The sequence below is a fragment of the Neoarius graeffei genome, chromosome 11, assembly GCF_027579695.1.
Source record: "Neoarius graeffei isolate fNeoGra1 chromosome 11, fNeoGra1.pri, whole genome shotgun sequence".
Lineage (NCBI taxonomy): Eukaryota > Metazoa > Chordata > Actinopteri > Siluriformes > Ariidae > Neoarius > Neoarius graeffei.
In genome coordinates this window covers 47,374,408-47,518,586 of record NC_083579.1, presented here as the reverse complement: position 1 = coordinate 47,518,586, position 144,179 = coordinate 47,374,408, and the positions used below count along the sequence as shown (strand labels likewise).

General features: G+C 42.8%; 2 protein-coding genes across 3 annotated transcripts; one reads left to right on the top strand and one right to left on the bottom strand.

Moving 5' to 3' along the window:
- The first annotated feature begins 58,757 nt into the window (after positions 1–58,757).
- LOC132894350 (uncharacterized) lies at positions 58,758–68,730 on the top strand. 2 transcript variants are annotated; one of them, XM_060934047.1, is made up of 4 exons: positions 58,758–58,844; positions 66,529–66,662; positions 67,639–68,056; positions 68,476–68,730. In XM_060934047.1, exons 2-4 carry the CDS (start codon positions 66,648–66,650, stop codon positions 68,691–68,693), a joined length of 651 nt encoding a protein of 216 aa, XP_060790030.1. In that variant the 5' UTR covers positions 58,758–58,844; positions 66,529–66,647; the 3' UTR covers positions 68,694–68,730. The 2 variants fall into 2 exon arrangements, with proteins under 2 accessions (XP_060790030.1, XP_060790031.1); XM_060934048.1 differs by lacking the exon at positions 58,758–58,844 and having other exon boundaries at positions 66,218–66,662.
- Positions 68,731–72,936: 4,206 nt separating this feature from the next.
- On the bottom strand, positions 72,937–142,411 carry rpap1 (RNA polymerase II associated protein 1). Its single transcript, XM_060934046.1, has 25 exons — positions 142,338–142,411; positions 141,017–141,211; positions 137,435–137,583; positions 137,253–137,345; positions 136,963–137,095; positions 132,255–132,410; positions 131,864–132,082; positions 120,881–120,996; positions 119,090–119,188; positions 118,873–118,974; positions 114,737–114,904; positions 114,367–114,543; positions 91,033–91,167; positions 90,014–90,184; positions 89,737–89,894; positions 86,767–86,937; positions 86,481–86,676; positions 86,029–86,138; positions 84,622–84,814; positions 84,277–84,423; positions 82,127–82,269; positions 77,791–78,559; positions 76,731–76,907; positions 74,018–74,074; positions 72,937–73,935 (listed from the first exon to the last, which is right to left on the bottom strand). Exons 2-25 carry the CDS (start codon positions 141,201–141,203, stop codon positions 73,798–73,800), a joined length of 4,164 nt encoding a protein of 1,387 aa, XP_060790029.1. The 5' UTR covers positions 141,204–141,211; positions 142,338–142,411; the 3' UTR covers positions 72,937–73,797.
- Positions 142,412–144,179: the final 1,768 nt, after the last annotated feature.

Sequence of the window (144,179 nt, the reverse complement as noted above, 5' to 3'; positions counted from 1 at the left end):
CTGTGTATTTTAATGTTCCTCAATTTTTGGTGTAACACCACCTCTACCCCAGTGATACATTATTTCATGGCCATCACTGCCCACCATCGAGTTGTCTCAATAACAACTGGCCTTTAAAATGAACTTGAATAAACATATAGGGCTTGTTCAAGAAATAGTGTGAAATAACCTCAGAGCTCTTTGATGTTTTTGTAGATATTTCACATTATCATTATATTTCCATTGGATGATCTTTTTTTTTCATTTGTATACTGGTGCATCTCAAAAAATTAGAATATTGTGAAAAAAGTTAATTTTTTTCATAATTTAATTCAAAAGGTAAACTTTCATATATTCTTTATTCATTCCATGTCAACTGAAATATTTCAAGCCTTTGTTTTAATTTTGATGATTATGGTTTATAGCTCATATATGATATATGCATATATAATAGATGAATATAGAATATTATTATACATACAGGACACTTTTTCAATGGAATAAAAACACGTATTCTATTCCCTTGTAGCAGGTTTCATTCATTTGGTTTGATAGTATGCAATATTGTTAGTATATTGCTTATCCTACATGTATTACTTCATGCTACCCAATGGAGAATGAGCATTGAATATGGTTTACGATATTGCATGGTTGTCAAGGCAACATGATGTCACACATTGGGGCTGATGCGAATATTCAATGAGTTTTCTGCTGTGCATTCACAGAAGCATTTCTTTGTTCATCAGGAAAGAGAAAGATGCATTGAACACCCGAAAGCCTACCAAACCTTCATTCGATATTCTTCATGCATATTTACAAGAGAAAAACATACCATCGGATATAGAAAAACTGGAAAAGAGAGCGTGTATGTATAATAAAATTGGCTGGCTTTTTTTTCATGGTATATCAGATATATTCCATTCAGCTAACATGATATTGAACTCATCTTTGACCCATTTAATATCATGCGAGCTGAATGGAATATATCTGATATACCACTCAACATCAGCCAGTATTATTTTAACATAGAATATATGAAGATAGAATATATGTAATGAATATATGAAAGTTCACCTTTTTGAATTAAATTATAAAAAAATAACTTTTCACAATATTCTAATTTTTTGAGATGCACTAGTATAATGTTGTAAAGTTACATACAGAAATTACCAAAAAGAATCCTATATCTTGCAACCCTCTGAGAACAGAAACCCACTAAAATTCACAACACTGCAAACTTTGTTTTTTCATAAATGTGATCAAGCATAAGAACATAAAGCAGGCATTCTGCATTTCATAATGTAGTAAGAATTTATTTAGGCCATTTGAGTATAGACATGTATTGTATCACTTTGAACATAAGCTATTGGAGTACATTATCTAAGGTATTGGAGTATTTTGATGATCACACTAATGGATGCCATAATACCAAAAATTGAGCAAATGGCAGAACCTGGTACAAGACAATTATTGGCATGCTGCCATAAAAGCAATGGATAATATAAGTACTTAGGACAAAACTAAGGCATTTACTGGTACAGGTGAGGCAGAATTAACTCAACCAATGGTCTGTCTTGGACTGGGCATTCGATGTATGTTATTACTAGAAGCCTATTTCCTAAAATGGAATTAAGGGATCCCAAAGAGTGAGTGATCATCAGTAAAAGTCAAGGTGAAAATTACAACCCACTATTAAAAAAGCTGATAAATTTATTCTTATATAGTTATTAGTCTATTGGACATTCAATTGAATCGTTTTCATCTAAAACTCCATCCATCCATTATCTGTAGCTGTCACGAATGGCGAGCTGAGGTGAAGTGAGGACCCAAGAGCAGACTCAAAACAAGCAGTATAAAGGAGAAAACTTCTTTAATGAAGTAGACGGCAGTAAGGCAAAAGGTACAGTAGGGTTCAGGCAAAAATCGGTAGTCAAAAAACAGGCCAGGAGGTCAAAAATACAGAGGAGCAGGTAGACACGATCAAGGACAGGAAACAGGACAGAAAAATCTTCACAGAAACTGATGAACACAGGGACAAGGGAAATCCAGGCAGAGGTAGCAAAAGACACAATTCAAAAGAACAGGCAGGCAAAAACAGGGACAAAAAAACTGGACAGAAAAACTTGACAAAAAACAAGGAAAAATTCAGGCAGGGGGAATCAAGAAGACACAATACCAATGAGCTGTAGCAAGGCAAGCAAAGTCTACAAGAAACAGTCTGGCAAATGGAGGAGCTCCAAACAGTTCTTAAAAATCCCTGGCTGATGGGAGAGGAGTGGTAGCAGGTGTGGGAGTGCCACTTCAGGAAATGGCCTTCAGCAAGGCAGGACTGAATTCCTGTCCTGGAAGTCCCACAATCTAAGGCATGGATGGACTGGACTGTGACGGTAGCCGCTTATCCTGTACAAGGTCGCAGGCAAGCTGGAGCCTATCCCAACTGACTATGGGCGAGAGGCGGGGTACACCCTGGACAAGTCACCAGGCTATCGCAGGGCTGACACAGAGACAACCAACCATTCACATTCACACCTACGGTCAATTTAGAGCTACCAATTAACCTAACCTGCATGTCTTTGGACTGTGGGGGAAACCAGAGCACCCGGAAGAAACCCATGCAGACACGGGGAGAACATGCAAACTCCACACAGAAAGGCCCTCGCTGGCCGCTAGGCTCGAACCCAGGACCTTCTTGCTGTGAGGTGACAGTGTTAACCACTACACCAACACTCATCTAAAACTCAATAACTCAAAAAAGAATAGGCCTATAATGTCAACTTGAATCTCAAGACAGTCTTTAATGGAAATGTTTTACGGGTGTAAAATTCAGAAATAAACATGTAAACCTTTATGGTTCATGTAAATATTCAAAACTATTATTTTACATATAATTTACTTTAACCTGCTTACAAGCTACTCTCAGGAAGTCTTAAGCACTAACTTCCTGATCAGCCACTGAGTAGTGTTTATCTTTCAAGAGACAGCGCTGGATTGAATGCAAGTTTAAATCCAACTCTTGAAATATAGTACTGTATTACTCTTCACAGACAGCAACATTGCTAAAATGGGATGGCTTACTACCTAGTGATTGCCATTTGACATACTGATAGTTTGTCTTTTAGCTTGCTAGGCCATGGCAGACAAACTTCGGGTGTAAAGGGTGGGGCTACTACTGCACTCCACCTAAAAGCTCCATTGCACAGGCTGGAAGGGAATGTCCACGTCTCCATCCAACATTCATCTGCAGCCACACCTGCCTGTCCCAGATAGGCCTCTTTAGCCATCAGCGCGCCTACAGCCGTCGTGGACAGACCCAACCCTGAATCGTCATTTGCGGAGCCAAGCCAAGAGTTTGTCTTTTAAAGTTTAAATCTCACCCATAGGGTATGTTTTAACACAGTCCCATACAAGATGCTGAGTTCAGGGAGTGATTTTTGCCACATTTTTTTTTTCCACAGGGAGTGAAACTTGTCACAAATTACACATCAGCCATAGCCTCCATGTAACCTGTTTCTACTACTGATTAATTATCTGTCAGAAAAACAGATGTAAAAACTGAAAAAAAGAGTTTATTCATGCAAACTGGCAGAGAAATCCAAATCATGAGGCAGAAAGCAGAATAAAAACAGGCAATTGTCAGGTGAGGTACAAACAGGAAGTCAGAGGCAATATCAAAAAGGCAAAGTCCAAAACAAAGTCAAACCAGAACATCAGCCCAATACTTAAAAGGCTTGGTAAGGTCAGACATATAGAATTGAGCATTTACTTTGCAAAGACTAAGTGCTGAGATAGTGCTTGTGTGTGCGCAATTAGAAATCAGGAGAATGCAGGATGGATGTTGTAGTCTGAGCTAGCCAGATATGAAAGCCATTATAAATTCTGGGAAGTGGAGTCTTGAGTGGATGCAGACGTAGCACTCCAGTTGTTCTCCATTCACAAACCAGCACTCAACTATGCCCCTGCTGCCACATTCACAAAGCAGTCTGGAGGGATAATGGGTTCTCCATCCTGAACTAGTGTTAGGGCGGGTGGAGGTATGGTGAAGTTCGGATCCAAACACAGACAGTAATCCAATAAATAAGATGATTTAATACAGGAAAGAAAGGGCATGGCAAAAGGTAAACAAACAGGACAAAAACAAATGGCAAAAATAGTTCAGGCAAAATGAGAACAAACAACTTGACAAAAACATGAGACAAGCAAAGACAAAAACGCTAGCGCAAAAAAACCTGAACAAGAAAAGACCCTTAGTCCAAGAAACCGTGAATCAGAAATAACCCTTAGTGCAAAAAACCACGAACCAGAAAAACGCTAGTGCAAAAACCATGAACAAGAGAAACTCGCAAGAGAGAAAAAGCAAGAGAGCCACAGAAACAGCTACAGAAGCAAACAAGGCATTCTGGCAAGGCCTGAGTCTGAGAATGGCGTTTTTATAAGCAGGGTGAAAACCAGGAAGTGAATGCAGGTGAGAAGGAATTCCTGTCCCGGATCTGGATCTGCGCTGGTGTGAGAGATCCTTAATCTCTGGAGTGGATGTCCGGGGCGGAGCATGACAACTAGAGCTATGGATATGTAGAGATGGGACAAATATTCAGTTTTTGTGTTCTTAGAGCCAGGTCTGTATGCTATGGTGAACTGGAACCTAGTGAAAAAGAGAGCCCAGCAGGCTTGACGTGGATTCAGTTTCTTGGCAGATTTGAGGTTTTTGTGATCAGTGAAAATGGTAAAAATATAGACTACCCCTTACAACCAGTGCTGCCACTCTTCCAGTGCCATTTTAACAGCCAAAACCTTCCAGTTACCAGTGCCGTAGTTTTGTTCTGTGGGGGTGAATTTCTTGGAGAAGAAAGCTATAGGGTGCAACTTAGGTTGAGACACTGGACTCCAATGCATCAACCTCAATGATGAAAGGCTTAGTGAGATCAGAGTGCTTAAGGATTTTGAGTTGGAAGAGGGCTCTTTCAACTTCTTGGTTCCAGAGGAGGTGCTTGGGACCCTTTCTGAGCAGGGCTGTGAGTGGACTGGCAATGGAACTAAATCCTCTGATGAATTTCCATGGGCAAATCCTAGAAAATGTTGAAGCTTCTTAAATGCGGTAGGAGTGGGCCAAGTGATTACTGCTGAGACTTTGCCTTCATTCATAGTTACTCCATCTGGACTGATGACATATCCTAGGAAGGACATCTGTGTGACATAAAATTCACATTTTTCAGCTTTGACAAAGAGGTGGTTCTTAAGCAGTCGGGCTAAGACATGCTTAACATGATATACATAACTTTCCAGGGTAGGGGAATAGATCAAGATGTCGTTGATGTAGGCATGTCAAATTTACCAAGCATATCCTTCTATACATTATTAATTAGGCATTAGAAGACACTTGGTATGTAGAATAGTTTATATAACCTCAAGCAATACTCGTAGTGGCCAAAGGTGGTGCTAAATGCTGTTTTTCACTCCTCACCCTCTTGGATGTGTACCAGATTATAAGCACTTTGTAGGTCAAGCTTGGTAAACACCTTGGCTGATTTGAGTTGTTCAAGGGCTGAGGGAACTAAAGGCAAGGGTTAGGGATATTTTACTGTGATTTGGTTGAGTCTTCTATGATTATTACAGAGCTGTCTTGCTGCTTCTGTAGCCTTGTAGGTCAGGTCATCTCATTCAGCATTCTAAATCTAATTTACATTAAAATAAAAGTTAAGTAAAATCATTGGCAGGTTTTGACACTGCATTTATTTGTGTGGATAAAGTGAAGTGACAGAGAGACCATATTTTCTTTTAACAGAGATTGTGTGTTGATTATAATAAACTATACCACTGCATGGCTGAATTCTCTAAAGGTTTTGATCAATGTTCTACTGCAACATGGATCTGAATAATTATGACTATAACATAAATGATATTTATGCTGGGCGGCACGGTGGTGTAGTGGTTAACGCTGTTGCCTCACAGCAAGAAGGTCTGGGTTTGAGCCCCGTGGCCAGCGAGGGCCTTTCTGTGCGGAGTTTGCATGTTCTCCCCGTGTCCGTGTGGGTTTCCTCCGGGTGCTCCGGTTTCCCCCACAGTCCAAAGACATGCAGGTTAGGTTAACTGGTGACTCTAAATTGACCGTAGGTGTGAGTGTGAATGGTTGTCTGTGTCTATGTGTCAGCCCTGTGATGACCTGGCGACTTGTCCAGGGTGTACCCCGCCTTTCGCCCGTAGTCAGCTGGGATAGGCTCCAGCTTGCCTGCGACCCTGTAGAACAGGATAAAGCGGCTAGAGATAATGAGATGAGATATTTATACTATCTGTTTATATTAATTCTAATGCCATATCATTTTCATTGTAACAGTTCATTCACCAGGAAGTTTATGGCAGACACGCCACATAATCTATGCCTAATAATGAATGGATTAAAAGCTATTTATTATGTTGTTATATAGCTTAAAGTGTAATCATTGATATAGTGATGTTTTCTTTTAGGAGACACTTATTTGACATTTATGGAAGGAGTCACAATATTAGCACTTTGTAACAGTCAACAAGTTTCCCAAGACAGGAGTTAGTTTCTGTTATAACTTACCTTATAGCAGCTAGAAACAGTTGCTCCTTCACCAACCAAACCAAACAAACTCCTCTGTCCTGAAGACTCGAGTCTTGAGTTAGTAAAATTAAATGAAACTATAAAGTATGTGTCGTTCATTAACATTTGAATAGTTAGCAAATTGCTGTCATATAGTAGCTAAGATTGCCACAGCTGCACCAGAATCCCTTTAAACCCCACTTCCTAGAGCAAACTGTAGTCTACAAACATGGCCAACACAGACTACAAAACCCATACGCCAAGCTCACTGTCACCTTCACAAGGTGACAATTTTCCTTTGTGCAAAATATTAAGTTGTTGACTAGTCGGGCAGTGTCAACGGCAAGTAGCGTTGCTGACCCTCAGTTCCAGGGTCCCTGAGCTTGGGTTTTTGTCTGTTTGGTGTTTTTCATGCTCCCCCTGTGTATGTGGGTTTCCTCCAGGTTCTCTGATATCCTCCCTTTTCCCAAATGTATATGGTTGGTGGATTGGTTATTGTAAAATATCCATAGTTTTTAATGTGTGCATGGTACCCTGTGATGGTCTTGTGTCCCACCTGGAGTGTATACCTGCTTTATACCTATGACCCTGACAAGTTATTAAAGATAAATGAATGAATGAATGAATGAATGAAAATTCAACACAAATTTGATCTTTATTGCATAGCTTTTTTAAAAATGATCTGGTATATTAGGAAACTGTGTTTATTTTCCTTGTATGATACATACATGCATGAAGGTGGTTTCTTGTGCAGTCTCTGCCTCTCACTTCAATTTATTCAAGTAGACAAATGCAGTCTTGCTAACTGTCAATGGTTTTTATATGATTAATAAATCAAATAAAAATAAATCTAAAAACGCATAACTTTTTCCATGGTATTGTCTTGAAAACTAAAGTGGGCCATCTGACAATTTGCTACTAGTGAAAGATCTTGTCAGAAAATCTAGAAGACCTTCTGATCTAGAAGATCATGTCAGTCATAGTTTGAGTGTGGGCTCTTCAGTACTACATTGATTTGTCCTCCATCTAACTACATCCTGTCCATTTCTCAGACTGGTTGTAAATTCAATAAGCAAATAGAATTATTGCAAAACCATTACTTTTTGACTACAGACTTAAACCATTGTTTTGTGTGTCATTAAACATAAATTGCACTCCCTTAAGTCCCCTTGATACTAAAATGAGGAGAGGACATTCCCCAAAATTCAGTCCCCTTTGAAAGTGAGTCCTTAGGCAGAGTAGTCCACATGTTTTGAAGATTTAATGGCTTAACTGGAACAGCATGACCTGTCTGCAAGTTACTGTCAAAACAGACATTGTTTTGGCCACAGGTTTTGGCAGTGGCTTATACTTTATGATCAAATTGACCCACACAGAGAATAAAAATGAGCAAAAGAGTAAAGCACTAAAAGCAGTAAATAAGTAAGAATTAACCAGCTGTGTAGAACCAAACACATTTTCCACTAACTAAAACAATGCACATAACAATTATTCTGCTCTTTCTGCAAAATATTTTTTGACTGAATGAATGATGCCTTATTGTCATTATACAAACAGTGCAATGAAACTTCATTTAGCAATTAACTTCATTTATCATTAAAAAGTACTAACAAAGACAAAACCAAGACAACCACAAGAATAAGACAACCAGATAAATAACATAAAAGTTAAACACTAACAAGAGCAGCATCATTCATAAATAAATAAATAAATAAATAAATAAAGCAACAGGATGTATAAAAACAGAACTTGAATAAACTAGAAAAGCACTCAGAGAGTGCAGACCTCCGCCAAGAAACCTTTTTAAAAAATCCGGGATCCAGAAGGTGATCCGGATCACCGCCAAAATTTAATGGATTGTTACTTGTGCCCAGTCACACCTCTGGAAAAAATTTCAGAGCAATCCGTTCATTACTTTTTCCGTAATGTTGCTAACAGACAAACCAACCAACCAACAAACAAACAAACCAATGCTACCGAAAACACAACCTCCTTGGCGGAGGTAATAAGAGCAGCACCAAAATCTAGCAGCATTGTGAAAAGTGACTTTAGTGCAAGAATTCCTTGTGTGTGTCATGTGTGTTTCAGTCTCTGTTCTCTGAGTGGGGTATGATGGAGGTCACAGCCCTGGGGTAAAAGCTGTTTCTCAGTCTGTTTGGCTGCGTTTTAATTATCGTGAAACGTTTGGCAGATGGCAGCAGTTCAAGCACAGAGTAACTGGGATGTGTGTTGTTCCTGACTATACTATTTGCCTTTTTCGCAAGCCTTTTGACATAGATGCTATCCAATTGTGGGCGCTCCATCCCGACGATGCACTGAGCCACCTTCACCACATGGTTCAGGTCTTTCTTCTCAGTGGCAGTGCAGCTAGCATACCACACTGTGGCGCAATTCATCAAGATGGTCTCCACTGTGCTCCTGTAGAAGTTCAATAGAAGTTTTGGAAGGAGTTTGGCCTGCTTCAGCTTCCTGACGAAGATGAGTCTTTGTTGGGCCTTTTTTCACAGCAGTGAGGTGATGGTGGTCCATGTCAGTTGTTTTGACAGAGTGACTCCCAGGAACTTCAGATTCTCCACACTCTTCACTTCCTCTCCATGTATGTGTGTGGGGGGTGTCTTTTGTCCTTGGTTCTTCTGATGTCTATGATCATTTCTTTTGTTTTAGCAGTGTTAAGGACCAGGTCATTGCCCTTACTCCACTTAACCAGATGATCCACCTCCATCCTGTAGGCAGCTTCATTCTCATTTGAAATCAGGCCAACTATTGTGGTGTCGTCTGCAAATTTAATTATGGAGTTGGAGGTGTAGACAGGGCTGTAGTCATGCGGGAAAAGTGTGAAGAGCATAGGACTCAGCAAACAGCCCTGTGGAGTTCCTGTATTTAAAGGGCATATCACGGGTAAATTCAGGAGCAAGATCAATGTACTTCTCCTATTTTATATTAAACTTTGGTCAAATATCTGTCGCATGTTGCATTTTGTGCAATTTTTTTTACCTTGCGCAATACCAGAAAAATTCAGTTGAAATCAAGCCATTTGAAGCAAATTGGTCCGCCTCTGAAAGAACTTTGCATTTGAATTTCCCGGCAAACATTGATTTTCGTAACGTCATCTGCGGGACGCCTCCCTCTGAATCCTACGTCAGCGCTGGTTTGTTTATGAGAAAATGACCTGGTGGTTTTCTGCAAATTTCTTCAACATTATCACGTAATTATTAAAATGGTTAACAGATGTATCGTAGGAGGGTGTAGCAACACCAATCTTGATGGGATTAGTACTCATCGTTTTCCAAAAGACCGGACAATGAGAGAGAAATGGGAGCGCTTGGTCTACACAGGCTGTGCACTGAAACCATGCAAAGCTTGCGCAGCCTGCTGGCGCTTCCGCAGGTGACGTCACGAATCTGGCTCCAGACTCCCTTGGGATTTTTCCAGACACGTTTTGTTATTTTATTTTTTTTCTGCTGTAGACAGATGGCCTTGTGCAAAATTACCCTTCTGGATAAGTGTGTAAAGGGACATACTTTCATATAAAAAAAAAACCGAAATTGGTCCAGAATATGCCCTTTAAGATGAGGGTGGTGGAGGTATGCTTGCCGACTCTAACGTGCTGCGGTCGGCCTGTCAGGAAGTTCAATGACCCTTGCACACACAGAGGAACTCAGGCCCAGAGTGTTCAGTTTGCTGACCAGTTTATGGGGGATGACGGTATTAAATGCTGAACTAAAATCCACAAATAACATCCTCACATAATTGTTGGATTCCTCAAAGTGTGTCAGTGAAATGTGGGGGGCTATGGAAATTACATCTTCTGTGAAGTGGTTTGCCTGATAACTGGCATATATTAATCACCTTGTAAGACTCAGCATCCTAATGAACAATAGGTGCTCTGGTTTCCCCCACAGTCCAAAGGCATGCAGTTAGGTTAAAATGGGACAGCCTTGGGCTGAAGTGCCCAAGAGTGGCAGCGCACACGTATGCAGCTGCTTTGTTCTTCTATGAGAAACTACAGTGGTGCTTGAAAGTTTGTGAACCCTTTAGAATCTTCTATATTTCTGCATAAATATGACCTAAAACATCATCAGATTTTCACACAAGTCCTAAAAGTAGATAAAGAGAACCAAGTTAAACAAATGAGACAAAAATATTATACTTGGTAATTTATTTATTAAGGAAAATGATCCAATATTACATATCTGGGGGCGACACGGTGGTGTAGTGGTTAGTGCTGTCGCCTCACAGCAAGAAGGTCCGGGTTTGAGCCCCGTGGTCGGTGAGAGCCTTTCTGTGTGGAGTTTGCATGTTCTCCCCGTGTCCGCGTGGGTTTCCTCCGGGTGCTCCGGTTTCCCCCACAGTCCAAAGACATGCAGGTTAGGCTAACTGGTGACTCTAAATTGACCGTAGGTGTGAATGTGAGTATGAATGGTTGTCTGTGTCGATGTGTCAGCCCTGTGATGACCTGGTGACTTGTCCAGGATGTACCCCGCCTTTCGCCCGTAGTCAGCTGGGAGAGGCTCCAGCTTGCCTGCGACCCTGTAGAACAAGATAAAGCGGCTAGAGATAACGAGAATGAGATTACATATCTGTGAGTGGCAAAAGTATGTGAACCTCTAGGATTAGCAGTTAATTTGAAGGTGAAATGAGAGTCAGGTGTTTTCAATCAATGGGATGACAATCAGGTGTGAGTGGGTGCCCTGTTTTATTTAAAAGAACAGGGATCTATCAAAGTCTGATCTTCACAACACGTTTGTGGAAGTGTATCATGGCAAGAAACAAAGGAGATTTCTGAGAACCTCAGAAAAAGCATTGTTGATGCTCATGTCGTTGTTCATGGAAAACGTTACAAAACTATCTCTAAAGAGTTTGGATTCCACCAATCCACAGTCAGACAGATTGTGTACAAATGGAGGAAATTCAAGACCATTGTTACCCTCCCCAGGAGTGGTCGACCAACAAAGATCACTCCAAGAGCAAGGCGTGTAATAGTTGGCGAGGTCACAAAGGACCCCAGGGTAACTTCTAAGCAACTAAAGGCCTCTCTCACATTGGCTAATGTTAATGTTCATGAGTCCACCATCAGGAGAACACTGAACAACAAAGGTGTGCATGGCAGGGTTGCAAGGAGAAAGCCACTGCTCTCCAAAAAGAACATTGCTGCTCATCTGCAGTTTGCTAAAGATCACGTGGACAAGCCAGAAGGCTCTTGGAAAAATGTTTTGTGGACAGATGAGACCAAAATAGAACTTTTTGGTTTAAATGAGAAGCATTATGTTTGGAGAAAAGAAAACACTGCATTCCAGTATAAGAACCTTATCCCATCTGTGAAACATGGTGGTGGTAGTATCATGGTTTGGACCTGTTTTGCTGCATCTGGGCCAGGACGGCTTGCCATCATTGATGGAATAATGAATTCTGAATTATACCAGCGAATTCTAAAGGAAAATGTCAGGACATCTGTCCATGAACTGAATCTCAAGAGAAGGTGGGTCATGCAGTAAGACAACAACCCAAAGCACACAAGTCGTTCTTCCAAAGAATGGTTAAAGAAGAATAAAGTTAATGTTTTGGAATGGCCAAGTCAAAGTCCTGACCTTAATCCAATCGAAATGTTGTGGAAGGACCTGAAGCGAGCAGTTCATGTGAGGAAACCCACCAACATCCCAGAGTTGAAGCTGTTCTGTATGGAGGAATGGGCTCAAATTCCTCCAAGCCAGTGTGCAAGACTGATCAACAGTTACCGGAAACATTTAGTTGCAGTTATTGCTGCACAAGGGGGTCACACCAGATACTGAAAGCAAAGGTTCACATACTTTTGCCACTCACAGATATGTAATATTGGATCATTTTCCTCAATAAATAAATGACCAAGTATGATATTTTTGTCTCATTTGTTTAACTGGGTTCTCTTTATCTAGTTTTAGGACTTGTGTGACAATCTGATGATATTTTAGGTCATATTTATGCAGCCTTTGCCTTAGTCTGCTTGCTCCTGCAGGAGCATGGCACCTCGGCACAAGGTTCTCCAGTCTGTCCTGTTCTGGGCCACCTCCCAGGCTGATGTTAGATTGAGACTCGGGTCCCTCAGGTCAGCAGACAGCTCGTCGGTCCACTTACTCTGGGGTCTGCCCCTGGGTCTCTTCCATTCAGGGGCTGGTTCTAGAAGTAGTCTGGCTGGTTCCAGTGGTGGTGACAGTCTGGCTAGATGACCAAATATGCAGAGATGGGCTGCCAGAATTTTGCTAGTGATAGGTGGTTGGTTGGCACGCTGATGCAGGGTGATGTTTGAGACAAAGGCTTGCCAGTGGAGACCAAAAATCCTACATATACACTTGTTGTCGAAGGCATCAAGGTGCTGTTTCTGTGTCTCTGTCAGGGTCCAGCATTCGGCTCCGTACAGTAGGATTGGTTGGACCAGGCTGTTGTAGAGCTTTAACTTGGTGCTGGATGAGAGGTGTTTGTCTGGGCAGATATTCTGTAGGCTGGCCATGGCTGCTGCAGCACGTCCAATTCAGATCTGAATGTCCACTGTACTCCTGCAGTCCGAGGTAATTGTGCTACCAAAATAGCAGAACCTGTCCACTACTTCCACTGTATGGCCCTTGATCACCGGGCATGCTGGGGGAGGCTCAAAGTCACTTAGGCTCTGGACCTTGGTCTTTTGCCAGCTGATCATCAGGCCGAGTGGCTGTGTTTTGGTATCCATGTTTTGGAGGGCCACCTGGAGAGTCTGCATGAGCTCAGCCAGGATGGCCACATCATCTGCGTAATCCAGGTCAGTGATGTTAATCTGTCCATAGGTAATGTCACATGCACTTTGGGCCACAGTTCTACCCATCACATAGTCTATGGCTGTGTTAAATATGGTTGGAGCCAGGACACAACCCTGTCTGACACCACTATTGATGTTGAAGGTGGCAGACATCTGGCCGTTGACCCTCACGCAGGAGACTGTCCGAGTAGAGAAGTGATAGCAGGTCCAGAAGTTTTGCAGGAACCCCCAGGGTTTTTAAGATTCTCCACAGAACCGGCCTATCCACAGATTTGAATGCCTGCTTCAAATCCATGTAGGCTGTGTAGAAGGGAGTTCTGAATTCCCTCCTCAGCTCTGCCAGTAGCCTGAGTGTAAACATTTGGTCCACAGTGGACCATCGTGGGGTGAAGCCACTCTGCTCCTGGCACTGCTTTTGAAGGAGGAGGGGTCAGAGTCTTGCAAGAAGGATGTGAGCCATCACCTTCCCTGGGACGCTGAGGAGCGTGAGTCCCCTGTAGTTGTTACAGTTGTCCTTGGCGCCTTTCTTCCAGAAGGGAAGGATGATTCCATGCAGCCAATCTGTTGGGATGGTTTCAGTTTGCCAGATGCAGTGGATCAGGGAGTGCAGCCACTTGGCTACAGCTGGACCACCCTTCAGCAGCAGCTCTGGGGAGATGCCGTCGGTGCCAGTGGCACGGCCGGCCTTGAGCTTTCTCATAGCCTTCCCTACTTCTTCCAGGGTGGGGGGATCCATAGGAATGGAGTCATCCTCTGGGGCCGAGGCTGCCAGGGCTTCCAGCTCTGGGGATGGTGGTGGTGGTGGTGATGGGGGGGGTTAAGGAGGTTCATGAAGTGCTCCTGCCATCGCTCCAGCTGTTGTTCTGGAGTATCCAGGTCAGAGCCATCCTGGGCCTTAACGTTAACTGTAGGTGTAGTGGATTTCCCAGAGATGTTCCTAAGAGTTCTATAGAGGATTGCCTGATATATTTATGCAGAAATATAGAAAATTCTAAAGGGTTCACAAACTTTCAAACACCACTGTAAATTTCATTGTACGTTTGTGCAGTGACAATAAAAACATTCTATTCTTCCAGTTAAAAAGGTAGCCATAATGTGTTCTGTATGTACTGTACTTTAACAGGTTAAAGAAGATTAAGCTATAATAATCTTTGAGTTCTATTTATGATTTATAAGTTGGCTAAAAACAGAGCTAGAGCTAGCCAGCAACCTTGCAAGGGCCTAGACAAGTGGACAGCTGGAGGTAGCAAGTCTTGTTGGTCTCAAATGAAATTCAGATGGCGCTATCTTACAATCAACCATGACTGGATTATGAGAGAGGCAGAAACCCTCATTTTTGTTTGCTATGAAATTAATGGCTTGAGTTTATTTTCATGTTAAAGAAATTTCTTTCTTTCTTTCTTTCTTTCTTTCTTTCTTTCAAGTGAAACAAAAATACAGTTGTTCTATTGAGAAAGGAAGAACAAAAAAAAACCTCACTTCTATTCAACAAGGGATTTTTTTTTCAAGATCACATGCAATATTCTTCACCAGTGTTTGAAAAAAAAATCTTCTACCTGTCTCATACTTCAGTCATGTTGAATGATATGGTCAAGTAAAGTCATTTCACTTGAGACACTTCGTCTCCTTGAGAGAAAGCCATCCTCCTCCTCTTCCTCATTTTCTGCCTCCTCTTTCTCTTCCTCTATATCTACACAGTGGAAGATGGAAGATCATTAGAATGGTAGATGTAATAATTTCATACATTAAATTATTGTGTGTGGCTTTCTTTTTTTTATTTCCTAGGCCAAACCTACTTTTTGTGGCTTTATGAATCACACAAAAAAAGGTTCAGATAATTTAAAAAAATGCTCAAAGAATAAAATAATCCACAATCATGAATGGTATGTGTAAGGATAAAAGAAAAGAAATTTTTTTTTTTAAAAAAATGCAAAAGCATGGGGGCGTCGTGGCTCAGGTGGTTAAGGCGCCATACCATGAATGCGGGCGACCCGGGTTCGATTCCGGCCCGAGGTCATTTTCCGATCCCTTCCCGTCTCTCTCTCTCCCGCTCATTTCCTGTCTCTGCACTGTCCTATCCAATAAAGGTGCAAAAAGCCCAAAAAAATATCTTTATAAAAAAAAAAAATGCAAAAGCAAAACAAGGAATGATAGTGAAAATAAGTTGTAGAAGACAAAAAGAAAGCAATTAGTAAACAACAGAATTAATTCAACAACTCATAATAAATGAATCAAAATTTATTAACCAAAAAAATACAATTGTCTATAGTTACAAATGGTATGGTTAGTGACAGGGAACTATGAAAAAGCCAGTTTGACCAAGCAGCGCCTCAATCTGGATTTAAAAATAAATCTAAAGCAAAGCTCTGTAGTATTTGTCCTGGCAAGCTCATTGTTTTTTCACATTTTTACACATTTTATTGCTCCTTAAAGGGGGAGGACAGACCCATAGTATTTGTCCTGGTTCTGTAGTATTTGTCCTGGCAAGCTCATTGTTTTTTCACATTTTTACACATTTTATTGCTCCTTAAAGGGGGAGGACAGACCCGTTTTCCCCCCACACAAAGTATTTATCTTGTAAATAGCTTGTCAGAAATGCAGACGACAGACAGATGTAAAAGCTGGAAGAGAGTTTATTCAGGCACACTGGCAGACAAATCTAAATCATAAGGCAAAACAGAGCCGGCCCGTGGCATAGGCAATATTGAGGTATTTCACTCACGTGACCAAGTCATGTGACGCTGCCATTTTGGACGGCACGGCTCGAATCAGTTTGAATGGGAGGAAGGCGACAAACGAAAAACATAAAAGAAAAAGGAGCGAAATGCAGAAAACACCTTCACTATCCAGCGACGTAGGGCATTTACAGGGCGAGCAGAGGGAGAGGTATTTGCAAAAATTGAGGTTAGCAGGCTTAGAGAATGACGTTTACCTGCTTCCACCAGGATTGTTCACTGACAGCTAAGATTTGTTCACATTTTCATTTACTTTCGGTCCTCAGGATAAACAAAATGTTATTAAATGTCATTGAAATAACTTCTTAGTCTGTTGAGACATGGCCCGTTATAAGTTTTTCCTTTACTGTATTTACTAGTTTACTGAGCGCGCTCCGGGGCGGGCTGGCTGGCGCTAGCTAGCTAGTTAGCGCTCCGGGGCTGGCTGGCTGGCGCTAGCTAGCTAGTTAGCGCTCCGGGGCTGGCTGGCTGGCTGGCGCTAGCTAGTTAGCGCTCCGGGGCTGGCTGGCTGGCTGGTGCTAGCTAGTTAGCGCTCCGGGGCTGGCTGGCTGGTGCTAGCTAGCTAGCGCTCCGGGGCTGGCTGGCTGGCTGGTGCTAGCTAGCTAGCGCTCCGGGGCTGGCTGGCTGGCTGGCGCTAGCTAGCTAGCGCTCCGGGGCTGGCTGGCTGGCTGGCGCTAGCTAGCTAGCGCTCCGGGGCTGGCTGGCTGGCTGGCGCTAGCTAGCTAGCGCTCCGGGGCTGGCTGGCTGGCTGGCGCTAGCTAGCTAGCGCTCCGGGGCTGGCTGGCTGGCTGGCGCTAGCTAGCTAGCGCTCCGGGGCTGGCTGGCTGGCTGGCGCTAGCTAGCTAGCGCTCCGGGGTGGGCTGGCTGGCTGGCGCTAGCTAGTTAGCGCTCCGGGGCTGGCTGGCTGGCTGGCGCTAGCTAGTTAGCGCTCCGGGGTGGGCTGGCTGGCTGGCGCTAGCTAGTTAGCGCTCCGGGGCTGGCTGGCTGGCTGGCGCTAGCTAGTTAGCGCTCCGGGGCTGGCTGGCTGGCTGGCGCTAGCTAGTTAGCGCTCCGGGGCTGGCTGGCTGGCTGGCTGGCGCTAGCTAGTTAGCGCTCCGGGGCTGGCTGGCTGGCTGGCGCTAGCTAGCTAGCGCTCCGGGGCTGGCTGGCTGGCTCAGTAAACTAGTAAATCCAGTAAAGGAAAAACTTGAGACTGAAAGGTTTTAACAGTCATCCAAATGACTGAACGTAAACATTGCTACAGTAACATACCAGCTACTGTTGTTGACATTAGCTAGCTTGCCGTCCAAAACGGCGGACACCGGGGTGTCACGTGACCCTGTGACGTCAGGTGAAATACCTCAATAGGCAAATGCTAAGGGCGCTGCGTCCATCCAGGGGCGCAGAAACGGGGGGAGAAAAATTATGACTTCAACTATTCTGAAAACGAGTCAGCATTATAATGTCTTAGCCTAATTTAATTGTACAGCAAAGCATGTAGGCAGGGTGCGATTTGTCAAAAAAAGCGGGGTGGGGTGGGGTGGGGTGGTGTGTGGTGTGGTGTGGTGGTGGTTGTTAATCATGAAACAATAAGCGCTCAACAGTGGTTCGCCCTGTCTATAGTGTGTCTTCGGGCGCGCAAGTGCGCATCCGCGGCTATTCTCTGTTTTGGCCATATAATCATAGCCGGCGATTGCTACAGGCGACCTAGGCAATTGCCTAGAATGCAAAGTGTGCCCAGGGGCGCCAAGGGCGACCAAAACCCCACCAAAAAGGAGGGATGGAGTTATTGAATGGAGATGTTACCAAGTGCATCAGTGGTGTACAGTGTTTTCAACCACTGTGCTGCCGAACTCTAGTACCGCGGAACACTAGTGTGCCGTGAGAGATCACCAAGTGTACCGTGGAAAATTATAGAATGACTGTATATTGTAAATATTGGCAACAGTGTTTTAGTTTTAGTCAACATTTTCTATTGGTGATGTGCCTTGAGATTTTTTCATTGAAAAAAGTGCGCCCTGGCTCAAAAAGGTTGAAAAACAAGTGTAGCCTACGCAGTAGTGGTCGGTGATTTCCTTATGCCTACTAAAAATGCACAATGATGGGGGCGTCGTGGCTCAGGTGGATAAGGCGCCATACCATAAATCCGGGGACCCGGGTTCGATTCCGACCCGAGGTCATTTCCCCATCCCTCCCCGTCTCTCTCTGCCGCTCGTTTCCTGTCCTGTCTCTACACTGTCCAATAAAGGTGAAAAAAAGCCCCCCCCCAAAAAAAAAATCTTAAAAAAAAAAAATGCATAATGATAGGTTATAAGGGGGGCGGTGTTCATCGGGGAATGAGAATGGCTATCCACTGCAAAAAGTAGCCCAGACTACAAGTGCTTAAATGAAGAAATCCAAACTCTCGGGTGCGCAAGGGCGCAAACGAAGGCTACAGGAAGAAAGTGAAGTCGTAAGTCTGATCTAATCTCTCATATCAACCATTATAGTGGCAAATTAATATTTTAGACGCCTGAATCAATGTCTGCCTAGCTAACTAGATGCAAACAGCAATAGACTTCAATAACAAAGTACCCATAATAGCACTTTTGTTTGAAAATACAGCCCATTGATGTCCTAACAGGGTGCTTAAGTTTGCACAATTTAGAAATGTAGAATTTTTTATTCATTTAATTTGTTAATTCTTCAGAGATGACTTAACTTTTAATAGCAAAAAAGAAACTAAAAATAATTTCTTGTTTATTGTCCATGCACTACACTTTGAACAGGGTGCGGAAGAGTTTTTGCCCATTATATGGAGAGATGTATTGAATTTGTGTGGTCATTTTACTTTGTGACACTTTATGTTAATAATGATAACAATAATAACAATAATGAAAAAGATAAAAATGACTTCTTGTTTATTGTCCATGCACCGTGCATTGTTTAATAGTAATAGAATAGAGTGATTAGATTAAAGTGTTATTTAGATGTTATAAGAGGGTTTTTTTTCTTGGGGGGGGGGGGCGCCAAAACTCAATCTCGCCTAGGGCAGCCAAAGACCTAGAGCCAGCCCTGAGGCCAAGTTTACATTAGACCGTATCTGTCTCGTTTTCTTCGCGGATGCACTGTCCGTTTACATTAAACCGCCTGGAAACGCCGGGAAACGAGAATCCGCCAGGGTCCACGTATTCAATCCAGATCGTGTCAGCTCCGGTGCTGTGTAAACATTGAGATACGCGGATACGCTGTGCTGAGCTCTAGCTGGCGTCGTCATTGGACAACGTCACTGTGACATCCACCTTCCTGATTCGCTGGCGTTGGTCATGTGACGCGACTGCTGAAAAACGGCGCGGACTTCCGCCTCGTATCACCTTTCATTAAAGAGTATAAAAGTATGAAAATACTGATGCAAATACTGCCCATTGTGTAGTTATGATTGTCTTTAGGCTTGCCATCCTTCCACTTGCAAGTGGTAAGTGATATGCGCTGGGATCACACACACAGCGGCTCAGTCCCGAATCACAGCTTGTGCACTTCACTCGCGTGCTCTGTGAGCTGCACAGGGCCGGAGTGCGCACCCTCCAGAGGGCACTCGCTGTTCAGGGCGGAGTGATTTGGAGCACAGGATGCCTGCGGAGCCGAGCGTATCCGTGTATTGGTGTTGCTGTGTGCACGCAAATCGTGTATTGGTGTTGCTGTGTGCACACTAATCGTTTTAAAAACGTTAATCTGATGATCTGCTGATACGGTCTAATGTAAACATGGGCTGAGGCAAAAGGCAGAATCACAAAACAAGTAATTGTCAGGCAAGGCATAAACAGTACATCAGAGACAATATGGAAGGGGCAAAATCCAAAGCACTAAACAATTCAAAGCAGAACAATAATCACAAGGCTTGGTAAAGTCAGACACAAGAAACTGAGTGCATATTTCACAACATTCTTGTGCTGTGAGTGTGCTATTATAGTGTACTGTTGTGATTGAGTCCAGGTAAGTCAGTAATCTGGAGACTGTGAGCGGTGAAGTGCAGGATGGGTGTTGTAATCCAAGGCTGCTGTGAATTCTGGGAAGTGGAGTCTTGAGTGCAAGCAGTTGCAGACGAGACAGAGCCCCCCCCCCAAAAAAAATCCCACTGAAGAGCTCACTCTGGGTGCAGTTGTTTGTTCAACTGAAGAAACAGACTATTGTACTTTCACACTAAATACCGTGTGTAGTGTTTTGCACTCCAAACAATTTTCAGTAAACTTGAACTGCAACCTGACTCGACACAAAAGTGTATTCAGTCCTGTAATACTGGTTAATTTTTCTGGAAAGTTTTTACAGACAATAGACATCTTCCCTCATTTTATCTTTTGATAATAGTGCTCGAGAGATCTGACGTGGGCGTGTCAGCTTGGATTCAGTATAGAAATATTTCATTATAAGATAAAGGTGATCAGTCAAAATAACATTGCATTGCATTGCACTGACTCTTCCCTCTACAAGGAAAAAGTGGCTACAAGTGGCTCTGTTTTACTGTGGGGATATTATACTGGCATGGTTTGGGTCCCATTTTTCCTACAGCAAAATATGTCTAAAATTTCTTAGACATTAATATTTAATGTTTCATATTACGAAATAGTACACTGGTATAAACAAACAAATAATAAAAAAAAAAGCTAAATGAATTCACTGAATTCACATGTGTACAACAGTGTGACATAATTTAATTGAGTTACATTAACACAATTTATTTTCGTAAACATGATTTGATCATGTAATATCAAAGCTCTGAATAAACTCAAAGCCTTCACATTCACTCAAGCTGATTTTTATACCACACTTGTTTTAATTAAATTACTTTTAATACTACAGTTTTTCTTCATGTCAACATCAACATTATCATGAGATTTCATAACATAATTGGGTCACATTAATACCACGTGAACTGATCCTATCCACTGGACTTACAGTGGTGCTTGAAAGTTTGTGAACCCTTTAGAATTTTCTATATTTCTGCATAAATATGACCTAAAACATCATCAGATTTTCACACAAGTCCTAAAAGTAGATAAAGAGAACCCAATTAAACAAATGAGACAAAAATATTATACTTGGTCATTAATTTATTGAGGAAAATGATCCAATATTACATATCTGTGAGTGGCAAAAGTATGTGAACCTCTAGGATTAGCAGTTAATTTGAAGGTGAAATTAGAGTCAGGTGTTTTCAATCAATGGGATGACAATCAGGTGTGAGTGGGCACCCTGTTTTATTTAAAGAACAGGGATCTATCAAAGTCTGATCTTCACAACACATGTTTGTGGAAGTGCATCATGGCACAAACAAAGGAGATTTCTGAGGACCTCAGAAAAAGTGTTGTTGATGCTCATCAGTCTGGAAAAGGTTACAAAACCATCTGTAAAGAGTTTGGACTCCACCAATCCACAGTCAGACAGATTGTTTACAAATGGAGGAAATTCAAAACCATTGTTACCCTCGCCAGGAATGGTGGACCAACAAAGATCACTCCAAGAGCAAGGCGTGTAATAGTCGGCGAGGTCACAAAGGACCCCAGGGTAACTTCTAAGCAACTGAAGGCCTCTCTCACATTGGCTTATGTTAATGTTCATGAGTCCACCATCAGGAGAACACTGAACAACAATGGTGTGCATGGCAGGGTTACAAGGAGAAAGCCACTGCTCTCCAAAAAGAACATTTCTGCTCATCTGCAGTTTGCTAAAGATCACGTGGACAAGCCAGAAGGCTCTTGGAAAAATGTTTTGTGGATGGATGAGACCAAAATAGAACCTTTTGGTTTAAATGAGAAGCGTTATGTTTGGAGAAAGGAAAACACTGCATTCCAGCATAAGAACCTTATCCCATCTGTGAAACATGGTGGTGGTAATATTATGGTTTGGGCCTGTTTTGCTGCATCTGGGCCAGGACGACTTGCCATCATTGATGGAACAATGAATTCTGAATTATACCAGCGAATTCTAAAGGAAAATGTCAGGACATCTGTCCATGAACTGAATCTCAAGAGAAGGTGGGTCATGCAGCAAGCCAACAACCCTAAGCACACAAGTTGTTCTACCAAAGAATGGTTAAAGAAGAATAAAGTTAATGTTTTGGAATGGTCAAGTCAAAGTCCTGACCTTAATCCAATTGAAATGTTGTGGAAGGACCTGAAGCAAGCTGTTCATGTGAGGAAACCCACCAACATCCCAGAGTTGAAGCTGTTCTGTACGAAGGAATGGGCTAAAATTCCTCCAAGCTGATGTGCCGGACTGATCAACAGATGCTGGAAATGTTTAGTTGCAGTTATTGCTGCACAAGGGCATACATGTCAACCTTTAGTTACCCATGCCCTTACAAAATCTGTACTTTTCCCTTACATACACCCAATAGCCCTTATCTCATCTCATTATCTCTAGCCGCTTTATCCTGTTCTACAGGGTCACAGGCAAGCTGGAGCCTATCCCAGCTGACTACGGGCGAAAGGCAGGGTACACCCTGCACAAGTCACCAGGTCATCACAGGGCTGACACATAGACACAGACAACCATTCACATTCACACCTACGGTCAATTTAGAGTCACCAGTTAACCTAACCTGCATGTCTTTGGACTGTGGGGGAAACCGGAGCACCCAGAGGAAACCCACACAGACACGGGGAGAACATGCAAACTCCACACAGAAAGGCCCTCGCCGGCCACGGGGTTCGGACCCGGACCTTCTTGCTGTGAGGCGACAGCGCTAATCACTACACCACCATGCCGCCCCCATGAGCCCTTATACATGAGAAATTCCAATATATAATCCAAATTACCAATTGTTTTATTCCACATTATACACTCCTATTGTAATAGGCATATTTATCACACTGCATCAAGTTAAAGGGATCAAATCAGCATGTACTAAATAAAAAGAAATTTTAGATCCCAGAGAAAACAACTGAATTAAAAAGGACTATATGTACAGTCAAGTAAACAATTATCTACTTAAGAGAATGACTGAACTATAAACTTAATTATTTAATATACATTGTATCAGTCATACTAGAATTATTGATGTAAATTTTGCAGATAAAATGTATTCATATTAAATAGTTCATAAAAATTACACAAAGTTCTATTTAACAAGTGTTGACATCACCTACAATATTACATTCCACCAAAGAAAATTACTTGAAATATAACAGCAGTACTAAATAAGTATGTTAATTAAAATAGTAGGTTACATGTAATAAATTATATATAATCATGTCAAACAGTAAATGAAGGTTAGTAAAAGTTCCATTTGAGAAAAAAGTGTTGACACCACAAGCAGTGTTAGAGCCAACTAAAGATGACTGAACCACATCAAGTATCTTATGTAAACAAGGATAAGCGAAAATATTAATAAATTATGAAGTTAAATTGAAATTAGCCAAAAAATTGCATTTTCCCATACAAAATACGGGGAAACCATATAACTTGACATGTATACAAGGGGGTCACACCAAAGGTTCACATACTTTTGCCACTCACAGATACCGGTATATAATATTGGATAATTTTCCTCAATAAATAAATGACCAAGTATAATATTTTTGTCTCATTTGTTTAACTGGGTTCTCTTTATCTACTTTTAGGACTTGTATGAAAATCTGATGATGTTTTAGGTCATATTTATGCAGAAATATAGAAAATTCTAAAGGGTTTACAAACTTTCAAGCACCACTGTAATTTGAAACAAATTAAAATCATAGTTTGATGAGAAGCTTAATATACTTACGTATATTATATGTAATATATTCTCTTAAGTCTAAATGACTGCATAATCCCTTTTTTCAGTGAGAAGAGCAGTGGGTTCTACCCCGACACCTGGCTCCTTCCATATACCCCCTTGAGCAAACAATAACATTAATCAGTAAACCAAACCCCTATTCAAAAAGCATTGGAAAGTCCTAGAATTTATGTTTTTGCTTTAGTTATTTAAAAAAAAAGGTACAGAGCCTTCAGACAGGTGGGGTCTGGTCCATTGTTGGTTTTGTAGCCAAGCATCAGTGTTTTCAATTTAATGTGAGCATCTACAGGAAGCCAGTGGGAAGAGAGCCAGCAATTGGATGATGTGGACAAATTTGGGAGATTGATATTAAGTAATGCAGCTGCATTCTGGATCAGTTAAAAGGCCCTGATAGCAGGGGAAGAGTTACCAGGCCAAGTTGCAGTAGTTCAGTCTGAACTACTGCAACATACAAAAAGAACTGAACAAGTACCTGAAAGGAAACAGAATCTGTGGAAACAAAGGACCAAGCACCTGAGTGATCTGTGTGGAGGGAAATGATCAAATCCTCCTGGTGTTTTAAAGGAGAGACCTACATGACCAAACCGGGTTAGGAAACTGAGAAATTGGTTGTCGAGAACTATACTGTACCAATGTTTGTGTGTTATCAGTTGGTGTGATGATAGGGTTCTCCATGTGAGTCGATAAGCTCTTGTTATGGGAACATATCTGCAGGGATTTATAGTAGATTGGTCTTGGTGGGATTCAGTCTCAGGTGATGAGCTGGCTTCTATGATTAAATGTCCACCAAACATGCTGAGATACAAGTCAAAACATGAATGTCTAGATTTCAAACCAACGATTCTGATAAGAAAAGAGGATAATTTAGTTATAATAAAGTACAAATTAAATAGTGGAAATATAAAATACATTTACAGTACCAGTCAAAAGTTTGGACACAACTTCTCATTCAATGTTTTTTCTTTATTTATATTAATTAAAGGGCGGCACGGTGGTGTAGTGGTTAGCGATGTCGCCTCACAGCAAGAAGGTCCGGGTTCGAGCCCCGTGGCCGGCGAGGGCCTTTCTGTGCGGAGTTTGCATGTTCTCCCCGTGTCCAAGTGGGTTTCCTCTGGGTGCTCCGGTTTCCCCCACAGTCCAAAGACATGCAGGTTAGGTTAACTGGTGACTCTAAATTGACCGTAGGTGTGAATGTGAGTGTGAATGGTTGTCTGTGTCTATGTGTCAGCCCTGTGATGACCTGGCGACTTGTCCAGGGTGTACCCCGCCTTTCGCCCGTAGTCAGCTGGGATAGGCTCCAGCTTGCCTGCGACCCTGTAGAAGGATAAAGCGGCTAGAGATAATGAGATGAGATGAGATATTAATTAAGACACTTCATGTCTTAAAGTGGGGCGGCACGGTGGTGTAGTGGTTAGCGATGTCGCCTCACAGCAAGAAGGTCCGGGTTCGAGCCCCGTGGCCGGCGAGGGCCTTTCTGTGCGGAGTTTGCATGTTCTCCCCGTGTCCGCGTGGGTTTCCTCCGGGTGCTCTGGTTTCCCCCACAGTCCAAAGACATGCAGGTTAGGTTAACTGGTGACTCTAAATTGACCGTAGGTGTGAGTGTGAATGGTTGTCTGTGTCTATGTGTCAGCCCTGTGATGACCTGGCGACTTGTCCAGGGTGTACCCCGCCTTTCGCCCGTAGTCAGCTGGGATAGGCTCCAGCTTGCCTGCGACCCTGTAGAACAGGATAAAGCGGCTAGAGATAATGAGATGAGATGTCTTAAAGTAATGATGGATGTCATTTCTCTTTACTTAGCTGAGCGGTTCTTGACATAATATGGATTACTACAGTTGTGGAATAGGGCTATTTACTGTATTCTTATTATTTACTATTTACTGTTTGATCTCAAATGCATTAAGAAGGAAAGAAATTGTACAAATTAACTTTTGACGAGGCACCTGTTAATTGAAAAGCATTCCAGGTGACTACCTCATGAAGCTGGTTAAGATAATGCCAATAGTGTGCAAAGCGTCATCATGGTAAATGGTGGCTATGCTGAAGAATCTAAAATATGAAACATGTTTTGTTTTTTTAACACTTTCTTGCATACGACATAATTTTATATATGTTCCATATGTTATTTCGTAGTTTAGTGTACACACTTGTCTGCCCTCTCATTGTTAGGATGTAGTAGATTTTGTTTTTAACATTAAAGTTTTAATGTAATATACTCGGACAGTATGATACGGTGTTCGGTTTAAAATTTATTAAAAGGAGATTTGTCACACAGACGTGACTTATATTCTTGATGGCTTGATGTAATCTATTCCATGAATGCATTATACTTTAGACTTTAAATCTTTTCTAAACATTTATAATTATGAATATGCAATTAAGTTGTCAGTTGAATAAATTACAATTATGAAATTAAATGGTTCTTTTAAAAAGAAAGCTGCTGAAAAGCTCAAGGAATCAGAGACAAAAGTACAATTTTATTAATCTGAATTAAAATGCACATTGAGAAACACTCAATCTTAGCTACCTTATTTCTCTTACCAACATGCCATCTTTTATTTTTCTGCAAACACAATGTGTTATAAAAGAGTCCTGGACAGTTGAAAGTTTCCCATCCTCTAACAAGAACACTGACTCATAAGGAGTATGTTAGTTAGCTGATTATGTGGATCAGGTGTATTAGAAAAGGGCAAGTATCAAAAGATGCAGGGTATATACTCCAGGACCACGCCAGGATCTAATACATTTATGCAGTGTATTTTTAGTAGGAGCTGCAAGCCAGAATCTGATGTCACTGTGAGGAGTTTGTCTGTTGCCAGAAGCTTCCATCACAGATGGATGCAGCACTGGCACAAATATGCAAGCAGAAAGCAAAAAGCCATCCATCAATAGGGAAATAGAGGCACAGGATCAACTAGACCTATTACCCAAACTGGGCATAGAGCCATAGAACAACACTATTCTTCTATATATAAACTATGACATCATTATCATTATATTCCTGTCATGCAGCCAGTAGATGTAGTGGGCAAGTTATTATTCTTGTGTGCATCTGTATTATTTTTTGTCTTTTAAAATATCCTTAGAAAATCAATATATTAGTATAATATAAATATAAAACAAGCCACAACATTATTTTCAATTGTTTAACAGTGGAAACATTTGGTTTATAAGAAATGGACTGCTAGAGTTATGTTGCAATCTAATACCTTTGACTAAAACACATAATGAAGGAATGTGGTATAACCCCGAATCAGCAAAAGTTGGGACTCTATGGAAAATGCAAATAAAAAAAGAAAGCAGTGATTTATAAATTGACTTTGACTTGTATTTCATTGCAGACAGTGTGAACCCAAGATATTTCATGTTTTGTCTGGCCAACTCCATTTCACTTGTTAATATACCGGTACATCCATTCCTGTGTTTCAGGCCTGTAATACATTCCAAAAAAGTTGGGATGGGGCAATTTAGGGCAAGTAATGAGGTAAAACAATTTAATAATGATGATTTGGTACAAAATTGGGGCGGCACGGTGGTGTAGTGGTTAGCGCTGTCGCCTCACAGCAAGAAGGTCCTGGGTTTGAGCCCCGGGGCCGGCGAGGGCCTTTCTGTGTGGAGTTTGCATGTTCTCCCCGTGTCCGCGTGGGTTTCCTCCGGGTGCTCCGTTTTCCCCCACAGTCCAAAGACATGCAGGTTAGGTTAACTGGTGACTCTAAATTGACCGTAGGTGTGAATGTGAGTGTGAATGGTTGTCTGTGTCTATGTGTCAGCCCTGTGATGACCTGGCGACTTGTCCAGGGTGTACCCCGCCTTTCGCCCGTAGTCAGCTGGGATAGGCTCCAGCTTGCCTGCGACCCTGTAGAAGGATAAAGCGGCTAGAGATAATGAGATGAGATGAGATTTGGTACAAAATCAGTATCCAGGAAAGGCCTTGTCTTTCCTTGGAGGAGCAAAGATGGGCCGAAGATCTCCAGTTTGTCAACACGTGTGAGAAAATTATTGAAATGTTTGAAAAAAATGTTAATCAAAGAACAATACAAAGATATCTGGATATTTCACCTTCTTTGGTGTATAATATCATTCTGGTTCTGGGTTTGAGCCCAGCAGCCAGTAAGGGCCTTTCTGTGTGGAGTTTGCATGTTCTCCCTGTGTCTGCATGGGTTTCCTCTGGGTGCTCCGGTTTCCCCCAAAGACATGCAGTTAGGTTAATATGGGACGGCCTTGGGCTGAGGTGCCCTTGAATGAGGCACCTAACTCCCAACTGCTCCCCGGGCGTTGTTAGCATGGCTGCCCACTGCTCTGGGTAAGGTATTAGGCAGAGACCCGTCCACCCGTAAATTTGACGGGCGATTGCCGATTTCAGCGGGCAAGTATACACACAGACGGATACTGAAACGGACGATAATGCCGAAAATTTTCGCACATGAATACTCCCACGTCATCCGATAAATCCAGTTATGTTCCGCCATCATTTACAAATCGTAAGAAACACAGTTTAATCCGAAAAATACTGAAAACTTGAAATGAAAAATCAGAATATTTCATCGCTTCCCTCTTCGCTCGCCGCTACTGAGGGAATCCTGGTTAGTTTCTTTTCCTCCGCTTAGTAATATGCTTAAATTCAGCGGGTTGTCTCGTCTGATCTGAGGTCGCGTTCGGATGGGGTTTTCGAAAAAGGGAGAGGGGGCCCTCTCCCCTTCAGGCGGTCCTTCGCCTCTCGTCGTTCCGCCCCCCGGCCTCAGCCTGAGCCTTTCGCGCCCGTGGCCGCGACCCCGTCTCGTCCCGGTCCGGGGCGCGCGCGTGCAGCCAGAGTGGAAGGATCCACCGGCAGCCGCGCGCGTCCGCGGGGGGTGGGCCGAGGCGTTCACACGGCGTGACGCGGGAGGCGCGTGTCGGGGGAGAGAGCCTTGAGAGGCGCGAGGCGCATCTGGGTTTAGGAGGACGGAGGCGCCTAGCGGGCGCCTGCGAGCCTCCAGCCGCGGAGGCCCCCCCCCCCACGTGGGGGGGGGGGGGTCGCCGTCCGATCGATTGGGATAGTGACCCTCAGACAGGCAAGAGAATTTCTTGTCTTCAAGCGACTAGTATACCAGAACAGGTTCTCAACAGATGGTGATGATGAATGGCAGGAAGAGGGTCATTTTGCAAGACCAACTCAGCTCATGATGAAGATATTTGGAGGTCCAAACATGCCAAATCAGCGGCTCTATCCAAGCATGTTTCACCTCATGTCAATGGCAATATGTGTGCTTGTTGGCAATGCAGAGGCTGAGCGAGTCTTTTCTGTTCAGAACAGGATCAAAACCAAGTTGAGAACAAAATTAAGTATAGTTAGGCTGGAGCAGCTTATCAGACAAAGCTACGAAAAGTTAGATCGTCAGGAATTTGACTTTGATGCAGCAGCAGACCGATTCTTGCAGGCCCCTAGACGTCTGTAATCTTTGTGTAAACCAAAGAAACTCAGTTCCCGTTCTTTCAAAGTTAATTTTAATTTTTGAGTAGTTTGGTCAAAATATTATGGATGACAGTCAGTGACAGACATTCTGCGATTTAATTTGTGCCACGTAAAATAGAATACTGTTGGGTTTTTTTTAATTCATTCAATACTGTAACTAGATCAAAAGATTATATACAATTCATTGTTGTTTATTTTCTTTTCACTTTTGTTACCAAATCAAACACCATACATACATCTGATACATTCAGGAGTGAAACTGAAAAAAATACAAAGTAAAAATATGCAATATTTCTGATCAAAAATTACATGCCATTTCACCCTGAAAATGTCCTAGAATGCAGGAAATGAAGTCTAAATTTCAAAAATTTTCTGGGGGGGCATGCCCCCAGACCCCCCTAGAGGGACTTCGCGCCTGCGGCGCTCATCAGGATTATATAAAATATTATTTTTGACTGGTAATTTTCTTTTTCTGCCTAATACCCTAGCTCTGGGTATGTGTGTGTGCATGTGTGTGTTCACTGCTTCAGATGGGTTAAATGCAGAGACGAATTTCACAAGTGTGTGATGAATATCAAATCAAATCAAATCAAGTTTATTTGTACAGCGCTTTTAACAGTAAACATTGTCGCAAAGCAGCTTTACAGAATTTGAACGACTTAAAACATGAGCTAATTTTATCCCTAATCTATCCCCAATGAGCAAGCCTGTGGCGACGGTGGCAAGGAAAAACTCCCTCAGACGACATGAGGAAGAAACCTCGAGAGGAACCAGACTCAAAAGGGAACCCATCCTCATTTGGGCAACAACAGACAGCCTGACTATAATATTAACAGTTTTAACAGATATAACCCTCAACTGTCCTCATGGGGCCGTCCTTCACAGGAGTGGGGCGATAAAACTCCGACCAGACACAGGGCACCAGGATGGATCAAGCAGGTCCGAGGGGCAGAAGAGGCCAGCATCTCAAGCCCAGGATCAACATGTAACTCAGAGGGACAGATTGGGGGGGAGGAGAAAGAAAACATGATGAATAAAGTTGTGCTTTCTTTCTTTGCTTTCTTTCAAGGGCGCAAGCCTAATCTGAACACCCGTGATCTCTGATCCTTCAGACAGCACTGCATCAAGAACCGTCATTCATCTATAGCTGATATAACCACATGGGCTCGGGATTACTTTGGCTTACCTTTGTCAAGCACTACAATACGGAGATATATCCACAAATACCAGTTAAAACTTTACTGTGCACAAAAGAAGCCTTATGTTAACTGTTTCCAGAAGTGCCGTTGACTTCTCTGGGCTCAAAAGCATCTAGGATGGATCATGAAGCAGTGGAAACATGTATTGTGGTCAGAAGAATCAGTATTCCAGGTCTTATTTGGAAAGAAATGGACATCATGTGCTCCAGATCAAAGACGTAAAGGACCATCCAGACTGTTACCAGTCAACATACTGCTCCAACTTTTTCTGAGTTCAGGTTGTATGTACAGTAGCACAGAGTAATTCCTTACAAAATATATTCTGACATGCAGTGATCAGCCAGCTCTACAATACAGAAACTGGAATATAGCACATGAGATTACTGTATGAGGTCGTTCAGATCAAACTGTGCCAGTTTATTGTGTATTGTGACATTTGAAAAAGATGCTATTGATTTGCTGTGAGGCATGGTCCAGTTTTTCCACTGCTTGGTTCCTTTTAACCTCACAGAGACACAGGAGAAAAGAGGTTTTACATCAATAGAAAGTGATTAGTGTGATTAGAACATGCCCAATGCTTTGACCTGTTAAAACATTGTATAATTAAGGGCCATTAATCGAGCACTATTAATCCAATAACAGTTCAACATCATGTAAGCCACCTAAATGCTTTAAAAATCAATGAACATTTGGTAAGTCTATCTGACATATTGTGCATTTTTGTGTTATTTTTTCTGCTTCATCAATTTTTATTTCATTTTTATTCTTTAGAGTAATTCCACATAAAATATTTAAATAAATATAACATACAATACTATAACATATACAAAGTAAGTAATCTTAAATAATCTTACTTATTTTATACTATTTGTTAATATTTTATAATCCTACAGGGTAGATTAGAAAATCATAAATGTGTGTGTCACAGCTCCACGGACAATTCCACCTTGGTCTAGTGCTTGCTATTGTTTCTCCTAATTTTTATTTGGTTTTTGGTTCTTTCCTTGCCTGGGTTTGTTTTATTAGTGTTTTATTAGGTTTTTATAATCACTGTAAGCAGTGACAATTAAAAAAAAAAACAGTACAGCTCGATGCCAATGGCGTCAGTGGAGATGGCTCATAGGCCTGCCGTGACCTTGACCCTGTTTGGATCAATTCCTAAATCGACTCACTTCATCTGCTGGTTACAGTGATAATTCCATATAAATCCTACAAACATTTATTCATTCATTTTTGAGATATTACACTAATGATAATCTTGAACAGATGCATGGATGGCAAACATAGTACATAGCCAGAAAATGGGCCTTGGGATCCTGAACATCAGTTCAGTTCAGTTTTATTTGCCATATGTATGTTAACACAGGGTCAACTTTACAATGAAATGCGTTGGACGAGATAAGAACCAGAAACAAGTCTCTCAGCACTGGAGCCCTTCATGAGTTTAACAGTATAGCAATATAAAAATTCAAAGTCCTAAATACAAAATAGAAGTAAAATTAAAGTAAAAATAGAAATAGTTAAGAGTCATATGGGAAAGTATATGCATGCATTATCTCAGGGGGTCATGTGGGGAGGGGGGTGTAGTGCAAGTGTCAGTATTGCACATTGAGAAAGTGACGCGTGCAAGTACCAATAATTGCACATTATTGAAAGACAAATTTAAATACGGACCATGTAAACAGAGTATGTGATATGTTTGTAAATGTGAGATATCTTGGTAAACAGTAAACAGTGCAGGTGATACAGTGCAGTGTGGAATGTTTTGGTGTTAGAGTTAAGAACTCTGATGGCCTGATAATAAAAACGGAACGTGTAAGTGACAACTGTATGAAATCTATTAAATCAGGAAAGAAGTTATTGAAGAAAAACAATTTTTCTTGGATTTGGATTCTTGATGTGTCCTTGGGCCTGTTTGGATTCATTCCGAAATCTGAGTAGTTCAGCTGCTGGTGACATTGCAAATTCCATATAAATCCTATAGAAATATTCACCAACAAATATTGTCAAACTGCAGTGACTTTCCCTGGCTGCTCTGATGTTGTTTATTATCTCAAAAAGAAGCACTAAAGCAGGATGAACTATGATATATTGCTCAACAGGAATATCAGCCCTTCAAAAAGCAAAATGCTTAAAAGTAGGTACTAGCACCAGGAAACTGAAAAAGTGCGTCAGAGTGAGTGAGTCAGAGTGAATTTGTACTGTAAGAGGAAGAGAGTTTTCATGCAAAAGATTCAGGGTCAGTTTGATTGGACAACAGTTTCTGCAGCGTACTGTTGGGGCATTTGCAAAGCTTCATGTCCTGGCCTGCAATGCAAAAATCTTTGCAAGTGAAAATATCTCAGATATACCGGTAATTAGACGTTTCTAGCATTTCCTATTATAAGATTAATGTAAACAAATACAAGGTTATTAAACCTATTTCTAGACATTTTAACTCATCCATCCATTATCCATAACCACTTTTTTGTTGGTGAATATTTCTATAGGATTTATATGGAATTTGCATTGTCACCAGCAGCTGCACTACTCAGATTTCGAAATGAATCCAAACAGGCCACTGTGCAGGATCGCGGGCAAGCTGGAGCCAATCCCAGCTGACTGTGGGTGAAAGGCAGGGTACACCCTGGACAAGTCAAGTCAAGTTTATTTGTATAGCGCTTTTAACAATAAACATTGTTGCAAAGCAGCTTTACAGAATTTGAATGACTTAAAACATGAGCTAATTTTGTCCCTAATCTATCCCCAATGAGCAAGCCTGTGGCGACGGTGGCAAGGAAAAACTCCCTCAGACGACAAGTCACCAGATCATCACAGGGCCGACACATAGAGACAAACAACCATTCACACTCACACCTACAGTCAGTTTAGAGCCACCAATTAGCCTAACCTGCATGTCTTTGGACTGTGGGGGAAACCGGAGCACCCAGAGGAAACCCACACAGACAGAACATGCAAACTCCACACAAAAAGACCCTCGTCAGCCACTGGACTCGAACCCAGAGCCTTCTTGCTGTGAGGCGACAGTGCTAACCACTACACCACTGTGCTGCCCCATTTTAACTCATTTCAAGCTGTATTTTTTTTATTCTATTGGCAGATAATTTTGCTTCTTTCAAGAAATAAATGCTTAAAATTAGCAAACTTATCTGCCAATAGAATTAGACTATTTCAAGCTTGGAATTCGTATAAATGTCTAGAAATTAGTTTAATAACCTTTTATTTGGTAGTTATATCTTATGAAAGGAAGTACTCAACAAATTAGACTATATTCAAAGTATTTCCATTTGCGAAGATATCATTTTTTGCTGTGTGGCACAGACGTTTAAGTGGATGAAATACAGGAAGATGATTTTTAAGGCTAGCAAAAACACTTTTTATGGAAGTGTCTTATATCTTCATCTCTAAATTTGCACTTTAAAGTGCTGATGACACGTTTTTGACATCTTTGGCGATGTTTTATAACATAAAAAGTAATTCCCGATGATCCATATATTAATTCACGAAGGGGCCTATTTTACAAGTTATGATAAAAAACGCGGCTATTTGGGCAAATTTGATGGGGCTGCAGCACCCAGGAGACGAATGAGGAGGGGCTATATGACATCAGCGAAAGAACCTTCCTCCTCACTTACCAGTTTGTTGTTGATGCGGCAGGTGTTCAGTTTATCATTATTAGTATTTTTATTAGACATTATATAGTTATTATGCCTTTGCGTTGTGTTGCCGGCTTTTGCTCCAAAACCTACAAGGATGGGGTAAGTTTATTCAAGTTTCCCAGAGATCCCGAGCTGCATGCGAAGTGGGTGAAGCAAGTCAGGCGCACTCGTGACAAGTGGGAGCCCTCACCAACATCCATCCTGTGCTCTGAACACTTCGATTTGGATTGTTTTGACACCCTTCCCAGCTTAAAAGAATCTCTTGGGTGTTCAGTTCAGCACAAACGTGTGTTACTACCATCAGCAGTGCCTACAGTATTCCGGAGGGGGTCTACTAGTAGCTATGCCGGATCCAGCAGTCGCCTGGGACAAGGCGACTCCTCCAAAGACAGTCCTCCTGTCAGAACATGTGTTGAGAAACGACATAAGATAAAGGTACGTAGAGCTATAGAGTGCTCCGACATGATGCTAAAAATAGTAACCATGCGGTCTGCACGGCTATCTTGGAAGTGACTCGCTCCAGAGCGCTCATAGAGTACACATCATAGAGTACACATTCATGATAATCATAAATGTAATCATAAAGTCGGCGTGATATCAGTCATGTATTTGCTTGTGAAAGCTTGCGGCTTTCATGTAACTGCCGCCTAGCAACGAGAGGCAAAGGGTAAAGAGGGTAGGCTATCATAGATTCTATTCGGAAGAGATCAATACATGATTGCTTAAAAATTAGGTATTTTAACAATTTGCATCTGTTTTGTGATTATCGTGACACTTGTGTGTTATATAGAACTGTATGTCTTATCAGCACATCGAGGATCTTCCACCGGAGGCTTTAGCAAGTACTCGTAGCAACACTACACTTTACCCTTTGCCATGCGTTGTTAGGGAACGGTAGCAAGTACCCCGATGACCGACTTCAAGAATATGTAGAAAAAATTTAGAAATTATACTTTCCAAAAGCCGCGTGGGTTTCCTCCGGGTGCTCCGGTTTCCCCCACAGTCCAAAGACATGCAGGTTAGGTTAACTGGTGACTCTAAATTGACCGTAGGTGTGAATGTGAGTGTGAATGGTTGTCTGTGTCTATGTGTCAGCCCTGTGATGACCTGGCGACTTGTCCAGGGTGTACCCCGCCTTTCGCCCGTAGCCAGCTGGGATAGGCTCCAGCTTGCCTGCGACCCTGTAGAACAGGATAAAGCGGCTAGAGATAATGAGATGAGATGAGACTTTCCAAAAGTCATTTGAGCTTAGTGTATTGCATTTCCATTTATATTGTAGGTTCTTGCTGATGTTTTTGTGGAGTATGACGCAGCTGCTGAATCAGAAGCTGCAGAGTTTGTATGTACTAGTTGTGAGCATTCACATTATTATCAATCTCATTTATTTAAAATCAGATAAAATCATGCCATCATGATCACTGCTTAAAGTACCAGTATTTGGTTGTTGAAGAGCTAGCACTAGAGAGTTCACCGGCATTTTCATGCGCCATTTCCATTGAGTAGAACAGCCAGTGAACCGCAGCGTGTTCTTCCGCTGACGTCACAACATGGCCACGAGCCACGGACCCAGTTTTCTTGCGCTGTGCAATTAAAAGTTGGATATTCGCATAACAACAGCTTCTTTTCACGTAATTATAACAGAAATCTAACATGTTTGCCATGTTGTATAGTTTATTTAAGAAATTGCATAGAGTCATGTTCGTGTCATCAGCACTTTAAGATAGTGCTAGTTGACATATGTTTACAAAATTACAGCTCTCATTAATAAATTTGTAGTTAGTTTGTACAAAATTTGTAAAAAAAAAAAAAATTAAGTGGTGGAAATAAAAAAAACCCACCATTATCAACAATATATTTACTGTTGCGTTCCAAAACTCACTACCTCAAAAGAATTAGGCCTAAAAATTTTATAATGTGTTGTATCAGTGGAAAGTCCAAGAATAAAAAGCCCTGTGGGTGCAAGTAACAGTCAGAATATTATTGTACATGTTTAAATAATGAGCTTAATATTAGAAAAGATTGATTAACTTCATCAAAAACTTGCTTTATGAATACCAAAGATCCTGTTTGAATTAAAACTACAGCTGATCTTTAACAACTGCCAGTCTAGCCAGAGACCACCTTATATGGATTTTAACTGATTTTTACAAAGTCTTTTTATTGGCTCAGACACTTAGAAGGTCAGGCTGAGACCAGCAAGACAACACCACTAATTGGAACCCTTGGCTCACTAACTCAAAAAGCGTGATCTTGCTAGCAGCCTTGCGGATCAACATTAACAGGGTCGATGTCAATTGCCTAGGGCTGCATTCGGCTAAAAGACAGTTCTGGCCACTGTGTCACATTTTTCCTACTCGTTAGCCTGCATTAACCTCATGCCTGAAGGCAAGTCCTAACGGGCAGACGAAGGTACTGAGGACAAAATGGTGTTAAACGATTATCCAATTACCAGTGTCTCACCCCAAAGCAATTTCCTTAGTATTTGTAGATAAGCTTATAAATGCCACTTGGAGAGTGCACTGTTGAAAAAATGGCTGCACTGTTTTAACAAACAGAGAACAGGAACATGAAATGTGGATCATGACATGGTTTCAGTCGGCTGTGTTTGTGTCTGTGTGTTTATGTACATGGGTAAAGGGGTCCTGGTGTAAAAATGGTAAGGATTCTCACAGTATTTATTGAAAATGGGGTTTGATACTCCTAATCCTCAGATGGTTCAAGAATTAACTCTTTGACTTTTAAAGCATGGCATGTATTGTTTGTACGTATTACTTGCACTTGACTTACACGGGTGACGCAGTGGTTAGCACTGTCACCTTGCAGCACGAAGGTGCTGGGTTCAAGCCCAGTGGCTGACCTGACAAGGGCCTTTCTGTGTGGAGCTTGCATGTTCTCCCCATGTCTGTGTGGGTTTCCTCTGGGACAGTGTTCGAATTATGTGGGAGCCAGAGGGAGCCGAGCTCCCATAGAGTGAGCAATGGCTCCCATGAAAGCAACAAAGTCAGTAATCTGTGGGGGTCTCTGAAATACGCCATGTTTTAATCATAAATAAAACTCATTTCCGATCACAGTGTGCCCTAAGCGAACATGTTAAATTGCCATATGCACAGTTGCACTTCACCACCACACCACTAGGCTATGCGCGCAAACTGCAAACAATCAATTTGATGGCTTGTGAAACTTAATCTGAAGAAGACACTTCACCATGCCTTGAGTCAAAGATGAATATAGAATACAGATAAATACCACTGTCTTCCACCATGCCACCGAAAAAAGACCATCGGTGTCGAATTCATGCTCAGCCCTGACAAGTTTCGGCTTTAGCACTAAAAAACTAAAAGACACCTTTGCAGAAAACGTTGTCCTAGCACCAGCTAACCAGACCTCCACTAGCTCTAATGAGAATGATATCCATGCTGAGATCGAAGGAGACGTTACTCTGAAAGGTACAAGTTAGATCTGTCTGTATAGGCTACATAAGTTCAAACAGAATAGCCTATTTCAGTTCAATGTGTTGTACCGTAAGTGGAATGCGAGCTATAGTAGGCTACAAATGTAAAACAATACTTTCAATAATAAAAAAAAGATCCATTCTACAATTTCTCTGTCTGCAGTGTATGTGTGTGTCCGAAAGTTTTGCCATGCGCAAAAATCGCTGCCCCCTTGATCCAGTCCAGTATCTATCTATCTATCTATCTATCTATCTATCTATCTATCTATCTATCTATCTATCTATACACACACACACACTCTCCCGGACTGGATCAAGAGGGGCAGCGACTTTTGTGCACGGCAAAACTTTAGTTTATATATATATATATATATATATATATATATATATATATATATAGGTAGTCGTCGACTTACGACTGCGTTTGGTTACGACTGACCGGTCGTAAACCGATCTGGTCGTAAGTCGGCCTATGTTAAATGAACGTAAGTATATTGTGATGTGTAATGATATTGTAATCATCTTAAAGTCTTATTTTATCAACATTTTCTTATTTCATTACCTTGGCTCATTATTTGGTTTAAGTCAAACACTGCATACTACACTGCGTACAGTACAATTCGTTTAATATGTGCGAAACAAAAAATACGAAATACAGGTGTGAAAAATATAAAACATTTTAGTTTGAAACATACCAAAATACAAATGTAAAACATAGGAAAATACAAAACTTAGTGACCGCTGGCATCACTGGTGCTTGGCTGTGGGTCGTCTACATCATCATCAGCTGTTGCAGCGCTTGGGCTGGCGGGAGGATTTGGTCGTTTCATAAACCAGGAGCTGGGGTGGAAACTGTATGACGGAGTGCGCAAGGGAGCGCATGAGAGACTGCGCATGTGCCTGGAGCTGGGGCGGAAACTGTTGTACGCGGTGAGAGGTGCTGCCGGGAGCTGGGGCGGAAACTGTCGTACGCTCAGCTAGCTCAGCTGGGAAACACTTGCCAGTCATAACCAGATGGTCGTAAAGTCGATCGGTCGTAAGTCGACGACTACCTGTGCATGTATATATATATATATATATATATATATATATAGGGCTACCTGTGCAATTTTTTTTTTTTTTTTTTTAAGATAGAGACCCCCTTAGAGACAAAATGATGATAATTCGAACCCTGCTCTGGGAGCGCCAGTTTCCCCCACAGTCCAAATACATGCAGTTGGGTTAACTGGCTCCCCTAAATTATCCATAGGTGTGACTGTGTGTGTGAGTGTGCAGAAAGGAATTGGCCACCCTACTGCTGCAATTCTGGCCAAGTCAAGCAAACATGGTTAACCTCAAGCTCGGATCAGGTTTGGCAGTGATGATGACTTCCACCATTAAATCAGTATCACAATGCTGTTGAATTATCTAAGCTGATTGATCAGAAGGTGATGACTAAATTTCTATAACAGTGACACAGTTGTGCAGTGGTTAGCACTGTCACCTCACAGCAAGAAGGTTCTGGGTTTGAACTTGCAGTTGACGGGGACCTTTCTCTGTGGAGTTTGCATGTTGTCCTCATGCCTGCATGGGTTTCCACCCACAGTCCACTCTAAATTGTCCACAGGTGTGAATGTGTGTGCGAATGGTTGTTCATCTCCATGTTAGCCCTGTGATGGATTGGTGACCTGCCCAGGGTGTACCCCACCTCTCGCCCAAAGTCAGCTGGGATTGGCTCCAGCTTCCCCTGTAACCCTTACTGCTAATCAGTAGAGATAATGAATGGATGGATGGATAACAGTAGCTCTGACTGCTGTTCTGCTGTAATTCAAATCACAGGTTTATATTAATTCACTTGCACTAATACATTATTGTTTCTATAATAGCAACTCAATCACAAGGACTTGTATGGTGGATGCTCCACATAATCTAAGGCATGATCTAATAAATGAATCTTTTTTGCAAGGAGACATTATTTAACATTCCTTGGGCGTTATAGCAGTTGGTAAATTTTCAGGCATGGGAGAGTCTTCAGCACAGGGGACTTTGTGTTTTTCATGGTAACATGAAAATCTACATTTTTTTATTAACTTCAAGAAAGAGAAAAGACAGAGGCTGGTGAAGGAATGACTGTATATCTGTTATAATGAGTGATAACTCAAAGAAATTCCACAACATTAAATGTAACTATACATTGGTACCTTGGATTGGCTTCGAGCTTGATCACTCAGGCCAAGCATATCTTATATCTCCACTGCCGATTCCCAAGGTAGTAGCTCTTAACACTTGCTACCGACCCACTCCAACAATGAGTTCCTATTCGCTCCAAGGTACCTGGGTGTAGGTGGAGTGTCTGAGCCACTTATCAAGTTCTGTTTTGAACCTCATCAGGGAACCTCATCAAACTTGATATTTGCTGGCACCATATTGTAGAAACCTAGTGCGACCGATGAGAAAGAATTGAATATTATCATGTTGACATTGAGGCAGCACGGTGGTGTAGTGGTTAGCGCTGTCGCCTCACAGCAAGAAGGTCCGGGTTCGAGCCCTGTGGCCGGTGAGGGCCTTTCTATGCAGAGTTTGCATGTTGTCTGTGTGGGTTTCCCCCAAAGACATGCAGGTTAGGTTAACTGGTGACTCTAAATTGACTGTAGGTGTGAATGGTTGTCTATGTGTCAGCCCTGTGATGGCCTGGCGACTTGTCCAGGGTGTACCCTGCCTTTTACCTGTAGTCAGCTGGGATAGGCTCCAGCTTGCCTGCGATCATGTAGAAGGATAAAGCGGCTAGAGATAATGAGATGAGATGTTGACATTGCTGTACTGTATAAAGGGTAAAAAGTACATTAGACATCAATAAATTAAAATAGGTACCCTATGGGTACATGTGGCTACTGCTTATAAATAAAATTGTTTTCTGATACCATGTCCATACAGTAAATATAGCATATATACATGCTATCAGTTATACTCACCTCATCTCTTGCAAACATCTCCGAGCTAGGAGCAGCATCAGGGCTTGTAGAATTTTGGTTACCAATTTTGTTTACTGTGTTTTGTTCAAAATACAGTGCCGTGAACTATATTCATCCATCCATTATCTGTAGCTGCTTATTCTGTTCTACAGGGTCGCAGGCAAGCTGGAGCCTATCCCAGCTGACTATGGGCGAGAGGCAGGGTACACCCTGGACAAGCTGACACAGAGACAATTAATCAATCATTCACATTCACACCTACGGTCAATTTAGAGCCACCAATTAGCCTAACCTGCATGTCTTTGGACTGTGGGGGAAACTGGAGCACCCCGAGGAAACCCACACAGACACGGGGAGAACATGCAAAATCCACACAGAAAGGCCCTCGCTGGCCGCAAACCCAGGCCCTTCTTGCTGTGAGGCGACAGTGATAACCACTACACCACCATGCCACCCCATGAACTATATCTATTTTCAAAATAGTAAGAAAGCACTTGTTCATGAATTGTCTTAGAAGCATTATTTAGTACTAATGAGCACATTTTGTTTCACAAGTGTAGTGTAAAAACTCATCTCATCTCATTATCTGTAGCCGCTTTATCCTGTTTTACAGGGTCGCAGGCAAGCTGGAGCCTATCCCAGCTGACTACGGGCGAAGGCGGGGTACACCCTGGACAAGTCACCAGGTCATCACAGGGCTGACACATAGACACAGACAACCATTCACACTCACACCTACGGTCAATTTAGAGTCACCAGTTAACCTAACCTGCATGTCTTTGGACTGTGGGGGAAACCGGAGCACCCGGAGGAAACCCATGCGGACACGGGGAGAACATGCAAACTCCGCACAGAAAGGCCCTCGTCGGCCACGGGGCTCGAACCTGGACCTTCTTGCTGTGAGGCGACAGCGCTAACCACTACACCACCGTGCCGCCCCTAGTGTAAAAACTCTAAAATAAAATTTAAAAATTAAAGCGAATACCAGAAGTTTGACCAATTATACTTTTAACTTTTACTCTTAGTTTTCACAAAGGAGCTGATTTATTCCCACATGGGATTTTTGTAATTGCAAACCGAGTGGATCACTCAAAAGATTCCAGCATCGTCTTTGCCGCCTTCTCGAGTTTTTGTTGAATGGCTGGAATTCTTGCCGTAAATATCTGCCAAAAAGCTAAAAAAAAAAAAAAAACCTTACAAAACCTTTCATTTGACCTTTCAGAAGGACCAAACAAAAGCTGTGATAATCAAAAGGTAAATTTTCTTAAAATAAACACCACTTACTCTATACCGAATCAATAGGCTTGGAGAACCACAAGGTGAATTTTGTTTATCTTTTTATCTGCTGATTATCTTCTGATACTATGAAGTTATAACGAGGTTTCTCTTATTTTGTTTCTGGTTCTGAAGTTTATCAAGAAGTAGAACGGGTAATCGAACGTGATCAGGATAAGTGCTGATTGGTTATGAAGTTTCGCTATTGTTACACTCATTCTTACATTCTTCCAGCATGATGACATAGTGGCTTCGCCACTCATTCTTGTGTACCTTTGATAATGCGAGATCAACTGTTCGTATAGCTGTTCTGGTGATTGTAATGCTTATGCATATGCGCATGCACAGTGCGCTATTGTTACACTCGTTCTTACATTCTTGCAACACGATGACATAGTGGCTCTGCCTCTGTGAGGCAGTAGCCACAAAAAAAATTTTAATCCTTGATATAGTGCTTCAGTATAAGAGGAATAAAGATGCAGTATGTAGATGTTTGAGTTGGAGCACAACTCAATTAATATTTGCACTAACATCAGTGACCAGCATGAACATGGTGCACAGTGTTATGTATCCTTGGTTTCCACTGTGGTCAGAAGAAAATGCTATGATCAGGAACTTTTTTTTGCAGTGGTGCTTTTGTGGCTGGGGACTGCAGTTGACTTGCTGACTTTAGGGCTGCGGTTGCAAGGGAGTAACTTTGATTTTGACATTGGTGGGGACACAAAAGTGATCCAAGGCAGAGCTTCCGAAAGGTATTTTTTTTTCCATTAGCAATCATAATTTCATGTCAATGCAGATCTTATAGGTTAACTAAGGTGGCTGTGGCCTAACGGTTAGGGAGTTGGTCTTTGGATCCTAGGGTTGCAGGTTCAAATCCCACCCTTACTTCTCTCCACATCTCCATCCATAGCTGAAGTGCCCTTGAGCAAGACACCTAACCCAACATTGCTAGAATCTGACGATTTATTATTTTTACACCACACAATTCCTAATTTGTGTTTAAGCAGTCGTTCTGTCTCTTCCACAGAAATACATGAAAATAAGAATTAAAAACTTTAAGCATTTTTAGCATTAAATATTGTTGTTTTTTTTCAAATTCAATATCGGTGGTGTAGTGGTTAGCGCTGTCGCCTCACAGCAAGAAGGTCTGGGTTCAAGCCCCGTGGCTGGCGAGGGCCTTTCTGTGTGGAGTTTGCATGTTCTCCCTGTGTCCGGGTGCTCTGGTTTCCCCCAAAGATGTGCAGGTTAAGTTAACTGGTGACTCTAAATTGACCATAGGTGTGAATGGTTGTCTGTGTCTATGTGTCAGCCCTGTGATGACCTGGTGACTTGTCCAGGGTGTACCCCGCCTTTTGCCCGTAGTCAGCTGGGATAGGCTCCAGCTTGCCTGCGACCCTGTAGAACAGGATAAAGCGGCTCCAGATGATGAGATGAGAATTCAATATCTGTATTGTTTGACATTGGGGGGGGGGTCTCAAAATTCACTGACTGCCTTATTGAGACACTCATAAATAGGTGCTACTGGTGGCATTTTCTATTCTGTAATTAAGCTCAAATTTAGTTAAAATGATATTTGGATATATAATTTAGTGATTGCCTATTATAGCATGATTATGATTACATTAGTATTGCATTTGTAGTATACCCCCCATTTTTTTGTCTTTTTGTTGCCCCTCCATTTTCCATATTATGTCTTTTTGTTGCCTGTTTCTGTGTTTGTAACGTGTGTTATGATTTTCACTGCAGATGTGCTTGTGACTTTTTATGTTCATGCTGCAGTTACCAATATTCATCTGTAGGTGGCAGTAAAGGACCATGGATTTGTTGTATCTAGCCTAGCCTAGTAGTAGTAGAAAGAGGTCTCTGTAAAACGGTGAACGCAGCAGACTCAGCGGCTGTCATGCTGTTGATTCTGAAATGCAAGTCGCACATCTGCATGGCCATGCAGTAGCCTACATCTGACTACTTACATTCTGTAAAACCATTAGGTCTATAAATTTAACATTCATTCATCGAGGATATTATCTAACACCAAGTTACATTGCTCCAGCATTCCTTTTCTCTGCAGCTATGCAGTAGCCTAGCTCTGATGCGTCCTGTCACGTTGCTAAACCTGCCTAAGGAGCCACAGCAATACTTTTATGAAGGGTTTCCATACATCAAAAGGATTTTGTTGAGTTTTTAAAGCTCGACAGAAACCCTGCACTTACATTCTTGACTTTGAAGAAGAATGAACGAATGTCTCGTTTCTTGGGAGGGGGGCCGTCGTCCATGATACTCAAGTCAGCATGCGAGTCGTAGGGCAAGCATGCATGGACATCGAAGTCCAGCTCAATTTGTAGGCTGATGGAGAGTGGGGGGTGCGTGGGGTAGATCAGGTGTGTACGTGTGAGATACGGGGGGTTGATAGGCGGGTAGTCATGGCTGCTATGGGAAGTGTGCTGCTTTTACAGCAGATGGAGTGACAGCTGGGATAGCCAACCATGTAAGTTAGCGAGAAACAGGTAGCTAATCAGAGAATGTATATCTACGTTAGAGGGGGGATTATTAGCAGTGTCATACATTTAACCCTTTGTGTGCCATATAATCATTGCTCAGGTTAGGACATCGGTTTTATTGATCGTGATTACACAGTAGCAGCTGAATATTGGTAGCGTCCCTACCCAAAATTACACCCTAGTGCAGTTGACTTGCTGACTTTGGGGCTGCGATTGTCGTGAACGGTTTTGCACTCGAGTTTCCATCGGTGGGGGGTTTATAGCATCAACGAAGCTGACTTTATGTTAGGACTGTTAATTTTATGGTCATGTTCCCTTTTGAGTCTGTCCCCTCTCGAGGTTTCTTCCTCATGTTGTCTGAGGGAGTTTTTCCTTGCCACCGTCGCCACAGGCGTGCTCATTGGGGTTAGAGTAGGGATAAAATTAGGTCATATTTTAAGTCGTTCAAATTCTGTAAAGCTGCTTTGTGACAGTGTTTATTGTTAAAAGCACTATACAAATAAACTTGACTTGACTATGTGTAGGATGACCCACCTTATTGCAACCCACGTAATAAATACATGGATAAGTTATATGAGATATTCTGGTTAAATCTTCAGAGTGTATGCAAAGTGGTTCATTAATTTTTACTTGTCAACGTATAACTATTGCTCTTTATTATCTCTCAAAGCCAAATAAGGTTCAAAGGTATGCATTTAAGACAGTATGGATTATTTTGATGCAGAGTCAGGGTAAATTAGTAAATTAAGATTTTTGCATCACTTGTTTAAGATGAAGCAGTGTGAGATGAATAGCTCTCTTAGTAGGTCTCACCTTTGGTTTTTTTTTTCCCTCTCCAGTGCCACGAAAAATGTCAAAACAAAGTGTGTGGTGAAGCAGCTTTTAGCTACTATGCAGTACAGCTATGGAACCAACTGCCAGAGGACATCAAAAATGCTCCTGCTGTTGGCAGCTTCAAATCTAGGTTAAAGACCAAGCTGTTTTCAGATGCTTTCTGCTAAATTATTAATATTGTCATCTCTACATGTTTTAAACTCTTTACTTTTACAGTCTCTGCATGTTTTAAATTTTACTTAACTTTTATTCTATTTTATTCTGCTGTTTTTTTTAAATTGAACTTTTATTTCATTTTATTATTTTATTTCTACTATTGTTTAATTCTTATTATTTTTCTTCCCCATTTATTTTATGTAATTTTATTTTCTATTGCTTACTGTTTTGCTTTTACTTCTGTAAAGCACATTGAACTGCCACTGTGTATGAAATGTGCTATATAAATAAACTTGCCTTGCCTTGCCTATATTTCTTTCACGTGAATGGCTATGGGCCCTGTGATGACCTGGTGACTTGTCCAGGGTGTACCCCGCCTTTTGCCCGTAGTCAGCTGGGATAGGCTCCAGCTTGCCTGCGACCCTGTAGAAGGATAAAGCGGCTACAGATAATGAGATGAGATGAGATGAATGGCTATGTTTGTTTATTCTGCCATGTGCATGTACAACCCCAAATCAGAAAAAGTTGGGATGGCATAGAAAATGCAAATTAAAACAACAACAATATTTTAAAATTTACTTTGACTTCTATTTTATCACAGACAGTATGAACCCAAGATATTTCATGTTTTGTCTGGTCAACTTCACATTATAAAGTAGTAAATACTTTACTGTCCCAACTTTTTTTGAAATGTGTTGCAAGAATCAAAATTCAAATAAGTATTTCTTTTGAAAAAAAAATACAATTCATGAGGTAAAACATCAAATAATGTGCCGTTTTGAGTGCAATGCAGGCCAAAGATTATTTACAAATCATTGTTTTCACTTTTAATTTCAATTTCAACATACCATCCCAACTTTTTCTGATTTGGTGTTATAATTATGCCTTGTGTTTGAAACTCTTCAGAATCATGTCAACGTCTACAATTATCTTCTTCTTTCATATAGTCTGCAGTTCCATACTGAAAAACCAAAGTGACTGCTCTGAATGAGTATACATACTCTGAAATACATCGTGTTCCTCAATTTTGTACAGTTAGTGAGATCTCAGGATGAAGCCTGAGACCAATTTGCTCCTTGGCATAATTCTCTTCTGACAACGTAAACGAATTGTTACTGCACATCTGAAGCACAAATGGAAATTTCAGCCATTATCATAAAACTAGTCAGTGTGGAGATATTTTGCAATCCTGGAAAGAACAAGACATTCCTGTTTGAGCTGTAAACTGTATAATCAACCTCGTATAAATAACCTTGTTTACAGATAACCAATGAAATGAATAAAGTAGATCATGAAACTCCAAAACAATACCAGGACCAGCAGCACAGTAGGGCTTTTGGCTTAATCCGGAGTTTCACAGGCTTTTCATTTTCATCCTACCTCCCAAAAACATGTCAGTATTTGGATTGGCTGCACTAAGTTGCACCTATAGACCTTCACATGACATCATCGTAACTGCAGGTTTGTTTACACAGCCATATTGCCTGGTGAGCTTTGCGTTTGCCAGCAACCAGCACAAGTGTACGCAAGTGACTGTAAGCCAAATTCAGTACATTTACAGATAAACTTGTAGAAGTTACATCTAAAAGAACAATGTAGTGCTTTTAGATGTAATAACAGACGTGGAGATAAGCCTGGTTTAACTTTTCACTGCTTCCCAACAAACCCAGAAAGATGAGAAAAATGGTGAGCTGCAGTTAAATGGGAAGACTGGATGCCAGCAAAGCATTCCTGTGTGCATGAAGAACATTTTATATCAGGTTAGTGTGAAAGCTTTGCGTAACGTTAAAATGTATATCTGGATGTGGGCGTTGGCTCGACTAGCAGCATGTTTGTTATGTACTGATAATGTAAACTCAACTAAACACCATAAAACATGCTATATCTAGGCTCTGGCTTGTTTATTACTATTAGAAGTCCAGGTTTGAGCTTACCTTTGTCATAGTAAGGTATTTTTCTTTACCAGAAATTTCCCATAATATTCTGGCATGCATGAAGCTTGCCTTGAAATATTGGTAGGCATCTGTACTTTTGTAAGCCTTTAGCATCTCCGATGTATTTAGAAGTCCAAATACTAAATGGCTCAGGATGTCGTTGTGTCCCAAATCCGGTAGCTGGTTTGCTGAACACTTTTGAGGTGGAATAAATACATTTGTTGGTAAATATATGGATCTGTGATGCCTGCATGATTCAGCTTTTGGATGTAAAGTGATCTGCTGGTATAAAATAAAAATTTTTATTGTTACAGAGAGATTGTACTGACTGCAGTTATCTCAGTTTTCTTCAATACCTGTCATAGCTATGGTTCTTTATTTGCCCAACAATATAACAGACACTGTACGATAAACAAAAATCCGTGACATCAGTGAAAGTCCTCTGTAGGTGTGAATGAGTGTGTGAATGTGTGTATGGTGCCCTGCGATGGACTAACGTCCAGTTCAGGGTGTGTTCCTGCCTCATGCCCAGTGTTCCTGGACTGGGTTCTGGATTCACTGCAACACTGACCAAGATAAAGCAGTTACTGAAGATGAATGAATGACCACCAGGGACAAGATGTAGAAAATCTATTAGAGGCAGATTTATTTTTAAATAACTTGAATATAATAAAATAAAATAAAATATAACTAGACAGGGACACTCTAACGAGTGCAAACCCCGCCTTTTCCCTATTAAAATACATTGGGCGAAAATTTTGAAGTTCTGCCATGACCTTGACCTTTGACGTTTGACCTCCAAAATTTAATGGTTTCCTTCCTGGGTGATTGGCAACACGTACAAAATTTGGTCCAAATCGATCCATTGGTTCTTGAGATATCTTGCAGACACACAGACAGACAGACAGACAGATACACACACACACAGACTGACGCAGGTGAAAATAATAACCCCTCCGACTATTGTCGGCGGGGTTAATAAACAATACAATTACAAGCAAACTCCAAATTATTGGGCTCCTTTATGCAAATGAGCAAAAGCTACTATACAGTATAAAATTATTATTAAAATTTTTTCTTAAAAAAAAAACCCCCAAACAAACCTGAAGGACTTCTTTTTCTAAATAATGTTTTCTGTCAAATATTTGTGGCAAACCCATTGACACCTCTGAAGGAATATTTAAGATAAATGCAAATTGACAGATTGCTCTCATTGTCCACTCCATTTCCTGCTTCCATGGGGTAAACCTTAAAGGTCATAGGCAAGGATCGGAGGTGGAACGTAGAATATCAACTTTATTTTCTAGAAGAACGACCCAAAAAGCAAATTCAATCTTCCTGGCGTCTAATTTGCACCCTAAAATTGAATAAAACGGTTAAAATGTACTGGTTTGCGCAAGTTCCAAAGGTTTGCTTACGTCCCACTTATGCACACTTTTACCGCCAGGGGACCGTTGTCATGACGTCATTCAAGCCAAACAGACCCGGAGCAGTTCTGTGTTTACTTCCAAACCGAGCACAGGTGTACAGACTTTGGTCGTGAGAGGTTGTGTAAAATGTCTGAAAGCGATAGCGATTCTGAAGCAGGAAGTCTCCAAATTGAATATTGAGAGGTGAAACCATATATGTATGAACCTATGGCCATTGTGAAGCAATCGGTGAATGTGGCTCACTGGTTTGACCATGCAGCCTTGGAATCGGACAGCGACTCAGCCGACTCTGATCGCGGTGACGCCGGACCTCAACAAGACTCGCGCCCAAACGATTTATCCTGGTATTTATGATAAATTCTTACTTTTGTCGTAATACTAAATAAGAGCCCTTTTGAAGAATAATTAAACCACACGGGCACACACATAATCCCTATAATATAACGTGGATTTGTTTATATTGCTAATAATAATATATTGCTAATTGTAATACAAGCATTATACTATTTATAGCCTACTCTAAGCGAGGAAATATCCCTTTTGTCTCATTTCCACAATGATTGTACAGGATCCCTCAGGATTCTTGACTTGACAATTGTAAGCAAAAGTAAAAATGTTTACCTCCAATCTTCTTTTTGCTTAAGCATTGTTGGTCCATTTCTTCTTTGACTGCTTGATTTGGTGTTCAAATTTTGTCAGAACAGGTTTGAGCCTTCTCTGTCCGACACTGACAGCTAAACTCTCCAACAGATGGGGATTCTTCAAAAAGTGATCGGAGCACAGAGTGGCGTGTTTACCCGGCTGCCAACCCTCTCACTTCACGCGCACAATCCACTCTTTCCGCCTCTTCTCCTCTCTCGGAAAAAGGTAGAAACTTCTTCCTGAACCGGTCCCATTATTACAATTAACTGCACAACAATAAGACATGGTTTTTCTTTGGAAATTCCCGAACGCACGTCTGCACTCAAGCCGAATGGTAATGCAAATAAACGGAAGTGGACTCAACTCAAGCGGTTTGTTTGCCACGAATGATTGTCACGCGCCGAGTGGTCACGAAAATCGCTGAGCAGAAATTCGCCGCGATCCGCGCTAACTTATTCTAACTTATTTTAATTATTACTTATTAACAATACTTCTTGGGACCAGAAGAAAATTACAGAGGTTTTTTTTTTAACATATAAAGTTTCAAATGTGCATAAATTGAAAACCGTTGCCTATGACCTTTAATACAAAGAGACCATTTGAAAGACACAGGTATGTGAGCCATGTGTGGAGTGTTTGAAGATGTAATAGACGTTTGCTGACCTGAAAATTTCAAGTAATGGATTTAAAAGTCGCAAAAGTATACCTTCATCTTGAATACAAAGATTTTAAAGATCTCAATAATGTTCTGCTGTTATTCTGTTCAGGCTTCACCAAGTATTAATTGTTGAGTGTTGATACTTTTGAAACGAGAGTTTTGCAGGTTTAAATATGTTAAAATGTTAAAAGTGTACAAATAAAACTATCCAATATTCCAATGTGTTTTAATTATTTGGTTCATTTTCCTGAAGGGTGTATTGCTCAGCATGCTCACTTCCATATGAGATTGTAAGTCTTTTGACTTATTTCATTAGGACATTTCTTTTGTGTCACATGAACACTTGATGGAATAAAATCCACGAATATGACAAAAGCTATAAAGGATTGCACAACTTTTTTTTCTTCCAAAAACAAGACTAATTCAATTATATCATGTCTACAGAGGATAAAGAAATCAATACACAACTTCTGATGAAATGTGTAAGTGAACAGGAAATCTGTCAACAGGAAACAACTACTACACTCAACTCTTTTTTTTTTGGTTAGTGCTGCATGACCGGACATGTTGACCCTCGAGTTCTGCTTCCTTATTGAATCTGAATTTTTGGCTTGGGGCAAACATACTGAACAACTTTTTCTACTTTCTACACACATTTAGATAAACTCCTTCAGAAACACTTAGAGTGTGGCAAATAGCATGTAGATTCCAAAAGCTTTTACATTGATTTTAATGGATTTAGTAAGTAAGTAAGTAAATAATTTGGTCAGAATCTTATCCCTGCCTTGCACAAAGCTTTGCTGAGCTGTGTGATCCACCTCCAGGTTCTGAGAAGGTTCACAGGTAAAGGCTTTTAAAACCATCTTTCTGCCAGCATGTATGCATTGACTCCTTACTTTTATTTACTTTCATGTCAGGATGCCCTGCCTTCAATGTGGGTATTTTCCCTGGATCAAGATGTCTCCAGAACACCACGTCCTTCATAATGTAATAAGTTCCACTGAATTACTGGTATAGATAATGACATTACAACCTGGTGACATCAATTTAATCCCTTTAAGACAGGGCTTTCATTATACTAGGACTCACTATATGCCTTAGCTGCTGTTTGTGAAACTCGCTGGGCATCTCAACAGCACCTCCAACTGCTTACACACAGAACTGTTCTGCACTCTGTACATGAACAGAAAGCATGCATGTTTTCCAAATTATCAATGTTGGTATTTGTGGCAGCGGGGGCGTGGTCTAGCATCGGTCTGTGACAGGAGGGCGGAGTCGGGGAAGTTAAGTGGCAGAATCACGACACCTGTTGTTAATTGATGTTTGTGTGTCTTCCCAGTGACCGCGCCCTTCTTAAGGAGAGAGAGTGAGAGCAGAGGGTCTCTCTCCACAACCAGACAGCTGATGTGTGTGCGTGTGTCTGCGTGTGTGTGTGCAGCTGAAAAGCTGAATAAAGAGAGTTTTTGTGAACTCAGTTCTGTCCTGCCGTCCTTCTGTGCTCCACCCATTTACACGAACGGCCACAGTGGTGCCGAAACCCGGGAATGAGCACAGAAGACAACAGCCCCATGGAGTCCTCCACCTTCGCCGACCTGATCCACGCCCTCGCCACGGCCCAACAGAGCCAGCACCAGGTGCTGCTCGCCCTCCGAAAGGAGCAAGAACAACGGTTCGAGGCCCTGGTGCTGGCGCAACAGGAAGATCGTCGGGCGTTCCGGCACCTCCTCGCGTCGGCGGGGTCCACCAACTCCACCGCCGCGGGCCCTTCCCCCCTCACCCTCACGAAGATGGGCCCACAGGACGACCCCGAGGCATTCTTCACGCTCTTTGAGCAGGTAGCAGAGACCTCGGGGTGGCCGGTGGAACAGTGCCCGGCGCGCCTTCTCCCCCTGCTAATGGGAGAGGCACAGCTGGCCGCGCTACAGCTCCCCGCCGACCACCGGCTGGCCTACGCGGACCTTCGCCGGGCCGTCCTCCAGCGGGTGGGACGCACCCCGGAGCAACATCAGCGTTTCCGCGCTTGGAGGAAGTCGGCCGGCCGTTCGCGTTTGGCCAGCAACTCCGGGACGCCTGCTGGCAGTGGCTGAGGGCCGACAGCTGCGACGCCGAGGGACTCATCGACCAGGTGGTACTGGAACAGTTCGTCGCGCGTCTACCAGCGGGAACTGCAGAGTGGGTCCAGTGCCACCGCCCAGCGTCGCTGGATCAGGCAATCGAGCTGGCAGAGGATCATCTGGCGGCTGTCCCGACGGCAGGACAGCAGACGACCTCTTCTCTCTCTCTCTCCCCTCCTCCTGTGTCTTCTCCTCGCCCCATTCCCCCACCGCGGAGACGGGGGCCGGCGCCACCTCAGCCGGCCCGCCGCACCCGCGGTGCCCTTCCGTGTCTCCCTTCTGTGTCTGTCTCTCCCCCCCCTCAGGTGAGTGAGCCCCAGAGCACTAGTGCAGAGAGGAAGCCCGGGCCGGTTTGCTGGCGCTGCGGGGAACCGGGCCACTTCCAACAGCAGTGCTCGATAATGGAGGTGGGCGCGGTGGTTCGGATCCCCAACACGCCAGGAGCCGCCCTCGATCGGGCCGGAGCGTATCGCATACCGGTGAGTATCCAAGGGGATACATATCAGGCGTTGGTGGATTCGGGCTGTAATCAGACCTCAATCCACCAAAACCTGGTGCAAGACGAGGCATTGGGGGGAGCACAATTGGTAAAGGTGTTATGTGTGCACGGGGATGTTCACAACTACCCTTTAGTGTCGGTCCACATTATTTTCAGAGGGGAAAAATTTATAGTGAAGGCGGCGGTTAATCCTCGCCTTACCCACTCTTTAATTTTGGGGACTGATTGGCCGGGATTTCGGGGTTTAATGACACACTTAGTCAAGAGTGGGTCCTGCCATTTGACAGGGGGAGGTCCCGGTGTCGCTTTGGCGGGAGCAGCTGTCACAGAGTCGTCTACGTCATCTCCGCGCCAGAGTGAGGAGCCGCCGGCTCCTCCTCTCTCTCTTGGGGAATCCCTCGCGGATTTCCCGTTAGAGCAATCGCGAGACGAGACTCTGCGGCATGCTTTTGACCAAGTGAGAGTAATCGATGGTCAAACGCTCCAGCCGAACGCCACCCCGTCCTTCCCCTACTTCGTGATTATGAAGGATAGATTATACCGAGTGACGCAGGACACTCAAACTAAAGAGCGAGTCACGCAGCTTTTAATTCCGAAGAGCCGCCAGGAATTGGTATTCCAGGCGGCTCACTTTAATCCCATGGCTGGACACTTAGGGCAGGATAAAACACTAGCCCGAATAATGGCCCGATTCTACTGGCCGGGGATTCGCGGCGATGTCCGTAGGTGGTGTACGGCATGCCGCGAATGCCAGTTAGTAAATCCAGCGGCCATTCCAAAAGCGCCTTTGCGCCCTCTACCGTTAATCGAGACCCCGTTCGAAAGAATTGGGATAGATCTCATTGGGCCATTAGATCGGTCAGCACGAGGGTGCCGCTTTATATTAGTTCTGGTGGACTATGCAACGCGATACCCGGAAGCAGTGCCTCTTCGCAATATCTCAGCACGCAGTATTGCGGAGGCACTCTTCCGTGTTATCTCCCGAGTTGGAATCCCGAAAGAGATTCTGACTGATCAAGGCACCTCGTTTATGTCACGAACACTGAATGAACTGTATGGGTTATTAGGTATTAAGCCGATCCGCACCAGCGTTTATCACCCACAAACGGACGGCTTAGTGGAACGGTTTAATCGCACCCTTAAAAACATAATTAAGAAATTTGTAAGTGAGGACGCGCGTAACTTGGATAAATGGCTCAAACCCTTGCTCTTTGCAGTGCGAGAGGTCCCCCAAGCCTCCACGGGGTTCTCCCCGTTTGAATTATTATATGGGCGTAAGCCGCACGGCATTTTAGACGTGCTGCGAGAAAATTGGGAGGAGGGACCTTCACCAAGCAAAAATGAAATTCAATACGTTATTGACCTGCGTGCAAAACTCCACACACTCACACAACTAACCCAGGAGAATTTGCGGCAGGCCCAAGAATGGCAAACCCGCCTGTACGACAAGGGTACGCGCCTTAGAGAGTTTGCACCAGGAGAGAAAGTACTCGTACTGTTGCCCACATCGAGCTCTAAATTAGTCGCCAAGTGGCAAGGGCCCTTTGAGGTCACACGGCGAGTCGGGGACGTCGACTATGAGGTGAAGCGAACGGACAGGGGTGGGGCGCTACAGATTTACCACCTCAACCTACTCAAACTCTGGAACGAGGAGGTCCCCGTGGCGTTGGTGTTGGTGGTTCCGGAGAAGGCGGAGCTGGGGCCGGAGGTTCAAAAAGGAACATTAGCATCACGTCCCTCTCCGGTCCCCTGTGGAGACCACCTCTCCCCGACCCAACTCGCGGAGGTTGCCCAGTTGCAGACCGAGTTTTCGGACGTGTTCTCACCCCTGCCCGGCCGCACTAACCTCATAGAGCACCACATTGAGACGCCCCCGGGGGTGGTAGTGCGTAGCCGCCCTTACAGGTTACCCGAACACAAGAAAAAGGTGGTTCGGGAAGAACTCGAGGCCATGCTTGAAATGGGCATCGTCGAGGAGTCCCACAGTGACTGGAGCAGCCCGGTGGTCTTGGTACCCAAGGCCGATGGGTCGGTCCGGTTCTGTGTGGACTATAGAAAAGTCAACGCGGTGTCTAAATTCGATGCGTACCCAATGCCTCGTATTGATGAGTTGCTCGATCGGCTAGGCACGGCTCGTTTTTACTCGACACTGGATTTAACAAAGGGTTATTGGCAGATCCCCTTGACTCCATTATCCCGTGAAAAAACGGCCTTTTCCACACCGTTCGGCTTACACCAATTCGTCACACTTCCTTTTGGGCTGTTTGGGGCGCCTGCTACGTTTCAGCGGCTGATGGACAGGGTCCTCCGCCCCCACGCCACCTATGCGGCCACATACTTAGATGATATCATTATTTATAGTAATGACTGGCCGCGGCACCTACAACACCTGAGGGCCGTCCTTAGGTCGCTGAGGCGGGCGGGTCTCACGGCCAACCCGAAGAAGTGTGCGATTGGGCGGGTGGAAGTACGGTATCTGGGCTTCCACTTGGGCAACGGGCAGGTGCGTCCCCAAATTAACAAGACTGCAGTGATTGCGGCCTGCCCGAGGCCCAAGACCAAAAAGGGGGTGAGACAGTTCCTGGGGCTGGCTGGCTATTATCGTAGGTTTATACCTAATTATTCAGACGTCACCAGCCCGCTGACTGATCTGACTAAAAAGGGGGCACCAGATCCGGTCCAGTGGACGGAGCAATGCCAGCGGGCTTTTTCTAAGGTTAAGGCTGCACTGTGTGGGGGGGCCACTTTTACACTCCCCTGACTTTTCTCTCCCATGTCAGGGGAGAAGAATTGCCAGGCACCATGCACAGAAATTTAGCATAGCCAATTTGCCTACCAGCTTGTTTTGTGAGGTGGGAGGAAACTGGAGAACCCAGAGGAAACCCATATGGACGCAGGGATAACATGCAAAACTCCACACAAGCAGTAGTCATGAAGCTATGTTGCAGACGGATGCGTCGGACAGAGGGCTGGGGGCCGTTTTGTCCCAGCAGGTGGAGGGGGAGGATCGCCCGGTCTTGTACATTAGCCGCAAGCTGTCGGTGCGTGAGGGGCGCTACAGTACCATCGAGAAGGAGTGCCTGGCGATCAAGTGGGCGGTCCTCGCCCTCCGGTACTACCTGCTGGGACGCCCTTTCACCCTCTGTTTGGACCACGCGCCCCTCCAGTGGCTCCACCGCATGAAGGATGCCAATGCGCGGATCACCCGTTGGTATCTGGCACTCCAACCCTTTAACTTCAAGGTGATCCACAGGCCGGGGGCGCAGATGGTCGTGGCGGACTTCCTCTCCCGTCAAGGGGGGGGGGGGGGGGGGGGGGGGGGAGTCGGCTGCGGGCCGGACGGCTGCCCGGCCTGAGTCGGGCGGTGGGGTATGTGGCAGCGGGGGCGTGGTCTAGCATCAGTCTGTGACAGGAGGGCGGAGTCGGGGAAGTTAAGTGGCAGAATCACGACACCTGTTGTTAATTGATGTTTGTGTGTCTTCCCAGTGACCGCACCCTTCTTAAGGAGAGAGAGTGAGAGCAGAGGGTCTCTCTCCACAACCAGACAGCTGATGTGTGTGTGTGTGTGTGTGTCTGCGTGTGTGTGTGCAGCTGAAAAGCTGAATAAAGAGAGTTTTTGTGAACTCAGTTCTGTCCTGCCGTCCTTCTGTGCTCCACCCATTTACACGAACGGCCACAGTATTATACTAATCCCCCGAAACAAAAGTGAACATACCCTTTCCTGGAACAAGAGCAGTTTAAACTACGAACAATAATCATTCATTGATTCATCTAAATCATTTTATTCTGGTCATGGTCACAATGGAACCTATCCTGGGAACAATTAGTGTGAGGTGGAAAAATTCCCCTGGTTGGAATATCAGTCCATTGCCAGGCACCATGCACAGAAATTTAGCATAGCCAATTTGCCTACCAGCTTGTTTTGTGAGGTGGGAGGAAACTGGAGAACCCAGAGGAAACCCATATGGACGCAGGGATAACATGCAAAACTCCACACAAGCAGTAGTCATGAAGCTGTGCCACTGTACCACCCACCACTGTGAACTCAGCTGGGTTAAATGGATAGTCATCCAAGTGATAAGGCAGAAAGAAATAAAGGCTAAGGGAAGATGAGCGGTAGGGAGAGTGAGTCACCTACAGATAATAGGACGACATGCCATAACAGAGCCATGAAAAGCTTCTATAAAGATGCCCATAATCACTTTAGCTTTTCAACCTGATCTGCATCACTCAAAGAAAATTCACAAACACCACATACTGGCTGTGCACTAAAAACACTAAAGCATGTACAGATACTTAACACACAAAAAAAACTCTTAAGGTGGGCGGCACGGTGGTGTAGTAGTTAGCGTTGTCGCCTCACAGCAAGAAGGTCCAGGTTCGAGCCCCATGGCTGACGAGGGCCTTTCTGTGCGGAGTTTGCATGTTCTCCCCGTGTCTGCGTGGGTTTCCTCCGGGTGCTCCGGTTTCCCCCACAGTCCAAAGACATGCAGGTTAGGTTAACTGGTGACTCTAAATTGACCGTAGGTGTGAATGTGAGTGTGAATGGTTGTCTGTGTCTATGTGTCAGCCCTGCGATGACCTGGCGACTTGTCCAGGGTGTACCCCACTTTTCGCCCGTAGTCAGCTGGGATAGGCTCCAGCTTGCCTGCGACCCTGTAGAACAGGATAAAGCGGCTAGAGATAACGAGATGAGATGAGAACTCTTAAGGTCTGATTTTCATTCTACACGAGTGTCTGGTATTAAAGAGGCCATGCCTTTCTGTTCATGTGGCCAATTTTTCTCAAGCCCAGCAACATAATTAGTATGGTTTGCAGCTAGGATGATTATTCTCCACAAAGAGAAATGAACTTTTACCCCTTGTTTTAAAAGATGGCTATCAAAGATGACCCATATGGAGCAGATGGAACAACTAGGACTCTGTGACATTTTGGATCTATTAAAGGGATCTCAGATATTATTTCTGCCCAAAGGACAAGGGAGATGTCGTGAGTAAGGTTGCTTTTCCTTGTTTTTGATTTATTTGTTCGTATTGATTTGCTGTTATTAATAAAAGCTTTAAATAAAACAAACAAACAAGACTTCAAAAAGAGGACCTGTCAATACCCTCCCCTCATAAGAATACGGAGAGGATGTGCTGTGTTATTAGATTAGCCAGCGAGTTACAAAGAAACTCTGATTAACATAAGGTTGATGAACTCCAGTCAAATTCTGTTAAAGATTAAAGCAGAGGACAGTTCCTGCTGCAAATCACTGCATTTAAAAAAATGTTTAGAAAAATGACAAATTGTGTGCAGTTTGTTTAATCATGTGTTATGGCCCAGCATTGAAGAAAAAAAAAATGTGATTACTGACACTGCAATAGGCATACGTTCAAGATGTTTTAATAATGATTCTACTTTCACACAATAACAAAATGGTTGGTGTGTGTGTTTGCGTGTGCTATTAAACTTGGTCCAGATCCTGGCACTACAGCTGGAATTAATTTTTTTTAATGGTAGCTTAGAGCCTAATTCAGAGCACGCTTTGAAGGAAAGTAAATGAAAAAACTGGACGAAGGTCCTTCTTGCTCAACTTGATGTGGGTACAGCTGGTTACTTTAGGTCTTGTGTTGTTATTAGCTCTTGAGTGGCATAAGGTGATTCAGCTCGCTGTGGGCAGAAAATTCTTGTATGACTCAGAAAATTAAGGTTTCACAAACATTTTATGAACTTATTTGTGCCAGCAATGTTCAGGGAACAGTGCTGCAAAAATCTCTGTGGTGTGCAATACTGCCAGTGCTGTGTAAAATCGTAACCAAGTAGGTCAGGCTGGTAGGTTGTGTAATTTGTTTTTAATGCATTTATTGTTTACACTCGGACATGTGGATCTAAATATATGTAATATGGCGTGTGTATAACTATGTTGTTTTCAAATGCAGCTATGTTTAGTCTTAGAAAAATTTCCCTGAGGCAACCATAAAGCATGTCTTCTGTCTCTTGCATGAGGGTTCAATGTATTTCACTGAGGAAAAATAAGGTCTCATTCTTGTTATAAATGTAGCCTCTAAATTTTAACTAGTATAAAAAATTCTCGTTTGGTTTCCTGGATATCACTGCTAATTATTTTTGCTTACCAGCACTTCTGGTTGGAGTGTTTGTATGAGTCCTAAAGAGCCTGGTGGGATGTGTATCTAACGGAGGCTGTGTGTTTAATGGCCTGAATCTGAGGATGAAGAGAGTAATTGAGTGAAAAAATTAACACTGAAGAACCAGAGCATCAATCCTGCCTTTCAGTATCCAACTGAACTGATGGACCTTGGTGTTTCTCATAAGCAACTGCTGGTGAGGAAAGGAAATGGTTAATGACGATGGTTGTGGTAAATGTTTTGTGCTTTGGCTTTACTGTTTGGAACAAGTCAGATCAGAATACTAATCAGAAACAAACTGAATTCATCTCATCCATCCATCCACCAATATGATTGATCTAGGATCTTCTGATTAACAGTTTGTTTCAAATAATCATTTCCAACCAGACCATGCTGCACAACTTACAATACTTACCGTTGCTAATGGGTTTAAACAGAAATCAGACCCATATAGGAGCATTTGAGTGCTGTTATTTAATAGAACATTGGCAATTTAGACTAAATCAAAGTCATGCCAACATCCAAACACTCTGTCCCAGTTTTCTTGTTCAGAAATATTTGAACGAAGCCTATAAAGTCAATTTCACACCACTTTAGTGTGTAGCATCTGACTTCCATTAGGCCTGTAATGGGTTTACTCTTTGTGAACCCAGAAATGATTCAGAAACTAATTCAAAAACTTGTCAAAAAATAATTTTGAAGACAAAAAAAGGAAAGCTTTTGAAAAATGAAAGGGATTTTTTGGATAGTTAAAATTCTATTGAGATTAGATTAGATTAGATAAAACTTTAGTGATCCCTTTGGGAGGGTTCCCTCAGGGAAATTAAGATTCCAGCAGCATCATTCCAGATAAACAGAGAAAAGAAATAGAGAAACTGTAATGGAAATTTCTAATAAACACTTCAGAACGCGGGCGGCATGGTGGTGTAGTGGTTAGCGCTGTCGCCTCACAGCAAGAAGGTCCTGGGTTCGAGCCCTGGGGCTGGCGAGGGCCTTTCTGTGTGGAGTTTGCATGTTCTCCCCGTGTCCGCGTGGGTTTCCTCCGGGTGCTCCGGTTTCCCCCACAGTCCAAAGACATGCAGGTTAGGCTAACTGGTGACTCTAAATTGACCGTAGGTGTGAATGTGAGTGTGAATGGTTGTCTGTGTCTATGTGTCAGCCCTGTGATGACCTGGCGACTTGTCCAGGGTGTACCCCGCCTTTCGCCCGTAGTCAGCTGGGATAGGCTCCTGCGACCCTGTAGAAGGATAAAGCGGCTAGAGATAATGAGATGAGACTTCAGAACGCTTAGCAGTTGTCTTTTCAGTCATTTATTATGGTAAATCATATAAACAGATATTTAAAATAGGAAAGGAAAAAGAAGGAGAAAAGAAGACACCACTTCTGATGCCGAGAGTACGCGCACTCTGAGTTGTGTTTTAGTGGCTGTTATCTATTATACTCTAAAGGCATTCGCTTACTGCTTGCATCTTCACGTGATTGGCTCAAGATTTTCTATGAAGCTTTGTTAAAGCGTGCACCTGGCGTGCTCTGGTATGTGCAGGCGGATGCGTAGTTATGGAGAACTCAGGCACTCTGCTTATCACCACCAAGGCCACAGAAAGGCGGTTACAGCATTGGAAAATCAACTTTTCTCAGTACACTAAGCCACTTGAGCTCAACACACAGAAATACAGAGAACAGGAATGTTCATTCACTAAATTTCCTTCACAAAACCCACCCAGAAGCGAACATTTGCGAACATCAATCAAATGTTCACAGAATGTTTGTTTATTGTTCAGCAAGTTTGCGAACGTTCATGTAATGTTCATGATGTTTGTGTAATATCTGCATGGAAGCAAACATGTTTGCATAACATGTTCAGTGTATTTGCGGACATTCATATAATGTTCATGTTGTATGTGTATAGCTTGCCTCTAAATAAAAGTATATACTCCATGAAGCTATTATGATATTTTTTAATTCCTTTGAACAAAATTAAATTGCATAATTAAAAAATAAATATGATTGCTAGCTTATGTCACTTCTATGTGCAGAAAATTTTTGCTATGAGGCATAAAATTCGTGTGATGTGTGGCTTCGATTTCTTCTACCAAAAAATTGTATGGAAATTTCAAATAATAATTCATGGTTTGAATCTTATAAAATATTTTTAATGGTGTTATTCGAGTATGTCAGCATAATTGACATGGTGTATTAACGTATCTTATTTCATGGCATGTTTTCATTATAATTTGTTAATTGTTATGCTTGTGTTTAGAGAGTTATTAAAAGAAACTTCATAAAAAGTTACATTTTATGATTTTACTACAGATATCAGAGTCAGCTTAATTGACACGGCGTATTATAAAACTTGAAAATAAATGCTTGTATAGTTTATAATTATATCTTATGCTTATAAAATTAATGTACAACCCCGATTCCAAAAAAGTTGGGACATATTTTATTCAGAATAGAACATAGATGACATATCAAATGTTTAAACTGAGAAAATGTATCATTTAAAGAGAAAAATTAGGTGATTTTAAATTTCATGACAACAACACATCTCAAAAAAGTTGGGACAAGGCGATGTTTACCACTGTGAGACATCCCCTTTTCTCTTTACAACAGTCTGTAAACGTCTGGGGACTGAGGAGACAAGTTGCTCAAGTTTAGGGATAGGAATGTTAACCCATTCTTGTCTAATGTAGGATTCTAGTTGCTCAACTGTCTTAGGTCTTTTTTGTCGTATCTTCCGTTTTATGATGCGCCAAATGTTTTCTATGGGTGAAAGATCTGGACTGCAGGCTGGCCAGTTCAGTACCCGGACCCTTCTTCTACGCAGCCATGATGCTGTAATTGATGCAGTATGTGGTTTGGCATTGTCATGTTGGAAAATGCAAGGTCTTCCCTGAAAGAGACGTCGTCTAGATGGGAGCATATGTTGCTCTAGAACCTGGATATACCTTTCAGCATTGATGGTGTCTTTCCAGATGTGTAAGCTGCCCATGCCACACACACTAATGCAACCCCATACCATCAGAGATGCAGGCTTCTGAACTGAGCGCTGATAACAACTCGGGTCGTCCTTCTCTTCTTTAGTCCGAATGACACGGCGTCCCTGATTTCCATAAAGAACTTCAAATTTTGATTCGTCTGACCACAGAACAGTTTTCCACTTTGCCACAGTCCATTTTAAATGAGCCTTGGCCCAGAGAAAAGACGTCTGCGCTTCTGGATCATGTTTAGATACGGCTTCTTCTTTGAACTATAGAGTTTTAGCTGTCAATGGTGGACAGCACGGTGAATTGTGTTCACAGATAATGTTCTCTGGAAATATTCCTGAGCCCATTTTGTGATTTCCAATACAGAAGCATGCCTGTATGTGATGCAGTGCCGTCTAAGGGCCCGAAGATCACGGGCACCCACTATGGTTTTCCAGCCTTGACCCTTACGCACAGAGATTCTTCCAGATTCTCTGAATCTTTTGATGATATTATGCACTGTAGATGATATGTTCAAACTCTTTGCAATTTTACACTGTCGAACTCCTTTCTGATATTGCTCCACTATTTGCCGGCGCAGAATTAGGGGGATTGGTGATCCTCTTCCCATCTTTACTTCTGAGAGCCGCTGCCACTCCAAGATGCTCTTTTTATACCCAGTCATGTTAATGACCTATTGCCAATTGACCTAATGAGTTGCAATTTGGTCCTCCAGCTGTTCCTTTTTTGTACCTTCAACTTTTCCAGCCTCTTACTGCCCCTGTCCCAACTTTTTTGAGATGTGTTGCTGTCATGAAATTTCAAATGAGCCAATATTTGGCATGAAATTTCAAAATGTCTCACTTTCGACATTTGATATGTTGTCTGTGTTCTATTGTGAATACAATATCAGTTTTTGAGATTTGTAAATTATTGCATTCCGTTTTTATTTACAATTTGTACTTTGTCCCAACTTTTTTGGAATCGGGGTTGTATATGTAGCGAGGAATTTTTTTTTTTAGCAAATTTAGCCTATGCTACGTTTTTAAACGATATTCATATACATATGAAACCATTACTTGAAACTTCATTTTTAAAATTAAAAATAAAAACCAAAATATTTTTGTTGGTGACAGTTAGAGGTCTAATATTATGGACTCTGTACATACCTCATTACATGAACCCTAATTATGATTTTTAATGGCTTAGCTGTTATTTTTAATTTTTATTTTATATTTTGAATGTTTACATGTTATATTTGGAATATTTCTGCACCAGCCCCCAACTTTAACTGTGCTCAATAAAACTTAAATAAAATAAAATAAATATGTAAATAAATAAAGTAATTAATTTCGCATACAGATAGGCCTACAAACGGCTGACAAAATGTTGCAATTACACTTTAACAGACATGTAGGCCTACAACAGGTCGGGTGCATAGGCCCTAAGTGAAACTGCAATTAGGCCTATAGTATAGAATTTACATGTTGACAATCATATCATACGTTCAATACCCCATAAAAGTGTCTGGAGGATACCCAGACGGTTCCGGACTGCCCCGGACGGTATGCGCCTGCGCACAGTCTTGGAGTTGACTTCCCGTTGCCATTTTGTTGATCAAGACCGACTTGAAATTGAGCCAATTTGTGGATTAAAGTCTAGTGCCATCAGGTAAGAAATATCTATTACCACACTTTAAAACACGCTAGAAACATTATCTGCATGTCGTGGTTTTACGTAGGTCTACATATTATAATTATTGTCTTTGTTATTACGTTATTACGGAAGACTATTGCTGCCACACTCAAAAAAGAAATTGGCTTAGTATCAAGTAATTACATATAAACTTTATTGTTATAACAATATCTTATCACGTTTTTACAATATATTTATCATGTAATAACACGATACCACGTTATTTCATGATAAATTATCAGGTTATTTCATGACATTTTCATGTAATAACTAGTGCTGTCAAAAATGTCGCGTTATTAACACGTTAACTTGACTCAATTTTAATGGCGATAATTTTTTTATCGCGAGATTAACGCTCTGTGACATGATGTAGGTTTTTCATAAGCTTTTGAAACTGCCAGGAACTTGGAACAGAGACTTCGCTTAGAAAACCGATAGCAGCTAGACTGTAATGCCCCGCACAGCCAGAGTCCTCTGCCCTCCTCCCCCAAAGAACCAGCGCGGGCAGGGCGCGCTAGTAGAGATGGGATTTATGGCTCTTTGATAGGATCCGCATCTTTGTGATCCGTTCTTTGAAAAGAGCCGTTCAAAAGACTGGCTCATTTGGCCCTTTTTAAATATTTATTCAGTTTTAAGAAGACAGCGTCTAAAGAAGCCAGATCCCTCTGAACTGTAAACTCAATGCTATCCCAGAAATCCTTCCTGTAATATGCAAATTTGGCCGCCTCTGATTAGACAGCGCGACGCATCAACAGGCAGAAAGTGTAAAAGTACAAAATGTGTTAAGTGAGCTGAAACAGTAAAGATCAGATTCAATGCAATATTTATCAACGAACAACTTAAAGTTAATATAATAGTGTACTTTATATTAGAACCCCGATTCCAAAAAAGTTGGGACAAAGTACAAATTGTAAATAAAAACGGAATGCAATAATTTACAAATCTCAAAAACTGATATTGTATTCACAATAGAACATAGACAACATATCAAATGTCGAAAGTGAGACATTTTGAAATTTCATGCCAAATATTGGCTCATTTGAAATTTCATGACAGCAACACATCTCAAAAAAGTTGGGACGGGGCAATAAGAGGCTGGAAAGTTAAAAGGTACAAAAAAGGAACAGCTGGAGGACCAAATTGCAACTCATTAGGTCAATTGGCAATAGGTCATTAACATGACTGGGTATAAAAAGAGCATCTTGGAGTGGCAGCGGCTCTCAGAAGTAAAGATGGGAAGAGGATCACCAATCCCCCTAATTCTGCGCTGACAAATAATGGAGCAATGTCAGAAAGGAGTTTGACAGTGTAAAATTGCAAAGAGTTTGAACATATCATCATCTACAGTGCATAATATCATCAAAAGATTCAGAGAATCTGGAAGAATCTCTGTGCGTAAGGGTCAAGGCCGGAAAACCATACTGGGTGCCCATGATCTTCGGGTCCTTAGGTGGCACTGCATCACATACCGGCATGCTTCTGTATTGGAAATCACAAAATGGGCTCAGGAATATTTCCAGAGAACATTATCTGTGAACACAATTCACCGTGCCATCCACCGTTGCCAGCTAAAACTCTATAGTTCAAAGAAGAAGCTGTCTCTAAACATGATCAAGAAGCGCAGACATCTTCTCTGGGCCAAGGCTCATTTAAAATGGGCTGTGGCCAAGTGGAAAACTGTTCTGTGGTCAGACGAATCAAAATGTGAAGTTCTTTATGGAAATCAGGGACGCCGTGTCATTCGGACTAAAGAGGAGAAGGACGACCCAAGTTGTTATCAGCGCTCAGTTCAGAAGCCTGCATCTCTGATGGTATGGGGTTGCATTAGTGCGTGTGGCATGGGCAGCTTACACATCTGGAAAGACACCATCAATGCTGAAAGGTACATCCAGGTTCTAGAGCAACATATGCTCCCATCCAGACGACGTCTCTTTCAGGGAAGACCTTGCATTTTCCAACATGACAATGCCATACCACATACTGCATCAATTACAGCATCATGGCTGCATAAAAGAAGGGTCCGGGTACTGAACTGGCCAGCCTGCAGTCCAGATCTTTCACCCATAGAAAACATTTGGCGCATCATAAAACGAAAGATACGACAAAAAAGACCTAAGACAGTTGAGCAACTAGAATCCTACATTAGACAAGAATGGGTTAACATTCCTATCCCTAAACTTGAGCAACTTGTCTCCTCAGTCCCCAGATGTTTACAGACTGTTGTAAAGAGAAAAGGGGATGTCTCACAGTGGTAAACATGGCCTTGTCCCAACTTTGAGATGTGTTGTTGTCATGAAATTTAAAATCACCTAATTTTTCTCTTTAAATGACACATTTTCTCAGTTTAAACATTTGATGTCATCTATGTTCTATTCTGAATAAAATATGGAATTTTGAAACTTCCACATCATTGCTTTCTGTTTTTATTTACAACTTGTACTTTGTCCCAACTTTTTTGGAATCGGGGTTGTATAATCAAGCATGTCAAGCCTACTGTCACTGTGTAACCTGTCTCTGAGTTGTAGACTAACTCAAGCAGTAGATCACTTCACTCATGGTTCTCTTGCTAGCCCCGCGCCTCGGGACGAAGAGCCACGGTGCTCGGCTTAGGTTTCACTTTGCAGTGGCTGTGTCAAGACGTGTTATGCTTTGCAATAAAAAAAAAAAAAAAAAAACAACACATTGGTACAAAGCAAGCCCATTCACTTTTTTATGCTGATAAGAGAATTACACTGGTTTTTCATGTGACAAAAATGTGTGATTAAATTGCGATTAATCGCGAGTTAACTATGATAGTCGCGACATTAATCGCGATTAAATATATTTTAATCGCTTGACAGCACTAGTAATAACGTGAAAACGCCTTATCAAGAAATAACGTGAAAGTATGGTTTAACGTCATAGGCTAGACTACTTCCATTAAAAGCAGACGGCCTAGCCTAGCCTACTGTATAACTTTGGTCGAGCAAAAACACAGAGCAAAAACATGGCTGAATCCTGAATGACTCAGTTTTGTATAAATAGGGGACTACATAGGCGGCAAAATTTAGTTTTTTCCCGCCATGGAAGTGCACTTGTATACCGAGGAGGAAGAAATTTGCATTACAGCCGTGAACGAGGATTCAAAATGGCGCCTCGGCTCAGTTTTCCCTTTCTCCTCAGTATACAAGTTTGCACAAAATTTAATGTTCTAACTGGTCAAATGCTATTCCTCCACAGCATGTCTCATTTTGAAGCTAATGCTGACCTGATCAGTTCCCGAGGAAAGAAAAAGAAGAAAGTAGCTGGTGACAGTGATGCTGGTGTAGAAAACAAAGTCCAGCAGAAAACTACGTAAAATGATTGGAAAAGATGTAAGTTTCCTAAAACATGGAGTTCGGACTTAATACGGGTGTGGAAAAGTTGTTGGTGTCATTTGAAAATTTTGTTGGGAGTCCTCACACTATGTATAGAAAAATCCAATTCTATACATAGTAATTAGTATGATGGCCAACAACAAAAATTTCAGCTAAATATTATTACTGTCTCATCTCATTATCTCTAGCCGCTTTATCCTGTTCTACAGGGTCGCAGGCAAGCTGGAGCCTATCCCAGCTGACTACGGGCGAAAGGCGGGGTACACCCTGGACAAGTCGCCAGGTCATCACAGGGCTGACACATAGACACAGACAACCATTCACACCTACGGTCAATTTAGAGTCACCAGTTAACCTAACCTGCATGTCTTTGGACTGTGGGGGAAACCGGAGCACCCGGAGGAAACCCACGTGGACACGGGGAGAACATGCAAACTCCACACAGAAAGGCCCTCGCCGGCCACGAGGCTCGAACCTGGACCTTCTTGCTGTGAGGCGACAGTGCTAACCACTACACCACCGTGCCGCCTATTATTACTGTATAACAAAAAATTCAGACAATTCTAGAAAAAAAAAAAAAAATATATATATATATATATATATATATATATATATATATATATATATATTTTTTTTTTTTTTTTTTCCATGAAAAACATTTAGCATGGGGGGGGTTTAAAATGCCGGGGGTGTCATTTTACCACTTTAGTGACACCAGGTCATTTCACTATGGGGTCAGAATACTATACCACGCTGGCATTGGAGAATTTCATAAATAGAAAACTGAAAATATTCTAAAATGTATAAAAATTATACAAAACACTCCAACCACAGAAAATGTGTTTATAAATTTCAAAAGGCAAATTTTATACATTCTATACATTGCACATTATTGAAATATGAAACAAAATCCTTTGTAAATAAAACTTATTTTCTTTCATAATCATACAAGAAATGTTGAATTGTTTTGCAGAAGGAATGGTGCCTCTTCTATTTTCATGTGGCAGAAAGATCCTTGTACAGTGTCCCAAAATCATGGGTGTCTGCCTTCAACAACCTGAAGAAGCCTTTAGGTGATGGGCGTTATGAAATATTCCATAAGTGTTGGTGGCCAACAGAAGACAGCAGTGAGGCTACTGCATCCACAATGAAGATGCTAGTAAGAAACTGTTCTGAACCGGACTTCAACCAATGGACACAACGCAGAGGCAAGTCGTCGGGAACATTCCTTGAATTAGAAAAGTGTGAGGCAGCGCTTGCTAAACGAGAAGGAATATCAACAACGGAAAGTGAAAACAATGGAGAGGAGTCTACAGCAGAGATATCAACACCAGGGAGAGCTGAGGCAAAAAGCCAAGATGATGTGGTTGATCATGCTAATGAAACAGCAGGTTGGTATTAATTCAGAAAATGTGACCATTTTAATTCATTTGACAAATATTTCTGTTTGTGTTTGCATGATATAAATATAAGAAAAAAGTGTATCCTTCCTCTATGTACATAACTTTTCATGACCATGATTAAAATATATACTGTCTGTTACTAGGTGTTCAGTAAATTGATGTTTAAATAATATATATGTTAGTGCACAGACAGAGACTTTATGAAAATAAGTTTATGATTCCGTTATTTTTTTGCATTGCCACAACTGTCTTGTACTGTTTGTGTGTGAATATTTAATTATTGATAGTAACTTTGGTTAGCGCCATAGAAAGTTTTGCATGTGTAAGTATTTTGTTTGTTTGCGCTTTACAATTGTGATCAATAATAATAATTGTTTTTGATTATTGTTTGTTTTTCTTTCCAAAAGCAACCATGCCTGCTGTCAGAAGAGTTACTAAACCAGTGAATTCTCCATCCGACCAATCGGCTGCTGTCAGAAGAGTTACTAAACCAGTGAATTCTCCATCCGACCAATCGGTTGAGCCTGAGCCGAAAAACATGCCTACAGTTGAATCACACCAACAGCCCGATCCGTCTATATCGGAGAATAGTAGTGAATCCACAGGTTTGTATCATTATGGTTAAATGAGATTGTACAGTGTCTTGTGCTGTTAATTCTAAAATTCACCTACAACAAGCAAAATATTCAAACATTTCTAGTAAGAAATATTCCGTAGATTTTGAATATAATTTGAAAATACAGTAAAATCTGCCAGTAATTAAGCTGTTTATACTAAATTTCCTTCCATAAAGAAATAATTTACAGGCCCTGTCACTTAATAAACATGTTTATTTATTACTGATATAAAGTTTTAGAATTCCTTATATAAAAACTCAATTTCTATGTCCCTTGCATAATGTTTCATCTATTAGCATAATAAAAGATGAAAAGATTGGGGTAGAGTTTGTTTTGTTTCAAGCGGAGATTTAGTAATGTTTATGTTTATCCGGCGTATTGTTTGCAAGTCATTATTGGAATAAAACATTGAATTTTAAAACATTCATAAAGTTTGTTTTACTTCATTTTTAGTTCTCAATATTGGAGAGTAAGCCTCTAATACAATCATAAAAATTGTAGGCCCACTGCCTGTATGGAAATATCCAGATCCCCTGTGAATAGCAGCTCCCTGGTGTGGCTGGATGGACACCTGCTACAAATGTTCATAGAATGTTCTGCTTCAACTGTTCATATGATGTTTGTGAACATTTGTATAACGTTCATATAATGATGTTCGCATACGAACATTACCTGTCCTCATTCTTTGTTCGTGCAATATTCGTTTCATGTTCGCGAACAATTCTATGCGAACGTTCTAAAATCATTACAAAAATGTTCTGTTTCCGGGTGGGAAAACTTCTAGATAAATTAAAATAAATTAAGTATTTACATATACAAATATAAAAGAATAAGATATGGGGAAGAGAGGAAGGGGGGAGGGTGGAGAAGTGGGGTTAGGGTAAGTGTGGGTGGGTGGGTGGGTGGGGGGGGAGCAGGAAAGATATTGCACTTTATATTGCACATTATCCGGTATTGCTTATTGTTAGGCTAGGCTACTGCTCCTTCCCGTCCTCTGTCCTCCTGTTATCCCTACTCCCCCCCCAGAGAGGAGTTGTACAGTCTGATGGCGTGAGGGACAAAGGAGTTTTTGAGTCTGTTCGTCCTGCACTTGGGAAGGAGCATTCTGTCACTGAACAGGCTCCTCTGGTTGCTGATGACGGTGTGCAGAGGGTGACTGGCATCGTCCATGATGTTCAATAGTTTGTTCATAGACCTCTTCTCTGCCACCGTCACCAGAGAGTCCAGCTTCATGCCGACCACAGAGCCGGCCCGCCTGATCAGTTTGTCCAGCCTGGATGTGTCCGTCTTGGATGTGCTGCTCCCCCAGCACACCACGGTGTAAAACAGGACACTGGCAACCACAGACTGATAGAACATCCACAGGAGTTTCCTGCAGATGTTAAAAGGACCACAGCCTCCTAAGGAAGTATAGTCTGCTCTGTCCCTTCCTGTATAAGTGATTGGTGTTGCAAGTCCAGTCCAGCTTGCTATCCAGCCACAGTCTGAGGTACTTGTAGGAATCCACAGCCTCCACCTCGACTCCCTCGATCAAAACTGGTCGTGACCTTGGTCTGAACCTCCCAAAGTCAATGACCAGCTCCTTGGTCTTCGAGGCGTTGAGCTGCAGATGGTTCCTGTTGCACCACACAGCAAAGTCCCTCACCAGGCTCCTATACTCCTCCTCTCTGTCGTCACTGATACACCCAACGATGGCTGTGCCATCGGCAAACTTCTGAATGTGACCTGGGGTGCTCTGGTGCTGCTAATTACAGTGTCAGACGTAATGTCCTTCAGCCTGACGTACTGCGGCCTGTCAGTGAGGTAGCTGGAGATCCAGGTGACCAGGCAGGGGTCCACTCGCATCCTGTTCAGTTTGTCCTGAAGCAACAGGGGCTGGATGGTGTTGAAGGCACTCGAGAAGTCCAAGAAGAGGATCCTCACTGTGCCATTTCCCTTATCCAGATGCGAGTGGGCTTGGTGTAGCAGGTAGAGGATGGTGTCTTCCACACCAACACCTGCCCAGTACACAAACTGCAGACAGTCCTGGGCATGTTGTACCTGGGGTCTGAAGAGGCTGAGGAAGAGCCGCTCCAACGTCTTCATCAGATGAGAAGTGAGTGCCACTGGTCGGAAGTCGTTCAGCTCGCTGGGCCAATTCTTTTTCGGAACTGGAACGATACATGATGTCTTCCAGAGGGTTGGCACTCTCCCCAGCTGCAGGCTGAAGTTGAAGATGCGTTGGAGTGGTTCACCCAGTTCAGCAGCACAGGTGTTCAGTAGTCGTGGACACACCTTGTCCGGGCCTGCTGCTTTCCTGGGGTGAAGCTTCCTCAGTTGACCTCTGACCTGGTCTGCAGTAATAAATGGAGGAGTTTGTGTTGAGGTGGGGGAGGAGGGGGCTGCTGTGATGACTGGGGGGAGGTGTGTTGAGGGAAGAAGGAGAGATGGCTGCAGTGAGGGAGAGGGTGGGGGGACGTGGGCTGGTTGAACCAATTGAAAAAGTCATTCAACTCATTCGCCCTCTCCACTGTCCCCTCAATGACTCTGGTCTTTGTATTGTGGCCTGTGATGGTTTTCACACCTTCCCAGACCTCCCTCATGCTGTTCTCCTTCAGCTTCTGCTCCATCTTTCTCCTGGAGCTGTCCTTAGCTTCCCTCACGCAGCGTTTCACCTCCTGCTGTGCTGCTTTCATTGCCTCCCTATCCCTGCTCCTGAAGGCGGCCTTCTTCCTGTTGAGGACAGCTTTGACTTCCTGTGTTACCCATGGCTTGTTATTAGAGTAACACCGTACAGTCTTAGCGGGGGAGACCACGTCTGCACAGAAGTTGAGGTAATCTGTCAGACAATGTGTCATGTCCTCACAGTGTGAGCTAAGCAGCACATCCCAGTCCGTGATGTCATAGCAGTCTCTGAGGACATCTTCCATTTCAGGGGACCACCTCCTGATGGAGCTAGTTGTTGCAGGCTGCCTTTGAACCAGGGGGGTGTACTTCGGCTGTAGAAGAACCAGGTTGTGGTCAGACTTCCCTAGTGGGGGGAAGGGTGTGACTCTGTATGCATCCCTCACATTAGCATACAGCAAGTCAATTGTCCTGTTGTTCCTTGTTGGACAATCCACAGCCTGGTAAAAAGCAGCCAAAGTAGAGTCCAAAGTAGCGTGATTAAAGTCCCCAGAAATGATGATAAATGCCTCAGGGTGCTGTGTCTGCAGCCTTGCTGTGACAGAGTGAATCCTCTCACATGCAGCAGCTGCGTCTGCCCTCAGAGGGATGTAAACACAGATGGTGATCACGTGACTGAACTCCCTCGGCAGATAATATGGCCACAGGCTAACGGCTAGCAGCTCCAAGTCTGGGCAACATAAAACTGCCTTTATGGATATATGTCCCAGGTTACACCAGCGGTTGTTAACATAAATGATGAGTCCCCCACCTTTACTTTTCCCGCATGTGTTAGTGTCTCTGTCGGCTCTCACAGCAGTGAATCCCCGCAGGTCCACGTTAGCATCCGGTACAAGGTGTGTTAACCATGTCTCCATAAAGATAAATAAGCTGCTCTCCCAGTAAATTCGCTAGTTGTTCAGAGCGGAAAGCTCGTCAACTTTATTCGGCAGCAAGTTCACATTCCCCATGATAACGGAGGGAATGGATGGTTTGTAGCGCCACCGATTGTCTCCAGCTTTGCAGCCCCTGGGTTTCCTCCTCAGCTCAGCCGGGATGGGATGTCATATCCCGGCTCGTCCCATTGTTTTCAGGGCCAGCAGCTCCTCTCTCGAATAAGTGAGAAAACTGGCTCCTGGTTGCGTGTTAAAGTTAAATATATCCATGTTATATAGTAAAACACACTATGTCTTCGTAAGAAGAGCAAAAAAGTAAAAAAAGGTGGAAAAAAAGAGGTTTAAAGATCTAAAAACTACAGAGCTACTGGAGAGGCAGCCGTCTCACACAGAGCCGGTGTAAAGCCGATTATGGATGAGAGTATATTGTCCACATAAAATAGAAAAAAAAACCTACATACAAGACAATGCTGAATTGATGGTAACTGAACAATGTTTCAAGCATTAGTGATTCTCACAGGACCTGTCTTTTCCAACTGGATGGCATAACATCTGGATTCCTGAAGTAGTAGTAGTAATAATAATAATCCCACCAGTTTCCAATGCAAGAAAGCTGTAACACTGGTAACCCAACTGAATAACAAATATGTATAAAACACTACTGTCCAAGCACAATTGCATGTGCAACTGATAAATAATAAGCTAGAAACCATTCTCGGATTCACTTATTCTGTTTATACAAGATACAATGAAAAATGGAAGAGAAAACCATGAATATGGTTCAGAACAACAACAACAACAACAACAACGTAATTGCTGGAGAGTGAGTCATATTTACATCATCAGAAAATCACAAAGCTTTGGATTCAGGATCAATCATTATAAGCTGAAACTCTTAGCAGTAAAGGAGCTGGTCAGTGGTGAAATTTATGGCTATTTACAAATATTTTTGTGCCTTGGTTTACTGTTTAAGGAAGATGTTAGGGACAAAATAATCACCCATGGTATAAAGAAATGGAAACGTAGCCATGATGTGGACAAATACAACTTCACAAAATCCAGCTTGTGAAAAAAACAACAACAAAAAACCCACATCTTAACATAACATGATCAGAATAGCTTTAGACTGACAAGCTAAGACCTTTCTTTAATAATGGCCTGTGGACATTTTCCAAATATGTTTTTCACAGGCAATGGTTTAACCACCACTTTTAGTATAGCAAATTAAGTTAAGTCTTTGTGGCATTCGACTCACAGGGAACCTAGTATTGGGAAGAGAAAAACATGCCTCTCCAACAGATTTTGGCAATTGTGTAATATAAGATAAATCTTCTACTCTGCCCTTAATCAAAGCCATTCATCTGCACGAGGAAGATCTTCATTTCCTGGCTCACTTCAGCATCGCTTCTTTCCCTTGAATACCAACTACAGTCTAAAATAAGTAATGAAACTTCTTAACAAGGCCCAACAAACTTTAAATCTCATTTTTAAAGGGATAAATCTGACATACAGTTATGATGTTACTTTGAACATTCAAAATATTCTTACTCAACAAAATTCAGTCTCATCTGTCTCAGTCATTTCCTTCCTTGGTTTCTATTATGATCTGGAGCCTGCGGGCACGAATGTGTGGCAGCTGCTCGTAAATGCTGAAGCCCAGCTCACTGTTCTGCTGGGGTAGACAGAAAAGCAGCAGGTGGCTCCGCAACACCTAGATGAGACCAGAACATTGTGTCAGAGCAAGGAGACATACACGCACAAATCTGGAGGGATAAATCACAGCAGGGATGTACCTCATCTGTCAGGTAGTACGTCTTTCTCAGCAGACTCCGGCGAGTAATCTCCACCTCCTAGATGAAAAAAGCATGGCAAGCCCAATTACCTACGTCATGATGCCATACATCAAACACTCAGATGGTGAAAACCTACAACGATGCAATCCATCATATTTATCTTACAGCAGACATGAAAAGAAACTACTCCGCTCATGATAATATAATGTAGCTCAGTTTATGACGACTGGGGTCCCGATGTCATTTTGCATTTCTGAGTCTTACAATACAGTTTCCAAGTTTTTGGGAACTGACTAAAATTTATTCATAAATCTTCTGAGTGTCTTATTCACATCTGGACTTGCTTTGTCACAGAACATTCTTCACTGGTGACAACTCAGGAACCCACTACTCCTCACTTGTTCTAATAAGGAGCGCTTTCAGCACTTCAGCGTACTAAAACTTACTTCAGTCATCAAGTATGTGGCTCATTATCTCACACTTCTAATCAATTGCTGGAAACTGGACTTGCTATTACTAGATGAACTGATAACATTCTGGCATCGATGCAACCATTGTCATGAATATTCTAGGAGTATTTGAGGCATACAAATTAGTAACAAGGACTAGACTTGTTGGCAGCCCAGTTGACGGAGTTGGCATTGAGTTCTAATAGGGTAATTCCACCCCAAATCACCAGATTTAGAAAAATGTTCGCCACTGACCATCTAAGATTTGCTTCATACTTTCTGGAAATATTGTCAGTGTGCCCAATAAATGGTGTACAAAATTTTAGGCTCGTACCTTCATTAGTTTCTGAGATATAGGGGCTTTAAAAAAGGGGCATGGCCCCAATTTCACTGTTGAAACGTGTGCTACAGAAAATGGACCTAACTTCCATGAGTCATTACTTTTAAACTATTCAAGCAAGATACATGAAATTTTCAAGAATTGTTCTTCAATGCCAGACGCCTGTACATATTAAAATAGAAAGTTCACAGTTCAATATTTGCCAAGTTATGGCTTGCTGAAAATAATTAAAAAATGTGCTTTGGAGCAACTTTGACACCCCACATCTCCACATTAAAGCACACCAGATCTTTCAAATTTATTACTCATGTTATAGTACTCTTTAGACAACTAGGTATGTGTTCAAAAGAAATCAAACTTTCTGATTTATTAGACTTTAAAAAATAAAATAAAATAAAATAAAATATATATATATATATATATATATATATATATATATATATATATATATATATATGACGCGGTACGCGGTGGTCCGGATCACCGTATTTTCCATACAAAACGAGGGCATTAATTAATTATTTTTCCTGGATTGTGGTCCGGTTCACCGTATGCTGTATTATATTACGATATAAATAAAAACTTACCAAAATCATACTGTGTTTGTCATTTAATACGAGTTTTTTTACAAAGTCGTACATCATTTGTTATTTTTTCTCAAACCGGAAGAGAAATGCATGCGTAAAACACACGCGCAATAAAAGATACCAGTTCTAACGCATGTAAAAAAGCGGGAGCTGCCACGAGGGAAGTGAAAAATAATTTTACCAACTTTCGTCATTATGTCTCAGGGTGGTTATGAACAGCTTCTAAGGAATAAGAAAAAATGTGCTAGAGACTACAAAGCAACAGAAGAAAGGGCAAAGGAAAGAATTTATTCTAAATTAGGGGAAGAAGTAGCTGAAAATGTAAAATTTATTTGTCTTCTGAACTTGGTGGTCCGGACCACACCTGAAAACGGCGTGGTCCGGACCACAACGGTAGTCCGGACCACCGCGTACCGCGTCATATATATATATATATATATATATATATATATTCTGCATCTATAATTCAAATGTATATTACAAATGTATGACAAGGTCTACCATAAAAACAATTATACCACTGGAAAGAGCTTGTTTTGATTAGCAAATGCACCAAATATGAAGTTGGTATCCTAAGCCAAACTATGTATATTAAATATTAAGGTATCAAGTACGGCAGTTACGTAGATTTTTCCGTCATGCGATTCCCAGGAAATAAGTTATTAGAGAAATACAGCACATTAACTGCAAATAAAATCAACTGTCTGAAAATCAATCAACCTTCTGAAGGAACCCTCTAACCAATCAGATTTAAGAATTCAACAATGCACAATTCGTCCGCAGTAACCCTTAAGGTTTATGAAGGATGAACACTGATGGATAGAAAAGTAGAAGTTTTCCGAGATTATGGATTTAGCAGAAAACCAAAGAGGAATAAGTACATGTTCATTTTCACTTGGATTGGAATAGCAAGCTTTTCTTAACACTACTGACTGAGAAAAGTAGAAGTTTTCCGAGATTATGGATTTAGCAGAAAACCAAAGAGGAATAAGTACATATTCATTTTCACTTGGATTGGAATAGCAAGCTTTTCTTAACACTATTGACTGCGAGTTGGCCTAGTGGTTAGCATGTCTGCCTCTCGATCGGGAGATTGCGAGTTCTACTCGTGGTCGGGTCATACCAAAGAACATCATAAAAATGGTACCTACTGCCATCTGGCAAGGCACGCTGCAATATAGATGCGAGCGTGGAGTCAAACTCTTGCATTTACTAGAGGACTAGCCCCCCACCGTAACCCTAGCTGTATAGGCGAGAGGCCGAGGGATATAGAAACAGAGATTGGCGCCGCCCGATTGCATGGCGGGGGAAGGACTTTAGACTTAACACTCTTGTACCTGTGGCACAGCATCTTGGGAGAAAATGAAGGCATTGAGGTGGGCAACAGCTACAGCATACAGCACAGGGCACCAGTTCCTCCTCAAAGCTCTGGTCACCAGAGCTCGGAAATACAACCGCAGCAAAGGCAGCGAGTCTTCAGCAGGGGAAGTAAAGTTCTCTAGAGCAATGGGAAGCTAAGAATAGAAAACACAAATTGGCCATAATTAGAATCAGTACATTTAACAACTCACTTCAGTATGTTGTGAAACATGGTGCTGTTCCAACACATAAGGCCTACAAACTGGGAAAAGATTTTATAGGGTCACTCACTATTAAGATAAAACATTACAGCTGGATAGTCTATAAATGCAAATTAATAAGATTAAAAGTAACTGCTCATTATTACTGCTAAATCAACACATTGCACATTACTGCTCTTTTTGCTGCTACGTCATTGCCTTATTTTTGTATTACACTACCTATTTTGCACTACAATTACCTTTATTTTGTACTATACTGGGTGTTTGGGTTTTTTTTTTTTTACTTTTATTTTGCACTATATTGCCATTAGTTTGTATTATTTCTTCCGCCTATTTATTTATTTTGTAATTGGCATTCATGGTGGACAGCAAACTAAGAATTTCATTGTGCAAGAGGACATGTCCTTACTGTGCATACGACAATAAACACTTTGAACTTGAACTCAACAGCTGAAACACTGCTAACAAAAATCCAAGCAAAATCCAAGCAGGCGGATATATTTTTTTTACCACAAAAACTAAAAAATAAAATCAATATTGGGACAGATTTGTGGATTTGATTTTGATAAAAACCTACAGGCTTTTATCAGATTAAAAGCAAACCTGTTTTTATCTGCAGCTGGGTTACCATTCATCTGTTTTTGTGGATTCAGATTAATACATTTTAGTGAAAAAAAAAAAAGCTGATTAAAAATGCTAATGCTTATAATTTGAAACACATTTAGATGGAACCAGACTCGACATATCCATCAGTGACCTGCTCGCTTCATTCCATCTCATTACATGAATGTTTTATGAGTGAGCAGCTCCTCCTCACCTGCTCCAGCGAGACCCCAAGAGAGCGCAGAATTGAGACATGTTCGCCGAACACAGCCAATCTCATCGACACACTGTATCGCCTCTGCAGTGGCAACAGTATGAAGCAGCCGAAGAGTGAGTCACCAAAGGACACGGCCTCGTACTGAGCCAGCAGAGCGGAGTACAGATCATGGAAGGAAGCTAAACCTGGAGGTGGTAAACTCAGATCCAGAGCTTCTAAATGTCTGGGTCTTGTCAGCCCACGCAGCAGCGCCCATGTCAGATCCTTCACTGGTCTCTCCAGAAAGATATCACTAGAGCACAGGAAGACACAGACCAGACGTGCCAGTTTGGCCACGGGTGGCACCAGCTGCAGCGCCTGCTCCCTAAAGCTCTCAAGCACAAGAAGCCACTGCAGGCAATGCGTAAGTGACTGCACAGAACCAGCAGGTAGCGATTCGGCCCGCAGACCACCGCCCTGAGACACTCCTATTCGCTCATACAGGGTGATGAGAGGAAGAAAGGCCCAATCAGAAGGCAGTGAGGGGCCTGAGAGTTCAGGGAGGAGCTGAGAAGAAAGCCAGGGGTTACGACCAAGGTGCCGCTCACGGGAAGTGATCACAGCAGGCTCCAGGTAGGCAAGGTGGGTCAGGTAGCAGGCACGGATTGAAGGAAGCTGGGCAAAGGAGTCGCGGAGGAGGGGACCAGGGCTGGGTGAGTGACTGGACATCTCCTGAAGTCGCAGTTCTGCCAGGGTCGCTGCTTCTGGACCGCCACTCCCAGCCTCACTGCAGAATACAGAATTACACTTAATATCTGTAGCTCTGTTAACATTTAAAAACAATGCCCTTGCTTGAAAGCACTTATATGACTTGTTTCCTGGGATCACTCGTCAGATTGTCACAAAATGGTCAATCAGATGATCAATCAGTCCATTTTATCCACTGATTCAATCCATTTTTTTTTTTATGTAACATACAGTGGGAGTAGGGTCCAAAAGTCTGAAAGCACACTGAAAATCTGTTTTGTTTTTTAATTTAAGACTGGAGATGCGCAGAAGGTTTTATACTTTTGAAATATTTAAAAACAAAGAAAGCAAAATGTTACATATATCGAATATTTAATATTCAAGATTCTGCACTATTTCTTGGTCCCTATTTAAATGTAAGCACATTTGTCATATAGACCCTGCACAAATTTGTAAAAATGGTCAAATTTTCCTCAGTCCTACTCTCTTCCACTGCAGCATGTGTTCAGTAGACACTGGTGGATTTGATTTAAAATGGATCATAAGGTTTTACACAAACATGTGGAGCCCATTACAGCTTGAGTGCACACAGTCATTAAAGCAAAAAAAGGGGACACACCAAATACGAAGAAACTCTGAAACTCATGGAGACATTTGAAATATTTTACAGTTCACTCAAGCTGCTGGTGATGATATCATTTGCAATGAAAACTGCTGTATTAAATTATTAAAAAAAAGAATGCAAAATAGAAGCATAGAAGAAGAATTTTTGTAGGACACTACTGTATGTTACATGTGAGTACCCTTTACTCACATGCACAATTTACCTTAAAAATAAATAAATAAATCCCATATTCTCTAATTGCATACGTTGTAAATGATGTTTAAAATCATAAACTGGCTAATTATGTTACTGAACGTCCACAGAGACTGTGTAATCAATTTAAAATAATTGCTAGGAAGATTGTCCACTGCAATAAGTACAATTTGCTGCCCTCTTGTGAAGATAATGTGTAACTGCAGCAGAAACTATGACTTCAAATAATAATAATAATAATAATAATAATAATAATGAGCGGCACGTGGTGTAGTGGTTAGCGCTGTCGCCTCACAGCAAGAAGGTCCGGGTTTGAGCCCCGTGGCCGGCGAGGGCCTTTCTGTGCGGAGTTTGCATGTTCTCCCCGTGTCCGCGTGGGTTTCCTCCGGGTGCTCCGGTTTCCCCCACAGTCCAGAGACATGCAGGTTAGGTTAACTGGTGACTCTAAATTGACCGTAGGTGTGAATGTGAGTGTGAATGGTTGTCTGTGTCTATGTGTCAGCCCTGTGATGACCTGGCGACTTGTCCAGGGTGTACCCCGCCTTTCGCCCGTAGTCAGCTGGGATAGGCTCCAGCTTGCCTGTGACCCTGTAGAACAGGATAAAGCGGCTAGAGATAATGAGAATGAGATAATAATAATAATAATAAATTCTGATTACAAACAAGGCCTAATGGCTTGTACAAATTCCAGGTAAAATGTTTCTGATTGAAGATGACAGCCCTTAAACTTTGCCCAAACTTCTTTATACAATGATGTAAGAGAATTAAAAACCAGCAGGTTTTAGTGTGAGTACATGAAAAGAAATGTCTGCACCAGATGCATGTTCTTCTTCATCATTTATATCAATGAATTTAGTAGGCGCTGTCAAAACACAATGATGAACACCAACAAGTTACAGCTACAGTAAATGGGAAAATCTTAAAGTGCCATTCCACCATTGGATGTATTCTTTGGCATAAAATACAATATATTTTATGACAACATGACTAGACAGAGAAATCTTTTAGCTTCAAAATGATATATCAAGCATAATTTTTTGACAACAAGTATATTAATTTTGCGACCAAAGTCACCTACCCTTTTAATTTCCGCGCGGTAGTGAAACGTGATGTCATCGGCAGGTTCCCCTTCTTGTGTACCACGTGTCAGTCTATTTTTAGACCAGGAAACCCCCAAAGTGAGAGAGTCATTTCTCCTCGTATATGGGGGCCAAAAGAATTGCGAAAAATTTTGAGTTAATCTTTCAGTTAGCTAGATTTATTGGTATTAGCTAGATTTATTGGTATTATTTTTATCGCGTTCTATCCGCCATTGCTGATAATATGTGCCACGTCACGTGGTACACAAGAAGGGGAACCTGCCGATGACATCACGCGCGGAAATTAAAAGGGTAGGTGACTTTGGTCGCAAAATTAATATACTTGTCGTTGTCAAAAAATTCTGTTTGATATATCATTTTGAAGCTAAAATATTTCTCTATCTAGTGATACCATTTATATATGTTGTCAAAATATATTGTATTTTATGCCAAAGAATACATCCAATGGTGGAATGGCACTTTAAGCACATCTGACGAAATAGTTTACTCGATCCACTCCAATTCCCCAAATACAGTAGGCCAAACAGGCCACAGCAAAACAACACACACAGAAATACAAAACAAGTGTTTCAGCAAAGTCCTCCAGTATTAAGAGCATTAAAATACGATTATGAAATGAATCTGATTAAAGTTGCAACCAAATTCTGCAGCTACTGTATCTAGCAACAGCCAGACTATATAATGTTTGTTATAATGTTGGGGGAATATTAGGGATGTGCTACTTAGAAGACTGGCTAAACATACAGTGGTGTTTGAAAGTTTGTGAACCCTTTAGAATTTTCTATATTTCTGCATAAATATGACCTAAAACATCATCAGATTTTCACACAAGTCCTAAAAGTAGATAAAGAGAACCCAGTTAAACAAATGAGACAAAAATATTATACTTGGTCATTTATTTATTGAAGAAAATGATCCAATATTACATATCTGTGAGTGGCAAAAGTATGTGAACCTCTAGGATTAGCAGTTAATTTGAAGGTGAAATTAGAGTCAGGTGTTTTCAATCAGTGGGATGACAATCAGGTGTGAGTGGGCACCCTGTTTTATTTAAAGAACAGGGATCTATCAAAGTCTGATCTTCACAACACATGTTTGTGGAAGTGTATCATGGCACAAACAAAGGAGATTTCTGAGGACCTCAGAAAAAGCGTTGTTGATGCTCATCAGGCTGGAAAAGGTTACAAAACCATCTCTAAAGAGTTTGGACTCCACCAATCCACAGTCAGACAGATTGTGTACAAATGGAGGAAATTCAAGACCATTGTTACCCTCCCCAGGAGTGGTCGACCAACAAAGATCACTCCAAGAGCAAGGCATGTAATAGTTGGCGAGGTCACAAAGGACCCCAGGGTAACTTCTAAGCAACTGAAGGCCTCTCTCACATTGGCTAATGTTCATGAGTCCACCATCAGGAGAACACTGAACAACAATGGTGTGCATGGCAGGGTTGCAAGGAGAAAGCCACTGCTCTCCAAAAAGAACATTGCTGCTCGTCTGCAGTTTGCTAAAGATATTTTTGTCTCGTTTATTTAACTGGGTTCTCTTTATCTACTTTTAGGACTTGTGTGAAAATCTGATGATGTTTTAGGTCATATTTATGCAGAAATATAGAACATTCTAAAGGGTTCACAAACTTTCAAGCACCACTGTAGTGAGGCACTGAATCACAACAAACAAACAAACTCACGGAAAGAGGTTCTGATTGAAGATCATGGTAGACACAAGTTCATGTGAAAGATATTCACTTCCTGGTAACAACCAGGAGAGCAGAGCCAAGGCAACTTGGTGAAACAGAGGAGCATGTTTCTTCACCTCTGGGTCAGCAGGAACCTAAAAATTTTAAGCCATGAGAAAAACAAACAAGTATGCCATTAGCATAGACACACTAAATCACACATGCCCAAAATATATGTTTCTTCTATACTTAGATTTCAAAAACACTTCACTCAAGTTAGTTAGATTGCCAGAACAAGTAATTTTCTTAAGCTGAACAATTCTCATGCTATTTTGAAAGTATGGAATCTTTAAAGCTAATGTAGCTAGATAGGTTTTAAATTGGCCCGATATATGAATTTGCATTCTAAGCGTTAATTACTGGTTGGTGTACTGGTGTGTGTGTGGACATATACAGTGGTGCTTGAAAGTTTGTGAACCCTTTATAATTTCCTATATTTCTGCATAAATATGACCAAAAACGTCATCAGATTTTCACACAAGTCCTAAAAGTAGATAAAGAGAACCCAGTTAAACAAATGAGACAAAAATATTATACTTGGTCATTGATTTATTGAGGAAAATGATCCAATATTACATATCTGTGAGTGGCAAAAGGACGTGAAACTCTAGGATTAGCAGTTAATTTGAAGGTGAAATTAGAGTCAGGTGTTTTCAATCAATGGAATGACAATCAGGTGTGAGTGGGCAGCCTGTTTTATTTAAAGAACAGGGATCTATCAAAGTCTGATCTTCACAACACGTTTGTGGAAGTGCATCATGGCACGAACAAAGGAGATTTCTGAGGACCTCAGAAAAAGCATTGTTGATGCTCATCAGGCTGGAAAAGGTTACAAAACCATCTGTAAAGAGTTTGGACTCCACCAATCCACAGTCAGACAGATTGTGTACAAATGCAGGAAATTCAAGACCATTGTTACCCTCCCCGGGAGTGGTCAACCAACAAAGATCACTCCAAGAGCAAGGTGTGTAATAGTTGGCGAGGTCACAAAGGACCCCAGGGTAACTTCTAAGCAACTGAAGGCCTCTCTCACATTGGCTAATGTTAATGTTCATGAGTCCACCATCAGGAGAACACTGAACAACAATGGTGTGCATGGCAGGGTTGCAAGGAGAAAGCCACTGCTCTCCAAAAAAGAACATTGCTGCTCATCTGCAGTTTGCTAAAGATCATGTGGACAAGCCAGAAGGCTACTGGAAAAATGTTTTGTGGAAAGATGAGACCAGAATAGAACTTTTTGGTTTAAATGAGAAGCGTTATGTTTGGAAAAAGGAAAACACTGCATTCCAGCATAAAAACCTTATCCCATCTGTGAAACATGGTGGCGGTAGTATCATGGTTTGGGCCTGTTTTGCTGCATCTGGGCCAGGATGGCTTGCCATCATTGATGGAACAATGAATTCTGAATTGTACCAGTGAATTCTAAAGGAAAACGTCAGGACATCTGTCCATGAACTGAATCTCAAGAGAAGGTGGGTCATGCAGCAAGACAACGATCCTCAGCACACAAGTTGTTCTGCCAAAGAATGGTTAAAGAAGAATAAAGTTTATGTTTTGGAATGGCCAAGTCAAAGTCCTGACCTTAATCCAATTGAAATGTTGTGGAAGGACCTGAAGCAAGCAGTTCACGTGAGAAAACCCACCAACATCCCAGAGTTGAAGCTGTTCTGTACGGAGGAACGGGCTAAAATTCCTCCAAGCTGGTGTGCAGGACTGATCAACAGTTACCAGAAACGTTTAGCTGCAGTTATTGCTGCACAAGGGGGTCACACCAGATACTGAAAGCAAAGGTTCACATACTTTTGCAGTTCACAGATATGTAATATTGGATCATTTTCCTCAATAAATAAATGACCAAGTATAATATTTTTGTCTCATTTGTTTAACTGGTTTCTCTTTATCTACTTTTAGGATTTGTGTGAAAATCTGAAGATGTTTTAGGTCATATTTATGCAGAAATATAGAAAATTCTAAAGGGTTCACAAACTTTCGAGCACCACTGTATTCATGGCTTGGTGGGGAGGATAGGCTTTGACTTTGTGAGGACATCGTTTGCTGAGGACTAGTAAGGCAAATGTGTGTCTGTATAAGAGATCCAGTACCAGTCTGTGAGCCAGCCGGAGTATCAGATAGAGAAAGTGGTGCTCGTGGCGTAAAATCCAGGCAGTGGCATGAGACACTGATGGTATCGCACCAACACAAGACTGCAGGTAAGCCAGCACAGAGTCCGAGAGGATGAGAGAGATGAACTACAAAGACAGGCACAGATAAACATCAGCTCAGGAAAAAAATTGCTTTTCAAACTGATATTTCTACAATTCATGGTGCTCCATCTATTTACTGTCATTACTATATACACTTTTCCTATTCAAATCCTGGGATACATCTACTGTAATGTAGCAATTTCCAAGTATGCTACATATTCAGCATCTGAAAGGTAAACCTACACTCTTGGTTAAACCACGGTGGATGGTCATGATGATGTCCAGTAGATAGAAGAGAGCAGTACAGAACGGGAGAGGAGATTCAGGTCCTAACAGGCTGGTAATCTTAACCCTGGAGCTGCCCAAGCCTGGCAGACTGGGAACAACCTCCAGGGCTGAAGTGCTCAAACCAGGCTGACATATTACGGAGATCGACCTGAAGGACCATTGATGGACAATTTTGATCAGAGCAATATAAATCAGCACAGGATTATAGAACATTTATATTGTTATACGTGTAACATTTAACAGTTATTCCATGAAATCAAGTCGTACATGAGCTGATAGCAGATGAGGCGCCGAGCACCGAGTTGGCTATAACTTTTATTCTATCCACATTCACTGGATTTTGAGAAACAGAGCATTTTTATTTTTTGCAAATTCGATAAATAAAAACTTTATACAAAACATCCGACGAAATCATTTCCACTTAGAATGTAAACAAACCGGCGAAATGACAGGAGCAGTTTGTGAAAAATGCTGTAATAATTCTTGTTAAAAAAATGTTCTTACCATGAAATAGTTTCAGCACATATTTTGTAGCTTTTTATTTTTTATTTTTGGGGGGTTTGTTTTCGAGTAGAGTTTTTATTTCGTCCTTGGTTGGTTCAGTAACGCTTCTTTTTTGGGTTTTTTTTTTTATGGTTGGCAAACCAACTTAAAGGTGCATTGCGGCACGGTGGTGTAGTGGTTAGCACGGTCGCCTCACAGCAAGAAGGTTCCGGGTTCGAACCCAGCGGCCGGTGAGGGCCTTTCTGTGTGGAGTTTGCATGTTCTCCCCGTGTCTGCGTGGGTTTCCTCCGGGTGCTCCGGTTTCCCCCACAATCCAAAGACATGCAGTTAGGTTGACGTGGGGCAGCCTTGGGCTGAGGTGCCCTTGAGCAAGGTACCTGACCCCTGACTGCTCCCCGGGCGCTCTGGTGTAGCTGCCCACTGCTCCGAGTGTGTGCGTGTGTTCACTGCTTCAGATGGGTTAAATGCAGAGGATGAATTTCACTGTGCTTGAAGTGTGCATGTGACAAATACAGGGTTCTTCTTCTTCTTACTGCCACTGACTGGGCTGGAGTGTGGAACAGGAGATATTTGGGGGGGGGGGACTATATTATTTTAGCCATTTCTGTTTCTTTTAAATACTTGATAAAGTGATATATCTGATGTGATGCGCTCCGCCATTTTGTTTTTCTCTACTCGCGGTATATGAGCTGACATCCTAGTAGTAGAGTAGCTAATCAGAGTGCACGATTGCTCATATCCAGTGTATGTGGATAGAATACATACACATATGTATAAGAATATCCTTTCAAAGCCCTGCTTTGACTAAACCCAGCAAAAGTCATTGCATTTGAACTTTCAGGTGAAATAAAGACTTACCTGAGATTGTCCATCATGCTGTGAAAGATCTGACTGGATACAAGAGGAAGGAGCACCTCTGTAGTCAGGGCCTCTAGTTCCTGAAGGCACTGCACCGGCTGGAACGAACTCTGTCAAAGCACACAGCAGCGCATATCACATCACACTGTTATGAGCACATCACATCTTCTCCATGTCATTCTGACCAGTGAGTCACAAAAAATTATTATGGAGTTTCATGGTTGTATTATCAAAGATACTGCACAACAGATAACGGATTCTATAACTACATATCTACACAACAGCATTAAAAATTATTCATGCTGCCGATTTTAAAAAATAAATAAATAAATAAAAGAAAGAAAGAAAAAAAAAACCTGTAAAACCTCATGGGTGAAAAACAAGCTATTTCAGCTTTGAGATGGGATCTTCTCAAATGGCACATGTAGTAATTCCTCTGTGTTTTTGCTGACCTGCATACTAAACTGAGAGTAATATGCTCCCATGTAGATCAGGTAACATGGCAGCAGGCTTAGGGTGCTTGACCTTTGACTTGGGTCATCCAGCTTTCTCACACAGCCTTTCAGTATGCCAGTTAGAGTGGGCTGCAACCCAGACACATGACTCCACATCACTGGGGGTGGGGGGAGACACTCAGTGCCCTGAGAGCTGTAACACAAATACAGTTGTAAGAAAAGACTTCAACCTTTTTTTTTTTTATGTGGCATGTATATGTGTGTGTGAGAGAGAGAGAGAGACCTCAGTAGTCCATGCTGTAACTCCTGATGGCAGCTGGCAGTGTGTGTGACCTGAGTGAGCAACACTAGCAGCGACTTCACTCTCTGGAGCTCCAGGAGCAGCAAAGACTCAGATGGCGCACAGGGCTTATGTGCAACCTGCAATGCCTTCACCAGCACTGGGTACAGGTCTCTGGAGACAGAGACAGACAGGGCAATATAACGATACTTATTACATGTTCGAATTGTGCAATTCTGTCTCAGATATCATCACTGTATACGTGTAATACTCCATGAAACAGTTGTGCAATTTGGTTGTGCAATTCTGTATAACCATAACAGCTGACTCGACATGAGAGAGACACAGAAGTAACAGATGTTGCACAATCAGCTGTCTGCAGCAGTCAGATTGTTAAAACTAACAGAAATAGTGCTCAGGTGATACTCTTCATACCCATATTAACATCTTCACATTAGCACTATGACGTTTTGGGGAAGCACCTCCAGCATTATTTGCAATACAATAACAATAATATTGAGCATGCATGTATTTAGATCCTCACTGTATTTCCCTTATTTACATTTTAAATGCATGTTCAGAATCTGTAAGTGGTATAATGCGATAACATTTTCAGTTAAAAAAGTTATCCAACAACGAACTGTATTTAGTATAAATACGGAGGTGATTAGAGAAAATCGCGCGCGCTCTGACTGGTCGAGAAATTCAGACTATAATCACCTCGAGCGACTCAGCAAAATGACGGCCAATCGCTTCATCACCGTAAGTGAGGAAGAATTACAGATTATGAAAGAAAATGCTGTTCCTAAAAGCACTAAAGATGCTACAAAGTTTAGTCTAAAACTATTCACAGGTAAGGTGGAATTGTGATTTATTACTTTGCCCACAATGGAGTCAGCAAGGCGAGGTATTGTAATCAGTTGGTTTGTTTCTGTCTGTCTGTTAACAATCTAGCGTCCAGACAATTGCACCGATTGACTTCAAAATTTCAGGCTAGATGGGCAATGGTCTGTATATTATCTGATTAAATTTTGGGGGTAATCAGGTCAAGTTCAAGGTCAGTGGAAATGTCAAAATCGTTTTGTTGTGATAACTTTCTTCCAATTCATCATTTTGACTTCAAACCACAACCAAAATGTGCATATTTTAATTCTGCTTCCAACCATATGCTGCATGATGGGGTAGCTTGGACAGTCTCTGTAGCAGTTGGGGGTTAAAGGTCAGAGGGGGTCAAGGTCATCGGTCAAAATAACATTTTCCATTATAACTCAAAAACGGTTGCCAATAGACAGATGTTTACTATTATAAGCATATAGAAACTCCCACATGACCTTTCATTTGGCACCATGATCTTTGACCTTGAAAGGTCAAACTCAAGGTCACGAATGTTCAGAGGGCTATAACTTGAAAACAGTTGAGGGTAGACAAATATTTACCATTATCAACTTATAGGAAGGGCGGCACGGTGGTGTAGTGGTTAGCGCTGTCGCCTCACAGCAAGAAGGTCCGGGTTCAAGCCCCGTGGTCGGCGAGGGCCTTTCTGTGCGGAGTTTGCATGTTCTCCCCGTGTCCGCGTGGGTTTCCTCCGGGTGCTCCGGTTTCCCCCACAGTCCAAAGACATGCAGGTTAGGTTAACTGGTGACTCTAAATTGACCGTAGGTGTGAATGTGAGTGTGAATGGTTGTCTGTGTCTATGTGTCAGCCCTGTGATGACCTGGCGACTTGTCCAGGGTGTACCCCGCCTTTCGCCCATAGTCAGCTGGGATAGGCTCCAGCTTGCCTGCAACCCTGTAGAACAGGATAAAGCGGCTAGAGATAATGAAATGAGATGAACTTATAGGAAGTGCCATACAGGCTTTCATTTGCCACCATGATCTTTGACCTTGCGTGACCCTGAAAGATCAAGGTCATGGGTTTTCAAAGGGCTATAACTTTAAAATGGTTAATGACAGCCAGATGTTTATAATTATCAACATATAAGAAGTCCCATATGGGCTTTCGGTTGCCGCCATGACCTTCGACCTTGAATGACTTTGAAACGTCAAACTCAAGGTCATGGATTTTCATAGGACTAAACCTGACAGCGGATGATTGAGAAATATTACCATTATCAACATACAGGTAGTCCCATATGGGCTTTCATTTAGCACCATAAACGCTGACCTTGAAATGTCAACCTGAAGGTCATGGATTCACCTTGTAAGGTGAATAGGCCAGACTTGTAAAATTGAGTCAGTATCAAAAACACTAAAATAAGTGCTGCTGGGCAAGGTTTGTTTTGCCTGGCAACACTTATTTTATCTGTTTCAAAACAAAGTATTTTATGTGAGTCTGCATAGATAAGTGACACAAATCTGCAGACATTACATTTGCATGCCACTTTTGAAGTTTGAAATAATTTTTTTTAAATACTTTTTTTTTTATAATAACCTGTGAATTTATACCAGAACAATTATCCACCTCCAGCTCAGTGACTATCCATGAATAATAACCTCGACTTCGTTTCGGTTATTATTCACCGATATTCACCTCGCCTTCGGCAAGTAATTGTTAATTAAAGTCCTTTCTACAGAAAGACTACAACAATTGTTTTCCATTTCAGGCAGTTTTAACACAGTGCTGCTGAATTCTCCAATCTGATTCATCCAAACTGATGGCAAATGTGTGAGATATGGTGATATTTAAGCTCTTATAATGTAAGTGATCTCACAGACGTTCCACAATATTAAACTACAACTGGTTCGAAATTACAACATGCAGTTTGTTAATAAATTAAAATCATAATCGTTGGCAAACAACTGCATTAAAAGAAGAATAAAACAATTTGTGAAGTGCTGTGTGAGAAAATAATCAACATCAAGGCATCATCACGTCAGCAATCGTGGATTATTTTCCATTTTATAACAGCACACCCCAACATGATTTATTCCTTAATTAAGGGTAAGAACATAGCTACAGAGAAGCGTCTCTCACTTGTACAGGTTACAGGCCTGTCCATAGCTTGCAGCCACAGCCCAGAACCTCAGTGCTTCTGTGCTACAGCATATATTCTCCCTAGACTCCAACAGAAGCTCTGAAGGTTGCACAGACAAGAACCGAGACAGACGCTCCTTTCCACCTAGATTGTTGAGCTGAGATACAAAAAATGAATGAGAACACACTAATCTGCACCCAGAATGTGTGCTTGCAATATAATTATTTGAATTACAGTGTCCAGCAGTACAAGCATGGTGAATCAGTTAGAACTCACTATTCTCGCACAGGCGTGCCTGCCAGCACTTGCCAAGACACGCAGGAGCTTCATTGCCATGGAAACAGGCAACCCATATAAAGAAGGTAGGGTTGGTGAGGTCAGCGGGGTCCATGAGCAAGGCAGGAAATCTGACATCACAGTCTCCATTAGCCGGGGGCAATCAAGAATCTGAAAGTTGCAAACACCATAAGCAGAGGGTCACATAGAAGACTGCAAGGTCTTAATTTAGAGGTCACAGACCAAAGCTGAGGTAAATGATAAAAACAGACAGAAAAATATGATCGAGATTATTATGCCTAAAGGTTAGAGAAGCAGCTTTGGGACCAAAAGGTTGCCGGTTCGATTCCCTGGACCAGCAGGAATGGCTGAAGTGCCCTTGAGCAAGGCACCTAACCCCCAACTGCTCCCCAGACTGCTCTGGGTATGTTGTACGTCGCTCTGGATAAGAGCGTCTGCTAAATGCCTATAATGTAATGATAGTTGTTAAAACTGAAATTACTGTAACTATAGCACAAGGTTGTAATGTATAACAGAATCTATTTTCTGACTTCCTTTTTATCAATTTTTTAAAAGTAACAACACTAAGTGAGACAAATACTAAGCAATTATTGGACGAGGCTGAACAAAATATTGTGATTTGTTAGTGGCAAGCAAGCAGCAATTATTTACCAATGCCGAAGGCAGAGCCACTATGAAAACTGAGTTCAATAATTGTTTTATCATTCAAAAATTTTTTTTGAAAAACTGATTATAAAGTTTGATTGACGAGTCAAACGATAACAAATAAATCAGATGCAATCACTGTTTTATTTACATCTCACAGAACTCAAAATACAAAAGTGCAAAGTAACTGCGCATGAGCAGACCATTATTTGTAGGCCGTTATTTGCAGTTCACTCAGTCAGTCAAAACGGTGTAAAAAATAATTTGAATGATAAATATAATTAGATGTTAAAAAAAAAGATCGTTATGTCACATTCTAAATAAAGAATTTTTAGAACTTGGTTAAGGTTCACCTGTGTGGCTGCAGAGGCTGAGTGGCGAGCGAGTCGGATCAGAACCTCCAGAATATCAAGAACGGTCTGGGGTGAAGGTCGTATCACCTCAAGAATGTACCGCAGCCGCTGCAGAAGCTGCATCTTCAACAATCCCTGAGATCAGGAAATATATATTTAACAGTTATTCCATGAAATTGAGTCGTACATGAGCTGATAGCCGACGAGGTGCGTAGCGCCGAGTCGGCTATAAGCCATGTACGACGAGATTGAGTGAAATAACTGTATTATTATCTCCACAGTCACTGGATTTTGAGAAACAGAACATTTTTATTTTTTGCTAATTTGATAAATAAAAACTTTATGCAAAACGTCTGACAAAATCATTTCTGCCTAGAATGTAAACAAACCGGCAAAATGACAGTAGCAATTTGTGAAAAATGCTACTGTTACGGCGACCTGCCACAAGGAGTGCCTGAACGCAGGCTCACATGATTGACAGCTGCCTCCGCCACTTCCTGCTACACTGAAACGCTGCGCTGAACAGGCAGCCAATCACAACGCTAGTTAGCAGGGCAGCCAATCACAACGCTAGTTAGCAGGGCAGCGGTCGTTCTAGAACGCTAAGCAGAATTAACATTCAGTTTGTAACGAAGCAGCAGCGCAGCAGCTGCAAAGAGAATTCGCTACTAACACAAACTTTACAGCACATCAGGGAAAAAAGGACAAAAAAGGCTACCGGTAAACCCACTGAACTTATTTATATGCAAACGCTGCGCTCGCAGTAATCCGTGGGCATGAGAAATGTTTGTTCCTTACCTGTGATTGGTTTAATGGTTTAAACTTTCTTTACCAGTGGCGTGTAGTAAAAGACCTTCAGTTAAAGTGAACAAACTGCCTGTGAAAGGGCTAATGGTTAAAATGGTTCTTAGTTTAAAACTGTTTTTCTGTTCATTTATATTTGTTCAGCAACATATTACCTGAATTATTAAAAATGGTTAAAATATACCTAATTTACCTTATACATAAATATTTATATATTGTTGCCTAATTAACTTGGGTTTTGTTATAGAAAAACAAGCATTTATTCATACATGCTTTGTTGTAGAAAAACAGGCATTTATTCATACATTTATTTTATGTTTGTATGTTTTTAAAGGTTTTTCACCTTCTAACTTCGGCTTCAAGCTCCAAGCTTCTAGCTTCTACTTCTGATTCTACCTCCGATTCTACTTCTGATTCTAACGTCAGTTCCACTGAAAACCAATAAAATACAAGAAGAGTGGAATCCTGTGTCCAAGTCCTTCCCTTTCAAGTGTGGGAAACCCTGATGCTCACATACACTTGACAGTGAAAAACCGATGCACCAGTGGAAACTGACGACTGCCAGACAACTGCCAGTGAATCACCGCTGCACCAGTGCATCAAACCAAAACCAGTGACCAAGAAGCAAGACTCCACTCGTGCCACAACCCAACAGAAAGGGAAGACACTTCACCTGGGGGCCTGGAGGATAAAGCTAGAAGTCATCTGGAAAAAGAAACGAAATGGCGAAGTCATTAGAAGAACTGAAAACAGAGCGAACCACAGCCAAAAGACTTTTCTCCCGTCTTGCTAACTGCATTGCGAGAACACACTCAGAGATGACTGTGGAGGAGCTAAAGCAAAACTTCAACAAGCTTACAGCAGAAAGCTCGAGACTCATGGAGGCGAACGAAGAGATTGAGGCCGCCTACATGGCAGAAGCAGCCGCTGTAGAGGACCTGGGCGCCGAGAAGAAAGCCGACCTGGAGAAGATAGAGGCATACTGTAAGCAGAGGACTAAAGAAGCAAAGCTCCTAATTCAACAAACACTCTGGGAATCGTATGGGGAGAAAGAGCTGCCCCTTGCTCTATACATCGCTGAAGCTGACTGCAAGAATGTCTCCTCTGCCCAGCTCGACGTGACTCTGGAGGCATATGAGTTCATGCTGAAGCACTTTGAGATGTTGGTGCTGAAGGCAAAAGAAGCGCACCGTGACTGGAACCGCTGGGCTCCCGCTGCAGAGCAAAGAGACTTTGATCACCGCATGACAGAGCTCGAAGTGCAACTTCCCCAGCTGGTGTCGCGCAAGGCCGCCTTCATCAAAGCTGCAAAGATCAAGACAGAATCTGAAGAGTCCACTGTCCACCGTACAGCTCCAGTGCCAGCAATAAAGCTGAAAGCCACAGCCCTTCCAAAGTTTGCTGGCAACCAGCGAAGTTACTACAGGTGGAAGAAGGAGTGGGAAGCTCTACAGAAGCAGGGTGAACTGACAGGGTCTAGAGAGGTCAAGAAATTCCAGCTGCTCGACAGCATCGATGAAAAGGTGGCCGAAAACCTACACCTGTCGACCTACAGCTCCTCAAACGAAATCTTCAGAGTCCTGGATAACCGGTTTGGGAACCAAGCCAACATTGCTCTCGAGATCATTGAAGATCTACAAGCAACTCCTGCAGTCAAAGCCGGCCAGCCGAGAAGAGTCATCGAGCTCATCCAAACAGTGGAAAAAGCTCTCTACGACTTAAATGAACTGGACAATGCCAAGGCCATAAAGAACCCCATTGTGACCAAATCCATTGAGGGCAAGCTTCCAGAAACTTTAAAGAAAGACTGGCTCACCTATGCTGCTGACGTGAGTAACGCTGTGGACCATCACAACCGCTTTGACAAGCTGCTGGCTTACCTAAAATCACAGGAAGCCATATATGAGCAACTTGACCAGCTGAAAGATGGCGTTGAACCTGCCAAGGACAAGACCAAGTTCCTGAAGCAAGCCAGAACAAAAGCAACCAACAATCCCGCAGTGTCATCCAACGGTGACGCAGCAGGCTGCATCATCTGTGGTGATCCAAAGCACAGAAGAAAACTGTACTTCTGCAGAAAGTTTAGAACCGACCTAAAGCCATCGGAGAAGAGGGATGCAGCACAACAACTCAGTGCCTGCAAAAGATGCCTCGAAGTCCACACTGGTGAAAGCTGCAAGAAAACCACTTACCTGTGCGGGAATCCAGAATGCAAAGATCAACACCACTTCCTCCTCTGTCCAGTTACCAGACCCCAGTCCCAAAGAACACCCAAGTTCTGTCCAGTGAGGGCTAAGGGCAGAAGACTCACTGAAACCCAGGAGCAGTTCCTCTCCAAACTCACACCAGAGCTGGCACAACAGTGTCGAGATGCCTTCTGCAACATAGCGTCCAGGGCATTCAACTCCAGTGCTGCTGAGAGAGGTCTTCTAGATGAACACTGCCTCACCGAGTACCCAGTCATCCTAATGCTCCTCAATGTCACTGCTAATGACGGACAGAGTGTCGGGACCCTCATCGACCTGGCATCAGACACAAACTACATAACGCACAAAGCTGCAAGCAAGTTGAACCTGAGAAGTGAAGACGTTACACTGGTGGTTCATGGCGTTGGAGGGATGAAGGTGTCTGTTGCAACCAAGCGCTACTTGCTTAAGATATGAGTCAGCACCCCAAGAGGGACACTCAAAGCACACCAACTCATCTGCTATGGACTTGACAAAATAGCAGAAGTCCACAGACATGTCCCGGCGAAAAAACTGCAGAAAATCTTCTCAGACATCTCCCTGGAAGATCTGGCAAGACCAAAGGAGATCCAACTCCTCATCAGCCACAAAGAAGGGCAGCTGGTACCCCAGAAGGTTCGTTCCGTCGGTGACTTGGTGCTCTGGGATGGCCCGCTTGGCAAAACCATTGGAGGCACACACCCAGACCTCTTTGAGGAAGTCACCTTAACGGCCCACAACTCCAAGACTCATTTTGCAAGATCCATGCGAACAAGAGTCAACATTGGAGACAAACCTGCTGGTTGCATAGCCCAAGTTGCCATGCGAGAGACAGCCAGCCTGCCTTCATTCAACCACTCCAAAGAGGAGAGACGTGTCCTCGAAGAGGATGCCTATGTCGATGACATATTGACTTCCCACAACAACCTCGACCACCTGAAACGCCTTACATCCAACATTGAGCAGATCCTTCAAGCAGGAGGGTTCTTCATGAAGCCCTGGATCTACTCGGATCAAAGTGGGAGGAGCGAGTCGAGAGGTGAGAAGATCGAGTCAAACACCATGATCCTGCCAAACCAACTCACCGAAGAGGATAACAAAGCCCTGGGCCTCGGCTACACCGTCGACGATGACAAGTTACATGTCATGGTTGCAGTGAACTTCTCCAAGAGGAGGAAGAAAATGCGCCTCGGCCAGGACTTGTTGAAAGAACAAGTGAGAGAACAAACCCCCCTTGACCATAAAGGTGACCCTGTGAAAGCAGAAGTGTGCGGAGCAGTCTTTGCAGCACGGCTGAAGAATTACTTCCAAAAGCACTGCCGAATCGAGGTCAAGAGGTGGTATCATCTAGTCGACAGCCAGACCATCTTGGGTGCCATACAGCGTGAAAGTTATGGATACCAAACCTTCTATGCAAACAGAGTTGGTGAGATCCAGAGCAGCACTGACATCCGAGATTGGTGGTGGATTCCAGGTGCCGAGAACATTGCAGATATTATCACCCGAGGGGCCAGTCCTGATGACCTAATCGAGAAATCCAAGTGGCAGTCAGGTCCGCAGTTCCTTCAGCTTCCTGAGAGTGAGTGGCCAAAAAAGTCAGCGAAAGATGTTGCTGCACAGGCAAGAGACGTCGTCACAAAAATGCAGAAGAAAACATTCACTGCTGTACTCACCCGAAGTCAGCTGAAGACACAAAGCCCAATTGCAGTCCAGTGCAGTCCAACAGGAGCAGCAGTCCAAAATCTATTGGACGAAAAGCGCTTCAGCAGTCTAAGACGGCTGGTCGGGACGGTTGCATGGATTTGGAGGGCGGCTAAGAAGTTCTTGCGTGCCAAGAGGGGAGATGAAGCAAAGTGGGAGGCAATACCTTCATCTGGCGTCATCACTGTCAGCGAAAGGAAAAACGTGTTCCTGAAACTATGTCTGGCAGCGCAAGAAGGTGTGAACTTCCCAAATACAACTACTGACAGGCTCGTTGTATACAAAGACCAAGTAACTGGGATCCTGATGTGTGGAGGGCGGATACAGGCCTTCAAAGAGGACCATAATGCTGTTCCCCTGCTACCATACCAAGCCTGGGTCTCCACTCTCCTGGCCTGTGAAGCACACAGTGAGGGACATGACGGAGTGGCAGGAACTCTGCTGCGGATGCGAAAGAGAGCCTGGGTGATCAGAGGAAGAATTCTGGCCCAAAAAGTTGTCGACAACTGCATCATCTGCAAGAAGAAAAGAGCTCTGCAAAGCCTCGGTGGCGGAGGAGGCCTTACCTTCTGTGAGTTCCTGACAGTGCTTAAGCTAGCTGCTAACCTTGCCAATGAAAGGCCAATCGATGCCAGAGTTCAGAGCCGTGAGGACCGCATCAACTACGTAACCCCAAACACACTGTTGCTTGGCCGAGCCACACAAACTGGAGACTTCAAAACAGTAGACTACACCACCTACTCCTTCAAGAGACTGCGAGAAATGCAAACACAAGTTAGCCACTTCTGGAGGTCCTGGAGCCAACTTGCAGGTCCGAACCTGTTCATCCGCAGCAAGTGGCACACTGCAAAAAGGAATGTTGCCGTCGGAGACATAGTGTGGCTCTGCGACCAAAACGCACTGAGGGGGCAATTCAAGCTTGCAAGAGTGGTCAGCGTGAATGCAGACTCCAAAGGCATTGTCCGGGATGCCCATGTGAAAGTCCCCCTAGGTGGACGTGCTCGAGTGAAGACTCCAAAGCCAACCGAAAAGTCCTGGGACCCACAGGGTACCACACTGCATCGGGATGTGCGACGCCTCATTGTCCTCCTCCCAGTGGAGGAACAAGTCAGCAGAGACCAGCTCGCCTGATGGGTGCGATCTTCCCGTGTCGCGCCACACCAAGATCGAGTGGGAGGTGTTACGGCGACCTGCCACAAGGAGTGCCTGAACGCAGGCTCACATGATTGACAGCTGCCTCCGCCACTTCCTGCTACACTGAAACGCTGCGCTGAACAGGCAGCCAATCACAACGCTAGTTAGCAGGGCAGCCAATCACAACGCTAGTTAGCAGGGCAGCGGTCGTTCTAGAACGCTAAGCAGAATTAACATTCAGTTTGTAACGAAGCAGCAGCGCAGCAGCTGCAAAGAGAATTCGCTACTAACACAAACTTTACAGCACATCAGGGAAAAAAGGACAAAAAAGGCTACCGGTAAACCCACTGAACTTATTTATATGCAAACGCTGCGCTCGCAGTAATCCGTGGGCATGAGAAATGTTTGTTCCTTACCTGTGATTGGTTTAATGGTTTAAACTTTCTTTACCAGTGGCGTGTAGTAAAAGACCTTCAGTTAAAGTGAACAAACTGCCTGTGAAAGGGCTAATGGTTAAAATGGTTCTTAGTTTAAAACTGTTTTTCTGTTCATTTATATTTGTTCAGCAACATATTACCTGAATTATTAAAAATGGTTAAAATATACCTAATTTACCTTATACATAAATATTTATATATTGTTGCCTAATTAACTTGGGTTTTGTTATAGAAAAACAAGCATTTATTCATACATGCTTTGTTGTAGAAAAACAGGCATTTATTCATACATTTATTTTATGTTTGTATGTTTTTAAAGGTTTTTCACCTTCTAACTTCGGCTTCAAGCTCCAAGCTTCTAGCTTCTACTTCTGATTCTACCTCCGATTCTACTTCTGATTCTAACGTCAGTTCCACTGAAAACCAATAAAATACAAGAAGAGTGGAATCCTGTGTCCAAGTCCTTCCCTTTCAAGTGTGGGAAACCCTGATGCTCACATACACTTGACAGCTACAATAATAATTCTTGAAAAAAAAAATAAAAATACATTCTTACCATCAAATACTTTCATTCCATATTTTGTTGCTTTTTGTGTATTTTTTGGGGTTTTGTTTTCGAGTAGAGTTTTTATTTCACTTGGTTCAGCAACACGCTCCGCCATTTTGTTTTTTTCTACTCACGGTATAATGAGCTGATAGCCTCGTTGCAGAGTAGCCAATCAGAGCGTGCGATTGCTCATATCCAGTGAATGTGGATAGAATAAAAAAAAATATAGACAACTGTGATGTAATAATATGCTTAACAAACTGATTGATGGAGCATAGTAAGTTGCGAGATTGGATGCAGTACAACAACCACATGGGAAATGTGACGGAAAAATAATCGTCACTGAAGACTGAATTTATTTAGTGTTTTCACACTCAAAATATGGGCCATTATCAACAGACCTTTAGGTGTAATTTTGGACTTGAGTCATGTAAACCTGTTGTAGTCGTCAAACTGTGTTTTACTGGGATACATGTATTTGCCAAGAAATTCATGTTATACAGGATGTGACTTATAACACCACTCACGTATGAATTTGGTGGAAATTTACACATTAAAACACTCGATTCACTCATGAATGCCTGCATTGTGATGGGAAAAAATTCTTCTCTGCCTGTTTTGGACATTTGTTTTGTTCATTTTAAGCTTTTCCTTCTCTTGTTGCTTCAATAATGGCCTAAATCCCTCAGCTTAAAAAGTGTTGCAGGATAAATTGCCATCACACGGTAAAAATGATTTGCTGTTTTAACTTCAAGTTAGTAACCAGGCTGCCTTAAAGTGCATATCACGGGTAAATTCAGGAGCAAGATCAATGTAATTCGCCTATTTTATATTAAACTTTGGTCAAATATCTGTAACATTCTGCATTCTCTGCAATTTTTTTACCTTGCGCAATACCAGAAAAATTTAGTTGAAGTCAAGCCATTTGAGGCGAATTGGTCCGCCTCTGAAAAAACTTTGCATTTGAATTTCCTGGGAAACATTGATTTTCGTGACGCCATCTGCGGGACGCCTCCCTCTGAATCCTACGTCAGCGCTGGTTTGTTTATGAGAAAACGACCTGGTGGTTTTCTGCAAATTTCTTCAACGTTATCACGTAATTATTAAAATGGTTAACAGATGTATGGTAGGAGGGTGTAGCAACACCAATCTTGATGGGATTAGTACTCGTCATTTTCCAAAAGACCGGACAATGAGAGAGAAATGGGAGCGCTTGGTCTACACAGGCTGTGCACTGAAACCATGCAAAGCTCGAGCAGCCTGCTGGCGCTTCCGCAGATAACAGATGGCCTTGTGCAAAATTACCCTTCTGGATGAGTGTGTAAAGGGACATACTTGCATATTAAAAACAAAAAAACAAAATTGGTCCAGAATATACCCTTTAAGATTTTGACTTCACTGAAACTCATCTCATCTCATCATCTCTAGCCGCTTTATCCTGTTCTACAGGGTCGCAGGCAAGCTGGAGCCTATCCCAGCTGACTACGGGCGAAAGGCGGGGTACACCCTGGACAAGTCGCCATGTCATCACAGGGCTGACACAGACACATACCTGCCAACCTTGAAAAAATTTTATGAGTACAATTTTACCATTTCATGAGTACCCCCCCCCCCCCCGCGTCAACCTCACCCCAACCCGGCGCGCATGCGCCCCCACAGACCACAACCAGCAGACCAAAAACACACTTTCAATCCAGTTTTATTGATTGACCTTGGGAACATAGTCCAGTTTTGTAAAACATTCCTATTGATAGACTTTGGGAAACTGTTATCGATGGCTCTTGGGAACTTCCTTCCGTTTTGAAAAGCGCAACAAACATTAAATACATGTGCAAATGAAATGAAATTAAACCAGAGCCACTCTTTCAAAATAAATAACACATTAAATTAATACAGTATGTAAAAAAGGCACTTTCAACACAAAACATGGTATGCACAAATTTCCCATGCAATAGGTTTAGACTTTTGCATTTTTTAACATGTTGGAAGTATATTGCATTATACAGTGAAAATATTGCATTATACAGTACACTGCAGTATTTTGTAGTATGCCTTTTTCATGTGCAAACTATTGCATTTGCATTAGAAATATTGCATTTACTGCAGTAATACTGTATAAAAAAGCATTTGATACTGCAGTACCACGCAGGTTTTTTCATAAGAGGGATGACCAATTTTCGACTTGACATCATTTGCAAACATTCTAGGCTACCATTGACAGAAGTTACCGACTGCCCTTAAGATATACAACACGCTACGTTTTGTTGAGCACATCAATAAAGTGGTACTTATCATAGTGATTCAATGAGAGCGCGAGAGGAATTGTAATCAGGTTTCGTTGGTTACCACATCGAATATGCAACCTCGAGTGACGGCTTCGAAGTTAAATGAAGAACTAGCCTGTACTGTTGGTGTTGTAAATGCACAAAATAATGGCTAGGAAGCTCGAGTACACGTGAAACACAACCGTTTCTGTTACAAATATAAAAACGACGTCTCTAACCGACGTTTCAATCCCCGACTCGCTCTAGCCACCTGGCTGCACTGCTGCACTCAAGTCAGAGACGCGAAGGAGGAAGGGGAGGGGGTGAAGAGGGCAGAGCCACACGCTCTGGAAGAGGGGCGGGGGGATTGGGCAAAGCGTTCCATTCTGGCATTGAGTTTTCTCACAGATCAGCGGTATCAACTTCAGCGAGAACTTGACTGAAATGCGAGTTCGGACGATATGCGTACTTTTTAATGTGAAAACGTACAGTCGTACAATGAGGTAAAAATTCGTAGCGGCTACGCAAGATGCGTACAGGTTGGCAGGTATGCAGACACAGACAACCATTCACACTCACATTCACGCCAACGGTCAATTTAGAGCCACCAGTTAACCTAACCTGCATGTCTTTGGACTGTGGGGGAAACCGGAGCACCCGGAGGAAACCCACGCGGACACAGGGAGAACATGCAAACTCCGCACAGAAAGGCCCTCGCCGGCCACGGGGCTCGAACCCGGACCTTCTTGCTGTGAGGCGACAGCGCTGTTGGTAACTCGCCAGCGCCCCCTATAACGATCCCACAATTTCCTTGCGCGCTCCACCCGGATGTGACGTGAAGTGGAACTGCTTTAACTGTATCGAGAGCGCCTCGATTCGCTCTCTCATGTTCTGACTACTGGAGTGGTCGGACGGACTGTAGGCACGCTCGCCTACAGTGTTGAGACTAACCGCTATTGTCTGAGAACAGCCTGTTCAAATTAGTTTCGGCCGAACTTTTGAACGACCCGCTAAGTTTCAGCGATATAGTGGTTTTGATTCTAAACCTTTGCAAAGTTTAACTACAGTTAAGTAGTTTTCCACGCTAAGAGGCATTTGCGGACAGCTTCGCTCCTCTCAGCCTTTTTCTCGTCGACGCATCACCGGAGGTTTCTCCTGAAGCACCGTGGGCCAGCTAGGCCTTCATCTCCCTGCTTCGTTAGCCGCGGTTGGACGCAACGCGCCGCTAACCTCCTCTCCTCGGACTGCGACCCTCAGCGCGGACATCGGAGAAAGAACTTCCATCGCATTGAGTAGGCACTTGGGCAAATTTTTAATTTGTAGCTTATTCAGATGGTTGTTAGGGTCATGTTTAAGCTTTGAGCTATTTAGCATACCCGCTCAGACACGGAAGGTGTTTGTTTGTTTTTATTGTTTGTTTGTTTGTTTTTATTGTTTGTTTGTTTTTATTGTTTGTTTTGGTTCTGTTTTTTTTTTTCCTTGAACTTGTTAGACAGGGTATCTTGCATGATATCTTTCCTTAACTCCATTGCTAGCTTCTCTATCTGATTAGCAGCGCAGCGACAAGTTTGTTATTTTAAGCTCCGAGGCTAGACCGCTACAAGGCCTAGTTCTCTCCATCCAACACATATACACACTCTCTCACACTCTTTCTCTCTCTCTCTCTCGCGCGTTGAGTTCTTTGCCTAGATAGTCTGTTGGAAATTGTTGTTAAGTGCAGTGTTTGGATCCAGCTGTAGCGTGGTCAGATTCTCCTTAGCAACTTATTGCTAGCTACCTCAGGGTGATACGCTAGCTGGTAGGCTTGTGTTCTCGACTAGGCCTGCAGGCGCCATTTTTCCGACGCCATTTTGATACCTTCCTCATTGAGTTACCTGTGATGCGACACCTAGGCACTGACCGCCATTTTGTTTAAGCATTGCCAGAGTGGCTAGCATTAGCATCTGCCCACAGATACCTACACAAAGCACACATTAGCCACAGAGCTAATCCTTTGTTCTATTTAGCTAACATTCCTTTGTTTTAGCTAACATTCCTTTGTTTTAGCTAACGACAAGCTAGGTCACACACACACACACACACACGCATCGGCTTGCCCTAGCCTCACACACACGCACACACAAGGGATTCTTTTCTTTTTTTTTTCCTTCTATCTCTTTCTCTCTCTCTTTCCCTCAAATTTATAGTCCAGGTGTAATTGTTCCATTGTTTTGTCTTGTTATTACCTTTGCTGACATTGAATGTATTTTGAGTTTATTATTATTAGTGAGTAGTAGACAAATAAAAGCTAATAAAATTGAATTGCATTTTACTTGTTCCTGTTGTTTATTCACAAGGTCAACTATTTAGAACTCCTTTTTCCTTCAGAATTTAGCTTTTGTATACAACTGGGTTTCCCATCTAATACAGAGCTACCATTAATCTTGAGTGTAACCATTCACGGTGAGTATTAAGATTAATAATTTAAGATTTTATGAGACTGATCTTTATTTATAAATTGATTAATTTAATTATCAATTATCACATAATTTATAATTTAATTAATCCCAATTCAACCTACATTAAAGTGGTGCCCCGTGTGAGGAATAGTTTAATGACCTTGTGAATTTCTCAACAATAACTTGTAAACTGCTGTATACCCAAAATCAACTGCCAAGGTATAACACAGATGACTTTAATGGTGAATCATTAACAGTGTGTTAATCACAGAACTGAAATTCAGCTGCCAACCACAGTTAGCTGATAAACTGGTTTAATTGATTAGTACATTAGAGTAATATCTAATCCAAGTACTTAATTAATATTATTAATAATAATCATTATTAACTAATTATTAATTGAGCTAATTAATACAAGTGAAACATTAGTGAAAACAAAGTAGCTAAGAAACCACATCAATTATTTAGCAACTTGGATTAAATTAAATTCTAACCTAATCAACACCTAGTATTAATTTCCTTTAAGTTAATTAATACATTTCGAACAAAATGTCGCGTTCCCCATCAAGGGAGTCAGAAGGGCCCCTCCTCTCTCTCTTCGACGTTGTAGGCGATTTAGGCCAAGTCCCGGAGGATAGGAGAAATTACTTCTGTGATCTGGACCAAAAGGCTCGCTTTGATGAAATACACATAGCCGTTAGGGAACTTAAGGAGCGTACTATGACTCTTCCAGAAGGGCTACCCAAATTGTTCATGATCTACTATAAGGAAATGGAACATGTGTGTATGACCCTCGAACAAGAGAAAAGAACACTAAAACGACAACTGGCCGAAGCTCAAAGGAGAGCAGAAAGCGCGGAGAGTAGCCTCGTGGGCCTGAGAGCCACACAAGATGAACTAAAGCGCGAAATAGAATACCTCAGAGAAGAAGTGACGCAAGCACGTCGCTCAGATGAGGGATCGGCCAAACCCTCCCAAGAACAGAGTTCCGCTCTGGAGGAGGAAGAACCTGAGCTTAGAACGGTAGATCAGACACCGCACTCAAGCTCAACTCGCGTGAAAGTCGCGCGATCGCCACCTCGTGGCGCTGGGAGTTTTTACTTTACTCCCCACTACACCCCCTCGCGCGTCAATATCGCTGCAGCCTCTAGCCCGCAGAAAACGCCGCGCTACGTACCCTCAGACTCCTCTGACGGAGAGGCCGCCTACAAGCCGAAACGCAGACATAGGCGATATGAGAGCAGCTCAAATAGCGAAGACAGCGAGGACCCCTACGGGTCAAAATCAAAACGCCTCGTCGCAGAACGCAAAACTAGGATCCGCCAAATCGACGTCCTTGCAAAAGACATAGAGCGTTTTGAGCCGGAAAATCATAGACACCGAAGCGTTAATGATTATTTCCGGGAAATCGAGCGTAGCCTCCTGGACCTGCCAGAGGCTACGTCGCATGAAAAGGCCAGACTAGTCTGGAAAACTTTAGGTAGCGGCGTACGAGCATTCGTTGAGACCTTACCGCAGTCAGTCCTCGACAACTACAAGAAGATACGCAAGTACTTGAAAGAGGAATACTCGTTGTACGAGGACGAGACTGCTGCGACGATGGGTGCCATTCTGATCAGACAGAAACGAAGCGAACACCCTCGCGAGTACTACCGTCGGCTCCGTGCAGCGTACTTTCAGGGCAGAAGCGAGCCCGGGCTAGAGGAAGATCGCAACTTCAAGTCCCTCTTCCTCCATAACCTTCACCCGTGCATCCGTAACCAAGTAACACTCGCGTGTCGCCAGCGCCCCCATACTATGAGAGAAATGCGTCGCACCGCACAACTAACGTGGGAGACGTTCGTCCGACCCACAGACCGCCACGAGGACGATCCCAGAGTCCTCAGCCTATATGAGCAGGAAGATCAGTCCTTAGGCCTAGAAGGGGGTGAAGCCCCAAACCGCGGGCCCCCTTGGGCGAACCCAAACCCCGGCCACCAGACGTCGAGTCAACCCAAAGGTAACTGGAAAGTTCGACAAGCTGGAGCCAAGGGGGAACAGGGCCCCAACGCCAAAGGGCAAGGTAACCGCAAACCTGGCAGTCACGGCCCTAAATCTCAGAATAGCGGACAGTCAAGGCCCCATCGCAACTCCTCTCGAAGGGAGCGGAGCCCTAAGCTAGCTACCGCTAAACAAGCCAACCAAGAGCCGCTTGGGATGGCAGAACTGAGGGCTGAATTAGCACGGATTAAACAAGCCAACCAAGAGCCGCTTGGGATGGCAGAACTGAGGACCGAATTAGCACGAGTTAAACAACTGCTGAGCAATAAGAACAGGAAGGGTAAGCCGAGCAAGGACAGGGACGAACCGTCAGCATGACTAGGCCGGGACCCATCCCCACCACCACCGCGTGTCTACCTCGTGGGGTGGGGAAAGGACCCCTGCCCAATAGGCAGCGATGAGTTGAAACCACCCCCTCCGTTAGTGAAGCCTGACCCGCAGGATGCACCCCTGACGCAGTTTCTTGGAGATTTGGTTAGGAAAGGCAACGCCAAGCGTATCTATACCCCAGTTGTGGTAGAAGGCAACGTTTCCCTCCAAGCTCTCTTAGATACCGGGTCAAAAATCACCCTGATGTGTTCCAAAGTCTTCGCAGAGGTTTCTGATGCGCGGCGCGCGCAAGGTAGACCCATCAGAACCGAACGTTGTGACGTCAACTTGGTTAGCTTCACCCAGAATCAAGCCCCAGTAACAACCATTGCATGGTTAGAACTCACCTTCCAGGGCATGTCCATCACTCACCCCACTTACATCTGCTCTGTTGGGGTAGAACCGTTCCTCATTGGCCAAGACCTACTAGATAGGCTAGCGCCCCTCATTGACTGTCGTCGTGGGCAACTGTGGGCCCAGGTCGCGTCCCCACAGACCCCAGATCCTCGTCGTCACGATCGAGCCTGTTGCGATGAAGTTAGCGTGGAGGCTACTCCACTGATAGCTGAGTCAGGGCAGGTCCCCGAGAACCTCGAGACCACTCCGCTCCACCCTGAGCCGAGTCAAGACGCACCAAACTCAACCGACACTCCTCTCAACCGCAACGCGCTTGATGGCCACCCGTCTTTCCTTTGCTTTCTTGGCGAATCTGCCCCAACCAGGTACTACCCCTGGATATCTGGCAACATTGCTGTCAACGGCGTCACGGCACCTGGCGTCAGGTTAGCGCTTTGGTCAGAGAAGTCAGCCATCAGCCAAACGTGGTTCGACATAGTGCGTCAGAGCACTCCTTCCCCTGTCTTTGTGCAGAAGAGCCACCGGCTACTGTCAGCCGAACAACCCCAGAGCCCCATCAAAGCCACAGGCGTCTGCGCCGTGTCGCTCGCCATCGGTCAGAGAGAATTCCTTCATTTCTTGAGTGTCGTCCCCGGACTTCCTGACCCACTGGTCATTGGGGCAGACATCTTGGTCAGACTGGGAGCCCAACTGGACCTAGTCAACCGGGTCATCTGGACCCAAGCCGACGCTGCTAAGCACCCGTTCCAAGCTGACCTGGAACAAATGCGGTCAGGACAAACGATTCCCCAAGCCTGCCATGTCGCTAGCGAATTTGACATTGTCATTCCCGCTAGGACTGCTGGTTCCCCTCTTAAGCTGGTCATCATGAAAGACCAACAGTTTCGTAGCTCCCAGGCGTTCTTCCAGCCTCTCAGATTCTTCATGGAGCTCGATTTAGCCGTGTGTGGGACTCCGCTGCTTGAAGTGAGTCATCGTTCCGCTTACCTCCTGGTTCAAAACTCCACGCGGGACGCCATCACGATCCCCGCCCGTCGGCCTTTAGGCCTTCTGATAGACCAGGCATTCCATGACTTTGAACTCACCATTCCAGTCATCGGTGAGCTGCCAACGCCGGACACTCATTCCGATCCAGTGGAACCTCCCTGGATCACTCTTCCTTTCCACATGATCCACGTCGAACCTCACGACATGCTTCGCGACGAGCGCATAGTCATGACCAGAACTGACACCCCGAAACACATGCTGGTGTATGCTCTTGCCACGCAATCGAGCAACGACACCCCTGCAACTGAGGTCGTTGATTCAGCTCTAGGTGAACCGTACCCAGGCTTTGAACGAGAAGTTCAACAACAGCTGGTGAAAGCTGACAGCCTGACCACGGACGCCCAGAGACGACAGCTCCGTGAACTGTTCTACGACTTCAAGGCGATCTGGGCGCGAGATTCCAATGACTGCGGAGTCACGGACATCCACACCGTCCGAATCCCAACAGATCCGAACGCTCCACCGACGTTCGTGCGGCAATACAAAATCCCGTTAGCCGCATACGACTCAATACAAGAAACACTGGACACTCTGCTGGAAAAGCAGATCATTCGTGAGTGTAACTCGACTTACAACTCCCCCTTGTGGCCGGTGCTGAAACCGAACGGCAAGTGGCGTCTCACCATTGACTATAGGCAGCTGAACAAGCAAGTGCCCTTGTCAAGATGGCCCATGATCCATCTGGATCAAGAACTTGCCAAGGTGAAGGGTGCAAAGTTCTTCTCCACCGCCGACGTGGCGAGTGGATTCTGGACCATGCGCGTGGATCCAGCTGACCAGCACAAGCTGGCCTTTTCCTTTGGGAACCGCCAGCTAACTTTCAACCGATGTCCGTTCGGCTACGCGAACTCCCCCGCTGAATTCAACATCTTCTTGCATAAGGCAATGAGCGATGCCGCAGCTCGTGGCAACTTGATCTATGTCGATGACATCCTCATTAGGTCACAGACTTTTGATGCACACCTCGAAGAGATACGCCATGTTCTGTCTCAGCTGTCCAGAGCAGGAGCGAAGCTCTCTGTCACCAAAGGGCAGTGGTGTCGCACCAAAGTTGAATACGTTGGACTGTGCGTCGGGCCAGATGGCATTGAACCCCAGTCAGGGAGGGTGCGGGCTATCCAAGACATCAAAGCCCCATCCAACGTACCCGAACTCAGGAGCTTCTTAGGGGTCTGCAACTACTCCCGACAGTTCATTGAGGACTACGCGGAGATAGCACGACCGCTCACCGAGCTCCTCCGGAAGGATAAACCCTTCCAGTGGAGTGAGCCTCAAGAACTCGCGTTCAAGAGCATGAAGCAGAAGCTCTGCTCTGCTCCCTGCCTCGCGTATCCCGACAAAGACAAACCGTTCTTCTTGGAGGCTAGTTTCTCCACCCACTGCCTGAGCGCTGCACTGTCACAGCAGCATGACAAAGATCGCCGTGTCGTAGCATACGCCAGTCGGTCCCTCAGTGCTGTGGAGTTGAAATTTTCAGACTGCGAAAAAGCCCTGCTGGCCACGGTCTGGGCCGTTGAACACTTTCGCAGTTACATTGGTGGCCAGAAGGTGGTGATAGAGACCAATCATCAACCGGTCTCGTTCTTGAACAGCCAGAGGCTGAGAGAGGGAAGAGTTTCGAACAGTCGCATCGCAGCTTGGATGATGGCATTACAGGGCTACGACGTCGAGGTGAAGTACGCCCAGAACCACAAGATGGCGCTTGGCCGAGGCCTGGCGGAATGCCAGCATTGCGACTGCGAGAATAGTCCGGATCAAACCGAACTAACAACCGTACCTGCTCTCCCCTCCGACCACCACTACTATGACGAGAACGTCTGCAAAGACCTCCCCACCGCTTACATAGATGGATGCTCATTCCATCATGAATGCAAAGTGCAAGCCGGTGTCGGTATCATATGGGCGAACGGCCCTATACAAGGGAAATACCAACATCGACTCGGGGCTAAGACTAGCCAATATGCGGAGGTAGCAGCCGTGCTCATCGTCCTGCAACAAGCTGCCCGTGAGAACATCAAGCGGTTAGTCCTCTGCTCTGATTCAAATTATGCCAGGCATAGCTTCGTCTCACACTTTCCCTCGTGGAAGGTGCGGGACATGAAAAACGCAAGGGGCAAGGAAGTGAAACACTCCGAACTCTTCCTAGCATGCGATCGACTCGTAACCGAACAGGGAATGTGCGTCTATTGGAAGAAGGTGAAGGGACATTCTCAAGTCCCAGGACCTGACAAAGTCGGTAACGATGAGGCAGATGGCCTCGCCAAAGCGGGAGCCGTGGACGGCCCCCTTTGGGAATTCCAGCCGTCATGGCTTCCCGAGACGCCACGCCATAACGTAACCGCGATTACTCGCCGACAGGCTAGAGCAGGTCAAACTGACGCAGTACCCCAAGCAGGAACCGTGCAACTCGGCCGACTGCCCCAGGACGCCGACCTGGTGTCTATGCAGGAAAGGGATCCCGTGATCCACCAAATCCGTAAGTTCCTTGCGGACCCCGTGGCGTCCCCAATTTCCCCACAAGAGTTGCAACAGTCCCGAGACTTAAACCACCTTCACAATCTCAAAAACGGCTTAAAACTCGAGGAAGGACTCCTGGTGTACACACCACGCAACCAGGGACCTCCCCGGTGGGTCGTGCCCACAGATCATAGGGGGGTCATGTTGCAGTACGCTCACGACAGCCCGTGCGGGGGCCATAGGAACGCTCAGGCGACCTACCAGACACTCCAACAGATTGTCTATTGGCCCTTCATGATTCAGGACGTTACTGAGTATGTCAAAGGGTGCTTGATTTGCTGCCAATTCCGACCAGCCCAACCGTTGAACCGCGCCCCACTGCAAAGCAAAGGCATCTCATTCCCCTGGTCTAATCTCCAGATAGACTGGGTCGGACCGGTGCCGAAATCAGCTCGAGGTAATAAGTATCTCCTGACCGTCACTTGCGCGTTCACGAAGTGGGTGGAATGCTTGCCCGCCCCAAACGAAACCGCAGAGACCACCGCTCTCCTTCTTATGAACCATGTGTTCAGCCGTTGGGGCTTGCCCCTATCCATTGATTCCGACCGAGGTACTCATTTCACCGCAGAGGTCATGAGAGTGTTGTGGGAGATGCTCGGAGTCGAGGCAAAATTCCACATCGCGTATCATCCTCAGTCTTCCGGTCAGGTCGAACGCGCCAACCAAACCATCGTGAGCATGCTTCGCAAGTATGTGAGTCACCATGGCAAAGATTGGGACATCAAACTCCCTCTGGTGCTGATGGCCATTCGGTCCACTCCTCACCGCACCACCGGAGTCACCCCGTTCGAAATGATGACTGGCCGTGAAATGGTTCTTCCCTTACACCTCCTCTACCGACCAGAGGACCTAAGCGTCGCCACTGCGTACACCGCACACCAGTATGTCACCGACTTGCAACGCCACTTGCAGGCCACATTTGCGTGGGCCCAGGAACACCTCGAAAAGAGTGCGAAAGGACAGAAAGCTTACTACGACAGAAAGGCGACACACCGTGAGTACGAAGTAGGCGACAGAGTCCTATACTTCAATTTCACCAAACCGGTAGGAGTAGCCAGAAAATTCTTACCCCGTTGGTCCGGTCCTTTCGAAATCGTCGGTAAACTGTCCCCCGTCGCCTACCGCATCAAAACTTCGAAGCCCAGCCAGGCGCCTTCGTATAGATGGGTCCATAGCAACCAAATAAAGCTTTTTGAGCAGTCCACACTCCATAGGGGGGTGGACAAACAATAAGTTATAGCCTGCCCAACTTAGTTGCATGCCTCTCAATCCATAAGCGTGCATCTATAAGTAACCACCCTCGTTATCACTCAAATCGGAATAACAAACTCCTGTATGTTGCAGAATGGCCCCTCTCTGGATCCTCGGTATCTTCCTAGTCCTGCAGACCACATTGGCCGGTAACATAGTGGAACCAGGTCCGCCGAGTGGCATTGTTCTCCAAGATGCCCCAGGACTGCTCCTCACCAATTGCCGCGTCCATACCCAGCGCGTGTACACCCGCCTCGATCCTTGGGACGTGTACCGTAAGCATTTTAGATCGCCCACACAAACAAACCTCGAAACCGGGCCTGACTCCGAGATTGGGTCCAACATCGAACACGCCAAGCGTACCACAGTTCACATGCTCGAACAGTTACAGAAGTTCATAGTCACTGAGGAGGAACTCAGCGGCAAAACACGCCCTAAACGGTTCCTCGGAGGACTACTTACTGCTGCATCCGCCATTGGCTCTCTGTTCTCAATGGGCCTCTCTGCCGTTAACACCGTTAGCCTAACCGCGGTCAAACGAGAAATGAACATTCTTAAGGAAGAAATGCCAGAAATCCAGGGTAGACTACTAACTCAACAGGAGGAGCTGCAGGGCCTAGGCAAAACCCTGCAGGGAACCATACTAACCGTTAACATGCATTCTACATTAATCAAGAACACCGTACATGCCGTAGACAGGCTAGCGACAATCATGAGAAGCGAGGTCAAGTACGTCCGAGTAATCCGAGACCTAATGCAGGACCTGATGAGAGAAGTAAGTAGCTCTCTCAGCACCCTGAGTGGAGGTAAAATCCCACCATATTTGATACCCCTCAGCATGGTTGACAGCATACTCCGATCTACTACCACGACTAACGTTTACTCATCACAGATTCATCTGGCTTATAGTCTTGGCAGTGCTATCCCCATTTTTGTGAACCCTCAAAACCTAGAAATAGGCTTCATCCTCAATCTCCCCGTTATTGAACGGCAAAACATATACAGAATCAAATCTGTCCTTAATGTAGGTTTCTGGAACAACGACGTACGTTTGCAGACACCTTCCACCATAGCCTATCACGATGACAACCCCTCTATCTACCTCGTCCCTAATTTAGACATGTGCACCTCTACCAAAGATATCCACTGGGTCTGCCCCAGCAATCCCTTTATCCGAGACACCACAGACCGTCTCTGTGGATTGACAAAAGTCCCCGAGCAGAAGTGTGCAGGCAAATTGTCTATTAAAGATGAAGGAATAGGAACTAGAGTAGAAAGAGCTGGTAATCGGTGGCTAATCAACACTCCCCAAACTGAGATTCTGGTATCATATGATCAACATAACACTGCCACTAGAATGAAGATACCTAACGAAACCTCTCTCCTAAGTGTCCCACTTGGAGCCACTGTTCACGTGGGTGACATCACCCTCCATCACCTTAGCGCTGACCAGTATGAGACCGAGATAGAAATGCCCGATGCCTTCCCAGGTCACGAACTTGAGATAAACTCCACCCTCCAAGCACAACTACTGCTGGAAGGGACCAAAACCGTGCAATTCGATCTTAAGCCCACTGGCATCGCTACCACTTTCTTGAATAACCGCGCAAACCCTTCTTCCGATCAAGGATCTTTAATAAGCCGAATTGCGCTGGGATTTCTAGCTAGCGGTTGGGTTATCACAGTCTTCATAGCCATCACTCTACATAGGTACATACTGACACTACACCGCAAACTGGACAAAATGATCTACGCACCTGAGAAATTAGATCGTGGCATTGTCCGATTCTCCATCAGGCCTAAGGCCTCCACTAACTTTCTTGAAGAGTAGGCTTGCTAACACGCTAACTAACCCCTCTTTTCCATTTTCCTTTATGGAGTTTTGATTATTTTTGTTTGCTGTGTGAAATATTGTATGTAGAAGGTAGTTAAGTAGCCATAGTGTAATTGTTTTCATGTCCAAGTGCCTATGCTTTCATGCCCAAGTGCCTATGCATCTTATGGACTGTATGAAATGAATTGAACTGTTGAACTGTGTCTGAAAGACTTTTCACAGAAAGGACCCTTGGAACTACCTCATTGTGGAACTACCTCATTGTGGAACTACCTCATTGTGGATTACTAGGGACCGTGGGCCGCAGACTAAACACCATGTGCCCATAGGGTATCACTCCTTTCAGCGCCTATGGCCAAGGGGGGAATGTTGGTAACTCGCCAGCGCCCCCTATAACGATCCCACAATTTCCTTGCGCGCTCCACCCGGATGTGACGTGAAGTGGAACTGCTTTAACTGTATCGAGAGCGCCTCGATTCGCTCTCTCATGTTCTGACTACTGGAGTGGTCGGACGGACTGTAGGCACGCTCGCCTACAGTGTTGAGACTAACCGCTATTGTCTGAGAACAGCCTGTTCAAATTAGTTTCGGCCGAACTTTTGAACGACCCGCTAAGTTTCAGCGATATAGTGGTTTTGATTCTAAACCTTTGCAAAGTTTAACTACAGTTAAGTAGTTTTCCACGCTAAGAGGCATTTGCGGACAGCTTCGCTCCTCTCAGCCTTTTTCTCGTCGACGCATCACCGGAGGTTTCTCCTGAAGCACCGTGGGCCAGCTAGGCCTTCATCTCCCTGCTTCGTTAGCCGTGGTTGGACGCAACGCGCCGCTAACCTCCTCTCCTCGGACTGCGACCCTCAGCGCGGACATCGGAGAAAGAACTTCCATCGCATTGAGTAGGCACTTGGGCAAATTTTTAATTTGTAGCTTATTCAGATGGTTGTTAGGGTCATGTTTAAGCTTTGAGCTATTTAGCATACCCGCTCAGACACGGAAGGTGTTTGTTTGTTTTTATTGTTTGTTTGTTTGTTTTTATTGTTTGTTTGTTTTTATTGTTTGTTTTGGTTCTGTTTTTTTTTTTCCTTGAACTTGTTAGACAGGGTATCTTGCATGATATCTTTCCTTAACTCCATTGCTAGCTTCTCTATCTGATTAGCAGCGCAGCGACAAGTTTGTTATTTTAAGCTCCGAGGCTAGACCGCTACAAGGCCTAGTTCTCTCCATCCAACACATATACACACTCTCTCACACTCTTTCTCTCTCTCTCTCTCTCGCGTTGAGTTCTTTGCCTAGATAGTCTGTTGGAAATTGTTGTTAAGTGCAGTGTTTGGATCCAGCTGTAGCGTGGTCAGATTCTCCTTAGCAACTTATTGCTAGCTACCTCAGGGTGATACGCTAGCTGGTAGGCTTGTGTTCTCGACTAGGCCTGCAGGCGCCATTTTTCCGACGCCATTTTGATACCTTCCTCATTGAGTTACCTGTGATGCGACACCTAGGCACTGACCGCCATTTTGTTTAAGCATTGCCAGAGTGGCTAGCATTAGCATCTGCCCACAGATACCTACACAAAGCACACATTAGCCACAGAGCTAATCCTTTGTTCTATTTAGCTAACATTCCTTTGTTTTAGCTAACATTCCTTTGTTTTAGCTAACGACAAGCTAGGTCACACACACACACACACACACGCATCGGCTTGCCCTAGCCTCACACACACGCACACACAAGGGATTCTTTTCTTTTTTTTTTCCTTCTATCTCTTTCTCTCTCTCTTTCCCTCAAATTTATAGTCCAGGTGTAATTGTTCCATTGTTTTGTCTTGTTATTACCTTTGCTGACATTGAATGTATTTTGAGTTTATTATTATTAGTGAGTAGTAGACAAATAAAAGCTAATAAAATTGAATTGCATTTTACTTGTTCCTGTTGTTTATTCACAAGGTCAACTATTTAGAACTCCTTTTTCCTTCAGAATTTAGCTTTTGTATACAACTGGGTTTCCCATCTAATACAGAGCTACCATTAATCTTGAGTGTAACCATTCACGGTGAGTATTAAGATTAATAATTTAAGATTTTATGAGACTGATCTTTATTTATAAATTGATTAATTTAATTATCAATTATCACATAATTTATAATTTAATTAATCCCAATTCAACCTACAGCGCTAACCACTACACCACCGTGCCGCCCACTGAAACTCATAGTAAATTAAATTGATTGCTTCACTGTGTTAACTTACTACGATTTTCAGTGAACAAAAATTTTTTAGGCAGTCCAGTTACTAACTTAAAACAACAAATTTTTTTTTTTTTACAGTGCAAGCTGTCCTCCCCTTTCCTATTTCAAACTTTTATCAGAGTCTTCTCACCTTGATAACATCTTGCTGAGCGACATCATGATCCAGTTTTTTCTCCTCTTTCTCTTTCTTGGTTTCCTTTATAGACTCATTCTGACCTTCATCATCATCATCGTCCTTGTGAACCTGGGGAACCAGTGGGAAAGAGGCCATGCCTAGCAGCCAGGAAAACATGTTGTCCAGATTCTCCTACACAACACAAACACAATCCAAGATTTTGCATTTTCCTCTCTCTTTATACACAGTATGTTCTCTTTGCTTAAAAAATTATAATGGTGAGAAGGCAGCACAAACAGCAAAACATTCTTTTGGAATGAATCTTTCATACCAAAAGTTGTGCTTTTATTTCGAATCGAAACCATTTTTGTTATTTGCCCCGCACCTCATCTTCAGTGGAAACTAGCAACGCTCGCAGGGCACGCACAGCTGCAGACATTACACCCTCCACGCTGTCGTCCAGAGAGAACCGCAGCAGAAAGAGGAGGCCAGCATCGAGCAAGCAGGCCAGCACATTGCTTTTTAAGCATGATGAATACTCGCCAGCACGGGCCTGGGGAAACAGGCACACTGAACATGAAAGAGTGAACTGAGATTAAAAAATAAATAAATAAATAAATAAAAATTCTAGATAATTATCGATATTATAGTTCTATAAATAAGAAAATTAAAAAAGACAAATAACATACAACAAAGATTTGTGTGAAAAATAAATCCCTTATTCTATAACCTTGTAAAACACTCTACTGTACCATCTCAGCTAATTCATTCTCATTATCTCTAGCCGCTTGATCCTGTTCTACAGGGTCGCAGGCAAGCTGGAGCCTATCCCAGCTGACTACGGGCGAAAGGCGGGATACACCCTGGACAAGTCGCCAGGTCATCACAGGGCTGACACATAGACACAGACAACCATTCACACTCACATTCACACCTACGGTCAATTTAGAGTCACCAGTTAACCTAACCTGCATGTCTTTGGGCTGTGGGGGAAACCGGAGCACCCGGAGGAAACCCACGCGGACACGGGGAGAACATGCAAACTCCACACAGAAAGGCCCTCGCCGGCCACGGGGCTCAAACCCGGACCTTCTTGCTGTGAGGCGACAGCGCTAACCACTACACCACCGTGCCGCCCCTCTACTGTACCAATCAAATCTAATTTAAAACAGTCAATTTTCTTACTTTCACCCCTGATAATTATAACCAGAACATCAAGGACGTAGTAGCTCATCTGGCCTGCCATCAAAACAACCATGACTACCAAAACAACAAACAGAACTGAAATGTGACAATGTGACAGAAAACCAACCTCCACGACAAATTGTTTACAACAGGAACATCAACAAATGACCAAGTTTTGCTCCCCAAAGGAAGATCTACCCAAAACATCGATCAGAACTGAAACTGGATGAGAAATGAGTGGAGAGATACAATTCTAGTGAAAAGTCCGAAAACTTAAGGTGACCTAATTAGCAGTTTGTTAGCAAAAATTTGACAATACAATGACCGAGTGTTGTGCAAAAGTTCTAGTTCTTTCAAATAAAACAATCAGAACTGAAATTCGCTGAAAATTGAGGGAGGAGATATGCTTTAACTGAAAATAAACAGAGTTGTAAACAAATTGTTTATAACAGGAAAATCAACAAACAAACGACCAAGTTTTGTTCCTCAAAGGAAGAGCTATCCAAATCAGAACTGGAATCGGATGAGAAATGAGAGAGGAGATAAAATTCTAGTGAGAGACCTGGAAAATTTGTTAATTTGGCCTAATTATTAACTCATTATCAAAAAATTTGACAAAACAACGAACAAGTTTTGTGCAGAGTAATGAGTTCTTTCAAACAAAACAATCGGAACGTATACATGTCAAGTTATATGGTTTCCCCGTATTTTGTACGGGAAAATGCAATTTTTTGGCTAATACGGCGTACACTGATTTTCATATGGGAAAATTACGTTTTATTTCAGATTTGTTTCTGTTACTCCAAGAATTTTCTTAGCATCCACCATTTATTTTTTCAAACACGCATGCCCAATGAAACGGAACTATTTTCGATTTATGTAGTTTTATAGTTGCACGTGGTTCTCTCGGTCATTTAAGTCCATCGGCTTGGACTGCCCAGACTTCTGAGATGGCTGCAGAAGTTATGTTCTGCCAATTTCTCATGGAATACAACATCCCCCCCAACTGTGGCAGGCCATTTTTCACAGCTAGCAAAAAAAAAAAAAAAAAAAACGTTTCCCGATTCAAAGACTGCACAGGTAAGGATTTGTGGGTTTTATTTATTTATTTTTTACTGTTTGCATGTAGGAAAGCTTCCTCCATTATCATGATAATTTAGGGAGGTGATACTGGGAGTTGCCGTTTATACAACGGCAACTGTAGTTACCCGGCGATTTCTGGTTTTCCTTCCCTAAACATTTTAATTGCTGATAGACATTATACGTAGACACAGATGACCAACACTCGTTACTACCATCAGTTGTCAGTAAACTGGAAAAGTATTGAATGAAGAGTAATGGTGGTAACGACCGTTGGTAACCTGTCTCTAAAATGTGTAGGAGGAGATGGAAGCAATTTAACACCATCTACATGTTTGCTGTGCTCTGATTTTCTTTTATTGGCCAGGAAAATAATAGCTGTATATTGGGGAAAGGTCTTCGATGTAAAAACTGCTCTGGGTGTTGCCAGGTTTCCAATGCTGAAACAACTTTTTACTGCTTTGCTGTGCCTCCCACATAGCAATGCAGGTAGTGAGAGGGCTTTTTCATTGGTTAGGAAAATTCATACTGAGGACAGAAAAAATCTGGCTGCAGACACATTAACTGCATATCTGCAAATTAAAATGAACTGTGATGAGGAGCTCCAACTGCTACCCAAGCAGTGATTATTATAGCTAGTGCCAAACCTGCAACATCTTTGTACAACAAAGAACACTCCAAAAAGGAATAAAGATTTAAATTCTTGTTATAAATTACTGGGAAGATTTTCAATTTAACTTCATAATTTATTAATATTTTCACTTATCCTTGTTTACATAATATACTTGATGTGGTTCAGTCATCTTTAGTTGGATCGAACACTGCTTGCAGTGTCAACACTTTTTTCTCAATGGAACTTTTACTAACCTTCATTTACTGTTGACATGATTATATATAATTTATTACATGTAACCTACTATTTTAATTAACATACCTACTTAGTACTGCTGTTATATTTCAAGTAATTTTCTTTGGTGGAATGTAATATTGTAGGTGAGGTCAACACTTGTCAAATAGAACTTTGTGTAATTTTTATGAACTATTTAATATTAATACATTTTATTTGCAAAATTTACATCAATAATTTTGTAAGGGCATGGGGAACTAAAGGGTGACATGTATGGGAACAGGAATCCATGGAGAACATATCTGTGAAGAAACTCAGTCGTCCAGGCACATAGTAATCTGTATTACTATGTGCCTGGACAACTGAGTTTCTTCACAGATATGTTTCTGCGCACTTTGGGATGAGATCCCTTCGACTGGTGCGGGAGTATGAGAGGACTTCCAGAAAACTGGCAGACATCTTAGCCAGAGTGGATCGTTCATTTTTGTCAACCTGGAACGACCATCATTGAACAGAGGTGGGTGTCTATGACATCTTATCAGCCGCCCACAATGCAGCCATCAGCATTCTGATTCGGATTCTATGATGATCCATGAGAGAATAAATACTGGATACTCCCTAGTAGTCAGACAGAACTGAGGATGCCTTTCGGAGGAGAGGCGAAACGTTTTCAAGAATCGTCAAGCAAGTCCAGTTGCTCTCTTCAACCAACCACAGAATCCATGGAGAACTGACTCAGGAGATACGATTTAACTGAATTGTGGACGACGGACGGACGACGGATGCCACGCCATGGCAACAGTTCATCCGCCTTAAAGCTAGATGAGTTAAATAATACTCATCATTCCTTAGCCTTATTTAGCTCAGGCGAGGGCGCCGAGTACGTGCTTCCTCAATGCTGCTTTCACCATCATCACAATTACCGGAAGCCAATTTGTAATTTAAGTACATTTATATTTGAAAGCTTGGCTGCATTCTCCAGCAAAGCTTTTCTTTTCATGTGCTTTCTCTGCACCACTTTTTCTCCAACATTGCATTGTCTACAGGTACTTTGTGTCCAAAAACACAGAATTTTGCAGACTGAACTAACAGTCTCTGTGTGATAGTCATGTAAAAACCCACTTGAAGACCTCCTAATGGCCGGTTTGCTCCTCGGTGCAACCTTTAAAAGACTCAACTGACTCATGAAGCAGTTTGTTCAGGGTCAGAACAGCACACTTCGCACAGCACTATGAAGTCAATATGATATATGAGAGAATCTCAGGCACTCCAGTGCGTTTTGTTCCACTCAATTACAAGCAAGGATTTTTTCCCACTACATGTTTTTTCTTTTTGTGATTTGTAGCTATACTCTGAAACAGCTGAAGGCAATTTAACAAAAGTCAACTGAAGTGACTTTATTGATTTACCTTTGACAGAATGTGGGCCAAAGTGTTCAGAGCCAGGCTCCTCTGCTGGGTCAGCTGACTGCGAGAGAGGAGAAAAAGCTCCTGCAGCGAGTAGCCCGCCAACTACAACCCAGAAAGGGGGGGGGCAAGAGGAGGTTTGTTATCCGATTTGACAATATGTGAACATGCAGACATATTGAACATTATGACAAGAACAAGCATTTGGGAATTAACTGACCTCTGGCTCCTCCCCGTGATGATGCAGGCCGAGATGAGTGGGTAAGTCTTCCTCGGGGGGCAGAAGGACGCCAGAAAAGTCGAAACGTGCCTGCATGGCCTGACAATTCAACATACACAAAACAGGTCACTGAAGTCAGCCTTTGTAAAGCTAAATATAACCTACAACACTTTGTTTTATTTTTGTTCATACAACATCCACAGCATCAAGCAAAATGCCTTAAAGCAGATACGCAGAACCTTTATTTTTAAATACATTTCTGAGTGGATAGTATCTCTATCCTTGACTCTTGTATGCTGCATAAATGGGAATTAAAAATATATATATTTTTGAGAGTTAAAATCGACCGCAAAGTTGGCATTCGAGCCGCCCCGCTGAGCCAGCCAGCCCTGAGTGTGTGACATCACAGCAGGAACCGGTTTTAAGGCCGAGGCCTTTGACAGCTATAGACCAAAGTCATATAAATAAAAATTTATGGTGAAAGTAAGAAATACTGTTATCGACTTGCTCAACTAAGACTGATTTGACTTCATTGATTGTGGATTGACTCTCATTACAACAGGATAGGTGTTATAACTTATGCAACATACATGAACATGCATGCATTTTCACTGATAAAACGTAAAAGGCTAATTAAATAATCAGATGAACTGAGACAGTCACATTCTGAAGCAAATTAAATAATCTCATACCGGTAACAAACACACAATACAAGTTACATGTATTAATCTAAATGCAGGTAAACAATGCGCTGTTTTTGTTGTTTTATATCCAAATGAGAGTCGGAGCTTACCCGTCTGTGTTCTCACTTCTTGAAGGCCGATCTTTTGGCCGATTGTTTTGAAACGATCTGACTTTCAGTTGTTCGTTCAGTTCTCCGTTTATTCGCTTCTTCCACATAAGGGCGAGATGGCAGCAATATCCAGTGGAGAAAATTAGATGGCTGCTTCACTCATTCTCCATTTTCTCCATACTGAGTACTCCGCCATTACTGCTCGGCTCAGGCAATTACTAAAACCTGGGATGGGACGGAATGTCACCGGTTTTAGCAACAACCGCGGGGAGGTCACTGCCCGAGCGGTATGTCATGTCCCATCCCATCCCAGGTTTTACCAACAATTCTCAGCTCACTCCGGGAGGACTGGTGCAACTGAACCTACTTTCCTTTTTTTAAAAAATAAATAAATAAAATTAAATACTTTCCTTTCCTTGTAGTTTTCTTTTCCTTTGATTGTTGGTACTGCACCCTCTTTCAATACGGGCTTATAGCCAACACTCCTCAACAGATCAGAGGTTTCGTATGAGTCTTCAGTAAAATGTGCAGAGCAGAGGAGAGACCACTTCGTAGGCGCCCAATGTGCCCGTGATTTTCTCGCAAAATGCATCCAAATCTTTGCAGTTTGAACATTCTTGGGCCATTACTGCAACGTAAATCCACCTTCTGTCCTGTTGCTGCACCCACCAGCAATACATCTACGTGGCATGGCGATAAATTAACTCAAAATGGAGGATCGGAGTTGCAGTCAGCTCTGTGTTTTAGTATAGCGGAAATGGCTATGAGACCGATCGACTTCCTGCTGTGACGTTACGGACATCAAGGTCATTCACTCAGACCGCTACCTATATGAATCATTTTAATTGTAAAAATTACTATATTAGATTTATTGTTAACACGTAAAACTATTCCTGTGCCATTCTTGAGGTCTCAAAGCATTTATAAACGAAAGTGAGGCCATGGCTCTGCGTATCTCCTTTAATGACGCTTCTCAGTTCTCAAATGACTAGTTTTACCTTTTTGGTGCCCTGCTTCCTAGGGGACGGCAAATCCCTCATCCATTCCAGTTTCTCCGGCTCCAGTTTGTCCATGTGTAGCCACTCTTTCTCAGGCTTGACTGGGAGCTGTTCCACTGCATGAACATTTCATTTCATTAGAATGGTGTTGTATGATGTGTCTAAAAACACTTTACACTGGCCACTGTACACTTTAACTATATTCAATAATGCACGTATCATGCAAACGTTAAGCTAAAATATGTCTATGCTAAAATCTTAATGGTAAAACATTATTTATTCCCATATCATTTTACCATTATAGTCCATTATTAAATAATGTTTTACTTTTCATCACCACAGTATGATGGTTTATTAGGACTATTGTAGATTAAAAGCTAGACGGCCTTTCGATTTCATAAAATCGGTGAAATTTAGTTCCCTCTCAAATTTGGTCATTGTGATATAGGTTTATTTCTGCAATATCTAAAAAAAAAAAAAGGCCATTCTGTAGCTGGGAAGTTATTTAATTTGAGGGGATGCCCTAGCAAATAATGTGCATGAAATCGCTTACTTTGCGCAGTCAAGCAGACAGAGGAAGTCCGTGTGCGCATACACAGGTTTACCTTGACTGTGCACTGACAGTTACATCATTCTGTCGCTAAACGAACAGCTGATCACACCGAGGTGCTCGCTGACCACCGATATTTATTAGTTTGGTCCTGCGTTTCCTTTCCTTCGCAACATAACGTCTTTTCTTCTCGCTTTCTGTTACTGTAGTCGGTCTTTCACGTTTCATACGTGTCCTCCATTTTTCCCTCCTCTTTCAAATTTGTATCCCACAATGCCTTGTGCGAATGAGGAAAGCCCACCATGTGATGCATGACGTAGTATCTTGAACTGAGTCATGGTGAAGCAGGAGAAAATAGCAGAGAATTAAAAAATAAAATTTTTAATATAAATAATTGGGTGTCAAGGAAAATTCTTTTTATGACCTAAGGCAGTCTACCTTTAAAACAAAGGAAATACAGAGCTGAGGGAGTGGGTAATATTCCAAGAAAGAAAGAAAAAAAACCCTCAGAATTTCCAAGATTAAAATCGCATATTTGCGAGAAAAATCTTGGATATTCCCTGCGATTATAAAATCATAAATATGCAAGAAAAAAAATCTGAAAAATAGTGGGGATTTTTTTTTTTGTCAAGGAACCAGTTGCATCACTTTACAAGGTTGGATCAACAACTTCACACCACAGATGCCACAGCTGAGCCCAGAGTTATAGAAAATACAGTCTTTCCTCTTCAATCGCGCAGTATAAAAGAATTTTAAAAAGTGTAAAGAGATTTTCAACTATATTTCCTAGAGTGCACTGCAGTCGGGAAGCACGTGATTGTTGTCTCAGACAATAAATTCTTGTACGAGTTTTTTTTTCCCCCCTCACAAATTTATGACTTTATAATCGAAGATAATGTCTGAGTTTTTCTCAGAGTCGTAAATATACGACTTTAATCTTGGAAATCCTTTCTTGCAGCTGAATAGCTGAATTACGAAGGACACAGTTCAATATGGTGGAGTCGAAGGCATACAAAAGGTGCCGCTGGCAGCCGCCATGCTGCTCATGTCTGACCATGGAACACAGTTCAGATATTCACACCTACAGGCAATTTAGAGTAGCCAGTTAACCTAACTGCATGTGTCTGGACTGTGGGGGAAGCTGGAGTACCCAGAGGAAACCCACGCAGACACGGGGAGAGCATGCAAACTCGAACCCAGAACCATCTTGCTGTGAGGTGACGGTGCTAACCACTGCACTACTGTGCCACCCTCTTTAACCTTGAAAATTCAAAGAGTTTTTTTCTTGAACTATTACCCCTACCCTCAGCGCCGCATTTATTTTGCCTACAATGGCCCTAATATGCCGTCGTATCACAACGACGTGTGAAAAATTACTGAAAATTTTTCATGCACACAGCAACTTGTACATCTCGCCTTGATCAGGGATTCCAACTGTAAAATGTCGACTGAATAACTATGACGCAAATGCCATTTTATGGGTGATATATGTAATAAATAATGCATCACATACAATGAATAATAAATAACAGATGCTTTACTGCCAGAGAATTCAAAGCAGAATAAGCCTCTTTCCACTTCATACATATTGAGACTAATACTCATGTGTTTTGCGACCCCTCCATTATCTCCATCCCTTGAAGACAAATGAGGGCTTGCTCTGGCTTGCTTGCACTAATCAGGCTAATAGAAATCAATGACTCTGCTTTGGCAAACAAATCTTGCAGCTCAACCGAACACTCTCTGCCAAATGTACATTAGTGCACACGTGCAGTTATCTTTCTTGCTAGGACAAGGGAAATAAGAGTTGGCAATCAGCCAGATCGAATGAAGCCCTCCTGAACTCCACTGGAGCCGGAGAGGAACATGAAAGAAATGTGCGGCATTATAAATTTCTGCTCTAACTGCTGTATGCATCTACTAGAGTAAGGCTCAATACACCTGCTGTCTACTGATATACAAAACCTGAGGCAAGATGGAAATGTTGATAGGGTCTATAAAAAGGATTTTACACTTACAAGTTACAAATAAAGAAGAAAAAACCCAAGCTCCCTGTGGCAATACTTGGTACAATACTGTTATTACACATAGGTCTTTAGCACTTCACCTTGCACACCACTGAACTATTCTTGGTTCATTCATGTTGATGGAAACACCTTACAAACTGTTCTGAAATCATTCCACAATTATGCTCAACTGGATATTTATATCCACCCCGTTCACAAGCATGTGCTCCTTAAAGTATTAATCCAAAAACTGATTCATTCAAAGCATTATGCTGGAATAAACTGAATCACAGTGAGGCAGATCCACAGCTTTTCTGGAATTCATCTGAGGTTATTGATTTTTTTCCTCATCATCACTTTTACCCAGTTGTCCTCATAGGACTCCTAAGAACCTGAAAGCCTCTCAGACTTGTTTACTCGCAGTGCAAGCTTGGATGCCAGGGCCTCTCCTCTCTTTATGAATATTTTTATGGCTTCCTATGCCACATTCAGCGTTATGTCTGATACGAGTTCCAGGTTTTCTTGTCTCCCCTGAACTCTTACTCGAGAAACGTGAAATGAAACTGGTCCTCACAGTCATCCAACTGCTTTTAAAACAAATATATGACAAGCAGTAAAATACCATGTAACATTTAAACCAGGAGATTCAAGAATTATGGCCCACAATAAAGGTTCTACTCCAGTCCACCAAATTAAAATTGGGTCGTAGACCATAACTGAATTGAAAGATTAATAGATCTAGTCTTTCGTATTCCAATAGGAAGCAAAACAGAGATAAGTTTTCTTTTATTGGTAATGAATTGCAGTCTGTACATCTGTTTTGCAGGCGAGATACAGTCCTTCGCAAAAGTCTTAGGCACATGTAAAGAAATGCCGTAGACCAAAAATGGCTTCAAAAATTATGAAATGAAATGTTTCAACATTAAAAAAGTACTATGAACACCAGTAAGACATAATAAATGAAACAAAGTCAATATTTGGTGTGAGACGACCCTTGGCTTTAAAAAAATATATATAGTAGTGTCAGGTACAGTTAGTGCAGTTTTATAAGGAAATTTTTTATTTTTATTTTAACCAGGTTTGTCCCATTGAGATCACGATCTCTTTTACAAGGAAGACCTGGCCAAGAATGGCAGTACATGAAGTTCCATTACATCATCACAACAAGCACAACAAAACATCATCACATTGCCACATCAACACAAAAACATAATTACATCGTCACGTCAAAACAGACAAAACCTGGGGGCGCCATGGCTCAGTCAACTAAGGCGCCATACCATAAATCCGGGGACCCGGGTTCGATTCCGACCCGAGGTCATTTCCCGATCTCTCCCTGTCTCTCTCCAGCTCATTTCCTGTCTCTACACTGTCCTATCCAATAAAGGTGAAAAAAGCCAAAAAAAAATCTTAAAAAAAAAAAAAAGACAAAACCTGAAGTTCAAAATCAAAATTAGTAAATTTACAAGGTTTAGCCAGATATTTGCTCTCCAATAAAACATTTGCACTCCTGAAGCCTGGATGTAATGGAATTTATCATGGATTTGAATGCATTCAGAGATACCAGACTTTGAAGTTTGAGCTCTGCCTGCAGACTATTCCATGTACTTGGAGCAGAAAATCTAAAAGCTTTCTTTCCCATTTCTGTTCTCACCTTAGGAACAGTAAAATGAAACAAGTCCTGAGAGCGAAGACTGTAGACCCTATTATTCAAGATTAAAAGTGATACGTAAGATGGAGTCATCTCAAGAATAGCCTTGTAAATTAGCACATACCAATGACCGAGCCTACGCACATATAAAGATGGACAGTTTACGTTGCTGTATAAGACACAGTGATGAGTTAGAGCTCTACAGTTTGTAATAAACCTAAGAGCACCATGATACACACTGTCCAGTTTGTGGAGGCATTAAGCAGAGGCATTCATATATAACACATCACTGAAATGAGCTGTAGGTTTTACTGAGCATCTTGCAGAACCAGCCACAGTTCTTCTGGACACTTTGCCACACTCGCTTCTTCATTTTAAACCAAAACCCAGCAGCCTTCATTATGTTTTCTTTTTTAATCTGAAAAGTGCCCTGTTATGTAATATGCTGCTCAGATACAAACATTTTTTCCTGTAACATTTAATTTTATGCTGGAAAACGAATGTTTGGAACTCTAAAATTTTTTTGTACTGACTGGATAATGTAGAAGTCATAACATAGAAATCTGTAACAAAGCTCGTATAAAAAAAAAAAAAAAAAGGTTTCTGAGACTTTTGCACAGTACTGTATATGAAAGAAATAATAATTGAATTAAAATGTAAAAACAAAAAGGTTTTAGAATTTTGAAAGTATTTGTCAAAAAGAAAGGAAATATTCAATATCTTGAATATTTAATTTATTTCATTTCAAGATTATACACTTTGTCTAGGTCACAGTTTAAAACCAGGGCTTTGAACCAGAATTTTTTTCCTATTGGTTCGTTCCGAACAGAAACGGAATTTTAACATTTCTGGTTTTGGGTTCCACCATTAAATAGACGTTCCCGAACCGGTTAGAACAAAAAAATTTTGTTCCCGGAACGGTTAATTATGTTCCCTGTCAGCTGTTTAACAAATGGCTATAAAATTATGTCTCTGTCTCATCCAGCTTAAGCCAAATGTAGGCTAATTCTATTACAGCCTTCATTAAATAAGACAAGAAATAATTCAAAACAATTATTATTTCAAATGTTGGCGATTTGGATTCTCAGTATGTCTTCCCATCTACACAAACAGAAAAAGTGCCAAAAATGAAAGATAATTCGTTTAGTGTGTTACCAAAGGCTAGTCAGGCCCTATAGAGGGCTACCGCATGACGTCACCGCGCCGTGAGATTTTGTTAGGCGCCATATTGTTAGACCAAGTACACATCTATGCAAGTACATACATACATACATAAAACAAACTACACCTGAAATGTAGCCAGGGCCGGTTCTGCCCTAATCTGGACCCGGGTGCAACATCGCGCAACCCCCCCCCCAAAAAAACACCAGTCTAAATCAGGACAACCATCACATAACTATAAACATTTTATATCAACTATTTTAACTAAATGGGCTATAATAAATAAGCCTGCAGGCAGCCACGGCGGGCTGCCTCAGAAAAGTAACCATTCAATGACACAACTGAAAGCCTGCAGCCACGGCGGGCTGCCTTAAAAAGTAACCATTTGTCCTACCTTAAAACTTGTTTTGCATTTTCTGCCTCCTTTTTTGTATTTTCGACCCTCCGTTTATTTTCTTTCCTTTTCTGAAAACCCGATTTGTGTCCAGACATTTTGTTCTGCTACCAACGAACTAACTCGTCAGGTCTCGTCTCTCGAGCCCGCGATGATTCCCGTGGGAAGGGCAACAATTGATACATTTTTACAAACACCCAATAGGGAGGTTGCAACGTTCAGGCTCTTCTTTGCTCACAGACACTCAGTAATGCACTTACTGAGTAATGCACTTACTCACTTATTATCACGTGGAGACGTGATAGTAGTCCACCCTCCCGCTCTCTCCATTCAGTCAGCAAACGTCACACAGGAAGTGAACCCCAGCGGGTCATAGAAACTTGCGCAGGAGAAGAATGACTTTTTTTATTTGTAGGCTACGGAAACTTTGAGGAACGAAATAAAAACCGGTATTAACCGGTTACCATTATTTTTAATAAGCGTTTCTGTTCCGGAACATAAAAAATAATAAAGTTTCTGGTTTCGTTTCTGTTCCATGTGAAATAGAAAAAGTTCCCGGTTTTCGTTTTCGTTCCTTGAACCGGTTCAAAGCCCTGTTTAAAAGTAAGCAAATTTGTGATACTGACCATGTTAACTGCCTTGTACAAAAAGGTCGATTTTTCCTAATGCCTTATCGCTTCTAGTAAAAGCATGTGTTCAGTGTCAGGGTACAGGCACTTATGGATGCAAACGCGGGGGAGAGTGGGTGCATCGCAAACTGTAAACAAAGCCAAATCGGGAAAGCGGAGACGTAGTCAGGGACGGGCAAGGGTCAGTGGATCGGCGAACAGAATATCAGAGATCAGGAGAGAGAACGAAGTTAGAAATAAACGTAAACAGAGTTCAATAATGGGAAGTCAGGCAGAAAGTCAAATGGCTCGGTAAAGTCAGGCACAGGTACACAGAACGATAGTCAGAGAGTGAGAGCTGAGCTTATATAGGGAAGGTGATTGCCGATAAATTAGAGAGAGGTGCTGAGGTTAGAATTCTGGTGACGCTTGGGAAGTGTAGTCCAGAGCAGTCATGTTTGGAGGCTGCTCCAAACTCAAGTTTTCAGCGCTGTTCCTGACATTTGGACGACATGGATGAAAAGTTTTTGCACAAGCTTGTAGAGTTCATCCCAGCTCGGGTGCACACCGTCATTAAAGCGAAAAGGGGACGTACCAAATACCAAGAAACTCTGAAATTCATGTAAATATTTCAAAGATTTTACTTTTCACTCAAATTGTTGTCAATAATATAATTTGTAATGAAAATTGCTGTATTAACTTAGATAAGAATGCAAAATAGAAGCATTTTCACTAGTGATCTCAGACTTTTGGACCCCCACTGTATGTAATCAGTTTGTACGTTCAAAATGTACTTTTTTAGATAAATGCAAATAAAATCAACATAGTTAAGGAGTTCCTGTTGTATTATTAGTCTGCTAAATTCTTCTTCTTCTTTTGGCTGCTCCCGATTAGGGGTCACCACGGCGGATCTTTCGTCTCCATTGCTCCCTGCCTTCCGCATCCTTCTCTACCATACCTGCCACTTTCATGTCCTCTCTCACCACATCCATGTATCTCCTCTTTGGCCTTCCTCGTTTTCGTTTGCCTGGCAGCTCCATCCTCAACATTCTCCTTCCAACATGCTCTGCATCTCTTCTCAGGATGTGCCCATACCATCTCAGTCTCATCTCTCTTAGCTTAATTCCCAAGCTCTCCACATGTGCTGTCCCTCTGATGTGCTCGTTCCTTATCCTGTCCAACCTGGTCACTCCCATCGCAAACCTTAACATCCTCAACTCCGCCACCTCCAACTTTGCCTTCTGTCTCTTCGTTAAGGGGACGGTCTCCAATCCGTACATCACAGCTGGTCTCACTACTGTCTTATACATCTTACCTTTCACTTTTGCTGGGACTTTCCTATCACAAATGACTCCCGAAATCCTTCTCCAACTGCTCCACCCTGCCTGCACTCTCTTTCTCACCTCACTATTGCAGCCCCCATTTTCCTGCACAGTTGACCCCAGGTACTTGAATTCACCAACTTTCTTTACGTCTACTCCTTGCATCTTCACTACACTCTCATCGCCATTCTCATTGATGCACATGTATTCTGTCTTGCTACTGCTCACCTTCATTCCAATGCACACCTCCATCTCTCCAAACACAGCTCAACCTCCTTTCTACTTTCACCACATATCACAATATCATCCGCAAACATCATGTTCCATGGTGACTCTTGCCTCACTTCATCCGTCAAGCTATCCATCACTATGGCAAACAAAAAAGGGCTCAAAGCAGATCCTTGATGGAGTCCCACCTTCACCTTGAACCATTCAGTCGTTCCAACTGCACACCTCACTGCTGTTTCACTGTTCTCATACATGTCTTGCACCACTCTAATATACTTCTCATTTCACTCCACTCTGTCTCATACAATACCATAACTCATCTCTCGCCACTCTATCGTATGCCTTCTCCAGGTCTACAAACACACAATGTAGCTTTCTCTGGCCTTCTCTGTACTTCTCCATTAACGTTCTTAAAGCAAAAATTGCATCCGACATGCTCTTCCTTGGCATAAACCATACTACTGTTCACAGATTGCTACCTCTCTTCTCAATCTCGCCTCCAATACCCTTTCCCATAGCTTCATGGTGTGGCTCATCAATTTTATTCCTCTGTAATTACTGCAGGTCTGTACATCTCCCTTATTCTTGTATATTGGGACTAGCACACTCTTCCTCCATTCATTTGGCATTTTCTCATTCTCTAGGATCTTATTAAACAATCTCATTAGGAACTCCACAGCCATCTCACCCAAACATCTCCAAGCCTCAATCGGGATACCATCTGGTCCGACTGCTTTCCCAGTCTTCATTCTTTTCATGGCTGCCCTCACCTCATCCTTACTAACCAACTCTGCTTCCTGATTTGCTGTCTCCAATGAATCTGACCTTTTCTCTCTTGGATTCTCCTCATTTAATAAATCCTCAGAGTACTCTTTCCACCTTCTTAATACACTCTCTTTGTTTGTCAGCACATTTACATTTTTCATCACTCTTACCTGCTGTACATCCCTCACTTCCCTGTTTCTCTGCCTAGCTAGTCTGTATAGGTCTTTCTCTCCTTCTTTGGTCTCCAGTCTTTCGTACAACTCCTGGTATGCATCTGCTTTCACCTTCGCTACCGCTTTTTTTGCCTTCTGTCTCGTCTCTCTGTATAACTGCCTGCTTTCCTCGTCTCTCTGATCGTCCCAATTCTTCTTTGCTAGCCTCTTCTCTTTTATAATTTCCTGCACTTCTTTGTTCCACCACCATGTCTCCTTGTCTTCCTTCCTCCTTCCCGATGACCACCCTAGCACCTTCCTTTCTGCCTCTCTTACTAGTATAGCAGTAGTATTCCAATCTTCTGGCAGACTTCCATGACCACTCAATGCTTGTCTCATTTCTTCCCTAAACTCCTTCTGATGTTCAACCTCTTAGTTTCCACCACTTAATCTTCGGCTCCAATATTTCACGCTTCCTCTTTTTCACTTTTAAGCTCATCCTGCACACGACCACTTGATGTTGTCTAGCTACACTCTCCCCTGCCATCACTTTACAGTCTCCAATCTCCTTCAGGTTACCCCTTCTGCAGAGTATGTAGTCCACCTGTGTAGATCTTCCTCCACTCTTAAACGTCACCCTGTGCTGCTCTTTCTTCTCGAAGTATGTATTGACTATTGCCAAATTCATCCTCTTTGAAAAATCAACCACCATCTGCCCTTCCACATTTCTCTCTCTTACACCATATCTGCCCATCACGTCCTCATCTCCTCTGTTTCCCTCGCCAACATGTCCGTTGAAATTTGCTCCTATCAGCACACGCTCCTCCCTCGATATACACTACCGTTCAAAGGTTTGGGGTCACCCAGACAATTTTGTGTTTTCCATGAAAAGTCACACTTTTATTTACCACCATAAGTTGTAAAATGAATAGAAAATATAGTCAAGACATTTTTCTGGCCATTTTGAGCATTTAATCGACCCCACAAACGTGATGCTCCAGAAACTCAATCTGCTCAAAGGAAGGTCAGTTTTATAGCTTCTCTAAAGAGCTCAACTGTTTTCAGCTGTGCTAACATGATTGTACAAGGGTTTTCTAATCATCCATTAGCCTTCTGAGGCAATGAGCAAACACATTGTACCATTAGAACACTGGAGTGATAGTTGCTGGAAATGGGCCTCTATACACCTATGGAGATATTGCACCAAAAACCAGACATTTGCAGCTAGAATAGTCATTTACCACATTAGCAATGTATAGAGTGGATTTCTGATTAGTTTAAAGTGATCTTCATTGAAAAGAACAGTGCTTTTCTTTCAAAAATAAGGACATTTCAAAGTGACCCCAAACTTTTGAACGGTAGTGTACTTTCTACCACTTCATCCATCTTTTCCCAGAAAAACTCACTCTCTTCATTCTCACATCCAACCTGTGGGGCGTATGCGCACACAACACTGATTACCACTCCTTGAATCTCCAACTTCATGCCTATCACTCTGACACCCTCTTCACATCAATCACACTGTTGACCAACTCTCCCCTCAACACAATACCACCACCATTTCTCTTTCCATCGACTCCATAATAAAACAACTTGCATCCATCTCCAATGTTCTTGGCCTTGCTTCCTTTCCACCTCGTCTCCTGCACACACAAAATGTCCAACTTCCTTCCTTCAATTAGTCTGCTAAATTTATATACTGTATTTTGGTCTGCCTGACTTGACACTGGACTAAATGTAACGTGGCCTGTTAGTTAAAAGCAGTTTGACGCCCCTGCTGTAAACCTTGACAATTTAGCTTAGGTCAGGTGTATTCAGTCTTATCTGCAAAGGATAAGGCTGGTGGAGCTGCAGGTTTTCATTCCTACCAATCAAGAGCCACATTGGATTCCACCTGTTCAATCAGATTATCCTGGCGTTCCATTAGCTATCAGGTGTGGCTCATGTTTGGGTGTAACAAAAACCTGCAGCCACCCTGGCCCTTTGCAGATAAGTATGGACACTCTTGGTTCAGGTTGTTTTTCTAAGCCAATGAAAAAATATATGTTAATAGTTAGCTAGGAAAAAAAATAATAAAGTGTTCTCACATTACACATATCAAGCTTACATTAACAATTCAGCATGTAGGAATTAACACAGTGCTGACCTGTGATTGGATGATGACTAGCAAGTTCAGTTTCATCCTCTTCATCGGTATCCATTGTAATCTCCTGAGAGTCTGGTACCGAGTCTGAGTAGTGAGGTGTTGAAGCTTTGCTTTCAGTTACAGCCTGGTAAGGACACACTGATTTCTGAATAGAAGAGGACGTGGAAGATAAAGCATTCGGAGTCTTCCGTGACCTGACAAACTCCACCAGTCTTGGATCTGGGGGGGAAAAAAAAAAGAAGAAGAAAAGGGAGAACAGGCACTCACTAAGGCTCATTTGCAATACAAAGAGGAATAATATCTCACAAACAAGTTAGTCCTTTAAAGTAGATGCAGATAAGGAAAGCAGATTAAGTTAATAAAGCTAAAAATAATAGAAAGTTAATTTCACCTAGCTGGGCCAACAGCGATTTCTGCTCCTCCAGAATCTCACCCTGAGACATTCTCTGCAGCCTGGCTTGGTTCTCCTGGTGAATCTTTAGTGTTTCCACAGCTCTATCTGGACCAAGGCCCTGACCTGACACCAGTAAGGGGCCATCAACAGTGCCTGAGATACACGCACACACTTACAATTTAGATATTTACTAACACGGCCTGGTTGTGGCATTTTACTTTACTTTTTTTTTTTGGACCATAACACACCAAGCAGATGAACTAGAGTCAAACAATACTGACTGATCATCACTTTCTGTGACCTCAGGTCTTCTGTCCTACATACCACAAAGACAACTGTTTGGTGTGGTTGTATGCAATTTGGAGCAATGCCAAACAAGCTACTTCAATCTGAATTTAATTATTCTGCTAGGTTATTGTTTGCAGAAATGTATCTACATATTTTTTTAAATTACAAATTTAAGTTCTTCTTGAAGAGGAGGCCTTTAGTTGTCATTTGAAGGCAGTCATTGACTCAACTGTTTGGATATCTAGGCGAAAGTTCAGAACAAAGAAGAACCTTCCTTAAAGGAACAGTCCACTGTACTTCCATAATGAAATATGCTCTTATCTGAATTGAGACGAGCTGCTCCGTACCTCTCCGAGCTTTGTGCGACTTCCCAGTCAGTCAGACGCGCTGTCACTCCTGTTAGCAATGTAGCTAGGCTCAGTATGGCCAATGGTATTTTTTGGGGCTGTAGTTAGATGCGACCAAACTCTTCCGCATTTTTCCTGTTTACATAGGTTTATATGACCAGTGATAAGAAACAAGTTCAGTTACACAAATTGAAACGTAGCGATTTTCTATGCTATGGAAAGTCCGCACTATAATGACAGGCGTACTAACACCTTCTGCGCGCTTCGGCAGCGCATTGATATCTGAGCTCCGTATCAATGCGCTGCCGAAGCGCGCAGAAGGTGTTAGTACGCCTGTCATTATAGTGCGGACTTTCCATAGCATAGAAAATCACTACGTTTCAATTTGTGTAACTGAACTTGTTTCATATCACTGGTCATATAAACCTATGTAAACAGGAAAAACGCGGAAGAGTTTGGTCACATCTAACTACAGCCCCAAAAAATACCATTGGCCATACTGAGCCTAGCTACATTGCTAACAGGAGTGACAGCGCATCTGACTGCCTCTGACTGACTGGGAGGTCGCGCAAAGCTTGGAGAGATACGGAGCAGCTCGTCTCAATTCAGATAAGAGCATATTTCATTATGGAAGTACGGTGGACTGTTCCTTTAATGCATGCCTTCCTTGTACCCTGAGAGATGGTGGATCCCACCAAGATGTTCTAGAAGACTAGAGGGAGTGTGGTATGGAGCAGGATGAGAAGTGCTTCAAGGTGGGTGAAACTGGCCCATTTTTGGCCAGTTTTAAATCTGATGTAGGCAGCTGCAGGAAGCAAGTGTAACAATGGGGTGGTGTGAGAGAATTTGGGTTGGCTGAAAACAAGGCAGCTGTACTCTGGATTCTGGTCAGATACCATGCAGATCTGCCTGAAGCGAGTTGCAGGAGTCCAGTCTTGAAATGACAAAAGACTGAACAAACACCTGAGTGGCCTCTGTGGATCGAAATGAACGAAGCATTCTGATGTTGTAAAGGACAAGGAAATCAGCATGAGCAGGTCAGGTTAGCAATATGAGGCAAGAAGGACAGTTGATTGTCTATGGTTACCCCATGACTGCAATTGAGAACCTTGACACGCATCCCCGTGTCAAGAGCTTGCAATCTCTCTGAACAAATTTGTTGCAGGGAATAACAGGTTTGTTCAGGGAGATTGCAAGATCTTGACATGGTGCTGAAAGGTCAAAGAGGATGAGGACAAATGACAGTTTGGCTGATCTAGCAGCATGAAGCTTCTCAGTTACAGTCATGAGGGTAGTTTTTATGGAGTATACCACTTGGAAAATAGATTGTTTAGGATCTTGGATGATAGGATGAGGTTAACATTGTAGGACTTGGAGAAACAAGACACCTCTTTTAGTCTTCCTGGAGCAGCATACATTTAAATACTACTCGTAGAGTGGTATGCCATGGTAGGGGCTGCATTTGGAGTATATCTATAGGCCATTAGGAAAATGTGGTGGAAGGATGTGTCATGGCCATTTCAAAAAGGTTATAGGTTTAGGAGGGGCATTTCTCGAGAAATGCCCACTACATACTTTATATATGGATGCTTGTTGCTATTCAACAGTTCTTAAAGAAAAAGGTAGCATTTGGGGAATTGAGCTACTTACGAGAGCCAGCCTATGGAGTGCACACCATTCCACCTAAGGGCATGAAAAACCCATGTCCCAGGGGATCCTGCACTGAGGATTGTTTCCTGGACTGCTGGGCAGCATTCTTCAGTTAGTGATTTCAACACTGAGGCAAACCCACAGGCGCAGCTGACATAACTGAGTGTACTAAAATTACTCTGTCCACGCAGGACAGAAGATCTGCTATGAGAGGAAGCTGCCATGGTGTTCTGTCCATCAGCGAAAGCAGTAGTGGAACCAAAGCCTTATCATCCATCAAGGGGAAAGGTTGTAGGAAAAGACTGTATGCCAATGATAATTATTGCAAAAATATGGTCATGTAATTTTGTGATTTATTTGGAAAATCTCAACTTTCATGCACAACTATTTATCGAGGTGACACTCAGCATCTCTGGAGGTTCGGAGTGGTGAAACAGAAACCAGTCGATATCAAGATATCAGTCGATAGAAGACCACAGATCATTTACATGGCTGATAATCAGCTTAGTGTGCAAGAGTCGATATATATATTTAAAAAAAAAAAAGACACCACAATAATTATTTTTGTAATTAAAATTAATTAAAAAGGTGCTGACTGCAAAGTCATCTGAAATTTTCAAATTTTTTTATTGTGCATGGGATCTTCCTATGTCGGGCGGCACGGTGGTGTAGTGGTTAGCGCTGTCGCCTCACAGCAAGAAGGTCCTGGGTTCGAGCCCCGGGGCAGGCCAGGGCCTTTCTGTGTGGAGTTTGCATGTTCTCCCCGTGTCCGCGTGGGTTTCCTCCGGGTGCTCCGGTTTCCCCCACAGTCCAAAGACATGCAGGTTAGGTTAACTGGTGACTCTAAATTGACCGTAGGTGTGAATGTGAGTGTGAATGGTTGTCTGTGTCTATGTGTCGGCCCTGTGATGACCTGGCGACTTGTCCAGGGTGTACCCCGCCTTTCGCCCGTAGTCAGCTGGGATAGGCTCCAGCTTGCCTGCGACCCTGTAGAAGGATAAAGCGGCTAGAGATAATGAGAATGAGATCTTCCTATGTCTCGCCAGAACAATATCATGAGGACGAGATGTGATCATTTTGATGTGCTGAGGGTCGCTTTTCTCTGTTTTGGGACCAAATATCCTACCTTTTGAGGTAAACAGTATGGCCCTACGAAAACAGCCAAACGCGAGGAGCTTTAATGAATTAGCATAACTATGGAACTGTCTCACACCAAGATGGCGATGTGCAAAAAACATCATGACTCTGCATCGACCTTGGAGAGTTTTGAGTCGCAGGGATGTAATTTGTGGTTGACATTCGCGAATAGATCCGTGAAACAAAAGATGACTACATCCTTTCTCTGTTACTGCTTTTGTGTTATTTCTTTCTCTGACAGATCAAAACATTAGGTGTATAACTCCATACTCGCTACCGTGGAGTCGAGCCCATGCATTCTAAGGCTAAGATAGCTAAGCACTCGCAAGAATGATTTCATTATCTGTCCAGAAAAATGGTGTCATCGAACATTGCTCTATCTTGCAGTTGCACTCACTAGGCAGGCTTTCCTTTCCTTTTCCGTTGGCTTTTAGGTGGAGGGAGAGTGGAGTCCGCCATGTTTGCCTACACCGACTTGCTTTGGTTAAAAGTAGGTCAAACACGCCCCACGGTGGTCACGTGATATTGCTGCTCACTTGCTTCGGCAATCTCCAGAATCGTAAAATGCGGGACACACTTTATCTCGGTAAAACATTTGCACGTAGGATACACGGTGTAGAGGCTTGTTCTTAGTGAGACCTTGAGAAAAGTGCTATAGTTTACACTGACGAAGTCTCTGACCCAAAGTAACTGTTTCCACTCTCAATGTCCATGTGCCTGGCAATAAATCCACTTGAAACGTCTTGAAAGTTGAACTTTAATCCTCGGTTTAACAATTACAAAGGTTCCAAGATGCAGAGAATCAGTGAGTCAGGTAAGAAAAACTGTTCACTTCCACGGCTTCTTGAGATCTACCCTGAGAAGCGCGAGACCGTTCTTATATAGCTGAATGAATTCTAATTCTTGAGAAGCGTGAGACAGTTCTAATTCTTCACATATGAATTCTAATTCTAATTCTAATGCTTCTAATTCTAATTCTTCTAACCTTGCCACATGTTATTCATCATTTTAATCATGAAATAAACTACTTATATGAAATTACACACTCGAAATTATTTATACCTTTTAACATAAATTGTAATTCACGTCTATATGAATTCTACTTTGGCACACGGTGTGTGCAGCAGCGAAACGTCTCGAAACCCCAACAGCGATAGAAATAAAACATTTTGCCCAGAATTCAACTTCACAGTCAGCACATTTGAATGTATTAATTAATTTAAAATCATCAATATCAATAATTTGGTCCCAACACTTTCAGAGAAAAAAACAGAGACACCAACCTTGGGCAAGTCTGGATTCAGAGGCCTGTGCGTTTCTGACCTTTGATTCATTCTTCTCTTCACATCTTGTTTTAGCTTTCTGTTCAGCAATATGACGTGCAAAAATACTTTTGCGACCTCCGGGCGCTGTTCCCTGTCCACGGAAACAGAAAGGAGAGAACACATCTCAAATTGTGCTCTAATGTCTTAAAATATCTCAACCACTTTCTGTAGGAACAATAAACAGGTTGTGTGTGATCTTCATTTAGAAACAAAGTCCAGTTAGAAAACATCCGTGTGTTGAACCATACTTGTTTGTCGACTGTAGAGCGATGCAGGACTTTGGGGAAAGCGGTGCTTGTGAAGGCTGGGAGTAACACTGGTACAGCACTAGTGTCTCTCTCCTACAGTCCATAGAGTGTTTAATGTAACCAGACATGTATATTGAAATAAAATAACAAAAGTCGAGCAAACTAATAGGAATCAAACTTACAACAATCCTTGAGAGGACAGCACTGATGTGAGTGTCATGTCTGTCCAGCAGGTCCTCTGGATCTTCATTCTCAAAACGCACACGCTCTTTTTTGGAACATGACTTCTTGGGTGGTGCAGGAGTCAACGCAGGCAGCTCATCAGGAAGATCTGCACATCAAGTGGCATTTCTATCAGTCTGTAATGCACTGGACAGCAGGCTGGCATGAACTATAGGCCTGGTTACATTCACTGGACGATAATTACACTACCGTTCAAAAGTTTGGGGTCACCCAGACAATTTTGTGTTTTCCATGAAAAGTCACACTTTTATTTACCACCATAAGTTGTAAAATGAATAGAAAATATAGTCGAGATATTTTTCTGGCCATTTTGAGCATTTAATCGACCCCACAAATGTGATGCTCCAGAAACTCAATCTGCTCAAAGGAAGGTCAGTTTTATAGCTTCTCTAAAGAGCTCAACTGTTTTCAGCTGTGCTAACATGATTGTACAAGGGTTTTCTAATCATCCATTAGCCTTCTGAGGCAATGAGCAAACACATTGTACCATTAGAACACTGGAGTGAGAGTTGCTGGAAATGGGCCTCTATACACCTATGGAGATATTGCACCAAAAACCACACATTTGCAGCTAGAATAGTCATTTACCACATTAGCAATGTATGGAGTGGATTTCTGATTAGTTTAAAGTGATCTTCATTGAAAAGAACAGTGCTTTTCTTTCAAAAATAAGGACATTTCAAAGTGACCCAAAACTTTTGAACAGTAGTGTACATAGATAACTTTTACAATTTTGGTCAAATTCAGTAGAGATATGATTTAACACTTATAAAGTTATCAATCTTAAAAACTAACAAGCCCATGTGGGGATTTTCAACACAGGATTAACCAGATAGCTTTTTATTACATTGCATTACTGGCATTTAGCAGACTCTCTTATCCAGAGCGACGTACAATATACTCGAGCGCATTTGGGGGTTAGGTGCCTTGCTCAATGACATTTCAGCCATTCCTGCTGGTCCAGGGAATCGAACCAGTGACCTTTTGGTCCCAAAGCTGCTTCTTTGACCATTAGGCCATGGCTTCCCCTTTTATTACATTATTTATTTTATTTTTTACATTTTCATATCACAGTAATTGTCCAACATTATTATTGTGTGTCATGGAATATAATTATTCTTACATTTTAATAATATTGACTGATGTTGAGTGGTCTATCAGATACGGTATATTCCATTCAGCTAGCATGATACTGAACGAGTCGAAGACGAATTCAATATCATGCTAGCTGAATGGAAGATATCTGATACATCACAAAAAAAGCCATTATTATCTCATCTCATCTCATTATCTCTAGCCACTTTATCCTTCTACAGGGTCGCAGGCAAGCTGGAGTCTATCCCAGCTGACTACGGGCAAATGGCGGGTACACCCTGGACAAGTCGCCAGGTCATCACAGGGCTGACACATAGACACAGACAACCATTCACACTCACATTTACACCTACGGTCAATTTAGAGCCACCAGTTAACCTAACCTGCATGTCTTTGGACTGTGGGGGAAACCGGAGCACCCGGAGGAAACCCACGCGGACACGGGGAGAACATGCAAACTCCGCACAGAAAGGCCCTCGCCGGCCATGGGGCTTGAACCCGGACCTTCTTGCTGTGAGGCAACAGCGCTAACCACTACACCACCGTGCCGCCGCCATTATTATTATTATACATTCCTTTCAGGTGTTCAACGTGTCTTTCTCTTTCAAAATGCTCTCAAAATCTTCCGTATTTAATGAAGCAAACCTGGCAGCCATGTTTGTTTACAAATTGTCACAGTCGCTCGCTAGCGCATAAGTTTTACATCTCCGACGTGTGACATCATGTTGTCTTGATAACCATGCAATATCGTAAACCATATTCAATGCTCACTCTCCATTGGGTAGAGTGAAGTAATACACGTAGGATAAGCGATATGCTAACAATATGGCACGCTATCAAGCCAAATGAATGAAATCCACCAGAAGGGAATAGAATATGTTCTTATTCCATCAAAAAAAAAAAAAGTGTCACATCACATCACATTATCTCTAGCCGCTTTATCCTTCTACAGGGTCGCAGGCAAGCTGGAGCCTATCCCAGCTGACTACGGGCGAAAGGCGGGGTACACCCTGGACAAGTCGCCAGGTCATCACAGGGCTGACACATAGACACAGACAACCATTCACACTCACATTCACACCTACGGTCAATTTAGAGTCACCAGTTAACCTAACCTGCATGTCTTTGGACTGTGGGGGAAACCGGAGCACCCGGAGGAAACCCACGCGGACACGGGGAGAACATGCAAACTCCACACAGAAAGGCCCTCGCCGGCCACGGGGCTCGAACCCGGACCTTCTTGCTGTGAGGCGACAGCACTAACCACTACACCACCGTGCCGCTCGAAAATAATAAAACTTTAAACATTCAACTTCTGAAATGCATTACATGTTGAAAGGCTCTCTGGGATCCCGAGCACTTGCATAGCTGATGAAGGACTTTTGCACCAAATGTCCTTTTTGTGGAAAATTTTGCTATATACAGTGCCCTCAAGAATTACTGCAGCCCCTCATGAAAATTAAAAAATGCAAAATACAAACACGAATAACACATGCCATATATGATAGTGATTTTTCCCCCCCATTTTGTTTTCATATGACTACAATATACGATGCCAATTGTCATTCTAATGATGCTTCATGAAGTCTAGGTGCAGTATTTTATGGGATGCTCTCAGGAAGCACTTCTTTCTTGCACCGCTACTCAGGTATTTGTTATTAGACAAGTAGAATTTAACAGAAGATTTTGAAACATCTGAATCACCTAAACTCTGCATTTTAGAACTGTGATCTTTGGATTCTTTTTTCAATCCTTCACCATCTTCCCAACTGTGTGGGGGACAGTGTGCTTATTAGTCCAATCCCTGGCAAATGTCTAACTGTTTCAAATTATGTGAAACTTTATGTTCTGACAAGTAATGGTGTTTTGATCTTTCCCCATGGTAAAGGATACCAAAGGGAATTGTACAAGTTTATATTTTTAAGAAGAATCCTTTATTTGTCATACATACTCAAGCACACAGTGAAATTTAACCTCTGTATTTAACCCATCTGAAGCAGTGAACACACACGTGCGCACATAAGTGAGCAACAAGCACACACACACATACCCAGAGCAGTGGGAAGCTATGCTACAGCGCCCGGGGAGCAGCTGTGGGTTAGGTGCCTTGCTCAAGGACACTTCAGCCCAACCTCAGGCCATGGCCGCCCCATGTTAACCTAACCGCATGTCTTTGGACTGTGGGGGAAACCGGAACACCCGGAGGAAACCCACGCAGACACGGGGAGAACATGCAAACTCCACACACAAAGGCCCCTATCAGCCCTGTCTGGACTTGAACCCAGAACCTTCTTGCTGTGAGGCGACAGTGCTAACCACTACACCACCATGCTGCCACCATGGATCTGTATTTTCTGAGTGTGCGCTATTCAGGATAACACATTCAAAAGAACAGTTTAGTAACTGGTTCACTAGGAAGGACACACCTGCTATCGTCACAACATCTCTTGGATTTGCACAAGACCCATCACTGCTGGCTGAAGCATTGTCCCCTCTGCGCTTGTCTGCCCGCCGTGTCACACTAGCTGCTGGTGTACTCCCAGAGGCTAGAAAGCGCTCCTGCTCCTGGAGCAAGTCTGACTCCGAGTCTGTGGGCTTGGGACGCCGTAACATTCCCAAACCTGTGAAGAAAAAACAACCGTTGTATCATACTACAGCCGAAGCCCAAATGTTCTGTCGTCCTTATGTCAGACTTTAACAGCTCTCCTATAGCAGTGATTCACAAAACACTTCTCATCTCATCTCATTGTCTCTAGCCGCTTTATCCTGTTCTACAGGGTTGCAGGCAAGCTGGAGTCTATCCCAGCTGACTACGGGCGAAAGGCGGGGTACACCCTGGACAAGTCGCCAGGTCATCACAGGGCTGACACATAGACACAGACAACCATTCACACTCACATTCACACCTACGGTCAATTTAGAGTCACCGGTTAACCTAACCTGCATGTCTTTGGACTGTGGGGGAAACCGGAGCACCCGGAGGAAACCCACGCGGACACGGGGAGAACATGCAAACTCCGCACAGAAAGGCCCTCGCCGGCCCCGGGGCTCGAACCCAGACCTTCTTGCTGTGAGGCGACAGCGCTAACCACTACACCACCGTGTATTTTAATTTTAAAGATAACTATTATATTCTGTTTCATATGCATAGTGTTTTCAATAACATACATAGTCAAGAAACATTTTAACAGATATCTGGATGAAGAATAAGATCCCTAATGGCCAATCCAAAGAAGACCAGAGATGACGTGAGTGAGGAAGAAACCTTCAGAGGATCCATGGAAGTTAACCCATGATCATCTGGATGACACTGAAGAGCAGAATTTATTATTATTATTAATAATAACAATAATAATAATAATAATAATAATAATAATAATAATAAATCAGTACTCTTCTACAGTTGTATATTATTATATTTGACTTGTATAACATACAAATCAGACAGAGATTGGTGTTAGGAATAAGACAGACTTCACAACTCACAAGTGAGTGCCAAGATGTTCAGAATAATTCACTACGACCTCATGTCTCTCATAACAAACACAAACTGCTCAGTGATCTACACCTGTCACTTTCTTCAGCCTCTGTCTCTGAACATGCCTCTAAGGCTAGTGACTCTAGCCCATTACTGCACTTACCGAGATAAAACAAGGTTTAAACATAAACACAGGACCAAGTTAATTAATAATCATTCAGTGAAATGCGTTACATCTGAAATACGTCAGCAAAAAAAAGGATATTTACTTTCTGCACGCTTCTTTATAGCAAATACAAAGCAGTCAACTTGCTAAGAGTCCACATGCAAACATGTTCAAGCCACTTCCGGTTAGGTATATTTCAAAATAAAAGTCTGCCTCCTTACCCTAAACATTTGCGGTTCTAATGGTAGGGGAGAGCGGGGAGACTTGGGACAAGTTTTCAGCTTTTGTAGATTGTGTGAAATTCTTTACAGGTAGCATCACATTCATGGGGCGGCACGGTGGTGTAGTGGTTAGCGCTGTCGCCTCACAGCAAGAAGGTCCTGGGTTCGAGCCCCGTGGCCGGCGAGGGCCTTTCTGTGCGGAGTTTGCATGTTCTCCCCGTGTCCGCGTGGGTTTCCTCCGGGTGCTCCGGTTTCCCGCACAGTCCAAAGACATGCAGGTTAGGCTAACTGGTGACTCTAAATTGACCGTAGGTGTGAATGTGCATGTGAATGGTTGTCTGTGTCTATGTGTCAGCCCTGTGATGACCTGGCGACTTGTCCAGGGTGTACCCCGCCTTTCGCCCGTAGTCAGCTGGGATAGGCTCCAGCTTGCCTGCGACCCTGTAGAACAGGATAAAGCGGCTACAGATAATGAGATGAGATCACATTCATACTGCATTAGAGAGGATTCACTATACTCTTACCACAACATTATTTTCTCAGCTTGTCACATATACTGGCCTTCACTTTTTCTGTTTTTTTTTCCAGGAATACATGAGACATTGAGGGGAGACATGGGACATTATGTTGGGAGACTTGGGACATAGTGGGGAGACATGGAACAAGAATACAATACCTAGGTCTACTTTTCATTTTTATTTATTATCAAACTTGTAACGTCTGAACTGTATGAACACACAATGCTGGTACAGTAATACAAAAAAGTCAGTTTACCCCATACGTGACTAGACAAAACAGTTCCATTCTCAAGAAGAAATGAGATACTGTAAGCTTCATCCTCATGCAGGTACAATCCCACATTTATATATATATTTGTAAACAATAAGAAAAAAGCCGGCACAGTGGTGTAGTGGTTAGCACTGTCGCTTCACAGCAAGAAGGTCCTGGGTTCGAGCCCAGCAGCCGGTGAGGGCCTTTCTGTGTGGAGTTTGCATGGGTTTCTTACGGGTGCTCCGGTTTCCCCTACAGTCTAAAGACATGCAGGTTAGGTTAATTGATGACTCTAAATTGACCGTAGGTGTGAATGGTGGTTGTCTGTGTCTATGTGTCAGCCCTGTGATGACCTGGCGACTTGTCCAGGGTGTACCCCGCCTTTCGCCCGTAGTCAGCTGGGATAGGCTCCAGCTTGCCTGCAACCCTGTAGAACAGGATAAGTGGCTACAGATAATGGATGGATGGAACAATAAGAAAAAAAAAACTATAACATGAACTGTCCCAACTCTCCTCATCTGGCCATTTTGAATCCTATAAATGGTAACTCTAGGCTACATACTATAATTCCTAACAAATTCCAAATTCACCAGCAGACATTACACCATAGAATGGAGACGAAGTAGAAAATACAAGTTTTGGTTGATAAAGTTTTGAGCAGCATAAACCTTACTGCAGTGTCCAGCTTCATGGCTCCAAAGGAAGTAGGTTACTCTAAGGGGCAACATCTAACTTCTGATGTCATCTAAAACCTGATTGGTTGAAATTAATTTATGGAAAACAAACTTTCCCAAGTTTCCCCTATCCCAAGTTTCCCTGCTTTCCCTACATACTTTCATAGGTTTTCTCTTTCCTAGCATCCAATCAATAAATTGTTATATCAGAAATTGTGATGGACTGGTATTCCATTCAGGGTGAATTCACATTCATTAATCCAGATAGGCCCCATATTA

What these genes read in the sequence shown, in the direction of transcription:
- LOC132894350 (XM_060934047.1), top strand. An exon ending in TCATGCTAATGAAACAGCAG is followed by an intron (nt 68,057 to 68,475) that starts GTTGGTATTAAT and finishes TCTTTCCAAAAG; the next exon opens with CAACCATGCCTGCTGTCAGA.
- rpap1 (XM_060934046.1), bottom strand. Translation starts at nt 141,203, where the DNA reads ATGTTACGGCGTCCCAAGCCCACAGACTCGGAGTCAGACTTGCTCCAG. An exon ending in GCTCTACAGTCGACAAACAA is followed by an intron (nt 137,096 to 137,252) that starts GTATGGTTCAAC and finishes TTCCGTGGACAG; the next exon opens with GGAACAGCGCCCGGAGGTCG. An exon ending in CGTACTACCTGACAGATGAG is followed by an intron (nt 73,936 to 74,017) that starts GTACATCCCTGC and finishes GGTCTCATCTAG; the next exon opens with GTGTTGCGGAGCCACCTGCT.